The sequence below is a fragment of the Ranitomeya imitator genome, chromosome 2 (assembly GCF_032444005.1).
Source record: "Ranitomeya imitator isolate aRanImi1 chromosome 2, aRanImi1.pri, whole genome shotgun sequence".
In the NCBI taxonomy this organism is placed as follows: Eukaryota; Metazoa; Chordata; class Amphibia; order Anura; family Dendrobatidae; genus Ranitomeya; species Ranitomeya imitator.
Window position 1 is genome coordinate 532,564,947 of NC_091283.1, and position 144,179 is coordinate 532,709,125.

The window sequence follows — 144,179 nt, forward strand, 5'->3', positions numbered from 1 at the left end:
AGGTTCGCTAATCAGCCAAACTGTTTTCAGCGGTGGTAACATACTTGCACAAGTGTTTTCAAGGGTATTCTAACCATCCATCAGCCTTCTTACACAGTTAGCAAACACAAAGTACCATAAGAACACTGTAGTGATGGTTGTTGGAAATGGGCCTCTGTACACCTATGAAGATATTGCATTACAAACCAGACGTTTGCAGCTAGAATAGTCATTTACCACATTAACAATGTATAGAGTGTATTTCTGAATCATTTAATGTTAGCTTCATTGGAAAAAACTGTGCTTTTCTTTCAAAAATAAGTAAATTTCTAAGTGACCCTAAACTTTTGAACGGTAATGTATATGGCTTCTCTTTTATATAAGCAATTCATTAATATTTTCCCACAATATGATTACTTCTGTACCGGATCTTTACCTCCATATTACTCAGATCACAGCAATGGTATATTAAATGGGGATTTAGGATACAGGGTCAGGGGGTCCTGCTGGAGAATCTGGTAACTTGTGATGCAGTAGGGGTTAACATTTGACAGGCAGCGGTTGCTCCAGGCGCAGAAAGCGACATACGCTAATCATTTTGAGACTATTTGTAATAAGTCGGCTTTTGACACAGGAAGCGAGGCCTTCTCCCCTCAGAGACTATTGAATGGCGTATTAAAAATGAACATGCCTGATGTCACCTGACAGTTTCTGAGGGGGGAATAGAAACGCGTTCCATGCCGTGTAGCAGAGCACATCTGTGAGCGTTTAGTTTCTCTGGCTCTGATTTTTGTGGTGTGGATGTGGTTAATTACTGAAGGATATTTTTCTGTTTTCTGCCAGCTGATTTCAATGAGTGAACTATGGAGGATTTTGCTAAAATTGTACCCTGAGTTGAACACCTTCCAAAGACAATATGAGTGTTAAGTAACGGACTGATCGCTTCCGTTTGCACAAAAGCAACACAGCGCTCGGCCTCTTTCCTAACAGCTGTGAAATGTCTGCTGTTTCGGTAAAACATAAGATGATAGACAGAGGTGCTCTCTGCTGGACTGCAACTGTGGATTCTGTCAGGTTTAATCCCCCTGGAGATTACACAGATGAGCTTGTTATAATATAATAAGGAAAAATCCAATTGATTACGGTCATAAAAGTGCCCAATAAATATGAAAGCATTTTACATCCTAGAGTGAAAACTGTGGGTTCCTAATGTACAGATTTTATGGCTGCAGCATCATAAATGGACAGGTTCACAAGCTTTTACCAGATTCCTAGGATTCACAGGCAAGATCGCCACCTAGTGGAGAAAAATGGTACTGCCATACCAACAGATCTGGATTATAGCTGTTGCAGCATCATAAATAGACATCTCCAGCGAAATGACCCACGGGCCCACTCTACAGGCATATGCAAATACCTATTAGCCATTATCCCTGTTAGGGTGCGTGTCCACGTTCAGGATGGCCGGCGCTTTGGACGGAGTGGAAAACTCGCTCCGCCCAAAGCTCCGCCCCCTTCTGGAGACGCAATGATGCCGGATGTGTTCATTGCACACATCCGGAATCATCGCACCCCACACATAGGGCCCTGTGTTTTACCTTGCAGCGGCGCAGCATCGCAGCAAGGTAAACGGACATGCTGCGATCTAAAAAGACGCGCCGCATGTCCGGAATCGCAGGGCCGCCGGATGCGTGTTACCACGTATAGTGGAGACGGGATTTCATAAAATCCCCTCCACTATGCTGTAACATCTGGACGCTGCGGATTTAACGCTGCGGCTCCACGCAGCGTTCAATCCGCAGCTAGTCCGGATGTAAAACGGCCCGTGGACACATACCCTTATAGTGGAACATCGACTGAAAAAAACAGGCAGCTCCTGCACAACTACTGTGCGCACACCATAACTGGGATGTACAATTACAGTACTTTGCACTAAGGGACTTCTTTGGTTAAAACACACTTATCCATGGGCTCCACAGGAGAGGTGATAACTTATTGTTCATTTGGGTCCTACCATTGGGAACCACACCAATCGGAAGAATGGGGAACTTTTATTCCTGATAGGACACTTTTATCCCCATTTTAAAATGGAGCAGCAGGTTGGATGTCTGATCGCAGCTCCATTCATTCTCTTTTGGGCTTCCAGAAAAAGCCAAGTGCAGCCACTAAGGAAATGAATGGATCAGTGGTCAAGTCGCCCATGCGACCACCAATCTATAACTTATCACTTATCCTGTGGAGAGGTTATTACTGTGAATGCATATTGTTTTAAGTAGTTACTCATGGAAATAAAGAATCTTCTCCTAATTAATATCAGAGAGAACAACTGACCGCTATACACAACACAATCTACTATAGCAAGACCAATAATACCACATACAAGGGAGAAATACCAGCACAAAGTGACCAAATAATTCCACATACAAGTGAGAACTACTGCCACACTGTGACCAGACCACATATTACCACCACATAGTGACCGAATAATATCACATACTGTACAAGAGAGAAACACCACCACACCGTGACCAGATCAGATAATAACAGCATATTGCGACTAAATAATTCCACATACCAGGGAGAAATTTTGCAACACCATAACCGGACCACATATTATAACATAGTGAGCAAATACGGTATTACAATATTGATCATTAAACAAAACACAATACTAACAACAGTTATTATCACCAGTGACATTATACACAGGAGCTCTGTATACACTGTATAGTGTAAGTGTACAGGTAATACAGGGATTGCCAATGACAATATACACAGAAGCTCTGTATATAATACACACAAAATACAGTGATTACCAGTGACATACACAAGAGCTCTGTATATAATGTCACTGTACAGGTAATACAGTTATCACCAGTGACATTTTACACAGGAGTTTTGTATATAGTAAATAGTGCATAGTGTAAGTGTGCAGGCAGCACACTGACTTACCAGTGACAGCTCTAGTTGAAGTCCTTCATCTTTGGTTTTCTTCTTTATACAGTGCAGACCGCCATCACTTCTTCCAGCCAGAACTCATATCTGCAGAAAATAACACATAGTTATCAATAGCTGATCGCTTCTAGAGCACATTCCCCACCTTATACACTGCGTCAGATGAAGAAGAAAGACGACATTGCACAGCAACAGGACCTCCCATTTGTTCCCCCCATGGAAAACAGTATTCTAAAAAGTAAATTATATTACAGCAGTAATGTTCCCTAATTGGCCACTACAGTAATTATGTCCATTCACTTGCCATCATTTTGGCTCCACACAGTAATTAAGTCAACCTGGCCCCTTTAATTAATGTCCCCCATCTTGGGCCCTTATGTCCCGGTCCTTGCCCCAATGTCCCTTGTACTGGCTCCATATCCCTTGTGCTGGCCCCATGTCCCTTCTGCTGGTCCCCATGTCCCTTGTGCTAGCCCTATGTCTCTGTTCCTGGCCCCATGTCTCTTGTGGTGGCCCCTATGTCTCTTGTGCTAGAAATTATGTCCATTGTGCTGGCCCCTATGTCCTTTGTGCTGGCCACTATGTCCCTTCTACTGGTCCCATGTTCATGGTCCTGGCTCCAAGTGCCATGGGCTGGCCTCTATGTCCCTGATGTTGGCCCCTATGTCATCGGACTCACAGTCAGTTGAAACCAGCGAGCCCCCTCTACATCTTGTTTGGGGATCTGATGAGGACCCGGGCCCACCGGTCAGGTCCAAGATCTTTAACCAGACTGCTAGGATTCGCAGACATAGGCAATGGATAAAAGCATATGGGTTGATTCTGTGCTACTGTAGGAAGAAGAATGACGGATGCCAAACTATATATTAAAAGTTTTATTTGTCAACACGTTTCGAAGCATATAGCTTCTTTATCAGGACAACCACGATCATTTTGGCTGTCAAACCGATTTTTTTTTGTTAGGTAAAAAATGGGTAAAAGAGGGTCGTGGAATGCTTTTTACAATTAAGGACTTTCCTGTGTGTGTTTATTACTTTTCACTATGGGGTTAGTAATGAGGGTGTTTCTGACAGCTGAAATCAACCCGAAAACCATTACCCTGCTTGCCAATGCACCAGGTTAAGCGGGAAGAGATGAGACTTAAGCGCCAGAATCCGCACTTTTTTTCATGTCCCACTGTCATGGGTTTACCACGACAGAGAGGAGCCAGAAGACTGCAGCGTCTGATATTTCCTACTCCTGCACTGTTTAGAAGCATTTCACCTTCATATGAAACCGTGTAGGTTTATATTAGCAGTGCAGGGGTTAATCTACTCAGTTGAGAGCCCTTGGAAGCTGTCCTGCATTAAGGATCTCAGATGTTCACTGTTAGCCACTCCCATCTCCTATATAATCTGGTCTCTGGCTAGCACTCATTGCCAGAGCTAGCTTATGCTGCATAGATAAGAGATGGTGGTTTGTGGTTGTTGTTCGAGAAGGCGTTTGGTGGATTTATCTGAGACTATTGCAAGGTTTTGGGTGTGTGCTATTTCCCTTCCTTCTCCTACTTTGGTTTTACCCCATCCTCCACTCCCCGGTGTTTACCTCTGTTGTTTGAGTATAATTATATGATTTGTATTTTCTTTATTCCTGTTTGTATTACCTTGTTAGTCTGGTTGGTGTATTACAGTACACTACTACTCCCCTGTTCCGTTGGTGGGGGAATGGTACAGACTGAGAGCAGATTCAGGAGCTAAGGCAAGGTACGTGACCCCATCATCTTCATCATCAAAAGTAATCCAGGGAACAGAGCAAGCTAGGACGCACCTAGTGTTAGGGACAGAGAAAGAGCCCCGGGTCCCGAGACATCCGACAACAGTGTTGTGACATTAGCTCTGTTCGAAACTGTTTTTTGATCCATTATGGATCCTATCTCTGCTTCGACAGAGCAACTGGAGCAACTCAGCCTGAAGGTGGCAGGTCTACACACTGTCGGTTTGCAGCACCCTAACATATCAGCTTTGGAACTGTGATTCCCAGGCAACTCTTAGTGGAGCCCAAGATTACTTTCCATGACAAGTTTGTTGTTTTCAGGGAGGTCTGTAAGCTATACTTCAGGTTACGTCCTTGTTCCTCAGGAACCACGGAGCAACAGATGGGGATAATAATCTCTCTCCTTTGGGGTGACCCTCAAGCATGGGGATTCTCTCTTCCGTCTGACTCTCAGTTGCTCCAGATGGTGGAGAAATTTTTTCTGGCACTGGGTCATATATACAACAATCCCTTCTGGATCTCCCTGGCTAAGTCCACACTACGTAATCTTCAGCAGGGAGACCGTTTGGCGGAGGAGTATTGTTGCTCCGAGTTTTGGAGGTGGTCCACTGACAGTAAGTGGAATGACCCCGAGATCTGTAGGCAGTTCTGCCAAGGGCTATCAGTAAGGGTGAAGAATGTCTGAGCCCTGTATGAGACTCCAGTCTCCCTTGAGGTAGCCATGTCTCTGGCTATCCGGGTGGATCGCCATCTTCCCCATAGACATAAGGAGATACCCCAATGTGCTGGAGGTCCAGGGCCAAGGGAAACTTGGTCTGAGTCATCTGAGGAACCCATGCAGTTGTGGGGCAACACATTCTGGGAATCAAACTGTAGTTCAGCATAAAGAGGGAGTGTGCTTTTATTGCAGGAAAAAGAGCCATTTCATGGGTGCATGTTCTACCCTACCTTACTGTTAACAGCCACCGGAAAACTAAGGAGCCCGAGTAATTGGGAGGTTAGCAACCTGGGTGTATATACAAGTGCTTCTCACTAAATTAAAATATCATCAAAAAGTTAATTTATTTCTATTCTTCAATACAAAAAGTGAATCTCATATATTAGAGTTATTACAATCAGATTGATCTATTTCAAGTGTTTATTTCTGTCAATGTTGATGACAACAGAGTCATGACACTCCCCCCATTTTAATACCTAGCATAGGCTACAAAGACAGCTGTGAACTGTTATTAATAGGCTGTAGATATTGGCCCCTTCACAGAATATTAACACCAACCCCCAGCTGTCTGCTTTCCCTCAGCTGGTTAATAAAAATAAGGGGGATGCCATGTTATTTTTTTATTTAATATGCTGACTACAACTATCATCAGTACCACCTGGTCTCGCTGATTGCAGGGAGACCAAGCGAGGCTTATGAGAGTTGTAGTCAACCAGAGCTGGGAACAGCGCTACCTGTACTGCTTTTCCCAGCTACTGGTATGTGTCACACAGGTGACATATAGATGTCATCCGGTTGTCATCAGTCTGCACGTGGGGGACGAATTGTGGACCATGCTGCCAGACATGTCTACATGTTTTGCACATGGACACATGGTCCATATGAACACAATGACATGTGCGCAGACCCATAGATTTGAATGGGTCTATTTGTGCAAGTGTCTCCAGTACGTGTGAAAGCTGTCACAACACGTACAGGAGACATTGACATGTGAAGAAGGCCTAAACTGATCTACAGTGCGTGTTTTAAATCCATGACATGTTAATTTCTCTTGCAGGTACGCTGAGTTTTATATGCAGATTTTTCTCATAGACTTGCGTTAGATGCAGAAAATCCACAGGTAAAAAATGCACAAAAACGCATGTAGTCTGCGCATGACTATATCAATAAAGTGTTGTCAAAGCAAAATACCAGAAAACATAAAAAACAAAGCAGTTTTGTTTAAATAAAACATGACATCGACATGAGAAAAAATTTAGCACCAAAAATGTGATAAAAATGCATGTAAAAAAAAAATGCAATAAAGAACACAAGTAACCTAATTTACTTAAGGCCACATTCCCACAATGAGCTTCGGGTGAGTTTTTGATGTTGAAGATTTTCTGCCCAATTTTTAGACCTAATAAGCAAATTTACTTGCATTTTATTGCGTTTCTGACACTGTGCTTTTTGTCTCTTTCTATGTCATGTTTTAAACAAAACTGCTTTGTTTTTGACACCTCCTGGTATTTGGCTTTGACAAAACTTTCATATAGTCGATTTCATGCATTTTTTTATGCATTTCCACTGTGGAATGCGTCTTTATCTGCAGATTTTCCACGTCTAATGTAGGTCTATGGGGAAAATCATTTACAAGTTCCCAAAGGCAATTAGACCCAAACTAAAGATTCTAATATTAAAATATAACTTTTATTCCAACTTTAATAACTGTGCAGTTTAAAACAACAGTATCTGTATTGATTGTTAATTAGACTTGTGGTCCCCGAAATCAAATTCAAATTAGTTTGTAGACCCATATTGTCAGAATGACCTATTACCTTTTGTATAAGTAATAAAGAACGATTTATTAATGAGACATAAAACTAACAGCTGCGGGCTGCAACCCTCAGCTGTCAGCTTTATCATGGCTGGTTATTAAGAATAGTTGGGTCCTCAGGCCTTTTTTTTTATAAATGATCTAAATAAATAATAATAAAAAAACGGCATGGGGGTCACGCCCATTTTTGTCAACCAGCAAACCTGAAGCAGACAGCTGGAGGCTGGTATGCTCAGGCTGGTAAGGGGCCATGGATATTGCCCTCCCCAGCTTAAAAATAGCAGCCCACAGCCGCCCCAGAAAAGGCGCAACTATTAGATGACCCAATTGGGGCTCTTTGCCCGACTCTTCTCACTTGCCCTGGTGCGGTGGCAAGTGGGATAATATTTGTGGAGTTGATGACGGCTGTTTTATAGCCACTGACATCAAGCCCACGGGTTAGTAATGGTGAGGTGTCTATGAGATTGAAAAAATGATACAGTCAGAATAAAGTCCTTTATTAGAAAAAAAAGACTCCTTTATTTGAAATAAAAATAAAAAACACAAAATAAACAACAAAAACTCACCTCAGGGTACTTTCACACTGGCGTTGTTTTGAATACGTCGCAATGCGTCGTTTAGGGGAAAAACGCATCCTGCAAAGTTGTTTGCAGGATGTGTTTTTGCCCCATAGTGTAACATTAACGACGTATTGACACACGTCGCAACCGTCATGCGACGGTTGCGCCGTGTTGTGGCGGACCGCCGGGAGCAAAAAACGTTAAATGTAACGTTTTTTGTTCCAGACGGACCGTTTTTTCTGACCGCGCATGCGCGGCCGGAACGCCGCCCCCGCCTCCCTGCACCTCACAATGGGGCAGCGGATGTACCGGAGAATGCATCCGCTGCACCCGTTGTGCGGCACTAACAACGCTAGCGTCGGAATCTCGGCCCGACGCAATGCGATGGGCCGAATTCCGACGCTAGTGTGAAAGTAGCCTTGCACCTAATCCACTGATGGCCATGTCCCCTGTAAAAAAGAAAAATAATAAACAACCTTATCCCGCACCTGTCTGAAGTGCAGCTAATCCATACTGTCCCACAGCAGTGCCTTAAGTGAGTTCACCAGTGTTTAGCTTTCTCACAGAGAGAGCTCAGCTCTAGATACTGACAGGAGCAATTATGTCATTTTTTACATTTTTTATTTATAGCGCACAGCCACAAGCTGATAAATACTCCCATCAGCGGGGGCCTGCTCTCGCTGTTTTCAGCCACAGCAGGCATAGGCTGATGGGAGTAGTACTCTCTCATCAGTTGACGCGTGACTGGAGGTAACCTTTTTGCTGCCGGTCACAGCTGCTGGCTCACTGTCATCTGACAGCGTGGAAACTGCAGATCTCTGACTGGCGTTAATGATAGTGTGGGAAACACCCTATATTCATGGTGGCGAACCCAAACAGTAACACTAGGTGTTTGATAGGGACGCCGAACTTTACTGTTCAGGTTCACCCATCACTAGTCTCCATTATAGAACTCCAAACAATGCATGTATTTTCCCATTTTGGACTTAAGTTGGATGAACCAATTAAAGCCTGGAAAGTCTTACATGGACTTCTAGAGCTGGAAAAACTTTATTAAAAAGTCTGTGACAATATAAGTCGGGTGTCAGGGGGCCAATGTCAATGTTTTCTACCATTTGCAACTACATCCATGTCCTGAGGATGAAGATACAGTTAAAAGTTGAACTTGTTAGCTATTCCATGTGTTGGCAGCGTTCTGATCCAGAGACCATGGAGCCCCTACTGCCACAATCTTAACATCACTATATAATCCCCAGCTTCCCATAATACATGAAATCTTTTAGACACCCCCCTACACAGAATATATGAAGAGACACCAGTCCTCCAGGTGCAGATGGGGTCAGAGTCCTCTCCATCCAGGAGTGGGGTTTAGGTTTTTAGTGGAGGCTACTACATCTCCCTGAGCCCTTTAGCTTCATGCTGATTTGCAGTGTTAGACAAGGGACAGTAATTATCTTTAAAATGCAAATTTCAAAGAAATGTCATCATTTTATTTCCTCTACTTGATTTGTAAAAAAATAAAATGTATTTTATTTTCAGTGATTTGAGACAGCTGGGTAAGCATTGTCTGGCCATGGCTACATCATTTTTGCCACGGATTAAAAGAGGCAGGGGAACATAAAGTATGTAAAATATCACAGATGATGATTAGCCTTGTTGAACATTAAAGGAAATCTATCACTAGGTTTTTGCTACTCCAGCTGAGAGCAGTGTGATGTAGGTAGAGAGACCCTGAGTCCAGTGATGAATCAATTGCTTGCTGCAGTTTCAATAAAATCCCTTTTCATCTGTTGCAGATCTAGCCGTTCTCTGAATGCTGAGCCCTGTATAACCCCGCCCACATCACTAATTGGCAGCTTTCTGTGTACATAAGCAGAAAGCAACCAATCAACTGTGGGGCGTGAGATTTCCATACATGTCAGGAGCAACAACATGCAATGAGTAAGACAGTCGTCTGAAACGCGTTTGCATCATTCTTTAATGTTTTTGGAGATGAAGTTGTGATTTCCTTTCTCTATTTTTCCACAGTAAAGTTTGGCTTATAATAAAAGATTCTGATGCTGATCACTGTTCTTTGCTTCTGCCGACCTCTCGCCCATTACAAGTCTCCGTCAGTGGATCTTCTTATGGGTGAGATGACGTTTTTTGCCTTTTGATTATATATATTTCACCCACTTTGCTGGAACTGTAATGTGCTGTAATATGTTTTTTGCAGCAGAACTTCACCTAAATGAGCGTCTCACACTCAGATGTGAGGTGAGGACAGGGAGGCGGTTACCAAAGAAGTGACCATATACTGCCTTCTGTCCTGGTGATGGTGAGAAGAGGACAGTTTGTTTGTCTTTATAACGACAATCGGGGGATGGGTTTTTTGAAACAAGAACACTCCTTTAATTCTTCCAACCTCTGCTGCTTCACTGCAACTCAGTCAGATCAGTCATTGGGGATTCATGGCTTCTCTTACATGGCGATATTTTACATCAGTATTTGTTACCAGATGCCAGGAGAGGATCCAAAACACAGAGGAGGTGACAGTGATCCAGTTATTATTTCTCTGTTCCCCTCTGTTTTTTAGCTGACAAATACCGATGTAAATTACTGCCCCAAATACTCACTGTGTGAATGAGGTGAGGAAGCTGCGTGTAATCCGAGGGTAAGTGCACACTTGTAGGAGCTGCGGCCGGCAGATGTCCAGACTCAGGGATGTATGATGGACCCCGACTCCCAAACATGAATCAGACAGAAGCAAAAAATAAATACACAAAGCATTGTAATTAGGTGTCAAATGTTCTCAACTTTATTTACATTCACATGACACCGAAAATGGAACAACCCCCGACTCACAAAGGGTCAGGAGAGGAAATCCCTCTGTGGTGGAAATGAGTCACCCGCCAGGGCCGTGGGGTACCCGGTACCGGGTCCGGTGTTCACAGGGGGATGTCACGGTGGCGACCCGGTCCGTGGCCCTGGGCGCCCATGTAAAAGGGGAAGTTGAATAAAGTTTATGATCGTGACACCACCTGTGGAATTCGGTCAGTGGGGACCGACGCTGCTTTAAGGGGTCTGCTGGGGAGATGTTATGGCAGCTAGATGGTATAACTTCCCACAGGTCACTTAGGTCCCCAGGGCTTCCGGTGTGTAGATGGAAGATGGTGTTGAATGATGCAGTAAGGAACGAGGACACTGGTTTGCAGTCTCTTTACCTTGTTTACTGAAGATTTCAGGCAGCCATAGTGCAGGGTACCAGATCACCAGACAGGCTGAGTCCAGCTGGCTTTGAGGCAAGTTGGGAGTCCCCTTTTTCTAGGTGGAGATTAAAGCCTTCCCTCTAGCGTGGTGGTATTGTAGTCCCTTACTGTCTATGGCTTCAGATAAGGTCCTCACAGTTCTCTCTGTCCCCCATATAGGTTAGGACAATACCTATATGACAAGTAACTCGAGCCTTTTTACAGGGACACTATCACGCCCTGGGCTCTATATGTTACTGTGTGTGGTGTGTGTGGTAGACAGGTAACTTGCAGTTCAGCTGTCCTGCCGGTCTCTGATGTAAGTCTTAAGGTACCGTCACATTAAGTGACGCTGCAGCGATATAGACGATGCCGATCGCTGCAGCGTCGCTGTTTCGTCGTTGTGTGGTCGCTGGAGAGCTGTCACACAGACAGCTCTCCAGCGACCAACGATGCCGAAGTCCCCGGGTAACCAGGGTAAACATCGGGTTACTGAGTGCAGGGTCGCGCTTAGTAACCCGATGTTTACCCTGGTTACCAGTGTAAATGTAAAAAAAACCAAACACTACATACTTACATACCGATGTCTGTCGCGTTCCCGGCGTCAGCTTCCCTGCACTGTGTAAGCGCCGGCCGTAAAGCAGAGCAGTGACGTCCCCGCTGTGCTCTGCTTTACGGCCAGCTGGCGCTGACACAGTGCAGGGAAGCAGAACGTCGGGGACGCGACAGACATCGGAATGTAAGTATGTAGTGTTTTTTTTTTTTTTTACATTTACAATGGTAACCAGGGTAAATATTGGCTATAAAGGCACAGATGATTGGCCTCGGGGAGACCAAAACATCCAACACCGCGGAGACACCATCACGTGTTTCTCAACGCAGTGATTCCAGAACACTGCCACCATCCCTTATGGGAAATATGCAGATGCAAGTAAAGAAGCTGCGGAGACACCATCACGTGTTTCTCGACGCAAGCAGTGAATAGCCAGGCCTTTCCCCGGGAAGGAACAACCACGGGAAGGGCAGCATCCTATGAAGGAAAGCCACCTATGCCAAGCATGGTATCCATCCACAGACAGCTGTTTCCGGGTTTTTGCCCCTCATCAGTGTGGAGTAGGAATCTGGCTATTAGGAGCAGTGCCTAGTAAAAAGGCTATAAAGGCACAGATGATTGGCCTCGGGGAGACCAAAACATCCAACACCGCGGAGACACCATCACGTGTTTCTCAACGCAGTGATTCCAGAACACTGCCCCCATCCCTTATGGGAAATATGCAGATGCATGTAAAGAAGCTGCGGAGACACCATCACGTGTTTCTCAACGCAAGCAGTGAATAGCCAGGCCTTTCCCCAGGAAGGAACCACGGGAAGGGCAGCATCCTATGAAGGAAAGCCACCTATGCCAAGCATGGTATCCATCCACAGACAGCTGTTTCGGGGTTTTTGCCCCTCATCAGTGTGGAGTAGGAATCTGGCTATTAGGAGCAGTGCCTAGTAAAAAGGCTATAAAGGCACAGATGATTGGCCTCGGGGAGACCAAAACATCCAACACCGCGGAGACACCGTCACGTGTTTCTCAACGCAGTGATTCCAGAACACTGCCCCCATCCCTTATGGGAAATATGCAGATGCATGTAAAGAAGCTGCGGAGACACCATCACGTGTTTCTCGACACAAGCAGTGAATAGCCAGGCCTTTCCCCGGGAAGGAACAACCACAGGAAGGGCAGCATCCTTTGAAGGAAAGCCACCTATGCCAAGCATGGTATCCATCCGCAGACAGCTGTTTTGGGGTTTTTGCCCCTCATCAGTTTGGAGTAGGAATCTGGCTATCAGGAGCAGTGCCTAGTAAAAAGGCTATAAAGGCACAGATGATTGGCCTCGGGGAGACCAAAACATCCAACACCGCGGAGACACCATCACGTGTTTCTCAACGCAGTGATTCCAGAACACTGCCCCCATCCCTTATGGGAAATATGCAGATGCATGTAAAGAAGTTGCGGAGACACCATCACGTGTTTCTCAACGCAAGCAGTGAATAGCCAGGCCTTTCCCCGGGAAGGAACAACCACGGGAAGGGCAGCATCCTATGAAGGAAAGCCACCTATGCCAAGCATGGTATCCATCCACAGACAGCTGTTTCGGGGTTTTTGCCCCTCATCAGTGTGGAGTAGGAATCTGGCTATTAGGAGCAGTGCCTAGTAAAAAGGCTATAAAGGCACAGATGATTGGCCTCGGGGAGACCAAAACATCCAACACTGCGGAGACACCATCACGTGTTTCTCAACGCAGTGATTCCAGAACACTGCCCCCATCCCTTATGGGAAATATGCAAATGCAAGTAAAGAAGCTGCGGAGACACCATCACGTGTTTCTCAACGCAGTGATTCCAGAACTGTTCAGGTTCACCATCACTAGTCTCCATTATAGAACTCCAAACAATGCATGTATTTTCCCATTTTGGACTTAAGTTGGATGAACCAATTAAAGCCTGGAAAGTCTTACATGGACTTCTGGAGCTGGAAAAACTTTATTAAAAAGTCTGTGACAATATAAGTCGGGTGTCAGGGGGCCAATGTCAATGTTTTCTACCGTTTGCAACTACATCCATGTCCTGAGGATGAAGATACAGTTAAAAGTTGAACTTGTTAGCTATTCCATGTGTTGGCAGCGTTCTGATCCAGAGACCATGGAGCCCCTACTGCCACAATCTTAACATCACTATATAATCCCCAGCTTCCCATAATACATGAAATCTTTTAGACACCCCCCTACACAGAATATATGAAGAGACACCAGTCCTCCAGGTGCAGATGGGGTCAGAGTCCTCTCCATCCAGGAGTGGGGTTTAGGTTTTTAGTGGAGGCTACTACATCTCCCTGAGCCCTTTAGCTTCATGCTGATTTGCAGTGTTAGACAAGGGACAGTAATTATCTTTAAAATGCAAATTTCAAAGAAATGTCATCATTTTATTTCCTCTACTTGATTTGTAAAAAAATAAAATGTATTTTATTTTCAGTGATTTGAGACAGCTGGGTAAGCATTCTCTGGCCATGACTACATCATTTTTGCCACGGATTAAAAGAGGCAGGGGAACATAAAGTATGTAAAATATCACAGATGATGATTAGCCTTGTTGAACATTAAAAGAAATCTATCACTAGGTTTTTGCTACTCCATCTGAGAGCAGTGTGATGTAGGTAGAGAGACCCTGAGTCCAGTGATGAATCAATTGCTTGCTGCAGTTTCAATAAAATCCCTTTTCATCTGTTGCAGATCTAGCCGTTCTCTGAATGCTGAGCCCTGTATAACCCCGCCCACATCACTAATTGGCAGCTTTCTGTGTACATAAGCAGAAGGCAGCCAATCAACTGTAGGGCGTAAGATTTCCATACATGTCAGGAGCAACAACATGAAATGAGTAAGGCTGGTTTCACACTTGCGTTTTAAAACGCATGCGTTTTAAAAGAAACGCATGGTGAAAAAACGCATGTAAACGCGTGCAAACGCTGCGTTTTTTAGACGCATGCATTTTTGCATGTGGTGAAAAATACGCGCGTTTTGACGCGTTTTTTCATGCGTTTGCGTTTTTTAAATGCATGATGAGAAGTGTGTGACAGCTGCCAATCATCAAAATCAAGTAAAAAAACCACTATAAACAGAAATAGCTAGGGTTAGGGATCCTAACCCTAAAGGGATCCTAACACTACGGATCCTAACCCTAACGGGATCCTAACCCTAACCCTTAGGGTTAGGATCCCTAGGGTTAGGATCCCTTTAGGGTTAGGATCCCTTTATGACCTTTATGGTGGGGGGTGGCATATCAGTGTGTTTTGTTTTTTTTCTATAAAAACGCATGCGTTTTTAACGCAACCAAACGCATGTGCTTAAAAACGCATGCGTTTACATAGACAGCAATAGGTTCTTTTGCGGCAAAAAAAACGCATGCGGTTTTTTTGCGGCAAAAAAAGCCGCTAAAAATTACATGTTGCATTTCTGCAACACAACGCATGCATAGAAAAGACGCATGCAGCTGCAAAGAGGGGCAAAACGCATGCAAAAAAACGCATGCGTCTTTAATGTTAAGTATAGGAAAAAAACCGCATGCGTTTTTTTTGCGAAAAAACGCAGCGGCAAAAAACGCAAATGTGAAACCAGCCTAAGACAGTCGTCTGAAACGCGTTTGCATCATTCTTTAATGTTTTTGGAGATGAAGTTGTGATTTCCTTTCTCTATTTTTCCACAGTAAAGTTTGGCTTATAATAAAAGATTCTGATGCTGATCACTGTTCTTTGCTTCTGCCGACCTCTCGCCCATTACAAGTCTCCGTCAGTGGATCTTCTTATGGGTGAGATGACGTTTTTTGCCTTTTGATTATATATATTTCACCCACTTTGCTGGAACTGTAATGTGCTGTAATATGTTTTTTGCAGCAGAACTTCACCTAAATGAGCGTCTCACACTCAGATGTGAGGTGAGGACAGGGAGGCGGTTACCAAAGAAGTGACCATATACTGCCTTCTGTCCTGGTGATGGTGAGAAGAGGACAGTTTGTTTGTCTTTATAACGACAATCGGGGGATGGGTTTTTTGAAACAAGAACACTCCTTTAATTCTTCCAACCTCTGCTGCTTCACTGCAACTCAGTCAGATCAGTCATTGGGGATTCATGGCTTCTCTTACATGGCGATATTTTACATCAGTATTTGTTACCAGATGCCAGGAGAGGATCCAAAACACAGAGGAGGTGACAGTGATCCAGTTATTATTTCTCTGTTCCCCTCTGTTTTTTAGCTGACAAATACCGATGTAAATTACTGCCCCAAATACTCACTGTGTGAATGAGGTGAGGAAGCTGCGTGTAATCCGAGGGTAAGTGCACACTTGTAGGAGCTGCGGCCGGCAGATGTCCAGACTCAGGGATGTATGATGGACCCCGACTCCCAAACATGAATCAGACAGAAGCAAAAAATAAATACACAAAGCATTGTAATTAGGTGTCAAATGTTCTCAACTTTATTTACATTCACATGACACCGAAAATGGAACAACCCCCGACTCACAAAGGGTCAGGAGAGGCAATCCCTCTGTGGTGGAAATGAGTCACCCGCCAGGGCCGTGGGGTACCCGGTACCGACTCCGGTGTTCACAGGGGGATGTCACGGTGGCGACCCGGTCCGTGGCCCTGGGCGCCCATGTAAAAGGGGAAGTTGAATAAAGTTTATGATCGTGACACCACCTGTAGTATTTGGTCAGTGGGGACCGACGCTGCTTTAAGGGGTCCGCTGGGGTGATGTTATGGCAGCTAAATGGTATAACTTCCCACAGGTCACTTAGGTCCCCAGGGCTTCCGGTGTGTAGATGGAAGATGGTGGTGAATGATGCAGTAAAGAACGAGGACACTGGTTTGCAGTCTCTTTACCTTGTTTACTGAAGATTTCAGGCAGCCATAGTGCAGGGTACCAGATCACCAGACAGGCTGAGTCCAGCTGGCTTTGAGGCAAGTTGGGAGTCCCCTTTTTCTAGGTGGAGATTAAAGCCTTCCCTCTAGCGTGGTGGTATTGTAGTCCCTTACTGTCTATGGCTTCAGATAAGGTCCTCACAGTTCTTCTCTCTGTCCCCCATATAGGTTAGGACAATACCTGTATGACAAGTAACTCGAGCCTTTTTACAGGGACACTATCACGCCCTGGGCTCTATATGTTACTGTGTGTGGTAGACAGGTAACTTGCAGTTCAGCTGTCCTGCCGGTCTCTGATGTAAGTCTTAGATTCTCTTACAACCTCAGTGTTCCGGCTACCGGTTGTCTGCGCTTGGCCAGGGAGACAGTCTGCTCGCTCCTGACCTCCCCCTGGTGTCCTCGCCTGTGCCTCTCTCTCCTACACGCTCACTGCAATGTGTCCTGCTTTCGGTATTGTCTCTGTCCAGGAGCTGTAGCACTTTCTCGTGGCTGCACGGCCCCTCTGCTTCCTTTCCCTCTGTCTCTCTGACAGGAACTGACTAACTTTCCCTCCAAACCATAATATATATAGGGGAGTCACCTAGGAATAGGATCAAAATCTCCCCCTTGTGGCCTGGAGTGTGAACATGTTGCATTCTTGTGTTGAACTGGTGAAAGTTATCCTTCCTTGCCTCCAAGCGTGACATCACTCTCCCCGTGAGGAAAGCAATGTCACTATGACGACCCGGACCCTGGGGTGCCACAGAAACCTCTAGGAAACCATGGCTGGAGGATCGCCCTTCCCTTGGGCTTAGAGAGTTAGTGCTGATATAACAGATGGAATGGCAGAATTTTATAATTTGTACATTTTACTGTCATTAGCTTGACAACCATCATTTAAAAAAAAAAAATTTCCTTCTTTTCTCTTCTATCCAATCGCCATATCCTTTTCTAATTTTATACACATGGCTTTAAAGTAATGCATTTAGCCAATTCTCTTTGCCCGTAAGGCTATTTTCATAAAATAATTTTCTAGCATCTTTTTTAAGAAATCTGCATTGTATGCAGCATCAGACTGGTCCACCAAAGAAATGGAGACTCCCAAGCCTCTCTTTCAAGGGGTCCATTTCAGCAGACATCACGGCCCCCTGGGTCGGGGTAGGTGTTTGCATCTTGAGGAATACAGCTCCTCTACCATTTAGCCTCTGTCTGAGATTGGAAACTATGATGTCACTAGTTTGCACCTGTTCCATCGAGCTTCAGACCATGCACTGCGAAAATTGGGGAGCATTTTGGCAAATGAGGGTAGATACGTTTTTTTGTATTATTTTGTGAGTCATTATTTGTGTGGCCCCCATATTGTATGTAGGGACGTTGTGGGGCTACCTTACTGTTGTAGGATCATGATACTATAGGCAACTGTGGGAGCCATCATACTGTATATAGGAAACTGTGGTGGATACCATATTGTGTATGGTGAGCTGTGGGGGCCATAATGTTGTGTGTGGGGAGCTATATGGTCCATATATATATATATATATATATATATATATATAGCTTTGGGGCCATCATACTGTGTATAAAAGGTATGAAAAAACAATTAAATAATAGAGCAAAATTGTCCCCGATACAAATATATCAGAGTTTATTAAAAAAATATATACCGTATATACTCGTGTATAAGATGAGTTTTTCAGCACGTATTTTCGTTATGAAAACGCCCCCCTCGGCTTATACACGAGTCACGGTCCCAGAAAGCCAGTGAGGGAGGGGGAGCGGCAGAGCAGCAGGCTGTGGCTAAAGCCTGTGTCGCTGCTGTAATAGCGCACAGTGCCAGCCGCAGCCGCCGACTTCCGGCACTCATCATACTCACTTACCGGGACGCCCTCGGTTCTGGCACTGCATCTCGTTCCGGCCGCCAGTGCCTGCAGCTCTTCCTGTCGAGCGATCACGTGGCACCGCTCATTAAGGTAATTACTATGCACGCCTCTCCACTCCAATAGGCGTGGAGCGCATATTCGTTACCTTAATGAGCGAGGCCACGTGATCGTTCAGCAAGAAGAGCTGCTGGATGCCGGAATGAGATGCAGTGCCACTGAGGAAGCGCAGGCAGGTAAACAACATGTTTTTTTTTAAATAACAGGAATCATACATAGGGATAAGGAGCCATGCACACAATGACGGGGGCTGGGGAGCCATGCACACAATGACGGGGACTGGGGAGCCATGCACACAATGACGGGGACTGGGGAGCCATGCACTCAATGACGGGGACTGGGGAGCCATGCACTCAATGACGGGGACTGGGGAGCCATGCACTCAATGACGGGGACTGGGGAGCCATGCACTCAATGACGGGGACTGGGGAGCCATGCACTCAATGACGGGGACTGGGGAGCCATGCACACAATGACGGGGACTGGGGAGCCATGCACTCAATGACGGGGACTGGGGAGCCATGCACTCAATGACGGGGACTGGGGAGCCATGCACTCAATGACGGGGACTGGGGAGCGATGCATTCAATGACGGGGACTGGGGAGCCATGCACTCAATGACGGGGACTGGGGAGCCATGCACTCAATGACGGGGACTGGGGAGCCATGCACTCAATGACGGGGACTGGGGAGCCATGCACTCAATGACGGGGACTGGGGAGCCATGCACACAATGACTGGGACTGGGGAGCCATGCACTCAATGACGGGGACTGGGGAGCCATGCATTCAATGACGGGGACTGGGGAGCGATGCATTCAATGACGGGGACTGGGGAGCCATGCACTCAATGACGGGGACTGGGGAGCCATGCACTCAATGACGGGGACTGGGGAGCCATGCACACAATGACGGGGACTGGGGAGCCATGCACACAATGACGGGGACTGGGGAGCCATGCACTCAATGACGGGGACTGGGGAGCCATGCACACAATGACGGGGACTGGGGAGCCATGCACACAATGACGGGGACTGGGGAGCCATGCACTCAATGACGGGGACTGGGGAGCCATGCACACAATGACGGGGACTGGGGAGCCATGCACTCAATGACGGGGACTGGGGAGCCATGCACTCAATGACGGGGACTGGGGAGCCATGCACTCAATGACGGGGACTGGGGAGCCATGCACTCAATGACGGGGACTGGGGAGCCATGCACTCAATGACGGGGACTGGGGAGCCATGCACACAATGACTGGGACTGGGGAGCCATGCACTCAATGACGGGGACTGGGGAGCCATGCATTCAATGACGGGGACTGGGGAGCGATGCATTCAATGACGGGGACTGGGGAGCCATGCACTCAATGACGGGGACTGGGGAGCCATGCACTCAATGACGGGGACTGGGGAGCCATGCACACAATGACGGGGACTGGGGAGCCATGCACACAATGACGGGGACTGGGGAGCCATGCACACAATGACGGGGACTGGGGAGCCATGCATTCAATGACAGGGACTGGGGAGCCATGCATTCAATGACAGGGACTGGGGAGCCATGCATTCAATGACGGGGACTGGGGAGCCATGCATTCAATGACGGGGACGGGGGAGCCATGCATTCAATGACGGGGACTGGGGAGCCATGCATTCAAAGACGGGGACTGGGGAGCCATGCATTCAAAGACGGGGACTGGGGAGCCATGCATTCAATGACGGGGACTGGGGAGCCATGCATTCAATGACGGGGACTGGGGGAGCCATTCATACCACGATAGGGCTGAGGGTATAATGCATACCCGGCTTATACTCAAGTCAATAAGCTTACGAAATTTTTTGTGGCAAAAGTAGGTGCCTCGGCTTATACTCGAGTATATAGGTTATATTATTTTAATCAAGTACATTTTTATTAATTTTATATCAGTTACACATACACAAATAACATTCTCAACCAAGGTGTTTAAACCCCCCCATAGCATTTTGTTATTCAGAATACCATATCATAGATATACGACCATACAAACAGAATAAATCAGGCCGGTCAAGACCAGTCAAGTTGAAAGGCACACAGCCGACTGACAATTGAAAACGCAAAGTGTAGCGATTCCATAGCAACTGATACACATCTAAAAAGATCCTATCGAGGCTGATTACTGGTTACCTCGAAGCCAGGGACCCCATAAGTTATTAAAGTATTTACTTCTATCCCTTTTTCCAATTATATGAGTGACTCAACTTGATTAATACATTCTGTCTGTCGGGGGGAGTTGCAGAAATACAGTTTTTAGCAATCAGTTTTCCAGCCATGTATAGTAATCGAGCTATGGCAAGTTTCCCAGTCTCAACAGTACACAGTTCATCTACATGCCCCAGTATGCAGGTGAGAGGATTACTAGTCACCGGGTACCCATAGGCTGATTCTATATCGCCCCAAACTGCTCCCCAATAGGAGTTAACTGACAAAGTCCTTTTAAATATGAAGCTACCATGTGGCGGCAGATACTACTTCACTATTACAATCAACAAACCCCTAGTTACCAACAAAGAAATATTTATCCAAGGTTAAAAAAATGAAGTATTAGAATACTAGATGTTGGCCCGATTCTAACGCATCGGGTATTCTAGAATATGTATGTATGTATGTATGTATGTATGTATGTATGTATGTATATATATAGCAGCCACATAGCATATAGCACAGGCCACGTAACACAGACAGCCACGTAGTATATAGCAAAGCCATGTGGTATACAACACAGCCCACACGGTATACAACACTGCCACGTAGTATATAATACTGCCACATAGTACATCATCAACCACCCCTTCTCTGCACAGCCCCTCATCATAATCCCCCCTTGTGAACAGAGCTCCTCATCATTTCCCCTTTGCCACTAAGGTAACATCAACCCTGCCACCCACCCCAATAGCAGCCCCACACAGTAGCAGCGGTCAATCCCTGCGCAGCCTCCAACATGCAGCCCCCATATAGTAAGATCCTCGGAGCAGTCAGACGGAGTCTTGTGTCCTCCTTCCCATCTGCACACAGCCCCATTGTGCGGCCCCTCAGTCCGCTCCACTCCAGCAGCCTCAGCACCCGCTGATTCCTGGTATCAGATCGTCACTCGTCACTGGACTGAAGGAGGTCCCGCCCCTTCCGGTGACATCATTCTCTCAAAAAATCAACTCCATTTTAGCTATCGGACATATTGGAGGTGGCGGAAGTTAGTGCTTCAGAAACGTGATAATGAACCGACGCTGTATGTGACGGAACCGGATAAGCTCGCCACAGCAAATATGGATGGACACTGACCTGAAGTGACGAACCTTATAGACCACAAGGTATCTATACAATCCAGTGTTCTGGTGTAGGGGAGAAGAGCAGCGAGAATGTGTCACCTGAACACACAGCGGCCTGGATTGTGTTATGTGATCAGGACAGGGGAATCAGGGAGTGTGTGTGTGTACGGTGTGTGTGTATGTATGTATGTACGGTGTATACGTGTGTATGTGTGTACGGTGTATATGTGTGTATGTATGTACGGTGTATATGTGTGTATGTATGTACGGTGTATATGTGTGTGTGTACGGTGTGTGTGTATGTATGTACGGTGTATATGTGTGTATGTATGTACGGTGTATATGTGTGTATGTATGTACGGTGTATATGTATGTATGTATGTACGGTGTGTATGTATGTATGTACGGTGTGTATGTATGTATGTACTGTGTGTGTGTGGGTGTATGTACGGTGTGTGTGTATGTATGTACTGTGTATATGTGTGTATGTATGTATGTACGGTGTATATGTGTGTGTATGTATGTATGTACTGTGTGTGTATGTACGGTGTATATGTGTGTATGTATGGTGTATATGTGTATGTATGTACTGTGTGTATGTATGTACGGTGTATATGTGTGTATGTATGTACGGTGTATATGTGTGTTGTTATGGCTGGCAATCAGGCAACACAGCGTGCAGTAATCAGCGCACATACAGAGATCTGGCAATAACCCAAAACAATAGGACGAGCTCTGAGACGTGGAATCTCTGTAGACTGCAGTACCTGATCTATCCTCACACAACTGGAAGCAGCAGTGGATTGCGCCTATCAACTACCTATGCAACTCGGCACTGCCTGAGGAGCTGACTAGCCTGAAGATAGAAATACAAGCCTGACTTACCTCAGAGAAATACCCCAAAGGAATAGGCAGCCCCCCACATATAATGACTGTTAGCAAGATGAAAAGACAAACGTAGGAATGAAATAGATTCAGCAAAGTGAGGCCCGATATTCTAGACAGAGCGAGGATAGCAAAGAGAACTATGCAGTCTACAAAAAACCCTAAAACGAAAACCACGCAAAGGGGCAAAAAGACCCACCGTGCCGAACTAACAGCACGGCGGTGCACCCCTTTGCTTCTCAGAGCTTCCAGCAAAAGATAATAACAAGCTGGACAGAAAAAACAGAAAACAAACTAGAAGCACTTATCTAGCAGAGCAGCAGGCCCAAGGAAAAATGCAGTAGCTCAGATCCAACACTGGAACATTGACAAGGAGCAAGGAAGACAGACTCAGGTGGAGCTAAATAGCAAGGCAGCCAACGAGCTCACCAAAACACCTGAGGGAGTAAGCCCAGAGACTGCAATACCACTTGTGACCACAGAAGTGAACTCAGCCACAGAATTCACAACAGTACCCCCCCCTTGAGGAGGGGTCACCGAACCCTCACCAGAACCCCCAGGCCGACCAGGATGAGCCACATGAAAGGCACGAACAAGATCTGGGGCATGGACATCAGAGGCAAAAACCCAGGAATTATCTTCCTGAGCATAACCCTTCCATTTGACCAGATACTGGAGTTTCCGTCTAGAGACACGAGAATCCAAAATCTTCTCCACAATATACTCCAATTCCCCCTCCACCAAAACAGGGGCAGGAGGCTCCACAGATGGAACCATAGGTGCCACGTATCTCCTCAACAACGACCTATGGAATACATTATGTATGGAAAAGGAGTCTGGGAGGGTCAGACGAAAAGACACCGGATTGAGAATCTCAGAAATCCTATACGGACCAATAAAACGAGGTTTAAATTTAGGAGAGGAAACCTTCATAGGTATATGACGAGAAGATAACCAAACCAGATCCCCAACACGAAGTCGGGGTCCCACACGGCGTCTGCGATTAGCGAAAAGCTGAGCCTTCTCCTGGGACAAGGTCAAATTGTCCACTACCTGAGTCCAGATCTGCTGCAACCTGTCCACCACATAATCCACACCAGGACAGTCCGAAGACTCAACCTGTCCTGAAGAGAAACGAGGATGGAACCCAGAATTGCAGAAAAATGGAGAGACCAAGGTAGCCGAGCTGGCCCGATTATTAAGGGCGAACTCAGCCAACGGCAAAAATGACACCCAATCATCCTGGTCAGCGGAAACAAAACATCTCAGATATGTTTCCAAGGTCTGATTGGTTCGTTCGGTCTGGCCATTAGTCTGAGGATGGAAGGCCGAGGAAAAAGATAGGTCAATGCCCATCCTACCACAAAAGGCTCGCCAGAACCTCGAGACAAACTGGGAACCTCTGTCAGAAACAATATTCTCAGGAATGCCATGTAAACGAACCACATGCTGGAAGAACAAAGGCACCAAATCAGAGGAGGAAGGCAATTTAACCAAGGGCACCAGATGGACCATTTTAGAAAAGCGATCACAGACCACCCAAATGACAGACATCTTTTGAGAAACGGGAAGGTCAGAAATGAAATCCATCGAAATATGTGTCCAAGGCCTCTTCGGGACCGGCAAGGGCAAAAGCAACCCACTGGCACGTGAACAGCAGGGCTTAGCCCTAGCACAAATTCCACAGGACTGCACAAAAGCACGCACATCCCGTGACAGAGATGGCCACCAGAAGGATCTAGCAACCAACTCCCTGGTACCAAAGATTCCTGGATGACCGGCCAGCACCGAACAATGAAGTTCAGAGATAACTTTACTAGTCCACCTATCAGGGACGAACAGTTTCTCGGCCGGACAACGATCAGGTTTATTAGCCTGAAATTTCTGCAACACTCTCCGCAAATCAGGGGAGATGGCAGACACAATGACTCCTTCCTTGAGGATACTCGCCGGCTCAGATAACCCCGGAGAGTCGGGCACAAAACTCCTAGACAGAGCATCCGCCTTCACATTTTTAGAGCCCGGAAGGTATGAAATCACAAAATCAAAACGAGCAAAAAATAACGACCAACGGGCCTGTCTAGGATTCAAGCGCTTGGCAGACTCAAGATAAGTAAGGTTCTTATGATCAGTCAAAACCACCACGCGATGCTTAGCACCCTCAAGCCAATGACGCCACTCCTCGAATGCCCACTTCATGGCCAGCAACTCTCGGTTGCCCACATCATAATTACGCTCAGCAGCAGAAAATTTCCTGGAAAAGAAAGCACATGGTTTGAACACTGAGCAACCAGAACCTCTCTGTGACAAAACCGCCCCTGCACCAATCTCAGAAGCATCAACCTCGACCTGGAACGGAAGAGAAACATCAGGTTGACACAACACAGGGGCACAGCAAAAACGACGCTTCAACTCCTGAAAAGCTTCCACGGCAGCAGAAGACCAATTAACCAAATCAGCACCCTTCTTGGTCAAATCGGTCAATGGTCTGGCAATGCTAGAAAAATTACAGATGAAGCGACGATAAAAATTAGCAAAGCCCAGGAATTTCTGCAAACTTTTTAGAGATGTCGGCTGAGTCCAATCCTGGATGGCCTGAACCTTAACCGGATCCATCTCGATAGTAGAAGGGGAAAAGATGAACCCCAAAAATGAAACTTTCTGCACACCGAAGAGACACTTTGATCCCTTCACGAACAAGGAATTAGCACGCAGTACCTGGAAAACCATTCTGACTTGCTTCACATGAGACTCCCAATCATCTGAGAAGATCAAAATGTCATCCAAGTAAACAATCAAGAATTTATCCAGATACTCACGGAAAATGTCATGCATAAAAGACTGAAAAACAGATGGAGCATTGGCAAGTCCGAACGGCATCACCAGATACTCAAAATGACCCTCGGGCGTATTAAATGCCGTTTTCCATTCATCTCCCTGCCTGATTCTCACCAGATTATACGCACCACGAAGATCAATCTTAGTAAACCAACTAGCCCCCTTAATCCGAGCAAACAAGTCAGAAATCAATGGCAAGGGATACTGAAACTTAACAGTGATCTTATTAAGAAGGCGGTAATCAATACACGGTCTTAGCGAACCATCCTTCTTGGCTACAAAAAAGAACCCTGCTCCCAATGGTGACGACGATGGGCGAATATGTCCCTTCTCCAGGGACTCCTTCACATAACTGCGCATAGCGGTGTGTTCAGGTACGGACAAATTAAATAAACGACCCTTAGGGAATTTACTACCAGGAATCAAATCGATAGCACAATCACAATTCCTATGCGGAGGAAGGGCATCAGACTTGGACTCTTCAAATACATCCTGAAAGTCCGACAAGAACTCTGGGATGTCAGAAGGAATGGATGACGAAATAGACAAAAATGGAACATCACCATGTACTCCCTGACAACCCCAGCTGGTTACCGACATAGAGTTCCAATCCAATACTGGATTATGGGTTTGTAGCCATGGCAACCCCAACACGACCACATCATGCAAATTATGCAATACCAAAAAGCGAATAACTTCCTGATGTGCAGGAGCCATGCACATGGTCAGCTGGGCCCAGTACTGAGGCTTATTCTTGGCCAGAGGTGTAGCATCAATTCCTCTCAACGGAATAGGACACCGCAAAGGCTCCAAGAAAAATCCACAACGTTTAGCATAATCCAAATCCATCAGATTCAGGGCAGCGCCTGAATCCACAAACGCCATGACAGAATATGATGACAAAGAGCACATTAAGGTAATGGACAAAAGGAATTTGGACTGTACAGTACCAATAACGGCAGAGCTATCGAACCGCCTAGTGCGTTTAGGACAATTAGAAATAGCATGAGTAGAATCACCACAATAGAAACACAGTCTGTTCAGACGTCTGTGTTCGTGCCGTTCTACTTTAGTCATAGTCCTGTCGCACTGCATAGGCTCAGGCTTACTCTCAGACAATACCGCCAGATGGTGCACAGATTTACGCTCGCGCAAGCGACGACCGATCTGAATGGCCAAGGACATAGACTCATTCAAACCAGCAGGCATAGGAAATCCCACCATTACATCCTTAAGAGCTTCAGAGAGACCCTTTCTGAACAAAGCCGCTAGTGCAGATTCATTCCACAGAGTGAGTACTGACCATTTTCTAAATTTCTGACAATATACTTCTACATCATCCTGACCCTGGCATAAAGCCAGCAGATTTTTCTCAGCTTGATCCACTGAATTAGGCTCATCGTAAAGCAATCCCAGCGCCTGGAAAAATGCATCAACATTACTCAATGCAGAATCTCCTGGTGCAAGAGAAAACGCCCAGTCCTGTGGGTCGCCGCGCAAAAAAGAAATAATAATCAAAACCTGTTGAATAGGATTACCAGAAGAATGAGGTTTCAAGGCCAAAAATAGCTTACAATTATTTCTGAAGCTCAGGAACTTAGTTCTGTCACCAAAAAACAAATCAGGAATCGGAATTCTTGGTTCTAGCATCGATTTCTGATCAATAGTATCTTGAATCTTTTGTACATTTACAACGAGATTATCCATTGAGGAGCACAGAGCCTGAATATCCATGTCCACAGCTGTGTCCTGAAGCACTCTAATGTCTAGGGGAAAAAAAAGACTGAAGACAGAGCTAAGAAAAAAAAATGATGTCAGGATTTCTTTTTTCCCTCTATTGGAAATCATTGAATGGGCTCCTTGTACTTTTATGGCTGGCAATCAGGCAACACAGCGTGCAGTAATCAGCGCACATACAGAGATCTGGCAATAACCCAAAACAATAGGACGAGCTCTGAGACGTGGAATCTCTGTAGACTGCAGTACCTGATCTATCCTCACACAACTGGAAGCAGCAGTGGATTGCGCCTATCAACTACCTATGCAACTCGGCACTGCCTGAGGAGCTGACTAGCCTGAAGATAGAAATACAAGCCTGACTTACCTCAGAGAAATACCCCAAAGGAATAGGCAGCCCCCACATATAATGACTGTTAGCAAGATGAAAAGACAAACGTAGGAATGAAATAGATTCAGCAAAGTGAGGCCCGATATTCTAGACAGAGCGAGGATAGCAAAGAGAACTATGCAGTCTACAAAAAACCCTAAAACGAAAACCACGCAAAGGGGCAAAAAGACCCACCGTGCCGAACTAACAGCACGGCGGTGCACCCCTTTGCTTCTCAGAGCTTCCAGCAAAAGATAATAACAAGCTGGACAGAAAAATCAGAAAACAAACTAGAAGCACTTATCTAGCAGAGCAGCAGGCCCAAGGAAAGATGCAGTAGCTCAGATCCAACACTGGAACATTGACAAGGAGCAAGGAAGACAGACTCAGGTGGAGCTAAATAGCAAGGCAGCCAACGAGCTCACCAAAACACCTGAGGGAGGAAGCCCAGAGACTGCAATACCACTTGTGACCACAGAAGTGAACTCAGCCACAGAATTCACAACAGTGTGTATGTATGTACTGTGTGTGTATGTACGGTGTGTGTGTATGTATGTACTGTGTATATGTATGTATGTATGTACGGTGTATATGTGTGTGTATGTACTGTGTGTGTGTATGTACGGTGTGTGTGTGTGTGTATGTATGTACGGTGTGTATGTATGGTGTATATGTGTGTGTGTATGTATGTACTGTGTGTGTGTATGTACTGTGTGTGTGTGTGTGTATGTACGGTGTGTGTGTGTGTATGTATGTACGGTGTATATGTGTGTATGTATGGTGTATATGTGTGTGTGTATGTATGTACTGTGTGTGTGTGTGTATGTACTGTGTGTGTGTATGTACTGTGTGTATGTACTGTGTGTGTGTATGTACGGTGTGTGTGTGTGTATGTATGTACGGTGTATATGTGTGTGTATATGTGTGTATGTACGGTGTATATGTGTGTATGTATGTACTGTGTGTGTATGTATGTACGGTGTATATATGTGTGTGTGTGTGTGTGTATGTACGGTGTGTGTATGTACGGTGTGTGTATGTACGGTGTGTGTATGTACGGTGTGTGTATGTACGGTGTGTGTATGTATGTACGGTGTATATGTGTGTATGTATGTACTGTGTATATGTGTGTATGTACGGTGTATATGTGTGTGTGTGTGTGTATGTATGTATGTACGGTGTATATGTGTGTATGTATGTACGGTGTATGTGTGTATGTATGCACGGTGTATATGTGTGTATGTATGTACGGTGTATGTGTGTATGTATGTACGGTGTATATGTGTGTATGTATGTACTGTGTGTGTGTATGTACGGTGTGTGTGTATGTATGTATGTACGGTGTGTATGTATGTACGGTGTGTATGTATGTACTGTGTGTGTGTGTGTATGTACGGTGTGTGTGTATGTATGTACGGTGTATATGTGTGTATGTATGTACGGTGTATATGTGTGTATGTATGTACTGTGTGTGTGTATGTACGGTGTGTGTGTATGTATGTACGGTGTATATGTGTGTATGTATGTACTGTGTGTGTGTATGTATGTACTGTGTGTGTGTATGTATGTACGGTGTATGTGTGTATGTATGTACGGTGTATATGTGTGTATGTATGTACGGTGTATATGTGTGTGTGTATGTACGGTGTGTGTATGTATGTACGGTGTATATGTGTGTATGTATGTACTGTGTGTATGTATGTACGGTGTATGTATGTACGGTGTATGTATGTATGTACGGTGTATGTATGTATGTACGGTGTATGTATGTATGTACGGTGTATGTATGTATGTACGGTGTATGTATGTATGTACGGTGTATGTATGTATGTACGGTGTATATGTGTGTATGTATGTACGGTGTATATGTGTGTATGTATGTACGGTGTATATGTGTGTATGTATGTACGGTGTATATGTGTATGTACTGTGTGTGTATGTACGGTGTATGTATGTACTGTGTGTATGTATGTACTGTGTATATGTGTGTATGTATGTACGGTGTATATGTGTGTATGTATGTACTGTGTGTGTGTGTGTGTATGTACGGTGTGTGTGTGTGTGTGTGTATGTATGTACGGTGTATATGTGTGTATGTATGGTGTATATGTGTGTGTGTGTGTGTATGTATGTACTGTGTGTGTGTGTGTATGTACGGTGTGTGTGTGTATGTACGGTGTGTGTATGTATGTACGGTGTATATGTGTGTATGTATGTACGGTGTATATGTGTGTATGTATGTACGGTGTATATGTGTGTGTGTGTGTATGTACGGTGTGTGTATGTATGTACGGTGTATATGTGTGTATGTATGTACGGTGTATATGTGTGTGTGTATGTATGTACGGTGTATATGTGTGTGTGTGTGTATGTACGGTGTGTGTGTATGTATGTACGGTGTGTGTGTATGTATGTACTGTGTATATGTGTGTGTGTGTGTATGTATGTACGGTGTATATGTGTGTGTGTGTATGTATGTATGTACTGTGTGTGTGTATGTACGGTGTATATGTGTGTGTGTGTACGGGGTATGTGTGTATGTATGTACGGTATATATGTGTGTGTGTGTGTACATATGTATGTGTATACGTGTGTTTTGTGCTCAGGACATGGGAATCAGGGAGTGTGTATGTACAGTGCGTGTGTATATCTAATATATAATTGCCTAGAATACTACTTCCTGCAATTTGTGCCAACTTCCTGTCCGGAGCTAATGTCCGGAGCTAAGTGACGTCAACAGTGTCCAGTGTCTGATTGGTTGCCGCCTGCTGCGAGCGACCAATCAGAAACGTGCCGTACTGTGACACACTCCGCCCGCCATTTTGGTGTGATTTTTGAATTTTTACCTCACAGCAAGTTTCTACTGCGTGGAGGCGGGCCCAGTGACGTTGCTCTTCAAGCTCCTGCCGAATTTCGTCAAAAAAATGATAATACCATTTACCAAAACTATATATATTTAGTTGTGAAGTGGTTCAGTGACATTTTCACACCAATTTTGAACTTTTGTTTGGTATTTTCTCCATATACTGCCTATTATTTTTGTTCTTTCTTACTATTATTTATTAACCCCTTCACCCCAAAGCCTGTTTTCACCTAAGTGACAGGGCCAATTTTTACAATTCTGACCACTGTCACTTTATGAGGTCATAACTCTGAAACGCTTCAACGGATCCTGGTGATTCTGACATTGTTTTCTCGTGACATAGTGTACTTCATGATAGTGGTAAAACTTCTTCGATATGACTTGCATTTATTTGTGAAAAAAACAAAAATTTGTCGGAAATTATGAAAATCTAGCAATTTTCAAACTCTTAGTTTTTATGCCCTTAAATTAGAGAGTTATATCACATAATATAGTTAATAAACAACATTTCCCACATGTCTGCTTTACATCAGCACAATTTTGGAAACATAATTTTTTTTTGTTAGGACGTTATAAGGGTTAAAAGTTGGCCAGCGATTTCTCATTTTTGCAACAAAATTTGCAAAACCATTTTTTTACGGACCACCTCACACTTGAAGTGACTTTGAGGGGTCTATATGACAGAAAATGCCCAAAAGTGACACCATTCTAAAAACTGCACCCCTCAAGGTACTCAAAACCACATTCAAAAAGTTTATTAACCCTTCAGGTGCTTCACAGGAATTTTTTGAATGTTTAAAAAAATTGAACATTTAACTTTTTTTTCACAAAATTTTTACTTCAGGTCCAATTTGTTTCATTTTACCAAGGGTAACAGGAGAAATTGGACCACAAAAGTCGTTGTACAATTTGTCCTGAGTACGCCGATACCCCATATGTGGGGGTAAACCACTGTTTGGGCACATGGCAGAGCTCGGAAGGGAAGGAGCTCCATTTGACTTTTCAATGCAAGATTTGCTGGAATTGAGATCGGAGCCCATGTCCCGATTGGAGAGCCCCTGATGTGCCTAAACAGTGGAAACCCCCACAAGTGACACCATTTTGGAAAGTAGACCCCCTAAGGAACTAATCTAGATGTGTGGTGAGCACTTTGAACCTCCAAGTGCTTCACAGAAGTTTATAATGTAGAGCCGTAAAAAAAAATTTTTTATTAATTTTCAAAAAAATGATCTTTTTGCCCCAAATTTTTTATTTTCCCAAGGGTAAAAGGATAAATTGGACCCCAAAACTTGTTGTGCAATTTGTCCTGAGTACGTCGATACTTCATATATGGGGATAAACCACTGTTTGAGCGCATGGCAGAGCTCGGAAGGGAAGGAGTTCCATTTGACTTTTCAATGCAAAATTGGCTGGAATTGAGATCGGACGCCATGTCGCATTTGGAGAGCCCCTGACGTGCCTTAACAGTGGAAACCCCCCACAAGTGACCCCATTTTGGAAAGAAGACCCCCTAAGGAACTTATCTAGATGTGTGGTGAGCACTTTTAACCCCCAATTGGTTCACTAAAGTTTAGAATGTAGCATTGTGAAAATTAAAAAATCATTTTTTCTTTCCACAAAATGATGTTTTAGCCCGCAATTTTTTTTTCCCAAGGGTAACAGGAGAAATTGGACCACAAATGTTATTGTCCAATTTGTCCTGAGTACGCTGATACCCCATATGTTGGGGGGAACCACTGTTTGGGTGCACGGCAGAGCTCGGAAGGGAAGGAGCACCGTTTGAAATGCAGACTTAGATGGAATGGACTGCAGGTGTCATGTTGCATTTGCAGAGCCCCTGATGTACCTAAACAGTAGAAACCCACCACAAGTGACCCCATATTGGAAACTAGACCCCCCAAGGAACTTATCTAGATGTGTTGTGAGAGCTTTGAACCAACAAGTGTTTCACTACAGTTTATAACGCAGAGCCGTGAAAATAAAAAATATTTTTTTTTCCACGAAAATGATATTTTATCCCCTATGTTTTTATTTTCCCAAGGGTAACAGGACAAATTGGACCCCAAAAGTTGTTGTCCAACTTGTCCTGAGAACGCTGATACCCCATATGTTGGGGGGAACCACTGTTTGGGTGCACGGCAGAGCTCGGAAGGGAAGGAGCGCCATTTGAAATGCAGACTTAGATGGATTGGTCTGCAGGCGTCATGTTGCATTTGCAGAGCCCCTGATGTACCTAAACAGTAGAAACCCACCACAAGTGACCCCATATTGGAAACTAGACCCCCCAAGGAACTTATCTAGATGTGTTGTGAGAGCTTTGAACCAACAAGTGTTTCACTACAGTTTATAACGCAGAGCCGTGAAAATAAAAAATATTTTTTTTTCCACGAAAATGATATTTTATCCCCTATGTTTTTATTTTCCCAAGGGTAACAGGACAAATTGGACCCCAAAAGTTGTTGTCCAACTTGTCCTGAGAACGCTGATACCCCATATGTTGGGGGGAACCACTGTTTGGGCACACAGGAGAACTCGGAAGGGAAGGAGCACTGTTTTACTTTTTCAAAGCAGAATTGGCTGGAATTGAGATCGGACGCCCCCTGATGTGCCTAAACAGTGGAAACCCCCAATTATAACTGAACTGAAACCCCAACCCTAGCCCTAGCCCTAACCCTAGCCCTAACCCTAGCCCTAACCCTAGCCCTAACCCTAGCCCTAACCCTAGCCCTAACCCTAGCCCTAACCCTAGCCCTAACCCTAGCCCTAATGGGAAAATGGAAATAAATACATTTTTTTACATTTTATTATTTTTCCCTAACTAAGGGGGTGATGAAGGGGGGTTTGATTTACTTTTATAGCGTTTTTTTGGCGGATTTTTATGATTGGCAGCTGTCACACACTAAAAGACGCTTTTTATTGCAAAAAATAGTTTTTGCATCACCACATTTTGAGAGCTATAATTTATCCGTATTTTGGCCCACAGAGTCATATGAGGTCTTGTTTTTTGCGGGACGAGTTGACGTTTTTATTGGTAACATTTTCGGGCAGATGACATTTTTTGATCGCTTTTTATTCCGATTTTTGGGAGGCGGAATGAACAAAAACCAGCAATTCCTGAATTTCTTTTAGGGGGGGCGTTTATACCGTTCCACGTGTGGTAAAATGGATAAAGCAGTTTTATTCTTCGGGTCAGTACGATTACAGCGATACCTCATTTATGTAATTTTTTTTATGTTTTGGCGCTTTTACACAATAAAAACTATTTTATATAAAAAAATAATTGTTTTTGCATCGCATTATTCTGAGAGCTATAACTTTTTTATTTTTCTGCTGATGATGCTGTATGGCGACTTTTTTTTTGCGGGACAAGATGACGTTTTCAGCGGTACCATGGTTATTTATATCCGTCGTTTTGATCACGTGTTATTCCACTTTTTGTTCGCCTGTATGATAATAAAGCGTTGTTTTTTGCCTTTTTTTTTTTTTTTTTTTTTTGCGGTGTTCACTGAAGGGGTTAACTAGTGGGATAGTTTTATAGAGCGGGTCGTTACGGACGCGGCGATACCAAATATGTGTACATTTATTGTTTTTTTTTTTTTTTACATAAATGGATTTATTGGGAAATGTTTTTTTTTTTTTTTTTATTTGGGGATTTTTTTTTTTTTTTTTTTATTACTTTCTAACATTGTCCCAGGGTGGGACATCTCTGTATTAGATCAGATCGTTGATCTGACACTGTGCATAGCACACTGTCAGATCAACGATCTGACAGGCAGCTTAGCTGGCTCTCCAGCGCCTGCTCTCAGCAGGCGCCGGCTAGCCAGGTCACTTCATGACCCGGAAGGAGTCCGGCGGCCATCTTGGATCCGGGGACTCCTTCCGGGTCACCGGAGCAACGCGATCTCATTGCGTTGCTCCGGTGGGAGAGCGCAGGGAGGCCCCGTCCCTGCGCGATCCCCCTCTATGCCGCTGTCACTACTGACAGCGGCATCAGAGGGGTTAAATGCCCGCGATTGGCGATAGCGCCGATCGTGGGCATTGCTGCGGGGTGTCAGCTGTCGTATACAGCTGACACCCGCACCCGATCACCGCGGCGCTCAGCACGAGACCGCGGTGATCGGTGCGCCGTACTAGTACTGCTGCTGGCACTAATGCAGTGCCGGCAGCGCAGTACTAGTACGGCGCATGTCGCGAAGGGGTTAATTGTATTATTCTTACATTTGAATAAATAAAGTATATATGGATTCTAGACTCCCGATTCTTTAGAATCGGGCTGCCATCTAGTATATATATAATCTAGTTGAAGAGCCCGGCGTTGCGAGGGCATAGTAAATATGTGGTTAGTTATAGCACCTCACTTCTCTTATTTTCCCATCACGCCTCTCATTTTCTCCCTTACACCTCTTATTTCTCCCCTCACTCCTCTGATTACCCCCTAACACTTGTCATTTCAACCTCACATCTGTCATTTTCCGATCACTCAACTATTTTTCCTCATTCCTCTCATTTTGCACTCACACCTTTTTCATTTTCACCTCACACCTCTCATTTTCCCCTCAGTATATACAGTGGGGCAAAAAAGTATTTAGTCAGTCAGCAATAGTGCAAGTTCCACCACTTAAAAAGATGAGAGGCGTCTGTAATTTACATCATAGGTAGACCTCAACTATTGGAGACAAACTGAGAAAAAAAAATCCAGAAAATCACATTGTCTGATTTTTTAACATTTTATTTGCATATTATGGTGGAAAATAAGTATTTGGTCAGAAACAAACAATCAAGATTTCTGGCTCTCACAGACCTGTAACTTCTTCTTTAAGAGTCTCCTCTTTCCTCCACTCATTACCTGTAGTAATGGCACCTGTTAAAACTTGTTATCAGTATAAAAAGACACCTGTGCACACCCTCAAACAGTCTGACTCCAAACTCCACTATGGTGAAGACCAAAGAGCTGTCAAAGGACACCAGAAACAAAATTGTAGCCCTGCACCAGGCTGGGAAAACTGAATCTGCAATAGCCAACCAGCTTGGAGTGAAGAAATCAACAGTGGGAGCAATAATTAGAAAATGGAAGACATACAAGACCACTGATAATCTCCCTCGATCTGGGGCTCCACGCAAAATCCCACCCCGTGGGGTCAGAATGATCATAAGAACGGTGAGCAAAAATCCCAGAACCACGCGGGGAGACCTAGTGAATGAACTGCAGAGAGCTGGGACCAATGTAACAAGGCCTACCATAAGTTACACACTACGCCACCATGGACTCAGATCCTGCAGTGCCAGACGTGTCCCACTGCTTAAGCCAGTACATGTCCGGGCCCGTCTGAAGTTTGCTAGAGAGCATTTGGATGATCCAGAGGAGTTTTGGGAGAATGTCCTATGGTCTGATGAAACCAAACTGGAACTGTTTGGTAGAAACACAACTTGTCGTGTTTGGAGGAAAAAGAATACTGAGTTGCATCCATCAAACACCATACCTACTGTAAAGCATGGTGGTGGAAACATCATGCTTTGGGGCTGTTTCTCTGTAAAGGGGCCAGGACGACTGATCCGGGTACATGAAAGAATGAATGGGGCCATGTATCGTGAGATTTTGAGTGCAAACCTCCTTCCATCAGCAAGGGCATTGAAGATGAAACGTGGCTGGGTCTTTCAACATGACAATGATCCAAAGCACACCGCCAGGGCAACGAAGGAGTGGCTTCGTAAGAAGCATTTCAAGGTCCTGGAGTGGCCTAGCCAGTCTCCAGATCTCAACCCTATAGAAAACCTTTGGAGGGAGTTGAAAGTCCGTGTTGCCAAGCGAAAAGCCAAAAACCTCACTGCTCTAGAGGAGATCTGCATGGAGGAATGGGCCAACATACCAACAACAGTGTGTGGCAACCTTGTGAAGACTTACAGAAAACGTTTGACCTCTGTCATTGCCAACAAAGAATATATTACAAAGTATTGAGATGATATTTTGTTTCTGACCAAATGTGATTTTCTGGATTTTTTTTTTCTCAGTTTGTCTCCCATAGTTGAGGTCTACCTATGATGTAAATTACAGACGCCTCTCATCTTTTTAAGTGGTGGAACTTGCACTATTGCTGACTGACTAAATACTTTTTTGCCCCACTGTACATGTTTGTCATCTCCCTTACATATAGTATACACATGTATGTCATCTCCTGTATATAGTATATACCTGTATGTCATCTCCCCTGTATATAGTATATGCCTGTATGTCATCTCCTGTATATACAGTTAGGTCCATATATATTTGGACAGAGAACATTTTTCTAATTTTGGTTATAGACATTACCACAATGAATTTTAAACAAAACAATTCAGATGCAGTTGAAGTTCAGACTTTCAGCTTTCATTTGAGGGTATCCACATTAAAATTGGATGAAGGGTTTAGGAGTTTCAGCTCCTTAACATGTGCCACCCTGTTTTTAAAGGGACCAAAAGTAATTGGACAGATTCAATAATTGTAAATAAAATGTTCATTTCTAGTACTTGGCTGAAAACCCTTTGTTGACAATGACTGCCTGAAGTCTTGAACTCATGGACATCACCAGACACCGTGCTTCCTCCTTTTTGATGCTCTGCCAGGCCTTCACTGCGGTGGTTTTCAGTTGCTGTTTGTTTGTGGGCCTTTCTGTCTGAAGTTTAGTCTTTAACAAGTGAAATGCCTCCTCAATTTGGTTGAGACCAGGTGACTGACTTGACCATTCAAGAATATTCCACTTCTTTGCTTTAACCCTTTCCCGACCTTTGACGCATACGCTGCGTCATGAAAGTCGGTACCATTCCGACCCATGACGCAGCATATGCGTCATGGAAAGATCGCGTCCCTGCAGATCGGGTGAAAGGGTTAACTCCCATTTCACCCGATCTGCAGGGACAGGGGGAGTGGTAGTTTAGCCCAGGGGGGGGTGGCTTCACCCCCTCGTGGCTACGATCGCTCTGATTGGCTGTTGAAAGTGAAACTGCCAATCAGAGCGATTTGTAATATTTCACCTAAAAAAATGGTGAAATATTACAATCCAGCCATGGCCGATGCTGCAATATCATCGGCCATGGCTGGACACACTAATGTGCACCCACCCCACCTCTCCGATTGCCCCCCCAGCCCCCCGATCTGTGGTCTGCTCCCCTCGGTCCTGGGCTCCGCTCCCCCGTCCTCCTGCCCGCTCCCCCCGTGCTCCAATCAAACCCCCCCGTGCTCCAATCAAACCCCCCCCGCACTCCGATCCCCCCCCCCCCCCGCACAGCGATTTCCCCCCCGTGCTCCGATCCACCCGCCCGCACAGTGATCCCCCACTCCGTGCTCCAATCCACCCCCCCGTGTTCCGATCCATCCCCCCGTGCTCTGACGCCCTCCCCCCCCGTGCCCTGATCTCCCCCCCCCTTATACTTACCTGGCCTCCCGGGGACCGTCCGTCTTCTTTCCTGGGCGCCGCCATCTTCCAAAATGGCGGGCGCATGTGTAGTGCGCCCGCCGAATCTGCCGGCCGGCAGATTCGTTCCAGAGTGAATTTTGATCACTGAGATAGGTTATATCTCAGTGATCAAAATAAAAAAAAAAAAGTAAATGACCCCCCCCGCCCCCCTTTGTCACCCCCATAGGTAGGGACAATAAAAAAAAATAATTTTTTTTTTCCCACTAAGGTTGGGGTAAGAACTAGGGTTAGGGGTAGGGTTAGGGTTAGGGTTTCGGTATGTGCACACGTATTCTGGTCCTCTGCGGATTTTTCCGCTGCGGATTTGATAAATCCGCAGTGCTAAACCGCTGCGGATTTATGGCGGATTTACCATGTTTTTTCTGCGCATTTCAATGCGGTTTTACAACAGCGATTTTCTATTTGAGCAGTTGTAAAACCGCTGCGGAATCCGCAGAAAGAAGTGACATGCTGCGGAATGTAAACCGCTGCGTTTCCGTGCAGTTTTTCTGCAGCATGTGTACAGCGATTTTTGTTTCCTATAGGTTTGCATTGAACTGTAAACTCATGGGAAACTGCTGCGGATCCACAGCATTTTCCGCAGCGTGTGCACATACCTTTAGAATTAGGCTATGTGCACACGGTACGGATTGGCCGCTGTGGATTCGCAGCAGTGTTCCATCAGGTTTACAGTACCATGTAAACATATGGAAAGCCAAATCCGCTGTGCCCATGGTGTGGAAAATACCGCGCGGGAACGCTGCGTTGTATTTTCCGCAGCATGTCAATTCTTTGTGCGGATTCCGCAGCGTTTTACACCTGTTCCTCAATAGGAATCCGCAGGTGAAATCCGGACAAAAAACACTGGAAATCCGCGGTAAATCCGCAGGTAAAACGCAGTGCCTTTTACCCGCGGATTTTTCAAAAATGGTGCTGAAAAATCTCATACGAATCCGCAACGTTGGCACATAGCCTTAGGGCTAGGGTTGGGTTGGAATTAGGGTTGTGGTTAGGGTTAGGAGTGTGTTGGGGTTACGGGTGTGTTGGGGTTAGGGTTGTGATTAGGGTTACGGCTACAGTTGGGATAAGGGTTAGGTGTGTGTTGGGGTTAGGGTTGTGGTTAGGGGTGTGTTGGGGTTAGGGTTGTGATAAGGGTTATGGCTACAGTTGGGATTAGGGTTAGGGGTGTGTTGGAGTTAGAATTGAGGGGTTTCCACTGTTTAGGCACATCAGGGGGTCTCCAAACGCAACATGGCGCCACCATTGATTCCAGCCAATCTTGTATTCAAAAAGTCAAATGGTGCTCCCTCACTTCCGAGCCCCGACGTGCACCCAAACAGTGGTTTACCCCCACATATGGGGTACCAGCATACTCAGGACAAACTGCGCAACAATTACTGGGGTCCAATTTCTCCTGTTACCCTCGAGAAAATAAAAAATTGCTTGCTAAAACATCATTTTTGAGGAAAGAAAAATGATTTTTTATTTTCACGGCTCTGCGTTGTAAACGTCTGTGAAGCACTTGGGGGTTCAAAGTGCTCACCACATATCTAGATAAGTTCCTTGGGGGGTCTAGTTTCCAAAATGGGGTCACTTGTGGGGGGTTTCTACTGTTTAGGCACACCAGGGGCTCTGCAAACGCAACATGACGTCCGCAGACCATTCCATCAAAGTCTGCATTTCAAAAGTCACTACTTCCCTTCTGAGCCCCGACGTGTGCCCAAACAGTGGTTTACCCCCACACATGGGGTATCAGCGTACTCAGGAGAAACTGGACAACAACTTTTGGGGTCCAATTTCTCCTGTAACCCTTGGGAAAATAAAAAATTCTGGGCTAAAAAATCATTTTTGAGAAAATAATTTTTTTTTTTTATTTTCATGGCTCTGCGTTATAAACTTCTGTGAAGCACTTGAGGGTTCAAAGTGCTCACCACACATCTAGATTAGTTCCTTTGGGGGTCTAGTTTCCAAAATGGGGTCATTTGTGGGGGATCTCTAATGTTTAGGCACACAGGGGCTCTCCAAACGCGACATGGTGTCCGCTAATGATTGGAGCTAATTTTCCATTTAAAAAGCCAAATGGCGTGCCTTCCCTTCTGAGCCCTGCTGTGCGCCCAAACAGTGGTTTACCCCCACATATGGGGTATCAGCGTACTCAGGACAAACTGGACAACAACATTTGGGGTCCAATTTCTCCTATTACCATTGGCAAAATAGGAAATTCCAGGCTAAAAAATAATTTTTGAGAAAAGAAAAATTATTTTTTATTTTCATGGCCCTGCATTATAAACTTCTGTGAAGCACCTGGGGGTTTAAAGTGCTCAGTATGCATCTAGATAAGTTCCTTGGGGGGTCTAGTTTCCAAAATGGGGTCACTTGTGGGGGAGCTCCATTGCATAGGCACACAGGGGCTCTCCAAATGCGACATGGTGTCCGCTAACAAATGGAGCTAATTTTCCATTCAAAAAGTCAAAAGGCGCGCCTTCCCTTCCGAGCCCTGCCGTGTGCCCAAACAGTGGTTTACCCCCACATATGAGGTATCGGCGTACTCGGGAGAAATTGCTCAACAAATTTTAGGATCCATTTTATCCTATTGCCCATGTGAAAATGAAAAAATTGAGGCGAAAAGAAATTTTTTGTGAAAAAAAAGTACTTTTTCATTTTTACGGATCAATTTGTGAAGCACCTGAGGGTTTAAAGTGCTCACTAGGCATCTAGATAAGTTCCTTGGGGGGTCCAGTTTCCAAAATGGGGTCACTTGTGAAGGAGCTCCAATGTTTAAGCACACAGGGTCTCTCCAAACTTGACAAGGTGTCCGCTAAAGAGTGCAGCCAATTTTTCATTCAAAAAGTCAAATGGCGCTCCTTCCCTTCCAAGCCCTGCCGTGCGCCCAAACAGTGGTTTACCCCCACATATGAGGTATCAGCGTACTCAGGACAAATTGGACAACAACTTTCGTGGTTCAGTTTCTCCTTTTACCATTGGGAAATTGTTGCTGAAAAATCATTTTTGTGACTAAAAAGTTAAATGTTCATTTTTTCCTTCCATGTTGCTTCTGCTGCTGTGAAGCACCTGAAGGGTTAATAAACTTCTGGAATGTGGTTTTGTGCACCTTGAGGAGTGCAGTTTTTAGAATGGTGTCACTTTTGGGTATTTTCAGCCATATAGACCCCTCAAACTGACTTCAAATGTGAGGTGGTCCCTAAAAAAATGGTTTTGTAAATTTCGTTGTAAAAATGAGAAATCGCTGGTCAAATTTTAACCCTTATAACTTCCTAGCAAAAAAAAATTTTGTTTCCAAAATTGTGCTGATGTAAAGTAGACATGTGGGAAATGTTATTTATTAACTATTTTGTGTCACATACCTCTCTGGTTTAACAGAATAAAAATTCAAACTGTGAAAATTGCGAAATTTTCAAAATTTTCGCCAAATTTCCGTTTTTATCACAAATAAACACAGAATTTATTGACCTAAATTTACCACTAACATGAAGCCCAATATGTCACGAAAAAACAATCTCAGAACCGCTAGGATCCATTGAAGCGTTCCTGAGTTATTACCTCATAAAGGGATACTGGTCAGAATTGCAAAAAACGGCAAGGTCTTTAAGGTCAAAATAGGCTGGGTCATGAAGGGGTTAATAAACTCCTGGGTTGCTTTGGCTTTATGTTTTGGGTCATTGTCCATCTGTAGTATGAAATGACGACCAATCAGTTTGGCTGCATTTGGCTGGATCTGAGCACACAGTATGTCTCTGAATACCTCAGAATTCATTCGGCTGCTTCTGTCCTGTGTCACATCAGCAATAAACACTAGTGACCCAGTGCCACTGGCAGCCATGCACGCCCAAGCCATCACACTGCCTCCGCCGTGTTTTACAGATGATGTGGTATGCTTTGGATCATGAGCTGTACCACGCCTTCGCCATACTTTTCTCTTTCCATCATTCTGGTAGAGGTTGATCTTGGTTTCATCTGTCCAAAGAATGTTCTTCCAGAACTGTGCTGGCTTTTTTAGATGTTTTTTAGCAAAGTCCAGTCTAGCCTTTTTATTCTTGATGCTTATGAGTGGCTTGCACCGTGCAGTGATCCCTCTGTATTTACTTTCATGCAGTCTTCTCTTTATGGTAGATTTGGATATTGATACGCCGACCTCCTGGAGAGTGTTGTTCACTTGGTTCGCTGTTGTGAAGGGATTTCTCTTCACTATGGAGATTATTCTGCGATCATCCACCACTGTTGTCTTCCTTGGGTGCCCAGGTCTTTTTGCATTGATGAGTTTACCAGTGCTTTCTTTCTTTCTCAGGATGTACCAAACTGTAGATTTTGCCACTCCTAATATTGTACCAATTTCTCGGATGGGTTTTTTCTGTTTTCGCAGCTTAACCCCTTAATGACCGCCAATACGTCTTTTAACTGACCTGAGATATAAGAGAATAGCCTCCCCATACAGATGACAATCCAGCATCTGTCGGTTGTACACTATAGCTGACAACTTGCTGTACCAGCCACGATCAGTATTTGCACCATCTAAATCTGTTTAACCCCTTAGATGCTGCTGTCAATAGTGACTACATCATTATAAATGGTTAACAGAGTGTGGGGGCTTCTTCTTTGTCACAATTGGTGCCCTCAGATCATGATTTTATGGTCCTGATGTTTGCCATGGCCATTCATGACCAAATAGCGGCCTTAGAGTCTGACAGCTGTAGTAATCTGTTTAGAAGTTAGCAACACTTCGGTGGTAAAAATACACATTTTCATTTCTGTCATACCACTTTGCATTAATTCCTGTAAAGCACCTGAAGGGTTAATAAACTACCTGACAGCAGTTTTCAATATGTCTAGGGATGCTGTTTTTAAAATGGTATCACGTTTGTGGGTTTCCCAATATATGGGACCCCTAAAGTCACTTCAAACATGGATAAGTCCCTAAAAAAATAAATTTTGTAAATTTCTTTGAAAAAATGAAAAATTGCTGCTACATTTTTAAACCTCCTAAAATGCTAACAAAATAAAATAACATTTTACAAATGGTGCTGATGTAAAGCAGACATGTGGGAAATGTTATTTATTAATGGTTTGCTGTTGTATGACTATCTGGATTAAAGGGATAATCATTCAAATTTAGAAAATTGCTAATTTTTTAACATTTTTCTCAAATTTTTGATATTTTTTATAAATAAACACAAAAAATGTTGAACAAAATTTACCATTATCATAAAGTATAATGTGTCACGAAAAAACAATCTCAAAATCACTGGGATTTGTTGAAGCGTTGCAGAGTTATTACCACATAAAGTGACACTGGTCAGATTTCAAAAATTTGGCTCGGTCACTAAGGGGTTAAGGATGGCTTGTTTCACCTGCATGGAGTGCTCCTTTGACCGCATGTTTACTTCACAGCAAAACCTTCCAAATGCAAGCACCACACCTCAAATCACCTCCAGGCCTTTTTTCTGCTTAATTGAGAATGACGTAATGAAGGGATTGCCCACACCTGTCCATGAAATAGCCTTGGAGTCAATTGTCCAATTATTTTTGGTCCCTTTAAAAGCAGGGTGGCACATGTTAAAGGGACACTGTCACCTGAATTTGGAGGGAACAATCTTCAGCCATGGAGGCGGGGTTTGGGGGTTTTTGATTCACCCTTTCCTTACCCGCTGGCTGCATGCTGGCTGCAATATTGGATTGAAGTTCATTCTCTGTCCTCCGTAGTACATGCCTGTACAAGGCAATCTTGCCTTGCGCAGGCGTGTACTATGGAGGACAGAGAATGAACTTCAATCCAATATTGCAGCCAGCATGCAGCCAGCGGGTAAGGAAAGGGTGAATCAAAAACCCCCAAACCCCGCCTCCATGGCTGAAGATTGTTCCCTCCAAATTCAGGTGACAGTGTCCCTTTAAGGAGCTGAAACTCCTAAAGCCTTCATCCAATTTTAATGTGGATACCCTCAAATGAAAGCGAAAAGTCTGAACTTCAGCAGCATATGAATTATTTTGTTTAAAATTCATTGTGGTAATGTCTATAACCAAAGTTAGAAAAATGTTGTCTCTGTCCAAATATATATGGACCTAACTGTACCTGTATGTCATCTCCTGTATATAGTATATACCTGTATGTCATCTCCCCTGTATATAGTATATACCTGCTGTATGTCATCTCCTCCTGTATATTGTATATACCTGTGTGTCATCTCCTCCTGTATATAGTATATACCTGTATGTCATCTCCTCCTGTATATAGTATATACCTGCTGTATGTCATCTCCTCCTGTATATAGTATATACCTGTATGTCATCTCCCCTGTACATAGTATATATCTGTATGTCATCTCCTCCTGTATTAGACCGCGTTCACACGTTATTTGGTCAGTATTTTTACCTCCATATTTGTAAGCTAAATTGGCAGCCTGATAAATCCCCAGCCATCAGGAAGCCCTCCCCCCTGGCAGTATATATTAGCTCACACATACACATAATAGACGGGTCATGTGACTGACAGCTGCCGTATTTCCTATATGGTGCATTTGTTGCTCTTGTAGTTTGTCTGCTTATTAATCAGATTTTTATTTTTGAAGGATAATACCAGACTTGTGTGTGTTTTAGGGCGAGTTTCATGTGTCAAGTTGTGTGTTGAGTTTTTCGTGTGGCGACATGCATGTATTGACTTTTGTGAGATGAGTTTTGTGTGGCGACATGCGTGTAGCAACTTTTTGTGTGTCAAGTTGCATGTGACAGGTTAGTGTAGCAAGTTGTGTGCAGCAAGTTTTGCGCATGGCGAGTTTTATGTGTGGCGAGTTTCATGTGTGGTGCATTTTGTGTGAGGCAACTTTTGCATGTGGCAATTTTCCCGCGTGTGCAAGTTTTGCATGTGGCGAGTTTTGAGCGGTGACTTTTGTGTTTCGACTTTTATGTGGCGAGGTTGGTGTATTTGTGGTGAAATGTGTGCTGAGGGTGGTATATGTGTTCAAGCATGTGGTAGTGTGTGGCGCATTTTGTGTGTGTGTTCATATCCCCTTGTGTGGTGAGTATCCCATGTCGGGGCCCCACCTTAGCAACTGTACGGTATATACTCTTTGGCGCCATCGCTCTCGCTCTTTAAGTCCCCCTTGTTCACATCTGGCAGCTGTCAATTTGCCTCCAACACTTTTACTTTCACTTTTTCCTCATTATGTAGATAGGGGCAAAATTGTTTGGTGAATTGGAAAGTGCGGGGTTAAAATTTTGCCTCACAACATAGCCTATGACGCTCTCGGGGTCCAGACGTGTGTATAAAATTTTGTGGCTGTAGCTGAGATGGTGCTGATGCCAATCCCGGACACACACACACACACACACACACACACACACACACACACACACACACACACACACACACACACACACACACACACACACACACCTTTATGTATTAGATATAATGTTACTGTAGTTATGTGATCAGGACTGGTGGATTAGGAGCTGCGATATAAGGTGAGCTATAGGGGGCTCAAGTCAGTACGTGATATGCTCCTAGGGTGATCTGTGATTAGGACTAGAAGCTGCGATATAAGATGGGTAATGGGGGTATTAGTATGGCATATGACATGCACTCAAGGCCAGAGGATCGGGGGCAGTGTGTGATGTGCACTTGGGGATGGAGGGTCGAGGACGGCACAAGACTTGTTTCTGGGTATGTCATGTGACATTCACTTGGAGACAGTACATAATATGCACCTGAGGACGATACATGACGGGCGGTGGTGTGTGACGTGGACCCAGGGACAGTACTTGATGGGGTGTCTGGAGCTAGAGGCTTGGGAGCAGTGCATGATGTGCACTCGGAAACGTATGCGACTAGTGATGGGAGAATCCCTGGATGTTCGGGTTTGGCCGAACAGTATTAAAAAAAAAAAAAAAAAAGTTTGGTTCAGGTACCAGAACAGTACCCGAACCTGGAGCCTATTCAGATGAATGGGGGTCCCGAACATCCCTTGTTTGACACGCTTTCTTCTGCATAATGATCTTACCACTGGTCAGAGTGCTGCAGCGGTCGGATGACAGCGTGAGTCAGCAGCTGTGACCAAAGGTATAAAGTTTACCTCCTGCCACAGGCATCGGCTGCTAGGACTACTACTTCTATCAGACTATGCCTGCTGTCGCTTATAATAGTGAAAGCAGGTTCAGCTGGGAAGTATTCATCAGTTTGCGCTATAAATAAATGATAATTTAAAAAAAACGGCGTGGGTTCCCCTGTATTTTTGATAACCAGCCAGGCAAAACTTACAGTTGCGGTCTGCAATCCTCAGTTGTCAGCTTTAACAATGTTGGTTATCAAGAATAGAGGGTTCCCCATGGCATTTTTTTTTTTATTTATTGAAAGAAATAATTTTTAAAAAGGCACGGTGTCCCCCCTATTTTTGACAACCAGCCAAGCTAAAGCAGACAGCTGGGGGCTGGTATTCTCAGGCTGTTAAGGGGCCCTGTATATTGGCCTCACCCAGCCTAAAAATTGCAGCCTGCAGGCGCCCCCCGAAAAGGTACAGTTAGACTATTAGATGCGCCAATTCTGGCACTTTTCTCTTCCCACTTTCCCATTTGTGTGACATGTGCCTGAGACTGGACGGTGTGTGATGTTTGTCAGTTGACGTTATGTTACATGCGCCCGGGGACGGCTCTTGATGGGCGCCTGGAGCTGGAGGGTTAGGAGAAGTGTGTGATGTGCACTTGGGGATGGAGGGTCTGGGATGGTACCTGACGTGTTACGTGGGGTTGTTACGTGACATGCACCTGAGGCGGCGGGTCGGTGTGTGATAGTTGCCAGGTGACGGTATGTGAAGTGCGCTTTGAGAGCAGAGGAACGAGGCTGGTACCTGCCGTGCGCCTGGGGACGTTCTTTAATGTGCGCCTGAGGCTGGAGGGTCGGGGTGATAATGTTTGCCAGGAGACTGTATGTGATGTGCTCCCGGGGATGGTAAATGTGTATATAGCTCTTGTAATGTAACAATATCTGTTGTTTGTCTCTAGATCTCGCTGTATGTGGCACACGTTTTCCTCTACGGTGTTCTTCTGTGAGTATCCACCATGGCAGATTTGGAGGAGCTGAGGAAACTTGAATACCTGTCCTTGGTTTCCAAGGTTTGCACAGAGCTGGATAACCATTTGGGCATCAATGACAAAGATTTAGGTGAGATTATTGGTTCTACTACATCAGAACGGGTCTTCTGCAGCCTTGTATGTGCTTTCCTGGGGGTCAATAAGACCTGATCATGGAGATTGGACTACTTTGGATTCTTTCTATAACAGAGCTACATACAGATCAATTCCTCAACACTGTAATATGTACCGAGTGTCCACAAAATGTATATGTATTTTCATCCTCATTCATAGGCAGCTGCATCATTAATGGTTCGCCATCCCTTATGGAAATGCTTGATGTTGGTATATAGCTTGATCACTATAGAATAGTACAAAGTAAAAAAAAAGCTGAAGCAGCACTCCATAATGCAAGAACAAGGTGCTCTTTATTGGCCCATGTGGTGACGTTTCGGTCCAAGCACTTGAGAAAGGTCTGCACCTAGGACCAAAATGTCGCCACATGGGCCAATAAAGAGCACCTTGTGTTACAGAACCCCCAGCACCAAGAATATGTTATGCAGTATATATTATGTATAAAAGGTTCCATGTGAAATGCATCAGTCCACAGGCTGCACCCCTGGGCAGAGGGGACAAGATATTCTCCTTCTGTCCTCCCCCACCTTTGTAATTCCCACAGTAAATATCAGCAGGCTCCGGCCCCCTGCGGCTATTGTAATGTATGTCTGGCCTGCTTTTTCTATTGGCCTGCCCTGTGAATCTGTGTTATACATTCTGTGTGCCGTGAATAAAGTGTGTTCTTTTAGACTGGAAATACGTGGAGTAGCTGTCAGCTTTTATATGCTCTCACTTAATCAAGGAATTCCAGCCAGCGTCTTTCATTCAGACTCCAGCCAAAACAGAGTGGACCTCCTGAAACACGGGGTAGTACTGAAAGAGGTACCCCAGCTTGGTAGACCCTGTTACACCTTGTTTCTGCATTATGGAGTGCTGCTTCAGCTTTTTTTTACTTTATTCATAAGGTTTGGTATGTGAAGCTCTGCACCCTTTTTTTTTACTGTGCTGTGCTACATTATTTTTTTTCTATAGAATAGTACAGTGAAATGTTTGCTTCCCCTGTCCAGCCGCCATGGCATATGACCTCTACGGTGATCATTGGCACAGACAGGAGCTACAGTCAGTGGGCTGAGAGTCATTATTGATTTCTTAAATTACTAAAGGGCTATTCTATTGGGAAACCCTTCTCGTCTGTCTGATCACCAGGCCCTTGAGTTTGAATGGAGTAGTGTTTGATGCTGCTTCTTCATTCCCCCTCTTTAGAAGTTAAACAAGCAGCATGGTGGTTGGTTCTGATGCCAGCAGAAAGACCCCCTTGATCTAACATAACATGTCCAGTAGGTAGATATTTATTTTTGTGGCTGGAATAAGTAATATGTGAGTACTGGACCAGAGTTCTACAACCTACTGATGGTGTTTTTGGTGAGTTAGATCATTTGGGTCCTCACCAAAAAGAGCCGACTCTTTTGGATCCCAAACGGAAATACTGTACGGTAGGTTCACATGACTCTGGTCCGGTGCTCACAGACTACCAAAGTGGCCGCGGTATCAGGGTCTCGCAAATCTTTTTGCTCACCTCTTCTGAGCAGTGTTTTACTCACTTTATAGGGGAACGCAGCTCCGTGTACAGGCCACAGGTCAGGAGATTTCAGCAACTACTTCCAAGTGACTTTACGGTGGTCTGTTGCTGATTTATCCACCTTTCTTGTCTGCAGAGCCGTGCTCTAGGACATGGAGGACACCATGGGTGGGTGGTTTTATTCTTGACATATCTAAGATTGTTCTGTTATGTTGTCTGATCTTACCTCATGACTTTTCTGTCTCACAGCGGAATTTGTCATCGATCTCGCAGAGAAAACCACAACTTTTGACTCCTTCAAGTCGTCTCTTGAGAAGAATGGAGCAGAATTCACTGTAAGTTTCCTTATTTCTCTCACCTGAGCCAAGTATATCCATCTGCCAGTTTTTAAGTACTGAGGGCTCTTGTCTTATTACTTTGCTCTTGGTTCAGGCATGTATTATTTATATCAACCAGATGGACAACTGGACTGGAAACACAATTCCCATTTACTGTGTAATGTTCTCCATGGCTTACCTATGCAGCCTCTATAAACTGTATACATGAGATCCAAATGTGTAACGGAACACTTCAACAAATCTCAGTGATGCTGAGATTTGTTTTTTTCGTGACACATTGGACTTTATGATAGTGGTTCATTTAGGGCCATATACTGGGTTCCAATGCAGTATCTGTAGCAGTGCCCTTCACCTACACTGTGATATTTATGATACTGGTATAGAAGAGGGGCCTATCGCCATTTGGGCTCCACGGCCTGCATATGTTTAATACCGCTACACCGCTGATAAGTATCTGCCCATTATAAAACTGCCAACTCTGCAATAAAGATAAATGATAGTTTGTCACAGACTGATCTTTAGTAGGATTGCATTCCGAGCAATCTCCTGATGAGTTATACAAGGAATGATTTTGTAGAATTGTCTGAAAAGGACATAAGTGCTTCTTCTTTGAGATTGCACTAAATGCAAAACCTGTGGGTAATTCTAATCCCTCAGCCGTTGCTCTGCTCTTAGAATCTTATCAATACATCTTATGTACGGAGGATGTACCGTATTTTTCGGACTATAAGATTAACTTTTTCTTCTAAAAATACGGAGGAAAATGGGGGGTGCATCTTAGTCTGGATGTACCTGCTGTGGTGGGGAGGTGAGGGAGCAGCAGCGGCGAGGCAGCGGGTCACAGAAGTAGGACACGGCTGCTTCGGCTAACTCCTGTGCACTCTGCTGAAGAGAAATGAATATTCACTGCAACCACGCCCATGGGCGTGGGGGGCAAAGAATATTCAGTTCTCTTTAATAGCATCCTGGTATGATTGGCTCTCATCCCTGCCCTGGTATGCATGGCCCCATCCTTATCCTGGTGTGATTGCCCCCACCCCCATCCTGGTATGCATGGTCCCGTCAGAAAACATTTAAAAAAAAACAAACAAACGAAAAAAAAAAAGCCATTACACTTACCTTCCCAGCTCTCCCTCGCAGCATCTTGTTCTGATGCCAGCAGCTGCTTTATGTTTAAGCAGCACATGGCAGGGGCATCATGCATCATGCGCTTCTTGCAAGCTGAAGGGGCAGCTGACGAATTACTCACTTCTCTGCACACCAGGACTGTGTGCACGAAGAGAAGTGAGTATTCATTGCTCTTTAGTAGAGAGCACAGTGTCAGCCGGAGCCTCCCTGCAGACTGACGGCAGTCATTTGTGCTGCTCCGGCTGACACTGCTCGCTATTAAAGAGCAATGAATACTCACTGCTCTCCATGCACACAGTCCCGGTGTGCAGAGCAGTGAGTATTCCAGCAGTTACCCTTCAGCTTGCAAGCAGCGCATGACGTCCCTGTCATGCGCTGCTTACAAGCATAAGGCAGTTGCTGGCATCGGAACAAGATACTGCGAGGGAGCGGAGGAAGGTAAGTGTAATGGCTTTTTTTTTTTTTTTTTATGTTTTCTGATGGGGCCTTGCATACCAGCATGGGGGCCTATCATACCAGGTTAAGGATGTGCCCCTGCATACCAGGATAGTGTTGGTGGCATGCATACTAGGAGGAGATGGGGGCCCTGCATACCAGGATGGGGATGAGGGAGCTATGCATACCAGGATGGGGATGAGGGGGGCATATATACCAGGATAGGGGATATTAAGTACAGAATTGACCATATTTTTTGCATCAGTTTTTTTTAAATTTCCCAATCTCCTCCTCTAAAACCTAGGTGCATCTTATGGTCCAGTCTGTCTTATAGTCCGAAAAATGCTGTAATTCTAGTCCCTCAGCCGTTGCTCTGTCCGCAGGATCCTAACACTAGATCTTATGTACACCTAGAACAAGGTGTAGAAACCCCTTTAATAAAATGGAACTTGCATTAAAGATTCATATTTCTGATCATTTCACTCTAGGATTCTCTTATAAGCAATCTGTTGCGATTGATTCAGACCATGAGACCGCCAACGAAACAATCATCAAGTCAAGGTACGTCTGGACTTCCTCTGTATACACCTATTCCTGATTTATCAGCAGACCAATTTCTTCACATGTCTCTTTCAATCGGCCATGATGGTGTTCTGTGACCTGTGCATGTGAGAGAGAGTACCGCCTCTTATCTGACTGCATCCATGGCTCTTCATTTGATTAGCTGACCTGCCACTATACCTCACTTGCCTCAGGATGCAGCGATGGCATTGTGTCTGGCCATCTAATCTAAAGAAGATCCACAAATGCCAGAAGGTAGGAGACGGTACGGCCTCTCAGGTACTGTGGCCACAGATACTGTTGTGGCTGATGGGATTGGATCGGAAGTTCAATTCACACCAACTCTCATCTTAAAGGGAATCTGTCACCTACTTTTCCGTATATAAGCTTCGGCCACCACCATCAGAGGCTTATCTACAGCTTTCTGTAATGCTGTAGATAAGCCCCTGATGTACGGGTACCGTCACACAGTGCCATTTTGATCGCTACGACGGTACGATTCGTGACGTTCCAGCGATATCGTTACGATATCGCTGTGTCTGACACGCAGCAGCGATCAGGGATCCTGCTGAGAATCGTACGTCGTAGCAGATCGTTTGGAACATTCTTTCGTCGCTGGATCTCCCGCTGTCATCGCTAGATCGGTGTGTGTGACACCGATCTAGCGATGCGTTCGCTTGTATCCAGGGTAAACATCGGGTTACTAAGCGCAGGACCGCGCTTAGTAACCCGATGTTTACCCTGGTTACCAGCGTAAATGTAAAAAAAAACAAACAGTACATACTTACATTCCGGTGTCCGTCAGGTCCCTTGCCGTCTGCTTCCCGCACTGTGACTGCCGGCCGTAAAGTGAAAGCAGAGCACAGCGGTGACGTCACCGCTGTGCTGTGCTTTCACTTTACGGCCGGCAGTCAGTGAGTGCGGGAAGCAGACGGCAAGGGACAGACACCGGAATGTAAGTATGTAGTGTTTTTTTTTTTACGCTGGTAACCAGGGTAAACATCGGGTTACTAAGCGCGGTCCTGCGCTTAGTAACCCGATGGTTACCCGGGGACCTCGGCATCATTGGTCGCTGGAGAGCTGTCTGTGTGACAGCTCTCCAGCGACCACACTACGACTTACCAATGATCACGGCCAGGTCGTATCGCTGGTAAATCGTATAGTGTGACGGTACCCTAACCTGAAAGATAGAACCTGTTTTTCTATTATACTCACCTGCATGGTGGTCATGCGATGATGTCCTCTTGCTTGCTTCCTGTCGCGGCTCCGGCGCAGGCGTACTTTATCTGTCCTGTTGAGGGCAGAGCAAAGTACTTCAGTGCTCAGGCGCTGGGCTTCTCGGTCCTTTCCTGGCACCCTCCCAGGTGAGTGTAATATAAGCTGTTTTTCTTATTTTTCAGGTTAGGTCGGGGTCTTATCTACAGCATTGTAGAATGCTGTAGATAAGCCTCTGATGGCGGTGGCCGCAACTTATATGCAAAAAAGTAAGTGACAGATTCCCTTTAAATGTTGCAGCTTTCTGCTTGTTCTATTCCTGACATGTTTGTGTTCTCTCCACTTATACTTTTTGGTTAAAGTGGTTTTCAGGACCTTTTAGAATAGGCAGAGGCGTAGCTAGGGTTTTGGTTCAGGGGGGGCGAAGCTTCTGAGATGGCCCCTAACCAGGTAACCTTGATTATAACTGGGTGACGCGCTCTAATAGTGGAGGAGAACCTCAGCAGATGACCGCGCTATTATTGAAGATAATCTCTATATAAAGACCAACATGGATATTACCGCCATATGGTCAGTGGTATATACCAGCCCTGCAGAACATGTAAGAGATCACAGCACAGTTATAGATAATGTCTTACCGCTGATGTCCTTTATGATGGAATCGTTCACTTTTCACGTCTTTTCCATCTGGCCCAGACCGACATTACAACTTCTTCCAGCCAGGGCTCGTCAGCAGAGATTACAACAAAGACACGTTTCACTTCTCACTTCTCATATTCCAGCCCCATCACCATCTATTCCCAACCTGCACAAACTCTTCATCCTGCTGATACTCCAATACTGAGCAGCTGCTGCCGTATGTGTCCCTATTGCTGCACCTGATGCCCCAATACTGAGCCGCTGTTGCCATATGTGTCCCTATTACTGCACCTGATACCGCAATACTGAGCCGCTGCTGCCATATGTGTCCCTATTACTGCACCTGATACCCAATACTGAGCAGCTGCTGCCATATGTGTCCCTATTACTGCACCTGATACCCCAATACTGAGCAGCTGCTGCCATATGTGTCCCTATTACTGCACCTGATACCCCAGTACTGAGCTGTTGCTACCGTATGTGTCCCTATTACTGCACCTGCTGTGTGGTTCTCTGTACCCTCTCAAGTAATGCCGGGTGCAAGTGCCCTAGAAAACAGTGCCCACATTTTGCCCCCTAGAAAGTAATATTGCCTTGTGTGCCCCTTTGATAGACACAGTAACCTGAGTTCCCCTATAACAATAAGTGCCCACTTTACATTTAATAATGTCCTGAGTCTCCCCCCTGTACAACTCCCCTATACACAGTATAATGCCCCCTAACTGTATAGTACCACCCACACTGTATACTGACCCCTTATTAGCCTCCAAAGTGTTTGATGGCTCCAACATTGTATGATGGCCCCCTCACTGTAATCCCCACACTGTATGATGCCCCATAGATAACCTCCATATAGTAAAATGTGCCAGATAGTCCTCAATATAGTACATGGCAGCACCCCCATAGGCAGACCCTGTAGTATAAGACAGTACCCCTATAGGCAGATCCTGTAGAATTAAGCAGCACCCCCATAGGCAGATCCTGTATATAAGGCAGCACCCCCCCGAATAGGCAGATCCTGTATATAAGGCAGCACCCCCCGAATAGGCAGATCCTGTATATAAGGCAGCACCACCCCAATAGGCAGATCCTGTATATAACGCAGCACCCCCCCCCCAATAGACAGATCCTGTATATAAGGCAGCACCCCCTCCCCCCCCCAAAAAAAAAAAAAAATAGGCAGACCCTGTAGAATTAAGCAGCACCACCCCAATAGGCAGATCCTGTAGATAAGGCAACACCCCCCCAATAGACAGATCCTGTATATAAGGCAGCACCCCCCCAATAGGCAGATCCTGTAAATAAGGCAGCTCTCCCCCTCCCCCCAATAGGCAGATCCTGTACACAGTTAGGTCCATATATATTTGGACAGAGACAACATTTTTCTCATTTTGGTTATAAACATTACTACAATGAATTTTACACAAAACAACTCAGATGCAGTTGAAGTTCAGACTTTCAGCTTTCATTTGAGGGTATCCACATTAAAATTGGATGAAGGGTTTTGAGTTTCAGCTCCTTAACATGTGCCACCCTGTTTTTAAAGGGACCAAAAGTAATTGGACAATTGACTCCAAGGCTATTTCATGGACAGGTGTGGGCAATCCCTTCGTTATGTCATTCTCAATTAAGCAGATACAAGGCCTGGAGTTGATTTGAGCTGTGGTGCTTGCATTTGGAAGGTTTTGCTGTGAAGTAAACATGTGGTCAAAGGAGCTCTCCATGCAGGTGAAACAAGCCATCCTTAAGCTGCGAAAACAGAAAAAACCCATCTGAGAAATTGCTACAATATTAGGAGTGGCAAAATCTACAGTTTGGTACATCCTGAGAAAGAAAGAAAGCACTGGTAAACTCATCAATGCAAAAAGACCTGGGCGTACATGGAAGACAACAGTGGTGGATGATGGCAGAATAATCTCCATGGTGCAGAGAAACCCCTTCACAACAGCCAACCAAGTGACCAACACTCTCCAGGAGGTCGGCGTATCAATATCCAAATCCACCATGAAGAGAAGACTGCATGAAAGTAAATACAGAGGGTTCACTGCACGGTGCAAGCCACTCATAAGCATCAAGAATAAAAAGGCTAGACTGGACTTTGCTAAAAAACATCTAAAAAAGCCAGCACAGTTCTGGAAGAACATTCTTTGGACAGATGAAACCAAGATCAACCTCTACCAGAATGATGGAAAGAGAAACGTATGGTGAAGGCGTGGTACAGCTCATGATCCAAAGCATACCACATCATCTGTAAAACATGGCGGAGGCAGTGTGATGGTTTGGGCATGCATGGCTGCCAGTGGCACTGGATCACTAGTATTTATTGATGATGTGACACAGGACAGAAGCAGCTGAATGAATTCTGAGGTATTCAGAGACATACTGTGTGCTCAGATCCAGCCAAATGCAGCCAAACTGATTGGTCGTCGTTTCATACTACAGATGGACAATAACCCAAAACATAAAGCCAAAGCAACCCAGGAGTTTATTAAAGCAAAGAAGTGGAATATTCTTGAATGGCCAAGTCAGTCACCTGATCTCAACCCAATTGAACATGTATTGCACTTGTTAAAGACTAAACTTCAGACAGAAAGGCCACAAACAAACAGCAACTGAAAACCACCGCAGTGAAGGCCTGGCAGAGCATCAAAAAGGAGGAAACACAGCGTCTGGTGATGTCCATGAGTTCAAGACTTCAGGCAGTCATTGCCAACAAAGAGTTTTCAACCAAGTACTAAAAATGAACATTTTATTTACAATTATTGAATCTCTCCAATTACTTTTGGTCCCTTTAAAAATAGGGTGGCACATGTTAAGGAGCTGAAACTCCTAAACCCTTCATCCAATTTTAATGTGGATACCCCCAAATGAAAGCTGAAAGTGTGAATTCCAACTGCATCTGAATTGTTTTGTTTAAAATTCATTGTGGTAATGTCTATAACCAAAATTAGAAAAATGTTGTCTCTGTCCAAATATATATGGACCTAACTGTATAAGGCAGCACCCCCCCCAATAGGCAGATCCTGTATATAAGGCAGCACCCCCCCCCAATAGGCAGATCCTTTATATAAGGCAGCACCACCCCAATAGGCAGATCCTGTATATAAGGCAGCACTCCCCCCAATAGGCAGATCCTGTATATAAGGCAGCACTCCCCACAATAGGCAGATCCTGTATATAAGGCAGCACCACCCCCCAATAGGCAGATCCTGTATATAAGGCAGCACTCCCCCCAATAGGCAGATCCTGTATATAAGGCAGCACCACCCCCCAATAGGCAGATCCTTTATATAAAGCAGCACCACCCCAATAGGCAGATCCTGTATATAAGGCAGCACTCCCCCCAATAGGCAGATCCTGTATATAAGGCAGCACTCCCCCCAATAGGCAGATCCTGTATATAAGGCAGCACCACCCCAATAGGCAGATCCCCCCAATAGGCAGATCCTGTATATAAGGCAGCACCACCCCAATAGGCAGATCCTGTATATAAGGCAGCACCCCCCCAATAGGCAGATCCTGTATATAAGGCACCCTCCCCCCCGAATAGGCAGATCTATAATATAACGCTGGGAGCGTCACTCTGTCCGAAGCCTTTATAGACTGCGCAAGCGCCGGCGCAGTCTGGCCCCCACAGAGTGACGTTCCCAGGAGATCGCGGTATGCGTAAACACTGAACGCACACCGCGATCTCCACCGGAGGGTCAGGGACCGCCAGGAGGGTAAGTATATTCACCTGTCCCCCGTTCCAGCGCTGCGTGCGGCTCCGTCTCCCGGGTCCTCTGCTGTGACGTTCCCAGTTCAGAGGGCGCGATGACGCGCTTAATGCGCGCCGGCGCCGCCCTCTGACTGAACAGTCACAGCCAGAGGACCGGGAAGATTGCGGCGCGAAGCGCTGGAACGGGACGGACAGGTGAGTATAGCAAGTCCTGGGGGCCTGAGCTAGCAGTGATACCGGCACGTGACCCCCACAGCGCGCCGATGTCCCCGCCTGCTCAGGCCCCCAGCACTCAGCGCCCAGCGACGATAGGTGAGTATGGTATCCCGCCTGCTCAGGCCCCCAGCACTCAGCGCCCAGCGACGATAGGTGAGTATGGTATTATATATATTAATCAGCAGCATACGGGCCATATATAATGGAGCATCTTATGGGGGGCATATAATACAATGGTGGCGCAGGATGGGAGCAGCACATGAAAGAACGGGGGCGCAGGATGGCAGCAGCACATGACAGAACGGGGGCGCAGGATGGCAGCAGCACATGACAGGATGGGAGCAGCAAATGACAGAATGGGGGTGCAGGATGGAGCAGCACATACCAGGATGGAGACCATATACCAATATAGATGCTCGCCACCCGGGCGTAGAACGGGTTCAAGAGCTAGTTCTGTATATAAGGCAGCACCTCCCAATAGGCAGATCCTGTGTATAAGGCAGCAGCCCCCCCCCCCCCCCCCCCATAGGCAGATCTTGTATTTAAGGCAGCACCCCCCCCAATAAGCAGATCCTGTATATAAGGCACCCCCCATAGGTAGATCCTATAAATAAACAATAAATACTCACCTCTCTTCCTCCTTCCAGTGGCGCTCCCTGCTCATCTACTGACAGCAGGCGCCGGGCGGTGACGTCATCGCGCCTGCTGTCAGTGTGTGGGATGATAGGAGAAGGCAACATGAAAGCATATGAAAAAGGGTAGCATGCATTTCAAAGGGATCACCACAAAAATTTGTCAAAATGTAATACAAATTTTATTAAATCACACTTTTAACACTGCAAAGACAGTTAAAAACTTTTAAAGTTGCAAAACACAGCAAATGTGCACATTTGCTGTGTTTTGCAATTTTAAAAGTTTTTAACTGTCTTTGCAGTGTTAGGCCACATTCACACGCTCCTTTTTGTCCCGCGGGTTTTCCTGCAGCGGATTTGATAAATCTGCAGGGCAAACCCGCAGCGGTTATCCCTGCAGATTTATCGCGGTTTGTCCTGCGGGTTCCCCTGCGGGATTTACCCCTACTATTGATGCTGCATATACAGCAATATGCAGCATCAAAAGTAGTGTTAAAAATAATAAAATAATGTTATACTCACCCTCTGACGTCCCGATCTCCTGGGCGCTGCAGGCGACGGTCCGGTTCCAAAGATGCTGTGCGACCAGGTCCTTCGGTGACGTCACGGTCATGTGACCGCGACGTCACCGAAGGTCCTGGTCGCATAGCAAACCTGAGACCGGACGGCCGCGTGTAGCGCTGAGACTTCCGAGGATGAGTATACATGATTTTTTATTTTAATTCTTTTTTTTTTAATACAAATATGGTTCCCGGGGCCTGGAGGAGAGTCTCCTCTCCTCCACCCCGGGTATAACCCGCACATTATCCGCATTACTTCCCGCATGGTGTGCACAGCCCCATGCGGGAAGTAAGCGGATTAATGCATTTATTTCTATGGGTGCAGAATCGCTGCGATTCTGCACAAAGAAGTGACATGGTCCTTCTTTTTTTCCGCAGTTATTCTGCGCGTTTTTTTTCAGGTTTTTCCGCATCATGTGCACTGCGGTTTCTGTTTTCCATAGGGTAACATTGTACTGTACCCTGCATGGAAAACAGCTGCGGACCCGCAGCGGCAAAATCGCCGCGGTTCCGCAGTAAAAACCGCATAGTGTGAACATGGCCTTTAAAAGTGTGATTTTAATAAAATTTGTATTACGTTTTGACAAGTTTTTGTGGTGATCCCTTTGAAATGCATGCTACCCTTTTTCTTTTGCTTTCATGTTGCGTTTTCTTGTAGCATGCTATAGGTGATCCCTGGCGGTTGTGCCTGCCTAACATTGTTGTCTTGGATGATAGGAGAAGGAGCGCAGGGCTCCTTCTCTCATCAATGTGGTGAGCTGTATCGGCTAGATGCCGATACAGCTCACCTTGCAATAACGGGCGGGGGGCCCACTGCTTGCATCGGGGCTCCCCACCTAATCAGGGGCCCCATAGCGGCAGAGCAGGGAGATTGATTTGCCGTAGAATGTAACTGCATCGGTGCGCTGCGTGCACCGATGCAGTTACAGTAGCGTTACTAGCGTAGCTCCGGGTGGGCCCCCTCAGAGCGCGGGGCCCGGGGCGATGGCTCCCTCTGCCTCCTCGGTAGCTACGCTACTGAGAATAGGTCATCCACATTAGATTAGCCCAACACCCTGTACCCCCAGAATTGGCTGTTAACTGCTCCATCTGTAGGCCTGTAATTTACAGGGGGGAGCACCACCGCTTTCCTGCTGTCTAGTTAGTTCTGCCGTGTACTACCTCCCATTCAGGGTAATGCTCCCAAATTGGCTGTTAAAAGCAGCACTTGGAATAGATGTCAGCTGATGAGTGGGAGTGTAGGGTGTCAGACCCCCCCACAATCTTGTATTCATCAATGTGTGGGTCAAGAACAAACTCTTTTATTATTTAAAATAATGTGGATATTTATAATATCTAATATTCATTTTTTTGTTTCTCTTTGTTAAAGAAGCTAATTTAAAGCCCAAATCTGAAAAAGAGAAGATGAAAGATTTGTTTCCAGCACTTTGCAGACCAGACAATCCCAGTGTTCGGGTAATTACATATGTATTATTGTGTTCACTCATATAATGAGCTCCTGTTAAAGGGATTGTTTGGGTGGAGTGAATATCAAGGTGGGGGCAGGGCATGGAGTGATTTATGGCATGCACCCCAGTGTCCTCTATTCTCTGTGCAGTCCTTTGTTTTACCTGGATCTGTGCCAATGGAAGGTGGCTTAAAGGGGTTTGCTTCTATAAAAAAAAAAAAAAATTGTTTCCGCTTATATCCTGGAGCACAGCCACATTTTTTGCCCTGGCCAAATCTGGTATTACAACAGAAAAGCTGCATTACCAGATATCATTTCAGAAATAGTATGCAGTATTGTATCTTTTTTTTGCTGATGTACCAGACAAGGCCCAGACAAAAGGGTGGCATCATTCTTGGGAACATGAGCAGATTGTTTTTGAATATCCTAAATATCTAATTTCACCTCCAAGCTATTGATATGCGCCTGAAGCCCAAGTGCAGCAATACCTTTACATGGCCAGTCTGCTCCTCTGTTGATCTGCAAATGAGACTAAAGAACCATATGTCGATCTATCTGAAGCCTCTGTCGCTCCAGCTCTTCTTCTACCACCCAGCACCACCTCCTCCCCCTCCATCTGTGACTGCCTTTAGGCTGTTTGACTTCCTAAAAAGGAGTCACCCGTCATGTAGGAGGCTCTACAGATAGTTCTTCAGCCTCATTAGCATATCAATAAAAACGCAGATTTCTCCTACGCCTCATTGCGGGACACAGGACCATGGGTGTTATGCTGCTGCCGCTAGGAGGCATAAGAATAGCTCCTCCCCTGCAGTATACAACCTCCTGATGGCTCTAAGTGAACCAGTTCTTGCTTAGTGTCTGTAGAAGGCACTTGGGTCTTTTTTCAGACCCCACCGTTTTTATTTTCATTCTTATTTTTATTCTATTTTTTTCTCTTAATGGAGCGGATGCGGGCGACGGACCCTTTTCTAGGATCCGATCTCCCACGAACCACCAACAGGCAAGTACGTGGAGTGTTCCTCTCGTATCCTTTCCTGCAACGTTGGATGCCAGCCCTGAGCTCACCTTATGGGCGACGGTTCCTTCGCGTTCCAATCTCCCCCCTCCATAGCAGGCGACCACATAGAGTAGCCCTCCATCTACCTCTCCTGGAGCCAGGTGCATAGCCGGACATATTATGTATGGCATCCGTGCAGCCCCCCACTGCATCACCACTGATATAGCGGATGACGCAAGGCGGCAGAAGCTCTCCACCCCCTCTCTGACTATGGCGACGGTGGATTGAGCACCGGCCCACCGCATCTACTGTGAGTACCCTGCGGGGGCCGAGGCGCTTGGGGGGGTCCTGGTTCCCGGGGTATAAAAGGTCCGCACCTCTAGGGCATAAAGCCCGGGTCCATGGGTGGTCCCCAGGGTGGTGTTTTCTATAACAGAGCGCTGCTCAGGATGGCACTAATAGCGGTTGCGACGCCGCAGGCTGCAACCGCAAGCTTGGAAAATTTTGTCCCCGGCTTTTCCCTGCATACAGGCTAGAGTTCTTGGCCTCACCCACCGGCAATTACCGCCGCCCACCCTTTCCAGCGCTTCTCGCTCCCTGAGAAGCGCTCTCACAAATCTCGGTGGCCATCTTGGGACACCCACAGCGCTGATGCTGCAGCGCTGCTCCAGCTTTCCTTATCAGCAGTGCTGGATTTGGGAGCATACATTGCGGACCTACCCTGGGGACTCCAGGCACAGGACCTGGGTAAGATGCAGATACATAGCTTAACCCTTCCCCTTCAAGTAAGCGCTCTCCTCAAGGCTACTATGTCTAATCAAGGCCTCACAAAAAGTCTGGGAAAACCCACACTGTATTTTTCGCTGCATGTACCTCTTGTAAGGTCTCATTACCCCGGGGTCACAATACTGCATTGTGCACAGCTTGTGAACCGGTGACTGTTCAGGAACCACCTGTTACTGATACCAAACCTAGTGAGCCTGGTCCCCCTGAGTGGGCTACCTCCCTTACCTGGTCTATGGCATCCCTGGCAAAAGCGTTAGAATCGTTCGAGACCCCTCCTCTAACCAGGGCACTCTTACGGACGACGCTTCCGATCGCCAAAACCCCTCGTACTCTAGGGGTCGTACCTTGCCATGGGGCTCTCGCCCTTCCAGAAAAAGGACACATGCTATATCCCCAGACCATCACCGGGATTCGGGTTCTGAGAGCTCCATTTCTCGCTCCCCTTCCATTGGGGCTAGCAGAGCACCTGTTTCAGAGGACGATTCTGACACGTCCCTAGATCAGGAATTTCATCATGATCAGGAGACTCTCGACTCTGAGTCAGTGAATAAGGCTTTGAAACTTGAGGAGGAACCTTTATCTAAAATGGATCATGCCGTGTCCTTTAAGAGGACCAAACGAGCTCACAAGGTATTCGCTACCCATCCTGAATTTAAGGAAATCGTTGAATCTCTCAGGATCCATCCCGATAAATGATTCACAGGGCAGAAGCCTATGGAATCAAAATATACCTTTGCCCAGGATCTAAGAAAAGATTGGTCTCAATCTCTCCCAGTAGATCCTCCGGTATCACGCCTGGCTACTAAATCTATTTTATCCTCTTCGGAGGGCGCCTCCATTAAAAACCCAACCGATCGTCAGATCGACAATATGGCACGTTCAGCCTTTGAAGCCTCAGCAGCCGCACTCTTCCCATCTTTTGCTTCTGCGTGGGTGGCTAAGGCTATGACCCACTGGGCTGAGGTCTTGTCTGCAGCGGTACTGGATACCGACCGACCCCCCCAAACCCCCTCGAGATAGCAGACCTCACTACTCAGATAGCCGGAGATTTTGTGGTTACCGCATCCCTGGACGCTGCTAATTGTGCTTCGCAAGCAGCAGCAAGCGCCATCACCATTCGTAGGTCCTTTTGGCTCAGGGACTGACGTGCGGATTCGGCTTCCCAAAAGTCATTGACTTCTCTTCTATATCAGAGCGGTCACCTTTTTGGCGAAAACCTTGACCAATTAATTTCCGACGCCACTGGAGGGGGGGAGCGTAAATTTCTTCCACAACAGACCCTTTTGGCCCTTTCGGAACCAGCAGGCTCGGTCCCGATTTTTATTTTTTTTTATTTTTTTTTTTTATTTTTTTATTTATTTATTTTTTTCCCCGCTTCAACTCAAATTGGTCCTTTACCTCCACATCTTCCGGACCTGGCCGGGCACAACGGAGGGATAGAGGTCCTCAGACCTCTTACAAACCTTCCCCTTCTTGGAGAGGCAGGCCTAGGCAGTCAGGGTTCTGAGGGTCCAGACCGGGCAGGTCTCCCACACAATGAGCCCGTGCGGTATCCGGAGGACACCCTCAAGGTAGGCGGCCGCCTGCTTTCCTTCAGCGACGTGTGGCTCTTGGTCGTTCACGACGAATGGGTCCGCGACCTAGTGTCCTCCGGATACAAGAATTCTCCTCTCTTCCACCAAATCGCTTCTTCCTGTCTTCTCCTCTCAGAGCAAAGTCATCAGAGTTCTTCCAGGCCATAAACTCTCTAAAAGAAGACGGGGTTATTATCTCGGTCCCTCAAAGCGAAAGGTTTCAAGGTTTTTATTCAAACCTGTTCATTGTTCCAAAGAAGGACGGTACAGTACGGCCCCTACTGGACCTAAAACTGCTGAACAAGTTTGTCAGGGTGCGACGGTTCCAGATGGAATCGCTTCGTTCTGTCATCACCTCCATGGAAAAAGGAGAGTTCCTGGCGTTCATAGACATCCAGGACGCGTACCTCCACATTCCCATTTTACCTTCTCAACAAAGGTTCCTTCGCTTCGCAGCTCAGGAAGATCACTTTCAATTTGATACTCTGCCGTTCGGCCTCGTCACCGCTCCCAGAGTATTTACCAAGGTCATGGCGGCCGCCGTGGCCATCCTTCATACCCGAGGTGTGGTGGTGTTACCGTGTCTAGACTAGACGATATCCTCATCAAAGGCTCCTCTTTCCGCACCTGCAAGGAGGCCGTGAACATCACAATAGATATTTTCTCTTACCCCATGACGGCACTAACGAGAGAGAGGGATCCGCCCTCAGGGACAGGAAACCCACAGGTTAAAAAGGCGGGACCTCTCCTCCACCTCAGTTCGGTTTCCTGTCCCCGACGGGGATCCCACAACTCACCATCCAGGAGTCCAGGGACCATCGGGCCGAGTTCAGGCAGCGGGGGGCCCTGCCACGGTTCAGGTGGATTCCTCCCTGAAGGCGCGTTCCGGGGTCGGCGGGCCTCGTGGATATGCGCGGAGGGGAGGCAGTGAAGAGGTTACCGAGCCTGCCTCTTCTCTTTTCAATGGAGTGGTCGGTAATAGGTAGCGGCGGCTACCTGGAGGTTTCCTCCGCCGGTCCATGAGGCGCACAGGGGGTGGTGACGCCGGTCACCGACAAGCGGCAAGACGCAGATTGCAGCGGCGGCTGCAGAAGCTCCGTCCCTCCTGTGAGCCGGCAAGTAGTGAGCGCGCGCGCGAGGTCCGGCAACTTACTGCGCAGGCGCTGGGGTCACTTCCGGGGTCGGCGCAAGGTACCTCTGGGTAATCCGGAAGTTACCTGGCGCCGCTCTGTCAGCATAAAAAACGGAAAAAAAGGGGCATACCGCTGCTCAGTAATTACCACCATGAGTGGAATAGAGCAGTCGGTGGAAGAAATTTCACAGGCCCCTGTGACAAAGAATCCGAAGGAGCGCCATTCGTCACGGAAACCTACGCAGCGCAGCAGCTCAGGATCCCAGCGCAGCAGAGGCTCTGGTGGATCCAGGAGGGAGACGGTGGTTCAAGTGGAGGAGGCATCCTCAAAGCCACAGCCGGTATCTTCCTCACATTAGGAGGGTAAGTGACCTCCGTGAAAGTGTATATTCTAATAGGGGTTTATTGTTTCCTAGGGAAAGAAATGCCAAGGGAAAAGTAAACATAAAGTGTGCCCACTTTGTTCAGCAGATTTGCCAGATTCGTGGGTTAAAAAACTCTGTGCGTCATGTATTAAGAACACCATTGATGAGGAGGCACCAAGTTTCACATCTGAATTAAAAGATTTAATTAAAACCCAAGTAGCAGACGCATTAAAAAGCGTAAAAAACCGTAAAAGAAAACATAAAGAAAAATCTCCAGATTACAGCTCCAGCGAGGGAGATAGTACGAGTGGGGATTCTGATAGCTCTACAGCTTCATCATCCTCCTCCGCATCTTCAGAAAGCGGTCGCAACTGTTTCCCAATAGATGAAACGGATGCGTTGGTGAAAATGGTTAGGGCGACAATGGGTCTGGCAGATACTCGTTCCAAAAAATCTGTACAAGATCTTATGTTTAGTGGCCTGGAACAAAAGAAGTACAGAGTGTTCCCATTAAATGAAAAAATTCAAGCCCTTATAAAAAAGGAGTGGAAAAGACCAGACAAAAAAGTACTGTTAACACCCAAAAGGAAATACCCATTTGATGACCCAGCCTGCGCCTCATGGGGAAAAGCGCCAAAATTAGACGTCGCCATCGCGAAAGCCTCTAAAAAGTTCGCTCTGCCTTTTGAAGATATGGGGACCCTCAAGGATCCTATGGATAAAAAGGCCGATGTCTTCCTAAAAGGGTCCTGGGAGGCCGCCAGCGGGGGGCTAAAACCCGGTATAGCTGCTACGTGTACAGCTAGAGCACTAATGGTCTGGCTGGATCATTTAGAGACTCAATTAAAAAATAAAACCCCGAGAGAGTCTATACTAGACTCCGTGTCAGCGATGAAAGGGGCCGCTGCATATTTAGCAGATGCCTCAATAGACTCAGTTAGACTGACGGCAAGATCGGCTTCCTTCTCAAATGCGGCTAGGAGAGCATTATGGCTAAAGTGCTGGCCGGGGGACCTGCAAACTAAAGCTAAGTTGTGTTCCATTCCGTGTGAAGGTGAATATTTGTTCGGTCCCACCCTAGACGATGTCCTCGAAAAAGCGGTTGATAAAAAGAAAGCCTTTCCGGGATTCCTAAATCAATCTTATAGGCGGCCCTTTCGAGGAAGGAGGTTCACACAAAGACGCCCCCCAAAAAATCAAAAGGAGGGGTGGGAAGACAGAAAATTCAAAAGAGGAGGTTTCATGTTCAACAAGCCGGATAATAAAAAACAGCCACAATGAGGGTGTGCCCCAGGTAGGAGGGAGACTGACCCACTTTCTTCCAACCTGGGAAAAAATTTCTGGAAGTGCCTGGACTCTAAACATCATAAAGACGGGCCTAAAACTAAGCTTTCACACAATGCCACACAATCAGTTTGTGGTCACACCACGAAGAAAGTCAGAGATCGAGCAGCTGAGCATCCAGAGAGAAGTTCTCAGTCTTCTGGAGAAGAAAGTCTTACAGGAAGTTCCACAACAGGAAGAGACGAGGGGGTTTTATTCTCCACTCTTTCTTCGAACAAAACCGGACGGAACTTTCAGAGTAATTATAAATTTAAAACAACTAAACAGATACCTGGTAATAGAAAAATTCAAAATGGAGACAATAAAATCATGTGTCAGATCCCTTATCCCGTCTTGTTTCATGACTGTTATAGACTTAAAGGACGCATACTATCATGTGCCAATCCATCCGGATTTCCGGAAATATCTCAGGGTTGCAGTAATGATACAAGGGGAACTGAAACATTACCAATACAAGGCTCTTCCGTTTGGTCTAGCCATTGCCCCGAGAGTATTCACAAAATTAATGGGTAATGGCCCATATAAGGGAACAAAACATATTGATTGTGCCTTATCTGGACGACCTCCTAGTGATGGGCAGTTCCTCTCTACATTGCAGCCAGCAACTAAACAGAGTGATGGTAGCCCTATCGAATCTAGGATGGTTTCTGAACCTGGAAAAATCCAGGCTTATCCCATCTCAAGTACAGTTGTACTTGGGGATATTAATAGACTCAACAAAGCAAGAGTGTCGTCTGCCGGAAGAAAAAGTATCCAACATGATACATCTAGTGAATCAGTTGAGTATCTCTCCTCTGATCTCTCTAAGGAGAGCCATGTCCATACTGGGGTCAATGACATCCTGTATCCCAGCGGTACAGTGGGCTCAGAGCCACTCGAGAGATCTCCAGTGGGAAATACTAGAGGCGGTATCCCACGCAGGAGGAAATTTAGAAAAGCAATTAAAAATATCCTCTCGGACAAAAACTTCCTTAGCTTGGTGGACAGACCCGTCCAATCTCAGGAGGGGGGTTCCATGGGTATGGCCGGTCTCGATAATCCTGACCACAGACGCAAGCCCTTGGGGGTGGGGGGCCCACCTAAACAGGCAAATTGCCCAAGGTCCTTGGTCAGTAGAAGAAAAAGACCTTACTTCAAACATGAAGGAGCTTTTAGCAGTTCAGTACGCCATCAATCATTTTTTAACTTCCCTCCGTTCCCACCACGTGAGAGTACTGACGGACAACAGGGTGGTAGTAGCATATTTAAACCATCAGGGAGGGACGAGGTCTCAATCCCTAATGAAAGTGACAAATTTCATCATGTCACAAGCAGAAGCCAACTTGTCCTCCCTGACAGCCCTTCACATAAAAGGGTCAGAAAATCAAACTGCAGATTTTCTAAGCAGAACCCAATTAAAACAGGGGGAATGGGAGTTAAATACAAGTATATTCAAACGCATAGTGGATCTTTGGGGGGCCCCGGATATAGATCTATTTGCAAACAATCGAAATCGGAAAACGGAGGCCTTCTGCTCGATAGATCCTCGGGGGAGTCCAGTGGCCATAGACGCGTTGTTAATTCCATGGAAATTCCATCTAGCTTATGTGTTTCCTCCGATAGCTCTAATTCCCTTAGTCTTGAAGAAAATCAGGGAAGACAGAGCCAAAGTGATACTGATAGCTCCGTTCTGGCCGAAAAGAGTATGGTTCCCATGGCTACGCCTAATGTCCATAGCGGATCCATGGGTACTCCCAGATATCCCAGACCTTCTGCATCAAGGGCCAGTGAATCACCCTCAAATAAAAAGTTTGCACATGACGGCCTGGCTTTTGAAAGGGAACTGTTAACAAAAAGGGGGTTTTCTTCAAATCTAATTTCTACCCTGCTGGCCAGTAGAAAACCTATAACTACCAGAGCCTACGGCAAAGTCTGGAAAAAGTTCCTCTCCACGTCAGGAGTTATCCTATCAAATCAGATGCCAATTCAGGAAATCTTAGAATTTCTTCAAAAAGGTTTAGAGAAAGGCCTAGCAACAAATACTCTGAAGGTTCAGATTGCAGCATTGGGTGCCCTTTACAACCAGGATTTGGCGGGGAATCACTGGGTAAAAAGATTTGTTAGAGCATCTACTAGGTCCAGACCAGTTATACATCTCACCGCTTCTCCCTGGGACCTGAACCTAGTCCTTTCAGCACTAACTAAAGCGCCGTTCGAACCTTTATCTCAGGCTTCACTAAAAATAATATCTTGGAAAACCTGTTTATTGGTGGCCCTAACCTCAGCTCGCAGGATTAGTGATCTGCAGGCCTTATCAGCCTACCCACCTCTAACACAAATATTAGATGACAGAGTAATCCTCAAAACTGACCCTTCTTACCTTCCCAAAGTGGCGTCAAAATTCCACAGATCTCAAGAGATAGCGTTACCATCTTTTTGCCCCAATCCAAAAAACAAAAAAGAGGAGGCTCTACACACTCTAGATGTAAAGAGATGTCTAACACACTATCTATCAGCCACAAGGGAGTGTAGAAAAGGGAGGGCTCTGTTTGTCTGCTTTCAGGGACCAAATAAGGGTCACAAGGCATCGAAAGCCACGTTGGCGAGGTGGGTAAGAGATGCCATCAAGATGTCATATACCTCTTCCGGAGAACAAGCTCCGGACACAATTAAGGCCCATTCAACCAGGTCGGTGGCAACCTCTTGGGCTGAACGTGGTGGAGCATCAATAGATCAAATATGTAGAGCAGCCACTTGGTCTTCCCCCTCTACATTCTTCAAGCACTATCAGCTTAATCTATCTTCTCCCTCAGACTTAACTTTTGGTAGGAGAGTTCTTGAGGCAGTAGTCCCACCCTAAAATTTTTCATTCTTTGAAATTCTCTCGTTAGTGCCGTCATGGGGTAAGAGAATATCGTAGTTACTTACCGATAACGGTATTTCTCTGAACCCATGACGGCACCTGTATATTCCCTCCCTTCACGTATGGGTGTCCACACTACTTATAAATTAAGTCACGAGGTGTGCATAAAAAAAAAAAAAAAAAAAATGTGTATATATATAGAGGAGCTTATATAAGTTATACAGTTATATTTTGTTGTGTAAAAATAACCAATTAAGTTACAGCAGAAATTCCCTGCAAGGCTCTGTAAACCAACTGAGGTGGAGGAGAGGTCCCGCCTTTTTAACCTGTGGGTTTCCTGTCCCTGAGGGCGGATCCCTCTCTCTCGTTAGTGCCGTCATGGGTTCAGAGAAATACCGTTATCGGTAAGTAACTACGATATTCTCGCCTGGGTTGGAAGATAAACTTCAAAAAATCATCCCCAGTACCGGCTCAGCGAATTTCCTTTCTAGAAATGATACTGGACTCGTCCGAGGGGTTAGTACTTCTTCCCCCGGAAAAGATCTCAGTCTTACAGCGAGAAGCTCAGAAGCTCTCCCAACCTCATTCTCACTCTATACGTTTCAGTATGAGAGTCCTCAGCAGGATGGTAGCAGCTATGGAGGGGGTCCCATTCACTCAACTACACCTCCGCCCCTTACAACATGCTCTCCTGGCTGTGTGGGACAGGAACCCGTTATCTCTCGATCGTCGTTTCCTCCTTCCCCAGGGAGTCAGACAGTCTCTCAGGTGGTGGACTTTGAAGTCCTCCCTGAATCAAGGGAAGTCCTTTCTCCCGGTACATTGGCTAGTTGTGACAACAGATGCCAGTCTTCTGGGCTGGGGAGTAGTGTTCCACCATCACACTGCTCAGGGCTGCTGGTCTCTTCAGGAAGCTCGCCTGCCCATCAACATCCTGGAAATACGGGAAATCAGGTTGACTCTTCTTCAATTCCATCCCTTCCTGACGGGTCGTCCAACCAGGATTCAGTCCGACAATGCCACGGCAGTGGCATACATCAACCGGCAGGAGGGAACACGCAGCAAGGCAGCCATGACCGAGGTAGGCCACATTCTTCGTTGGGCCGAGGAAAACCGCTCAATGATATCAGCGGTTCACATCCCGGGAATGGAAAATTGGGAGGCAGATTTCCTCAGCCGTCAAGGTCTCGACTCCGGAGAGTGGTCTCTCCATCCGGAGATCTTCCACCAGATCTGCTGTCGTTGGGGAACCCCGGACATGGATCTGATGGCCTCACGGCTAAATTCCAAGGTTCCCATCTTCATAGCTCAGTCCCACGATCCGGCAGCCATCGGGGCAGATGCACTCGTTCACTCGTGGCATCAGTTCCAGCTTCCGTACATATTTCCCCCGCTTCCCTTGCTGCCGAGGAGTCATCAAGAAGATGAGAGCGGAGGGGATACCAGTAATCCTGATTGCGCCAGATTGGCCTCGCAGGGCCTGGTATGCCGAACTAGTTCAACTAGTCGCTGATGTCCCCTGGCGATTACCGAATCGCACAGACCTGTTGTCCCAGGGCCGCCCCATTTACCACCAGAACTCCGAGGCCCTGTGTTTGACGGCATGGCCGTTGAGTCCATGGTGCTGACACAGGCAGGCTTCTCTCAGTCATTTCTACCATGATCAGTGCTAGAAAGCCTACTTCTATGCGTATATATCATCGCATTTGGAAGACCTTCTTCTCATGGTGCAAGGACCGAGGACGCTCTCCTCTTGAATTTTCCATCCCTTCCATCCTCGAATTTCTTCAGTCGAGATAGAATTGAGGTCTCGCCCTTAGTTCTCTCAAAGGGCAGATTTCAGCCTTGTCAGTCCTGTTCCAACGTAAAATTGCCAACAGATTACAGGTGAAGACGTTCATTCAGGGAGTCTCCCATGTGGTGCCGCCCTATAAGATGCCGTTGGAACCATGGGACCTTACTTTGGTCCTCGGAGTCTTGCAGGAGGCTCCTTTTGAACCTCTGCAGGACGTTTCCCTGTCTTTTCTGTCATGGAAAGTTGCCTTCCTGGTTGCGGTCACGTCCATCCGACGAGTCTCAGAACTGGCGGCTTTGTCTTGCCAAGTTCCTTTCCTCATTTTTCATCAGGATAAGGTGGTTTTGAGAACATCCCCTTCTTTTTTGTCTCATCTTTCCACCTCAATGAGGAAATTGTCTTGCCTTCACTTTGCCCGGCGCCAGTACATCGCACCGAGAAGGCTCTTCACACACTGGACTTGGTGAGAACCCTTAGGAGATACGTCTCGAGGATGGCGTCTTTCCGCAGGTCAGATGCTCTGTTTGTGCTCCCGGAAGGTCCAAGGAAAGGTCTAGCGGCTTCCAAAGCTACGATAGCCAAGTGGATTCGTTCAGCTATCCAGGAGTCCTACCGAGTCAGAGGTCACTCTGTCCCAGCAGGGATTAAGGCTCATTCTACTCGGTCAGTGGGTGCGTCTTGGGCCATCCGGCACCAAGCATCGGCAGCACAAGTCTGCAAAGCTGTGACTTGGTCCAGCCTGCATACGTTTACGAAACATTACCATGTCCATTCTTAGGCCTCGGCAGATGCGTCCGTCGGCAAATGATTTTTGCAGGCGGCAGTGCCGCATCTGTGACTTGTGGGTACAAGGAGCAATTGCAGTGGTTTGTTTCCCACCCAGGGAATGCTCTAGGATGTCCCTTGGTCCTGTGTCCCCCAATGAGGCGTAGGAGAAATTTTTGTGTACTCAACCGTAAAATCCTTTTCTCCGAGCCAATCATTGGGGGACACAGCACCCACCCTATTGGCTTTGGTTTTTCTGTGTTGACTTGATTTTGACATAGTTCATTCTTTTTAACCCCTTCCCAACCTTTGACGCACCGTATGCGTCATGAAAACCTGTGCCAATCTGACCTATGACGCAGCATATGCGTCATGGCCGGATTGCGCTCCTGCAGGCCAGGTGAAAGGGGTTAACTGTAATTTCACGCGGCCTGCAGGGACAGGGGGAGTTGTACTTTAGCCGGGGGGAGGGCGGGTGGCTTTCCCCCCCCCCCCCCTCCCCGTGGCTACGATCGCTCTGATTGGCTGTTGAAAGTGACGTTTCACTTTCATCAGAGCGATAGTAATATTTCATCAATGAAAATTGGTGAAATATTACAATCCAGCCATGGCCGATGCTGAAATAGCATCAGCCATGGCAGGAGATCGTGATCTGAACCCCCCCCCCCACCACCACCGCCACCGATCTCCTCCCCTCCGGTCCTCCGTCCTGTCATATAGTGTCCCGCGCTCCCCCCCACCCCCCTGCGGTCCGATCACCCACCTCTCATACTTACCGACCTGTGTCCCTCCCGGTGTCCGTCCGTCTGTTCGATGGGCGCCGCCATCTTCCAAAATGGCGGGCGCAGTGCGCCCGCCGAATCGGCCGGCAGATTCGTTACAGGTACATTTTGATCGCTGTGATAGAACCTATCACAGCGATCAAAATACAAAAAAATAATAAATACCCCCCCCCCCCTTATCACCCCCATAGGTAGGGACAATAATAAAATAAAGAAAAATTATTTTTTTTTCTTTGCTCCACTAGGGTTAGGGTTGGTTCAGACTGCGTCTAAGCAGTCCGTTAGACGGACTACGTTACACCGCAGCATAAACGCGGTGTAACGTAGTCCGTTACGGCCGCCATTGACAGCAATGTCGGACGCATCACTAGCGCACGCCCACAATGGGTGTGCACTAGGGATGTGCCGTCATTGAGTGACGGACCCGGAGACGCGGGCTGCAGCGTTTCCGGGTCCGTCACTGCTAGCGCAGATAGAGCATCTGCTAGCTCTATCTGCGCTAGCGCGATGCAAACGTCGGCACTTGCGCTAGCAGCAGCCCGTTAGCGTATGTGCTGAACGGGCTGCTGCTAGCGCAGTGTGAACCTGGCCTTAGGGTTAGTGTTACGGCTAGAATTAGGGTTAGAACTAGGGTAAGGGTTAGAATTAGGCTATGTGCACATGGTGCGGATTTGGCTGCGGATCCACAGCGGATTGGCCGCTGCGGATTCGTAGCCGTTTTCCATCAGGTTTATAGTACCATCTAAACCTATGGAAAACCAAAATCATTGTACCCATGGTGCGGAAAATACCGCGCGGAAACGCTGTGTTGTATTTTCCGCAGCATGTCAATTCTTTGTGGGGATTCCGCAGTGTTTTACACCTGTTCCTCAATAGGAATCCACAGGTGAAATCCGCACAAAAAACACTGGAAATCCGCGGTAAATCTGCAGGTAAAATGCAGTGCCTTTTACCTGCGGATTTTTCAAAAATGGTGCGGAAAAATCTCACACGAATCCGCAACGTGGGCACATAGCCTTAGGGTTGGAATTAGGGCTAGGGTTGGAAATAGGGTTAAGATTAGGCTGTGGTTAGGGTTAGGGTTGGGATTAGGGTTAGGGGTGTGTTGGGGTTAGTGTTGGAGTTAGAATTGAGGGGTTTCCACTGTTACGGCACATCAGGGGTCTCCAAACGCAACATGGCGTCACCATTGATTCCAGTCAATCTTGCATTCAAAAAGTCAAATGGTGCTCGCTCCCTTCCGAGCCCCGACGTGCGCCCAAACAGTAGTTTACCAGCATACTCAGGAAAAACTCAGCAACTATTGGGGTCCAATTTCTCCTGTTTTCCTTGTGAAAATAAAAAATTGCTTGCTAAAACATCATTTTTGAGGAAAGAAACATGATTTTTTATTTTCACGGCTCTGCGTAGTAAACGTCTGTGAAGCGCTTGGGGGTTCAAAGTGCTCACCACATATCTAGATAAGTTCCTTGGGGGATCTAGTTTCCAAAGTGGGGTCACTTGTGGGGAGTTTCTACTGTTTAGGCACATCAGGGGCTCTGCAAACGCAACGTGACGCCCGCAGACCATTCCATCAAAGTCTACATTTCAAAAGTCACTACTTCCCTTCCGAGCCCCGACGTGTGCCCAAACAGTGGTTCCCGCCCACTTATGGGGTATCGGCGTACTCCGGACAAACTGGACAACAACTTTTCGGGTCCAATTTCTCCTGTTACTCTTGTGAAAATAAAAAATTGTGGGCTAAAACATCATTTTTGAGGAAAGAAAAATGATTTTTTATTTTCACGGCTCTGCGTTATAAACTTCTGTGAAGCACTTGAGGGTTTAAAGTGGTCACCGCACATCTAGATTAGTTCCATGGGAGGTCTAGTTTCGAAAATGGGGTCACATGTGGGGGAGCTCCAATGTTTAGGCACACACAGGGGCTCTCCAAACGCGACATGGTGTCCGCTGACGATTGGAGCTAATTTTTCATTCAAAAAGTCAAATGGCGCTCCTTCCCTTCCGAGCCCTGCCGTGTGCCCAAACAGTGGTTTACCCCCACATGGGAGGTATCGGTGTACTCAGGAGAAATTGCCCAATACATTTTAGGATCCATTTTATCCTGTTACCTATGTGAAAATGCAAAAATTGAGGCTAAAAGAAATTTTTTGTGAAAAAAAAGTACTTTTTCATTTTTACGGATCAATTTGTGAAGCACCTGGGGGTTCAAAGTGCTCACTATGCATCTAGATAAGCTCCTTGGGGGGTCTATTTTCCAAAATGGGGTCACTTGTGGGGGAGCTCCAATGTTTAGGCACACAGGGGCTCTCACACGCGACATGGTGTCCGCTAAAGATTGGAGCCAATTTTTCATTGAAAAAGTCAAATGGCGCTCCTTCCCTTCCGAGCCCTGTCGTGCGCCCAAACAGTGGTTCCCCCCCACATATGGGGTATCGGTGTACTCAGGACAAATTGTACAATAACTTTTGGTGTCCAGTTTCTCTTTTTACCCTTGGGAAAATAAAAAAATTGTTGCTAAAACATCATTTTTGTGACTAAAAAGTTAAATGTTCATTTTTTCCTTCCATGTTACTTCTGCTGCTGTGAAGCACCTGAAGGGTTAATAAACTTCTTGAATGTGGTTTTGAGCACCTTGATGGGTGCAGTTTTTAGAATGGTGTCACTTTCGGGTATTTTCAGCCATATAGACCCCTCAAACTGACTTCAAATGTGAGGTGGTCCCTAAAAAAAAAAATGGTTTTGCAAATTTTGCTGTAAAAATGAGAAATCGCTGGTCAAATTGTAACCCTTATAACTTCCTAGCAAAAAAAAATAATTTTGTTCCAAAATTGTGCTGATGTAAAGTAGACATGTGGGTAATGTTATTTATTAACTATTTTGTGTCACATAACTCTCTCGTTTAACAGAATAAAAATTCAAAATTAGAAAATTGCAAAATTTTCAAAAGTTTAGCCAAATTTCCATTTTTTTTCACAAATAAACGCAAAAATTATCGACCTAAATTTACCACTAACATGAAGCCCAATATGTCACGAAAAAACAATCTCAGAACCGCTAGGATTCGTTGAAGTGTTCCTGAGTTATTACCTCATAAAGGGGCACTCGTCAGAATTACAAAAAACGGCAAGGTCTTTAAGGTCAAAATAGGCTGGGTCATGAAGGGGTTAAAGGGAACCTGTCACCTAAATTTGGCGGGACCGGTTTTCGGTCATATGGGCGGAGTTTTCAGGTGTTTGATTCACCCTTTCCTTACCTGCTGGCTGCATGCTGGCCGCAATATTGGATTGAAGTTCATTCTCTGTCCTCCGTAGTACACGCCTTGCGTGTATTTAAAGGTACCTTCACACTCAGCAACTTTACAACGAGAACGACAACGATCCGTGACGTTGTAGCGTCCTGGATAGCGATCTCGTTGTGTTTGACACGCAGCAGCGATCAGGATCCTGCTGTGCCATCGCTGGTCGGAGCTAGAAGTCCAGAATTTTATTTTGTCGTCAGATCGGCGTGTATCGTCATGTTTGACAGCAAAAGCAACGATGCCAGCAATGTTTTTACATGGAGCTAACAACCAGTGAGAACGATAAGCGAGTCGCCGTTACGTCACTGGATCGCTCCTGCATCGTTCTGGTGTTGCTGTGTTTGACGTCTCTACAGCAACCTAAACAGCGACGCTGCAGCGATCGGCTCGTTGTCTATATCGCTGCAGCGTCGCTGAGTGTGACGGTACCTTAAGGTCAGGAGAGTTTGCTGGCCAATCAAGCACAGTGATACTGTTGTTTCTTTCTCGCTTCGTTGAGGGACACAGGTAACCATGGGTGTATGCTGCTGTCGGTAGGAGGCTGACACTATGCAAATAAGGAAACGTTAACTCCTCCTCAGCAGTGTACACCCTCCGACAGGCACAATGCAACTCAGTTTTTGCTTAGTGTCTGTAGGAGGCGGACCTGGATCTAACCACCAGATCTGCATTATTTTCTTTTACAGGGGTTTTTGTGTGTTTATTAATCTTTTCCCTTTCTCTTTCAGATTCACTTCTTCGGGTAACAGGGTGCAGCTTCTCACCGTTTTTCCCACATTTTAAGCGACCGAGAGCAGTGTGGTACTCCCCGCATTGCCCACTCTCGGACCCGCTGGCAGGACTTCGTTCCCTGTCACCCTTATGGGTGTTTCAGGGTGACCCTTGGTGGCCAGTCAGGGCTGATAGGAAGACGGTGGTCATCTAGGGTGACCTCCCCCCTTCTTGTAAGGGGTTGACGCCGTCTTCTGCACCGTCCGGAGATGGTGCGGGAAGGAGGATCTTACTCCCAGGACCCTCTTCTTCTCCGAGGGATTCTGACGCGATCCTCGGACACCAAGGAGCCGGATTCAAGCAAGGTAGCAAGTGGGACAAAGACCTGACAAAAGTGTCCCAGTCCCTGGTACAGGTCCTGGAACACTTGCCGCTTCTATCTTCTGCCACCAGTGCCACGAACGCCTCCCACAGCGATTCACTCGCACCTGACCACGACCCGCACAGGGTCAGATTGGAGAAAGGATCCAGAAAGAGGACTCTGTCTAGCTCCTTATCCAGCTCTGGACCCCGCGGCACCATCTAGGATATCCCTCTCCACCCATTCCCCCTCCTCTAAGGCGGACGTCGGGTCGGATGTACTTTTGTACTCAGTCTGATTCAGATACAGATCAGACCTCTGGCACTCAGGACATGGTAGATAGCCTTATTTCGGCTATTATTCAAACCCTTGAACTTGAGGAGGATTCGACCTCCCAGGAGGACTCTGTTTCATTCAAACGGGTGATACGGCCCTCTAGAGTTTATCCCAATCACAAAGAGTTTGAGAATACTACCTCTAGACACTGGGAACAACCCGGAAAACGTTTTCCAGGAAGAAAGCCTCTGGATATCTTGTACCCCTTTAATCCAGACCTAGTCAGCAAATGGTCTGATTCCCCTAAGGTTGACCGGCCTGTCTCTCATCTATCCTCGCAGACAGTTCTGTCTATCCCTGATGCAGCGTCTCTTAAGGACGCTACGGACAGGAAAATTGAGGCTTTAACCAAATCAGCCTTTGAGGCGTCCGGCGCCTCTCTCTGCCCGAATTTCGCCTCCTCTTGGGCGGCGAAAGCCATGTCTGCCTGGGCCAAGATACTTCGCAGGGGCATCGTTGCTTCGGCTCCTTCGGAGGAACTTGCTGATTTAGCTGACCAGATTACACACGCTGGGAAATATCTGTTAAATGCCTCCTTGGATGCGGCTGCTTGTTCCGCAAGAGCAAACATCATCGCCATTCGCCGTGTCCGTTGGCTGAAGGCGTGGAACGCTGACCCCGCTTCTAAAAAGTCTCTCGCTGGCCTTCCGTTCCAGGGCTCCAGGATCTTCAGCACTAAGCTAGACCAGATCATCTCCGACGCTACAGGTGGAAAGAGCACCTCTCTCCCTCAATCCATGCCTAGGCGCCCCTTTAGTCGTAGGGACCCCAGTCCTTTCGGCCCTTCTCCTTCTCTGGCGGTTCCTCCCAGCAGAGCGCTCTTCCGCTCAGGGGGAACGGAGAAAACCTTCCTTCAGGCCTTTCCTCACTGGAGGGCTAAGAGCCGCTCCTCTAAACCTTCCGGATCTCACGGCCACAGGTTCTCTTCAAAATGATGGGTCACCCCCACCTGGAAATCTTCCCAGGGTGGGAGGCAGACTTCTTCTGTTCACAGAGGCTTGGTTATATCGGTAGTCAACGACGCCTGGGACAGGGAGATCGTCACATCAGACAGAATTTTCTTTACCCCAAGGAAGACGTTTCTTCCTCTCCCGTCCACCCAAGCAGCCGTTCCATGCCCCAGGGCTCCTCCAGGCCGTTGATGCCCTCCTCACCTCAGGAGTGATCGTTCCTGTTCCTTACCGCGAGCGGTTTTCGTGTTTTTACTTAAATCTGTTTGTGGTTCCGAAAAAAGACGGCTCTCTCCGCCCGATTTTGGATCTCAAACAGTTGAACCGCCACCTTCGGGTTCGACACTTCAAGATAGTCACTGCGCTCGGTGATCGCTTTCATGGAACCGGGGGAATATCTGTGCTCTGTGGACATTCGGGATGCGTACCTGCACATTCCGATTTGTCAGCAGCATCAGAGGTTCCTTCTCTTCGCGATCCAGGAACAACATTACTAGTTTACAGCTCTCCCGTTCGGCCTTGTGTCCGCCCCCCAGGGTCTTTACGAAAGTAATGGCAGCGGTTATGGCCATCCTTCATTCAAAGGGATCCTCATAATCCCCTATCTCGACGACCTTCTGGTCAAAGGTCCGTCTCACCGGAACTGCGACTAGAGTCTCCACATCACTCTGGACACGCTGATCCGCCTCAGCTGGATAATCAACAGGGATAAGTCGACCTTGATTCCAACTCAATGCCTCGAGTTCCTGGGCATGGAATTCAACACCATCCAAGCTCGGGTCTTCCTCCCAAAAGAGAAGTTCTTCTCTCTCAGATCAAAGCCTTAAAGCGCCCGGTTCCTCTGCCTCTATGGCTGTGCATGAAAGTTCTAGGGAAGATGGTCGCTTCCTTGGAAGCAGTACCTTACGCTCAGTTTCACTCTCGCCATCTCCAGCTGGCTCTCCTTTATGCCTGGGACAAGAGCCCACTTTCCCTAGATCGACCAATTCGCCTTCCTCTCAATGTGAGACAGTCTCTTACTTGGTGGATGCTTTCCGCCTCCATCCTGCACGGGAGATCATTTCTCCCCCTCCGCTGGCAGATCATCACCACCGATGCCAGTCTTCAGGGGTGGGGTGTGGTCTTTCTCCATCACACAGTGCACGGTCGCTGGAAGGTTCAGGAGACCCTTCTCCCCATCAATCTCTTGGAGATCAGGATCCGCTAGCAGTCCCTCCTCATGGGGAAATCCGGTCCGCGTTCAGTCGGACAATGCCACAGCCGTGGCTTACATAAACCATAAGGGAGGGACCCGCAGCAAGGAGATCATGAGGGAGGTGTCAAACACTCTACGCTGGGCAGAGAACCACGTTCCCGCCATCTCAGCTGTCCACATTCCAGGGGTGGACAATTGGGAAGCCGACTTCCTCAGCTGTCAGGGCCTCGCATCAGGCGAGTGGTCTCTCCATCCCTCCGTCTTCAGCCAAATATGTCAGAGATGGGGAGTTCCAGACGTCAACCTAATGGCCTCCCGAATTAACCACAAGGTCCCCCAGTATGTATCCAGGTTTCCGGACCCGATGGCCGTTGGTTGCGACGTCCTGGTGATCCCGTGGGCCCAGTTCCACATGCCCTATCTTTTTCCTCCCTCTTCCCTTGATCCCATGGGTCGTAAAAAAGATAAAGGCAGAGAGGGTCCCCGTTCTCTTAATAGTTCCAGATTGGCCTTGCAGGGCCTGGTACGCGGAGCTAATAAACATGCTGTTGGACGTCTCCTGGAGACTCCCAGACCGTCCGGATCTTTTATCGTAGGGGCCCCTCTTCCACCCGAATTCAGGTCGCGGTTCTAAGGGACGCAGGTTTTTCTCAGTGTCATACAGACCATGATAAAAGCTAGGAAATCGGCTTCTTCTCGCATCTATCATAGATGTTGGAAGGCCTTTATCTGATGGTGCGACGACAACAGCTTGTTCCCTATGGTTGTTTCCCTTCCTTCAGTCCTTGGCTTCCTTCAAGCTGGTCTCGATTCGGGCCTTTCTTTGAGTACTTTAAAGGGCTAGGCCTCCGCCCTGTCCATCCTTTTCCAAGGGGACCTTGCTTCCCTTCCACAAGTCAGGACCTTCCTCCAAGGTGTTGCACACATAGCACCTCCTTATCATTCCCCGGTTGAGCCATGGGATCTCAACCTCGTTCTCGGCGCCCCTTTTGAACCAATCCAGGACATTTCCTTTTCTCTTCTATCTTGGAAGGTGGCCTTCCTGGTCGCCATCACCTCTATTTGGAGGGTATTCGAGTTAGCAGCATTATCCTGCCGTTCTCCTTTCCTAATTTTGCACCAGGACAAAGTAGTCCTGCTGCCTGTTCCTTCCTTTCTACCAAAAGTAGTTTCGGCTTTTCACATCAACGAAGAGATCGTTCTTCCTTCCTTGTGCCCTTCCCTGGTCCATCCCTTGGAGAAATCTCTCCACAAGCTGGATTTGGACAGGGCTATCCGAGTCTATCTTACCAGAACTGTTTCTTTTCGCCAGTCTGATCCTCTGTTTGTCGTCTCTGAAGGTTGTGGAAAAGGGCTCCCCGCTTCTAAATCCACTATTGCTCGTTTGATTCATTTGGCGGTTCTGGAGGCATACCGCATTCAGGATAAACAGCCTCCTCCTGGGGTGAAGGCTCACTCTATCCAGGCTGTGGGAGCTTCTTGGGCCGTTCGTCACCAGGCTTCGGCTTTGCTGGTTTGCAAAGCTGCAACCTGGTCGTCCCTTCACACCTTCGTAAGGCTCTACAAGGTGCATACTCAGGCTTCTGCGGATGCAGGCCTGGGTAGGAAGATACTGCAGGCGGTGGTTTCCCACCAGCTGACCTAGGTCTTCTTTTCTCTGACTATTTTTTTTTTCCCACCCTTGGGACTGCTTTTGGACGTCCCATGGTTACCTGTGTCCCCCAATGAAGCGAGAGAGAGGGATTTTTGGTTCTTACCGTATAATCTCTTTCTTGGAGCCTTCATTGGGGGACACAGCACCCTCCCTTTATTTTGTATCGTGTTGGCCAACGTGCCGTTGTTTTGGGTTGGTACATAGATTGAGTTCCTTATACTTACGACTGCTTTAGCACCAAACTGAGTTGCATTGTGCCTGTCGGAGGGTGTATACTGCCGAGGAGGAGTTAACGTTTCCTTATTTGCATAGTGTCAGCCTCCTAGCGACAGCAGCATACACCCATGGTTACCTGTGTCCCCCAACGAAGGCTCCAAGAAAGAGATTTTACGGTAAGAACCAAAAATCCCTCTTTTTAAACCAGGTATTGGTACTTTTGACAGTACGGACAGGTGCCAAGTCCTCCTGGAGAATTAAATTTCCATCTCCAAAAAGCTTGTCGGCAGAGGGAAGCATGAAGTGCTCTAAAATTTCCTGGTAGATGGCTGTGCTGACTTTGGTCTTGATCTTGATAAAACACAGTTTACCTATACCAGCAGATGACATGGCTCCCCAAACCATCACTGATTGTGTAAACTTCACACTAGACCTCAAGCAGCTTAGATGCCTCTCCACTCTTCCTTCAGACTCTGAGACCTTGATTTCCAAATGAAATTTACCTTCATCTGAAAACAACCTCTTCGACCACTGAGCAACAGTCCAGTTCTTTTTCTCCTTGGCCCAGGTAAACCGCCTCTGGCGTTGTCTATTGGTCATGAGTGGTTTGAATGCGACACTTGTAGCCCATGTCCTGGATACCTCTGTGTGTGGTGGCTCTTGAAGCAGTGACTCCAGCAACAGTTCACTCCTTGTGAATCTCCCCCAAATTTTTGAATGGCCTTTTCTTACAATCCTTTCAAGGCTGTGGTTATCCCGGTTGGTTGTGCACCTTTTTACTACCACACTTTTCCTTCCACTCAACTCCCATTAATATGCATACAGCACTCTGTGAACAGCCAGCGTCTTTAGCAATGACGTTTTGTGGCCTACCCTCCTTGTGGAGTGTGTCAATGACTGCCTTCTGAACATCTGTCAAGTCAGCAGTCTTCTCCATGATTGTGGAGCCTACTGAAACAGACTAAGGGACCTTTTTCAATGCTTAGGAAGCCTTTGCAGGTATTTTTTGTTAAATATTCTAATTTACTGAGATAATGACTTTTGGGTTTTCATTGGCTGTAAGCCATAATCATCAACATTAACAGAAATAAACACTTGAAATAGATTACTCTGTTTGTAATGACTCTCTATAATGCGAGTTTCACTTTTTGTATTGAAGAAATGAAATAAAACATAACTTTTTGATGATATTCTAATTTTGTGTGAGAAGCACCTGTAAATCGACGTAAACACCTGTGATATAATGTGACCTCCCCTAATAACATTGAGGTATCCGCCTCTATGGATTTCATCATGAGGATCTGATCACTGACGAGCCTTACTATATCATTGTAATGATAGTGTAGTTGTCTGACCAATGAATTATGGGGGACCAGCAGGTAATATAGCTTCCCAAACAGCTGGACCGAACACCTAATTACCCAGGATTGCCATCATCCTGGGAAGATCAGCAGAGCCCCTACTATCCTACAGAAGCCCCCTGCATCTGTCACATATCTCTCATATAAAACACCAGGGATTGGCTGTTTGGAAAAGTTTCTTTACAACAAGTTTTCAAGAGAACATTTGTTTCATCTGTACAGACTATGCTGGACCCAGAGGATGTGAAGGTGGCTGCAGATGTCTTGGAACAACTTGATGCATTAAAGCCAAGTATGGAGAGCAAGGTGAAAGAGAGGAGCAGTAAGCACAAGTAAGTAGCAGCTGTAAAATGACTAGAGAAGATTTAAAACGGTAGCCCACAAACCTTTATTAAAAATAAATGGATAAGATGGGTGATAAATGTATGATCGTGTGGTCCCAAAGTGCTTTGTGTAGATGTACTGGTAGTGCCCATACATGATCACTGCATAATGGGGAGAGATTTTCCTCCAGTTCCATAGACATGAATGGAACAGTACATGTGCAATACTGTTCCATTCACACAGGGACACCGAATTCCCATTCTTGTGATTTGTGGAGGTCCCAGTGGTTGGACCCCCACAATCATTTAGTATCTGTCAAAAATATGTCCTTGTTCATATAGTAATGTGCACATTGTAGATTCAAACTGAAGCTGCTAAAAATCGCAAGAGCACACATATGGAAACAAAGAGCAAATAAGCCAAAAATATGTTAAACCTCAGATTTCTTAATGTCCCCCCCTTTTACTGATGATGGCTGTACACCACTTTTGCATTCTCTCAAGCAGCTTTATCCAGTAGATAGAAGCAAAGCTTTTCATACTTCCAGGAAGAAGGCGATTTTACCATGGCCTTCTACACTACACCAAACCATATAGAAGGGGTGGTTTAGACAGTGTAAACCCATTTGGTTATTCAACTGAGTTCTTTGACATGGTATTGGTGGATTTACAGTATCATGTAAAAGTTTGAGCACCCCTGGTCAAAACAACTGTTATTGTGAAAAGTTAAGCAAGTTGAAGATGAAATGATCTTTAAAAGGCCTAAAATTAAAGATGATACATTATGGCTTGTTCACGATCATCGTTGGGAAAGGCCAGGTGATGCAAATTTCCCTGCGTTATAAAAAAAAATAAAAACCCAGCCTCTTCTAACCTTGTGCCAAAAAACAGCAGCCATGGGTTCTTCTAAGCAGTTGCCTAGCACTCTGAAAATGGTGGAGGCCCACAGAGCAGGAGAGGCCTAGAAGATAGCAAAGCAGTTTCAAGTTGCCCTTTCAAAATGTAATTTAAGAAATTGCAGTTAACAGGAACTTGAGGTCAAGATAATGTCTGAAAGACCAAGCAAAATGTCATTTAGAGCTGCTTGTAGGATTGCAAGAGAGGAAAACCAGAACCCCCTGCTTCAATGCAAAAGACCTTTAGAAGGGCTTAGCAGACACTGGAGTTGTGGTACATGATACATGATTCTACTGCCCAGAGACACCTGCACAAATATGGTCTTCATGGAAGAGTCATCAGAAGAAAAACTCTCCTGCGTCCTCACCATAAAATTCAGCACCAGAAGTATGTAATAGAACATCTAAACAATCCTGATGCATTTTGGAAACAAGTCCTGTAGACCGATGAGGTTAAAATAGAACTCTTTGGCCACAATGATCAAAAGTATGTGTGGAGAAAAAAGGGCACAGAATTTCAGGAAATGGGCATCTCGCCAACCATTAAGCATGGCGGTGGATCACTCATGCTTTGGGTTTGTGTTGCAGCCAATGGCACGGGAAACATTTGACGGATAAAGAGAAGAATGGATTCAAAGAAATTTCAACAAATTCTTGATGCAAACATAACACAATCTGTAAAAAAGCTGATGTTGAAAAGAGGATGGCTTCTACAAATGGGTAATGATCCTAATGACTACCTCAAATGGCTCAAGCAGAAGGTTTTACAATGGCCCTCACAGTCTCCTAATCTGAACATCATTGAAAATCTGTGGCTAGACCACAAAATAGCAGTGCATGCAAGACGACCCAGGAATCTCACAGAACTGAAAAAACTCAAATAAGAATTGAAAAACTCTTGGCTGGCTACAAAAAGCTTTTGCATCTGCCCATTTTCACTTTTTTTGTAATCTTTAAAATGTAAAAGATAAAATTAAAAAAATTGTTTACATTTTTGTTTTTTTAGGCAAAAGAAAGTGTCTTCATTAACACCTTCCTGACCTATGATGTATAAGAATTTCATAGGTCGTGTATCCCCCATTGATGTTGGCTTCTGCGCTGACCCACATCTTTTCAGGTACTGACAGCTGATTTGATCAGATGTCATGTGCCCTTAATAGCCACGGCTGTTAACATGTTAAATGCCACTGTCAATCTCTGTTACAAACCACTGTCCCAAACCCTGCCCATCGGCACCCCTGTCACATGATCGCGGGGCGCTAATGGCTTGGCTTGACAACCAGGGGTCTGCAGGAGACCCCATGTTTCTCATTGCAGATCTGCTATGAGCGCTTCAAGTCTCCTTGAAGCAAATAAAAAGTAAAAAATTCTATATATTTTTTGTAAAATATGGAAGTTTCAAAATGAAATAAATAAAAAAATTCACGTATTTGGTATCGCTGCGTTCAGAAACGCCCGATCTATCAAAATATCAACAAAATTAATCCGATCGGTAAACTGTGGAACCAGAAAAGACGTCAAAACACTAGAATTACTAGAAATTTTTTTTATTACTATAAAATGCAATAACAGGCAAGCAAAACATCGTACCCACCCAAAATGGTATAAATAAAAACATCAGCTTGGCACTGAAAAAATAATATGCCATCTCAGAAAATATTTTGTTTTTACAAACTTTGGATATATAAAAAATTTTTTTAACACACTTAAATAAAAGAACCTAGACATGTTTGGCATCTGCAGACACGAAAAGACCTGGAGAATCATAATGGCAAGTCAGTTTTAGGATTTGGTGAACATAGTAAAAAAAAAACACACAAAACAATACTGGAATTGCACTTTATTTTCAATTTCACTGCACTTGGAATTTCTTTCCCGTTTTCTGGTACACTATATGGTAAAACCAATGGTGTCGTACAACTCGTCCCGCAAAAAAAACAAGCCCTCACACGGCCATATTGATGGAAAAATTAAGTTATGGCTCTGGGAAGGAGGGGAACGAAAAACGAAAGCGCACAAAAAAAAGGGGTTAACTTTAGACCTTTTTAGAGATCATTTCATCTTGAACTTGCTGAACTGTTCACAAAAACAGCAATTTTGACCAGGATTGCTACTTCCTATAGGTGGCACTAGAGTTCTCGTCCTCTTGCTCTCTGGAGAGACAATTTGCATATTTCCCAGGGGTGCATTGGAGCTTAAAGTCTCCTCACCTATGCATGCTTAATTTGCCACTCTCCTCAAGGAGAAACGTTACCCTTTGGACCACGGAAGAACCAAACTTTTACATGCCATTGTATTCCCACAACTGTGTAGCTACAGCCTCAATTTCCAGCCCAACGAGCTGGAACAATGTTAAACCCATGGGAACAATGTTAAGCATGCCACTTGGCGCAATAAGTTGTTATGTCATGGGAGATTTATATATGTGGCAGGAAGGTTATAATACTTGCCTCAGGTCTATGGTGTTTTTTAAATTGGTATACATCACTATCATTGTTGTTTTTTGTTATTGTACTTCTAATAAAGTTTGGTATTTCTTTGTACTTTGAGGTCTGACTTGTACATTTTTTATAGGTTTATAGGTCATCTAACACGTAGACCACACTGATGTAAACTGTTTCACATGGTCTGACGTGACACTTAGGTGCCTCTCGCCTCCCTTAAATGTGCCTGGAGTTGTGTGGCATCATTCATCATCCGGTTCCAAAGGGCATTATTAATAATGAAGTGGTCATCCGTGTGGGATATGACCAAAGGATGTCCATTTTTCTGCCTTTCTGTGACTCTTCCAGTCTCTCTCTTTCTCTGTTGCTACCTGCTGATGACACTCTGTGTCACTCTCTATGCTCAGTGGCCACTTCTGGAACATCCTGCTTGCAGCCTTGCAATGGCGAGGTACGGGTGATCAATTGTTAGATGTCATCTTGGTCTCGTGATTTCAAAATGTGAGCAGCATGATGAGGAGGACTGTTTACTACCAGTTCTAATGGAACCCCGAAATGTATTGGCCAATTCATGGATCAAACACCTGTTGTTGTGAATTTTGCCAGTAAGCTCCTTGTTAGAGAACAGCAAGTTGTACTGAAACATTGAACACTTGGACATGTGCGTTGAAAAGTTTAGTGAACCTCACGTTACGTTCACCTGAAAAGGTTAGAGTGCATTTTAGGATCACCCTGAAATTTCACGCAAAAGCCAAATATCCCTAGCTTTTTATGATTATTGTATATGATTATGACATTGTTAGTATGAGTCTGGATACTCCCGGAGGTGAAGGTATAACAGTGACCAGTAAGTATACCCACTATACGATCATGTTGAGTGACATTTTAAAGGGATGTGGCAGATGACCATTAGAAGTGATCACTAGAGATGGTCACCCAGCTTTCTCAGAAACTAATTGGACATTAAGTAGCTCATTATTGTCCTTAATCTCAACATTTGTTGTATTAGGGAAAAGAAGAAAAGAAGCCGCAGTAGAAGCCGAGAGAGGAGTCGAAAGCACAGGCACAGATCCCGCTCAAGATCCAGAGATAGGAAGAAATCGGGGAGACCCAGGTCAAGGAGTCGCAGCCCACTCAAGAATCGATACCGGAGCCCTGTTAAGGAGGAACACACAAGCCGAAACCAGCGGTCTGAAAAGAACGATGAGCGCTGGAGGGAAAAGCACGTTGACAGGCCCCCTCCAGAAGAGCCATCTATTGGGGACATCTATAATGGAAAGGTCACCAGTATCATGCAGTTTGGCTGTTTTGTTCAGTTGGAGGGCCTGAGGTGAGATTCTGGGATTCTCTGTTGAACTCCGATGACTGGACTGCAATTGTCCTTGCATTTTATTTGACTGTTCATTAATTTATCGCTAGAAATAATAGATCATCTGTTTGTCCAGGAAACGCTGGGAGGGCTTGGTCCATATATCAGAGCTAAGAAGAGAAGGACGTGTAGCAAATGTGGCTGATGTCGTCAGCAAAGGTCAAAGAGTAAAAATCAAGGTGCTTTCCTTCACTGGGTGCAAAACCAGCCTAAGTATGAAGGTGAGTATAAATGACCACCAGTTGTTTTGGGGGTATAGTTTTAGGCCTCCAACTTATATGATAATTTTCATATTGGGAATATCCATTTATTTGTAGAAAGACTCCTCTTAATAGAGCAATGGCCACGCAGGTACTCCACCACTCATTCATCTTCTATTGGGCTGCTGGAAAAAGCAGAGTCCTGTTTGTCCATTCACCGCTTGGTACATACATGACCAATTCTCCTTTACTAGGGAACCTTTCAAAACCCCTTTTGATCAGAAAGAACTTTCACTGTTGGCAATAATACTTTAGCGTTCCCTTTTTAGATATCGGCTAAATCAAATCAAATCAAAAACTAATTTGAGTAAAAAGGATAAGAATTAATTTCTAATCATGTCTCCTTTATAATATCTGCTTTATTGCATGACTAATATTTTACTATTTGACTGCAGGATGTGGATCAAGACACTGGAGAAGATCAGAACCCTAACAGAAGGAGGAACCTGGTTGGGGAGAACAATGAGGAGGCTTCCATGAGGAACCCAGACAGACCTAGCCACATTTCACTAGTAAATGCCCCAGAGGTTGAAGATGACACCCTAGAGCGAAAACGTCTCACCAAGATTTCAGACCCGGAAAAGTGGGAGATTAAGCAGGTGCACTACAATACAGTTGTTTTGGTAGTGTTGAGTTGTTCTATAAGTATATAGCATGTTGAAGAAATTATCCAGATGATATAAAGAATTGTGTGATAATGATGTCTCCGCCATGATAGTGCTTGGTTTTCCTCTGAAAATGGGCAGTCGGGCCACATCCATATTTTCTTCAGTACTGTACAGCTTTATTCCTTATAAAATAGTGTTCCAGGAAAGCTTTTTGCTAGCAAGGGATAAAGTGGAGAAAGATTCAGAAAATACTTAGATATCGGTGATGGTCACTGTTCTTTGAGGTAGTTGTCCCATGAGGAAAACCCACTTTTGTATAGCCCGTGGAAAGCTGCTGTAAGGGGGACTCTAGCCCTGCAGTACTCATTGCGCATTTTATTGGGTTGTCAGGATCTATCAAGGTTGTCTCTGGGTGACCACTCCATATTGACATAAATGATATATTTTTATGAGATCATTGTGCACTAAATCCCTGCTGGAAAGTATTGCACAGGGGAACAAATGACTGATACCATTTTTTTCTTTATCTAAAGCGAACATTCACCCCATTTCCATTACTTTTTCACAGATGATTGCTGCCAATGTCCTTTCTAAAGAAGAATTTCCTGACTTTGATGAAGAGACTGGCATTCTGCCCAAGGTTGATGATGAGGAAGGTTTGTTACCACTGTACCTCGCTCTTTCTTTCCCAGATATTGAATTCCTTGCTGTCTTCCTGCTCCTGTATTCTGCACATTGTCTAGGATGGTGCAATGTATTGCTTCTTCCGTTACCTTCTGTGTTTAGTAAAACTTATTTTCTTTTGGGACAGATGAGGATTTGGAAATTGAGCTTGTAGAAGAGGAACCACCATTCCTGAGAGGGCACACCAAGCAGAGTATGGACATGAGCCCTATTAAAATAGTAAAGGTATGAAATCTTGTCACTTTAACCACTGGCGAGACAAACATCAATGCCCCCATCATGTGCCAGACATCCTATTCCAATAACTTTTATTTATTTTTTATTTTAAATGTCTCATTCCAGAATCCTGATGGCTCCTTGTCTCAAGCTGCCATGATGCAGAGCGCTTTGGCAAAGGAGAGAAGGGAATTGAAGCAAGCACAACGGGAGGCAGAAATGGACTCCATCCCCATGGGCTTGAACAAACACTGGGTGGATCCTTTGCCTGACGGTTTGTAGTCACTTCTGTGTATTTTCACTTGCTGCGAGCTCAATTATAGAAAAGTGGACTTTATTATTAAATGGAATCTGTCGCCAGGTTTTTGCTGCCTAGTCTGAGTACAGCATAATGTAGGAAAAGAGACCCTGATTCCACTAATGTCACTTACTGGGCTGCTTAGTGTATTTTTTTTTATTTTTATAAGCAGGAGATTATCATTAGAAGACTAAGGCTATGTGCACACGCTTCGGAAAGGTGTACGGATTTTTCCGCACTGTTCTTGTAAATCCGCAGGTAAACCGCACTGCGGATTTACCACAGAATTACCGCAGTTTTTGTTCGGATTCCACCTGTGGTTTACACCTGCGGATTCCTATTGAGGAGCAGGTGTAAACCGCTGTGGAATCCGCACAAAGAATTGACATGCTGCGGAATATAAACCGCTGCGTTTCCGTGCGTTTTTTTTCCCCAGCACGTGCACTGCGGATTTTGTTTTCCATAGATTTACATGGTACTGTACATCTCATGGAAAACTGCAGATCCGCAGCGTCAAATCCGTTGCGGATCTGCAGCAAAATCCGCAGCGTGTGCACATACCCCAAGTGTCCCGTGCCTCCTGGTCACATCACATCCCAACCATGGATTGTCTGCTTTCTGCCTATGCACAGTGTACACAGAAAGCGGCCAATCAGTGGTGTGGTTGGGGTTATACAGAGTTCAGCATTCAGAGAACTGGTAGATCTGCAGCATATATAAAAAAAACAAACTTTTTAATGAACACTGCAGCAAGCAGCCCAATAAGTGATACATTGCTGGAATCGAGATCCCTGCCCCTACATAATGCTGCTCTCAGATGGGGTAGCAAAAACCTGGTGACAGATCCCCTTAACATCCAGACAATTCTGATTTTGGTGAACTGCACGAATTGCTTTAGTTCAGTATCTACAGGGATTGCTGCAGGACATTGCAGTTTCTTTGCTTAGTGCACCAAGGAAGCTTGTTTTCTACAATATATATGAGAGTAGTTATGTCATCCTTTACATATCTCGAATGTTGCATTTTTTTTTTTTTTTAATCATACACTTGATTTATTCAGGATGTAACCTTACTGTAGAAGTGAGAAATCCCTTTTAACATGTTTTGGTCACACATTTTGTATACTTATATAGTTTCATAGTGTTAAAGAGGTTGTCCACTACTTTTCCATTGATGGCCTGTCCTGAGGATAGGTCATCAATGTCTGATTGGCCGGGCTACGACACCTGGCATCCCCACCAATCGGCTGTGGCTGCCGGCAGAAATACTCACTTGCTGGGCTGCTCCATCTACTTTTAGTGGCCACCGCAGGGTACTGCACATCCGACTCCCATTGAAATCAATAGAAGGCGGATGTGCAGTACCCTGTGGCGGACACTACAGGTAGACTGAGCAGCCCGGCAAGCGAGTACTTCCTGTCGGTGGCCATAAATGACACGGCTAACAGCTGATCAGTGGGGGTGCCTGGTTGTCGGACCCCAGCCGATAAGACATTGATGACCTATTATGAGGATAGGTCATCAATGTAAAAGTAGTGGACAACCTCATTTAAGGTTGAAAGAAGACGCAAGCCTTCAAGTCCCACCTTTTAGCTGCTGCTGCCACTGTGCAGATACACGGAGCATGGAAGGTGCATCTCATGCTGTTCACAAACTGCCCAGTTTTGTGCCAAATGGAGTTTTTGGCAAATGTCTGGGTAAGTGGAGACACTGGATATCTTTCGCATTTCTACGTTCTGTCAGGAGCAGTTCCTGGCATTCTGCAGTGTGGACATGGTGGAATGTCTGACAATGCTGTACAATGCATTCTATCCTCAGTCATTGCACTGGCACTTTGCAGGTTCTTGTCCGTCGGATGCTCTCTTGATATTGTACACTGCTTAATACCTTGTCTATTGTGTTCTATAGCTGATGGCCGACAAATTGCTGCTAACATGAGGGGAATCGGGATGATGCCTAATGATATTCCTGAATGGAAGAAGCATGCTTTTGGAGGTAATAAGGCATCTTACGGCAAGAAAACACAGATGTCGATCCTTGAACAGAGGGAGAGTTTACCAATTTACAAGCTAAAGGAGCAGCTGGTGCAGGTAATGGTTAAAATTTGACCTTTAAGTTAAATTAAAAGGGTTGACAACCCCAGCTTAATTAATCCAGGACTCTAATTAAAATAAGAAACTGATTATACACCCCTCCTGCATTTCTGCCTATCCAATAATGTTAATGTTCTTAGAAAGTCGCTAAAGATTCTTTAAGAGCAGATGATAAAATGGAAAAGGCTTCATCTGACAAGTGGCTTGCACATTCCATACTCTGCGAACATTGACATCGCTGGAATGACACCGCTGCAGGAGGTGATTCTTAATTTTGGTTCCTGAAATGATTAAGCTAGGGTTGTCCAGTAGTGAACAACCCCTTTAAAAAAATTGACTATTCAGGAGCTCAAAGATAATTTGTAAGCCAGTAATGTGAGGTGATGCTTACTTTTCTCTATCGCCTAACATTGGGGGACACAGGAACCATGGGGTGTATGCTGTTGCCACTAGGAGGCTGACACTATGCACTAAAAAATTTAGCTCCTCCTCTGCAGTGTACACCCCACCGCCTGGCATTATGCACTTCAGTGTAGCTTAGTGTCAGTAGGAGGTGGACACGGATCTTTCATTAGACCCTTATCTACCTCAATGTGCGTCACTTTCCTTTCAGATTTTCCGGAGGGATACAGGGTGAATAGTCACACCTGTATTCCCACAAGGCGGACTATGAGTACGGCGTGTACTGCCATCCCGTATCCTTGTAAGGGCAGGTTCCCCTCAGGTCAGTCCTTTCCCACCTGTCAGGACTGCAGCGATCCCACCGCTCTGCCCCGAGTGAGAGTGAGGCCCCTATCCCAGGGTGGGCTTCCTCTCTGTCTCAATCTGTGGCAGATCTCACCAGGGTATCCCAGACCCGGTGTCCGTTCTTGATAAGTTGACCTTGCAGACCTCCGCGGTAGCCAGCGGGTCTCAGGAAGCCCCTTCTGAGCCTGCCAAGATAGCCCGTAAAGGGTCCAGACAGGAGCGCCAGTCCGACTCCTCTTTCCGTTCCATCTCGCCTCACGGTCCATCTCAGCGGTCAGTTTCTTCCTGGTCCTCTCCCCCGAGTCAGGCGAGGCGTTCTCAGATGCACCTTCAGAGGGACGTTTTAGAGCTGGATTCTGACCAAATCGCTAACATGAGGGATATGGTTCAGAGCCTCATTGGAGCAATCAACCAGACCTGTGGCATCAAAGATTCCTCTACGGAACGTGCGGGTCAGGCGGTTTCGTTTAGATGGTCGAAGTCACCTTCCAAGGTCTTCGCTCCTCACGCTGAATTCGAGGAGATCCTGACCAGAGAAAAAGAGAATCCGACCAGACGCCTTCAGAGAGGAAAGCGCCTTGGCATTTTATATCCTTTTTCTCTGGAGCTCACTGCTAATTGGACTGCTCCTCCCTCTGTGGATCCTCCAGTTTCCAGGCTGTCCACCAACACGGTCTTTCCGCTATCTGGCAGAGCATCTCTGAAAGATTCTAACAATAGTTATAGAATCCTTTGCGAAGTCATCCTTCAAAACAGCTGCGTCTACTTTTGCCCAGCCATTGCTACCACTTGGGTTTCAAAATCCATTTCCAAATAGGTCAAACAACTCCGTCGGGGCATTCTGGACGGGCCCCCACCTGGACAGTTGGCGGAGCTTGCCAACCAGATTTCTCATGCGGGTGAATACTTGCTCTCCGCTTCCCTGGATGCCGCGTCTTTTGCGGCTCAGGTGTCCATCAATGCTGTTGCCATCCGTTGGACCGTTTGGCTCAAGACCTGGCAGGCGGATTTGTCTTCTAAGAAGTTCCTTACCAGCCTGCCTTTTCAGGGTTCATGTCTCTTTGGTTCTAAGCTGGACCAAATCATTAAGTATGCCACCAGGGGCACAAGTCTAAACCTCGTCGCCCTCCTCCTAGACGGCAGTTTCGGCCTTTTCGTCGCTTTGCGGCGTCAAACTCCTTTTCCCAGCAGCAACAGAGGCCACAGGCACGTCAAGAGAAGACTACGGTTTCCTCTAGACCCACTCCTTCCTGGCGCTCTCGCTACCCCCAGGGTAGATCCTCCAGGTCTAGGACTGGAAGATCCACCTCAGCATGACTCACGGCAAGACCCCAGCCCACTTCCCAGGCTGGGCGACCGTCTCCTCTTCTTCAGGGACGTCTGGATCTCCTCAGTAGAGGACGCATGGTTCAGGGAAGTTGTATCCTCGGGATACAAAATAGAGTTCGTTTCACAACCCCGGGATCGTTTCTTCGAATCCCGACCTCTAAGAGATCCCGCTCTAGTTCCGGGTGTTTTTGCAGCCATCGCTTCTCTTCTCAAAGCCGGAGTAATCGTTCCCGTCCCAGAAAAAGAACGGTTCACTCTTTTTGTGGTACCAAAAAAAGACTGCAAGGTTCGTCCCATTCTGGATCTCAAATTGCTGAACAGGAGAGTTCGTCTGAGACACTTCAGGATGGAATCCCTTCGTTCAGTAATTGCTTCCATGGAGGCTCAAGAATTTCTGTGTTCCATAGATATTCAGGACGCCTACCTCCATGTCCCAATATTCCCGGGACATCACCGATTCCTGCAGGACCATTTTCAGTTCGTCGCCCTGCCGTTCGGTCTCGCAACTGCTCCCAGGGTTTTCTCGGAGACCATGGTGGCGCTGATAGCCATCTTGAGGGTCAGGGGACTGGTACTTTTTCCGTACCTTAACGACATCCTCATCAAGGCTCCATCCTTTTCTCAGGCTCACGAGAGCCTGTCCATCGTCCTTGACACCCTAGTCCGCTTCGGGTGGCTTGTCAACAAAAAGAAATCCTGTCTTGTTCCTTCCCAATGCCTTGTTTTTCTGGGCATGCTCTTCGACATTCGTCAGACCAAAGTCTTCGGACAAGAGATCCATCCTTCGTCGGGACGTACGCTTGCTTCAGGGTCCTTGGCTTCCCTCCTTCCGATCGGCCATGAAGTTTCTGGGGAGGATGGTAGCAACATTGGACGCGATTCCCTTTGCCCAATTTCACTGACGACCTCTTCAGCAGGCCATCCTGTCACAGTGGGACAGGTCTGTCTTGTCTCTGGATCGTCCGATCTGACTCTCTCCCCGGGTCAAACGGTTCCTCAACTGGTGGCTGACGTCACCTCTCATCTCCCAGTTCAGGTCCTTCCTTGCAGTTCACTCGCAGGTGGTGACGATGGCCGCCAGCCTGCTCGGCTGGGGTGCGGTGTTTCGCCACCTGACTGTTCAGGGTCGTTGGTCGGCGCAGGAGTCTTCTCTGCCGATCAACGTCCTCGAGATTCTCGCCATCTTTCTCTACCTTCGTCACTGGGAAAGGATTCTTAGGGGTCTACCTATCCGAATCCAGACGGACAATGTCACGGCGGTGGCATATGTTAACCATCAGGGGGACTCGGACCTCCTTGGCCGAGGTATCCAAGATCTTCCTCTGGGCAGAGGCAACGGTCTCGGTGATATCCGCGGTGCATATCCCCGGCGTGGACAAATGGGCCACAGACTTCCTCAGCCACGAGGGCCTCGTGGCAGGGGAATGGTCCTTGCATCAGGAGGTTTTCCATCAGATTTGTCTTCGATGGGGGACTCCGGACGTGGACCTCACTGTGTCCCGAATGAACAGGAAGGTTACTCGGTTTGTCTCCAGATCTCGCCACCCTCTCGCAGTGGGCGTCTACGCTCTGGCCATTCATTGGTCGCAGTTCGAGCTCCCGTATCTGTTCCCACCCCTTCCCTTAGATGATCAAGGCGGAGGGGGTGCCGGTCATTCTGATCCACCCGGATTGGCCCAGGAGAGCTTGGTTTGCGGAGATTGTCAATCTTCTCGCGGACGCCCCCTGGCGCCATCCAGACTGGCCCGATCTGCTGTCTCGGGGTCCGATCTGCCACCCTAATTCTCGGTCGCTCAGTTTAACTACGTGGCAGTTGAGACCGCAGTTCTAAGAGCGTCCGACCTTTCGGACCGAGCGATTCACACCATGATCCAGGCTAGGAAGCCTTCGTCTTCCAGGATCTACTATCGTACCTGGAAGGCTTACTTCCGTTGGTGCGAGTCCAACTGCGTTTCACCTATGTCCTTTTCCCTGCCTTCCATTTTGGCCTTCCTTCAGGCGGGACTGGATTCGGGCCTTGCTCTTAGTTCCCTAAAGGGCCAGGTTTCTGCGCTCTCTAACCTTTTTCAAAAGACGTTATCTTCTCGGCCACAGGTTAAGACCTTCCTTCAAGGAGTAGCCCATGCTGTCCCTCGGTACAGGGCCCCTGTGGATTCATGGGATTTAAATCTTGTGCTGGACGTTCTGAGGGGTTCCCCCTTTGAGCCTCTCAGGGGGGTTGCCCTGTCAGTTCTATCTTGGAAGGTGGCCTTTCTTGTGGCCATCACTGCTATCTGCCGTGGTTCCGAATTGGCGGCACTTTCTTGCCGACCTCCTTTCTTGGTTATCCACCAAGACGAGGTGGTCCTCAGGCCTCCGCCTTCCTTCCTTCCTAAGGTAGTTTCCACCTTCCACCTCAACGAGGACATTGTTCTGCTTCCTTTTGTCCAGCTCCAACTCATCCCCTGGAGCGATCGTTGAACAAGCTGGACCTCGTCAGGGCAGTGAGGATCTACCTGGCTAGAACGGCCGCTTTCCGGAAGACGGATTCTCTTTTCGTCATTCCTGATGGCACGCGTAGAGGCCTGCCGGCTTCCAAGGCGACTATTGCTCGCTGGATCAGAACGGCAATTTTGGAGGCTTACCGGGTCAAGAACAGAGTGCCCCCTCCTGGGATAAAGGCTCACTCTACCCGGGCAGTTGGCGCCTCCTGGGCGGTGCACCACAGGGCCCTACAGCTTTGCAAAGCGACAACCTGGTCTTCCATCTGCACGTTCGCCAAATTTTAGAAGGTCCATACCTACACTTCGGCGGACGCCAGCCTAGGCAGACGGATCTTGCAGGCGGCAGTGGGAGTCCTCTGACCTGATGGAAGTTTATTTTCCCACCCCAGGGACTGCTTTGGGACGTCCCATGGTTCCTGTGTCCCCCAATGAGAGGCGATAGAGAAAACAGGATTTTTGGTTGCTTACCGTAAAATCTGTTTCTCGGAGCCTCCATTGGGGGACACAGCACACTCCCATGTTATTCAGTTTCGGTTGTCCTGTGTTCTATGACTGTTCTCACGTTTACAGTTCTCATGTTTGTGGAAATGTTTCAACCATATTATTTTTCTCCTACTGCTTTCTCACTAACTGAAGTTCATAATGCCAGTCGGTGGGGTGTACACTGCAGAGGAGGAGCTACATTTTTTTGTGCATAGTGTCAGCCTCCTATTGGCAGCAGCATACACCCCATGGTTCCTGTGTCCCCCAATGAAGGCTCCGAGAAACAGATTTTACGGGAAGCAACCAAAAATCCTGTTTTTATTTTATTCAGATCTTGGTGTTTGGCAGCATTTTAGCTGAGCCCCATTACGGCAAACTGATCTGTGACTACAGTTTAGCCGCAGTGTCTGCAGGGGCCTAAGGTAGCAGACACGCCCGTCTCTTCTCATTATTGGTTCATTATACTATTATGTCCTTCCCCCTGCAGCTCTGCCTCTTCAGATTGGCTGCTGTGTCTAAACAAAAGCTCAGCAGGAAGTGAGAGCAGGAGAACTGATTATATAGCACAGCTAAAGAAGGAATCCATCTAATATATAAAGCTGTATGTGTGTATGTCCGGGAGGCAAATTGACAGCTGCCAGATGTGAACAAGGGGGACTTAAAGAGTGAGAGCGATGGCGAGTATATACCGTACAGTTGCTAAGGTGGGGCCCCAACATGGGATACTCACCACACACGGGGATATGAACACACACACACAAAATGTGCCACACACTACCACGTGCTTGAACACATATTACCCTCAGCACACATTTCACCACACATACACCAACCTCGCCACAGAAATCGAAACACAAAAGTCAAGGCTCAAAACTTGCCAAGCGCAAAATTCACCACATGCAAAACTAGGCTCATGCAAAACTACCCACACATGCAAAACTCACCTCATGGAAAACTCGCCACACACAAAAAATGCTCACGCTGAAAAATTGCCACATGCACAAGAGTTGCAACACATGCAAAAGTTGCCTCACACAAAACTTGCACATACTCAAAACGCACCATACATAAAACTTGCCACGCGCAAAATTCGCCATGCACAAAACTTGCTGCACAAAGCTTGCTAAACTAACCTGTCACATGCAACTCGACACACAAAAAGTTGCTACACGCATGTTGCCACACAAAACTCATCTCACAAAAGTCGCTACATGCATGTCGCCACATGCAACTCAACACACACAACTTGACACATGAAACTCGCCCTAAAACACACACAAGTCTGGTATTATCCTGAATACCAAATGTACCATATAGGAAATACGGCAGCTGTCAGTCACATGACCTGTCTATTATGTGTATGTGTGAGCTAATATATACTGCCAGGGGGGAGGGCTTCCTGTTGGCTGGGGATTTATCAGGCTGCCAATTTAGCTTACAATTACTGAGGTAAAATACTGACCAAATAACGTGTGAACGAGGTCTAATACAGGAGGAGATGACATACAGGTACATACTATATACAGGAGGAGATGACACACAGATATATACTATATACAGGAGGAGATGACACACAGGTATATACTATATACAGGAGGAGATGACACACGTATATACAGGAGGAGATGACATACAGGTATAAAAAAGAGGAGATGACACATAGGTATATAGAGGAGGAGATGACATACAGCAGGTATATACTATATACAGGGGAGATGACATACAGGTATATATACAGTGGGGCAGAAAAGTATTTAGTCAGTCAGCAATAGTGCAAGTTCCACCACTTAAAAAGATGAGAGGCGTCTGTAATTTACATCATAGGTAGACCTCAACTATGGGAGACAAACTGAGAAAAAAAATCCAGAAAATCACATTGTCTGTTTTTTTAACAATTTATTTGCATATTATGGTGGAAAATAAGTATTTGGTCAGAAACAAAATTTCATCTCAATACTTTGTAATATATCCTTTGTTGGCAATGACAGAGGTCACACGTTTTCTGTAAGTCTTCACAAGGTTGCCACACACTGTTGTTGGTATGTTGGCCCATTCCTCCATGCAGATCTCCTCTAGAGCAGTGATGTTTTTGGCTTTTCGCTTGGCAACATGGACTTTCAACTCCCTCCAAAGGTTTTCTATAGGGTTGAGATCTGGAGACTGGCTAGGCCACTCCAGGACCTTGAAATGCTTCTTACGAAGCCACTCCTTCGTTGCCCTGGCGGTGTGCTTTGGATCATTGTCATGTTGGAAGACCCAGCCACGTTTCATCTTCAATGCCCTTGCTGATGGAAGGAGGTTTGCACTCAAAATCTCACGATACATGGCCCCATTCATTCTTTCATGTACCCGGATCAGTCGTCCTGGCCCCTTTGCAGAGAAACGGCCCCAAAGCATGATGTTTCCACCACCATGCTTTACAGTAGGTATGGTGTTTGATGGATGCAACTCAGTATTCTTTTTCCTCCAAACACGACAAGTTGTGTTTCTACCAAACAGTTCCAGTTTGGTTTCATCAGACCATAGGACATTCTCCCAAAACTCCTCTGGATCATCCAAATGCTCTCTAGCAAACTTCAGACGGGCCCGGACATGCACTGGCTTAAGCAGTGGGACACGTCTGGCACTGCAGGATCTGAGTCCATGGTGGCGTAGTGTGTTACTTATGGTAGGCCTTGTTACATTGGTCCCAGCTCTCTGCAGTTCATTCACTAGGTCCCCCTGCGTGGTTCTGGGATTTTTGCTCACCGTTCTTGTGATCATTCTGACCCCACGGGGTGGGATTTTGCGTGGAGCCCCAGATCGAGGGAGATTATCAGTGGTCTTGTATGTCTTCCATTTTCTAATTATTGCTCCCACTGTTGATTTCTTCACTCCAAGCTGGTTGGCTATTGCGGATTCAGTCTTCCCAGCCTGGTGCAGGGCAACAATTTTGTTTCTCGTGTCCTTTGACAGCTCTTTGGTCTTCACCATAGTGGAGTTTGGAGTCAGACTGTTTGAGGGTGTGCACAGGTGTCTTTTTATACTGATAACAAGTTTAAACAGGTGCCATTACTACAGGTAATGAGTGGAGGAAAGAGGAGACTCTTAAAGAAGAAGTTACAGGTCTGTGAGAGCCAGAAATCTTGATTGTTTGTTTCTGACCAAATACTTATTTTCCACCATAATATGCAAAAAAAAATGATAAAAAAACAGACAATGTGATTTTCTGGATTTTTTTTTCTCAGTTTGTCTCCCATAGTTGAGGTCTACCTATGATGTAAATTACAGACGCCTCTCATCTTTTTAAGTGGTGGAACTTGCACTATTGCTGACTGACTAAATACTTTTTTGCCCCACCGTGTATACAGGAGATGACATACAGGTGTATACTATATATAAGGGAGATGACAAACATGTATATACTAAGGGGAAAATGAGAGGTGTGAGTGCAAAATGAGAGGTGTGAGTGCAAAATGAGAGGTGTGAGTGCAAAATGAGAGGTGTGAGTGCAAAATGAGAGGTCTGAGGTGAAAATAGTGGAGTGATCGGAAAATGACAGATGTAAGGTCGAAATGACAAGTGTTAGGGGGGAATGAGAGGAGTGAGGGGGGGGGAAATAAGAGGAGTGAGGGGGGAAATGAGAGGTGTGAGGGAGAAAATGAGAGAAGTGAGGTGCTATAACGAACCACAGATATGTACTATGCCCAGGCAACGCCGGGCTCTTCAGCTAGTATAAAATGAGGGAACGGCTCACATACTGTGAAGGAGTTGTCGACTGCTAGGACAACCACTTCTCAAACTAAAAGTTCGGCCCTGATTAAAATTAATAAAGCCTATACTCGCCTTCCGTGCCGGCGCCGTTCCCGCCGTGTCAGCACTTGCTCTCTCCGGGGCTGTGATGCGGTGGTGTGATGCCGGCGCCCAATCATAGCTGGTGTCACTGGCCCGTCTTTGTAGGAACTGAACATGAACAGGGAGCCAGGAATCAGCTGATCTGATTTCCTCTTCATGTTATTATTATTATTTGTTATAGCGCCATTTATTCCATGGCACTTTACATGTAAGGAGGGGTTTACATAATAAAAACAAGTACAATAATCTTAAACAATACAAGTCATAACTGGTACAGGAGGAGAGAGGACCCTGCCCGCGAAGGCTCACAATCTACAAGGGATGGGTGAGAATACAGTAGGCGAGGGTAGAGCTGGTCATGCAGCAGTTTGGTCGATCGGTGGTTACTGCAGGTTATAGGCTTGTCGGAAGAGGTAGGTCTTCAGGCTCTTTTTGAAAGTTTCGATGGTAGGCGAGAGGCTGATATGTTGGGGTAGAGGGTTCCAGAGTAGGGGTGATACGCGAGAGAAATCTTGTTTACGATTGTGGGAAGAGGAGATAAGAGGGGAGTAGAGAAGGAGATCTTGTGAGGATCGGAGGTTGCGTGTAGGTAAGTACCGGGAGACGAGGTCACAGATGTATGGAGGAGACAGGTTATGGATGGCTTTGTACGTCATGGTTAGGGTTTTGTACTGGAGTCTCTTCGCAATGGGGAGCCAGTGAAGGGATTGCCAGAGGGGAGAAGCTGGGGAATAGCGGGGGGACAGGTGGATTAGTCGGACAGCAGAGTGTAGAATAGATTGGAGGGGTGCCAGAGTGTTCGAGGGGAGGCCACAGAGCAGGAGGTTGCAGTAGTCAAGGCGAGAGATGATGAGGGCATGTACTAGGGTCTTTGCAGATTCTTGCTTGAGGAATGATCGCATTTGTGAAATATTTTTGAGTTGAAGACGGCAGGAAGTGGAAAGGGCTTGGATATGTTGTTTGAAGGAGAGATCAGCGTCAAGGATTACCCCGAGGCAGCGAGCTTGTGGGACTGGGGAGAGTGGGCAGCCATTTACTGTAATGGGTAGATTCATTGGGGGTTCACGTGAGATGGGGGAAAGATGATGAATTCTGTTTTGTCCATGTTAAGTTTCAAAAATCTAGCGGAGAAGAAGGATGAAATAGTGGACAGACATTGAGGCATTCTGGTTAGTACGGAGGTGATATCTGGTCCAGAGATGTAGATCTGTGTGTCATCAGCATAGAGATGATACTGAAAGCCATGAGATTCTATGAGCTGTCCCAGGCCAAAGGTGTAAATGGAGAAGAGCAGGGGCCCAAGGACTGAACCTTGTGGGACTCCGACAGATAGGGGGCGAGGTGAGGAGGTGGTGTGTGAGTGGGAGACGCTGAATGTCCAGTCTGTTAGGTATGATGAGATCCAGGATGGGGCCAAGTCTGTGATGCCAAGGGATGAGAGGGTCTGTGGTAATAGGGAATGGTCCAGTGTGTCAAAGGCAGAGGACAGGTCGAGGAGGAGGAGGAGGACAGAGTAGTGTCGCCTGCTCTTGGCGGTTAAGAGGTCATTGGTGACCTTAGTTAGGGCAGTTTCAGTGGAGTGGTGTGACCGGAAGCCAGATTGTAAGCGGTCAAAGAGGGAGCAAGAAGAGAGATGGGAAGACAGTTCAAGGTAGACGTGTTGTTCCAGTAGCTTGGAGGCATAAGGGAGAAGTGATGTTCAGTTTGTCCGAAGGCAGAGAGATGCCAGCTCTGATTGGGCGGGAGCATCACGTGTATTTCCACCACATCACAGCCCTGGCACCACGAGTGGACAACCCCTATCACTAGGCTGAGCTTTGATGATTTGTGTGGCCATACAAATTTGCATTCACTGACACAGAGAAATACTTGTGACAAAGGTATTCCTATCTGGTTAGCAAAGACTGTATGTCCAAGATAATAAATGGCGCATCAGGAACGCTTCTGATCTCATATGATCAAACTGATATTTCAGTTGGGATTTCACGCAGCTGCAGCAGATTTTTTTTTTTTATTACACAAGGGCTTCATTGTAAGGATGAGCATCAGATAGGGGATATAAAATGTTTAGCTCCTTTTAAAGCTGTGTGCTGCTGTCGTCTCCGCATCTATGCTTCCTTTAGTACTGGTCATAGCAACATGCCCTTATGGCATTCATTATGACATGATATATTTGATTGGAAACCTGGGGATTACATTGTTGCTGACTCTTGACAATAGAAGGCTGTCTATAGGAACACTAATCCTAGAATGTCTAAAGGGAAATCCCATCTGACAATGTGGGGCTTATTCTCATTACAAGGCTCTTTCCAAATATGTGTAAATAATAACATGGAGGATTTGTCTTTCGATCAGAAAAAGACATACAGGCTGATTCACTAACACTGACTTTTTGTGTGCGTTAGTATATGATACAGTTGTAATGAAATGAAAGGGGTTCCACAGACGCTTCATTGGGGGACACAGAAACGATGGGTGTACACTGCTGCCACCAAGAGGCTAACACTGAGAATTACAGCGTAAGAAAAAACTAAGTTAATGGCATATTGGTAACCTATCCCTAGGACTGGTCATCAATATCTGATCATTGGGGATCAGACACCCTTCTCTATCACCAGTAAACTGTTATTTTCTTCAGGTGCCGTCAGAAGTGAACACTTTGAGTGGAACTGAACAGCACAGCTCCATTCACTGTCATAGCTGCTGCTCCTATTAAGAAATACATAAAAGTCCTCAATATGTCCTGATCAGGCAGCCCCTTCAGCAGTGTTATACTAACATAAATGTTTTATACTTTTTTCCCACAAGGCTGTTCACGACAACCAGATTTTGATTGTCATTGGAGAAACCGGTTCAGGAAAGACCACCCAAATTACACAGTATTTGGCTGAAGCTGGTTACACGACGAGGGGTAAAATTGGATGCACTCAACCTAGAAGAGTGGCTGCAATGTCTGTGGCAAAGCGTGTGTCTGAAGAATATGGATGCTGCTTGGGTCAAGAGGTGGGTTGTTACTATATTTCTCCCAAAATGCCAATTTATTTATTTTTTGCTTCTAAAAATCAGCCCCTATATTGGATGGTTAACAAAGGGCAAAGGCCAGCTTCTCCTTTATTTTCTTTCCCTTAACACTGTATTCAGCTTGATGCCACACATCTCTGCGCTCTATATGACAAGCCTATCGTGTTAATACCGGTATTCCTTTGTCCCCGTAGGTTGGCTATACCATTCGGTTTGAAGACTGCACTAGCCCAGAGACGGTCATTAAATACATGACAGACGGTATGTTACTTAGAGAGTGCCTGATAGATCCGGATCTGTCTCAGTACGCCATCATCATGCTTGACGAAGCTCATGAAAGGACTATCCACACTGATGTGCTCTTTGGACTCCTGAAGAAGGTACGATACAACAGTAAATATTCTGGGGTTCTTTTTGGCACTGTATTTACGCTCTATTGCTGTATTAGTTTTTCATATTTTATAGTATTATTTAGGATGTTAAAAAGAAGTTGTTTCTCTAAAATTAAATTTCAGATCTGTCCCAAATACAAAGGGGAACTCTGTTTTCTGGATCAGTGGGGAGCCCAGCAGTCAGACCCCCAGCAATAAGCATCTTGTCTCCTAGCCTCGTATAGGTGATCACTTTCTTGGGACAGCACCTTTAACAGCACATAGATGTTCCAACAAGTGTTGTGCGTCCTTTTTGCGATCACATCTCCCAGAAATCCCTGAAAAAGCCAATCCATAAATCCACAAGGTGGATGATTTATTTTGACAGAGAGATTGACTAACTTTCTTGTTGTGGCGCATTACATACGTTCTGTTACATGACCAGAAGTTGTTGACAGTGTTACTGATTATTCCTAAAATGTTCTTGATATCTTCAATGTAGACAGTACAAAAGCGCGCTGATATGAAACTGATTGTGACGTCTGCCACTCTGGATGCCGTGAAGTTCTCTCAGTATTTTTATGAAGCTCCGATTTTTACCATTCCTGGTCGAACATACCCAGTGGAGATCCTGTACACTAAGGAGCCTGAGACGGATTACCTGGACGCTAGTCTGATCACCGTCATGCAGATCCATCTGACAGAACCTCCCGGTTTGTACTCCATTCAGTTCAATTGATTAGTTTTCTGCAGTTTTACGTTTTCTTAGAAATCCATTATTCTGTTTTGTGCATATTTGGCAACTGTGGTTAATGCAATGATTATCTTCTTTACTTACCTGTGGTGTCTGATCACTCGTGCATAGTAATCCTTGTGAACACCTAGCCATAGATGGTGGTGTGTCTATGATGAGTCTTACGTGCCATTAGTTTTCGTATGTTTGCTGTGTTTGTGATGCTAAAAGCCGCCACGTAGCCCAGCAGTTCCTCACTGTAAATGTGCCTTCAATAGTAAACCGGTTTGCTTATTCCAGGTGACATTCTGGTTTTCCTTACTGGTCAAGAAGAAATTGACACCGCTTGTGAAATCCTGTATGAGAGAATGAAGTCCCTTGGGCCTGATGTCCCGGAGCTGATCATACTGCCTGTGTATTCTGCCTTACCCAGTGAGATGCAGACTAGGATTTTTGACCCGGCTCCTCCTGGCAGCAGAAAGGTATTATAGATGCACATACAGAGTGCCGACTTATTTGTAGAACTAATTAAATATTTGTCAGACTAATGTTGGCACAATCCCCCTGATTCACCTGGTAACTGGGCAACCAAACATAAATTCTCATTCCTATGGATGTAAAGGGTCACTATGAATTTGAATGGCTTGAGCCGACCATACACATTAGATGGCTGCTGGCTGAACAATGCTTCGGCGATCATTCAGCCGACTCTCCCATAAAGAGGTGGTCTCGTTCGGCTGAGCGCTCGTGTTCTCTGTGAGAAAGTTGCCATCCAACACTTTGGCCGGCGACTTATCTCCTTGGCGTATGATAAGATGAGTAGTCCAAAATCAGACATGCGTGACCTTGTTCTCGATCTGTCGGCCAAACTCGTCAAAATCCATGTGTGCGGCCCAAGTTAGTCGATATGTATGGAAGCATTCAATCTCAGGGATAAGTATGTCATCTTATCCTTTTAAAGGAATGTTTAACATGGAAAAAGCATAAAAAGATATCCCGATCATGTGCCTTGGTGTAAGGCAACTTTCTGCATCAGGAGCCTCTCCCTGGACCTGTCTGCTGTAGGACAAGATATGCCACACCTCTTGGCACCAAGTTTGCAGCCAGTCACCCTACGAAAGTGGAACGTATCAGCAGGAGAATAAATGGGTTGTCCAGTCTTAAAAGCTTAATAGGTGGAATGCATAGTGTTACAAGAAGCAAAATCGGGAGTAGCCTCCTGCAGGCACCACCATGGGTCTAGCACGCTCTGCTGCAGTGGTCTTTGCCAGGCCCTGGAACTGATAATGTCTCTTTCTCTGAATTGGTATGGTGTTCTGTGGGATCACTTATTCAAGTGCACTTGTAGGTCTCAGTAGTCAGCATCTAAATAACTGGATATCATGGCTAACGGTCCTGGCACGGACCACAGGAGCGATCTTCGCAAGACCCATCAGGGTGCGAGTAGGTGCGTATGCCTGGTATCTTGGTTTTTGGGACTACCTCTTCAGCCCCAGTGTTACCTGCAAGATTTCTACATATAGAAAATAATGCAGACTGACAAACAATAGGGACAAGAGTGTCGCCTGCTTCCCTTTATCATTCATTTCTGGGTGCAATGTCCCTTTAAGCCTTTGGCATATAATCTCTATTCTCAGGACAGTTGTTACAAATGTAGGCCATGAGCTTTAGTGGGTATGAACTGCACTGGCTGCTGTGGCCATTGTCATGACTACATTTCATACCTTAGTGTACTGGCTCTCTAGCTGCTGAACTATAACCCCCAGCATGCTGTGACAGCTGCACACTCTAATACATGCATTGTGTTGCTGCACTAATTCATATCCTAATGCAAAATTCTAATTTGGGTCCAGGATGACCATTTGTTCCTCACTCGTGTGCCTTGTCTTCTTGTCTCCAGGTTGTTATTGCCACCAACATTGCTGAGACCTCGCTCACTATTGATGGCATCTACTATGTGGTTGACCCTGGATTTGTAAAGCAGAAGGTCTACAACTCTAAAACTGGGATTGATCAACTTGTAGTAACTCCCATCTCACAGGTGAGTGATTGGGGGGGTGTCTTGAGTAATGGGAGGCATCACGTGACTTGGGCTCACCCATCTACATAAAGCTGATGGCAGCTGATTCATTCCTGATTGTAGTCAACTTCGCTGCATAATTTCTTCTAATTTTCCTACAATGCCACCACTTTGTGTATTTGTACACTAGGTCGTATGTCTATATGGAGATGTTAACTTGCATGTGTAAGAATAATCCCACCAAAGCTGACCTCAATTTTTAGATGTCATGTAGTGTACGTTCTTGTATGATGAGATATTATCTGCTCCAATTCTTACTTTTCCTCTTCTACAGGCCCAAGCCAAACAGCGAGCAGGCAGAGCCGGGAGGACAGGACCTGGCAAGTGCTACCGCCTTTACACCGAGCGTGCTTATCGTGATGAGATGTTAACTACCAATGTGCCCGAGATCCAGAGAACCAACTTGTCCAGCACGGTCTTATCACTCAAGGTATAGCACACTTCTATGTGCTTCATTAGTACATGGAGTAAATGACTTTTTAAGGTTCATTACATGCATGTAATTTGTTTTTTAAAGTTGTTAGTTTCCCGTCTCATTGGTGATTGTAGAATGAGTTAACTAAGAATGCCTCAGTGAACTCCTTTTCATATGGAGTTTGTAGCTCTTTTATTTGTCTATTACTGAACTATAATGATTTTTTTGGGCCAAAATAAACTGTGTGCAGAATTATTAGGTAAGTTGTATTTTAGAGGATTATTTTTATTATTGATCAACAACTATGTTCTCAATCAACCCAAAAGACTCATAAATATCAAAGCTTAATATTTTTGGAAGTTGGAGTGGGTTTTTTTTTAGATTTGGCTATCTTAGGAGGATATCTGTTTGTGCAGGTAACTATTACTGTGCATAATTATTAGGCAACTTAATAAAACCCAAATATATTCCCATCTCACTTGTTTATTTTCACCAGGTAAACCAATATCACTGCACACAATTTAGAAATAAACATTTCTAACATGCAAAAACAAAACCCGCAAAAATTAGTGACCGATATAGCCACCTTTCTTTATGATGACACTCAACAGCCTTCCATCCATAGATTCTGTCAGTTGCTTCATCTGTTTACGATCAACATTGCGTGCAGCAGCCACCACAGCCTCCCAGACACTGTTCCGAGAGGTTTACTGTTTTCCCTCCCTGTAGATCTCACATTTTATGAGGGACCACAGGTTCTCTATGGGGTTCAGATCAGGTGAACAAGGGGGCCATGTTATTATTTTTTCTTCTTTGAGACCTTTACTGGCCAGCCACACTGTGGAGCAGTTGGAGGCATGTGATGGAGCATTGTCCTGCATGAAAATCATGTTTTTCTTGAACGATACCGACTTCTTCCTGTACCACTGCTTGAAGAAGTTGTCTTCCAGAAACTGGCAGTAGGTCTGGGAGTTGAGCTTCACTCCATCCTCAACCCGAAAAGGTCCCACAAGTTCATGTTTGATGATACTAGCCCATACCAGTACCCCACCTCCACCTTGCTGGCGTCTGAGTCGGAGTGGAGCTCTCTGCCCTTTACTGATCCAGCCTCTGGCCCATCAAGCGTCGCTCTCATTTTATCAGTCCATAAAACCTTTGAAAAGTCAGTCTTAATATATTTCATGGCCCAGTCTTGACGTTTTTTCTAATGTTTCTTGTTCAAAGGTGGTCGTTTTTCAGCCTTCCTTACTTTGGCCATGTCCCTGAGTATCGCACACCTTGTGCTTTTCGTTACTCCAGTAACGTTGCAGCTCTGAAATATGGCAAAACTGGTGGCAAATGGCATCTTGGCAGCTTCACGCTTGATTTTCCTCAATTAATTGATAGTTATTTTGCGCCTTTTTTGTCCAACACGCTTCTTGCGACCCTGTTGGCTATTTGCCATGAAACACTTGATTGTTCGGTGATCACGCTTCAAAAGTTTGGCAATTTCAAGACTGCTGAATCCCTCTGCGAGACATCTCACAATTTTGGACTTTTCGGAGCCCGTCAAATCTCTATTCTGACCCATTTTGCCAAAGGAAAGGAAGTTGCCTAATGATTAAGCACACCTTTTATAGGGTTTTGATGTCATTAGACAACACCTCTCCTCATTACAGAGATGCATATCACCTGATTTACTTACTTGGTAGTTGGCTCTCAAGCCTGAACAGCTTGGAGTAGGACAACATGTATAAAAAGTATCGTGATCAAAATACAACTTGCCTAATAATTCTGCACACAGTGTATATTTAAGTGGAAAAACACGCACTCTGAAAGCAGCATTCATATCCTTTTTAAAGGTCTGGGATTTTTTTTTTTTATGAAGTTTTGCTTCTTAGAAGTCAGAGACCGTTGCCTGGGCCCGGGGCCGTGCTGCCTTTGATCTCTTTTTTTTTAAAGTTGTGTTTTCTTTGAAGGTTCCCACTGTGTCAGAGTAAAACATGTGTAGCAATGATGGTTCAGGATAAAGTATAAATAAAAATCTGTTGTAATACATTTTTATTTTTTTACAACAAATATGCATCACTATCTGGCTTTAGTTAGTAAAAAATAATCTCAATGATCCAGACCAGGCGTACAATGCTACATTGCAGCTCTTCACTTAATAATGCATTTTGTTTTCCATTAAGGCAATGGGTATCAATGATTTGCTGTCTTTCGATTTTATGGATGCGCCCCCTATGGAGACCCTGATCACAGCCATGGAGCAGCTGTACACCCTCGGTGCTCTGGATGATGAAGGCTTGCTGACACGCCTGGGGAGAAGGGTATATATTAGTGATTAGAATTCTCACCATGTATTCTGTTTTCAGCTGTAAATGTACTTCTGTGATGATCTTGCTCTTTTTAGATGGCGGAGTTCCCCCTGGAGCCTATGCTGTGTAAGATGCTGATCATGTCTGTACATCTCGGCTGCAGTGAGGAGATGCTGACCATCGTGTCCATGCTGTCTGTGCAGAATGTGTTTTATAGACCAAAGGTAGGTAGTCCAGGCATGGGTGGAGGGGGGGGTGACGATGGACAGATTAGTTGTGAAAGCTGTTAATGAGCTATACTTCATCCCTGTACTCACTGACTGTTATCATCGTGCTTTGTTCAGCCAGTTTATGGTATTTTTACATGTCTAACCATTTTGCTTGCAGGATAAACAAGCACTTGCTGACCAGAAAAAGGCCAAATTCCATCAGACAGAAGGAGACCATCTTACTCTGCTGGCAGTGTACAACTCCTGGAAAAACAACAAGTTTTCTAATCCCTGGTGCTACGAGAACTTTATCCAGGCTCGCTCATTACGGCGGGCACAAGACATCCGCAAACAGATGTTGGGCATTATGGACAGGTGAGTGGGGGGGATTCTGTACCCTGCACATTCTATAGTTTGGTTTCTAGTGAGTAGGCAGGATCTTCTCTATGCAGATAGCTTGTACTACAGTGTGATCAATGGTGTCAAATCTCTTCTTCCAGGCATAAACTAGACGTTGTGTCCTGTGGAAAAGCAACAGTGAGAGTGCAGAAGGCTATATGCAGTGGCTTCTTCCGAAACGCTGCAAAGAAGGACCCCCAGGAAGGTTACCGAACACTCATAGACCAGCAAGTGGTCTATATTCACCCATCTAGTGCCCTGTTCAACAGGCAGCCTGAATGGTAAGTTATCTCTTCACCTTGCACTGAATGTCTACATGAAAGGAAGGCGAATTTCTTGATTTCATGGTCTGTTCATTCCCTGTTCTTCCCCAGTCGTGTCCGTCACTACTAAATCTTCTATAATCTACTATGAGAATTATTAAAGAAAAAAGGATTCCCTAAGATTGTCTCACTAGTGAAATCCGCATACAGAGGATTACAATGTCAGCTAATAAAGCTTAGCTGTTCTCTAATTTTTCTAATCTACCTTCTTTATTAGTTCTTAGCATTTTAAAGGGTGCGATCACGGGGTTCTGATGGTTTGCCATGGCAGCTGGGTTCCTGCCATGTTGGTATTTGTGAAGCCCACATGTTGGGATTCATAGGGTACTGTGATGTTGGCTGTGTTCTGCAACAATTGTATTGCAGTGTACAGAGCAAGCCCCCTCAGCGGACTAATTTAAAAAAAAAAAGTATTTAAAATATAATAAAAGCTAAAATTTGAGTCATACCCCTCTCTTTCCTTCATTAAAAATAAATTAAAAAAATAAACATTTCCGCGTCCATAAACTTCCTTTCTATCAAAGTATAAAATATTTCACTCTTAGAGTAAACGCCATAAAGCAAAAAAAAAAAAAAAAAACCTAAACCTCCAAAATTACAGAGGTTTTTGGTTGTTTGTTTTTTTCTGTTGCCACGCTCTCAAAAAATACAATAGTAAGTGATAAGTTGACATTTTTAAGTATATGCTATCACACAAAAGACACAAGCCCAATCTGTAGCAAAGTAAAAAAAAAAGTCTCCTTTTAAACAATAAAATTCAGTTTGTTTTTTTTACCACTAGAATAAAAAAAATATCTATAGAGGTTTGGTGTCGCCATAAATTAACAGACCTGGAGAGCCATGTTATCAGAAACCACTGTAAAAAAAGAAAAAACAAAAGCAATCAGTGATGTTTTTGGGGGGAATTGAGGGGGTTTTCCACCATTCCACCCCATTTTAAACCTTTTTTTTTTTTTTTTTTTTTTTTTTTAATCCTATATATGACATTCTAAAATGAATAGTGTTATATATAATAACAATAATAATAATATATATATATTTATTTGTCTAAGGGGTACTTCCGTCGTCTGTCTGCAACTTCCGTAACGGAAATCCCGCGTCACTGATTGGTCTCGCCAGCTGCCTGTCATGGCTGCCGCGACCAGTCAGCGACGGGCACGGTCCGATTAGTCCCTCCCTACTCCCCTGCAGTCAGCGCCCGCTCTATACTCCCCTCCAGTCACGGCTGACACAGTGATAATGCCAGCGGTAATGTACCGCGTTATGCCGCGGGTAACGCACTCCGTTACCGCTGCTATTAACCCTGTGTGTCCCCAACTTTTTACTATTGATGCTGCCTATGCAGCATCAATAGTAAAAAGATGTAATGTTAAAAATAATTTAAAAAAACCTGCTATTCTCACCTTCCGTAGTCCGCCGAGGCACGTGCGGCTGCCACCATCTTCCGTTCCCAGAGATGCATTGCAAAATTACCCAGAAGACTTAGCGGTCTCGTGAGACCGCTAAGTCATCTGGGTAATTTCACAATGCATCCTGGGAACGGAAGATGGCGGCAGCCGTGGGCGCATCGCCAGAGCTTCGCTGGATCCCGGCGGGTGAGTATATAACTATTTTTGATTTTAATTATTTATTATTATTACAGGGATATGATGCCCACACTGCTATATACTACGTGGGCTGTGTTATATACCGCGTGGCTGCTATATACTACGTGGCCAGTGTTAGATACTATGTGGGCTGTGTTATGTACTGCGTGGGCTGTGCTATATATTACGTGGTCAGTGTTATACTGCGTGGCCTGTGTTATATACTACGTCACCTGTGTTATGTACTGCGTGGCTGCTATATACTGTTTGGGCTGTGTTATATACTGTCTGCGTGGCCACTGTTATATATTGCATGGCCTGTATTAACGCATCGAGTGTTCTACAATATGTATGTATATAGCAGCCACATAGTATATAGCACAGGCCACGTAGTATTTGTCTGCTATATACTACGTGGCTCCTATATACTACGTGGCCTGTGCTATATACTATGTGGCTGCTATATACATACATACATATTCTAGAATACCCGATGCGTTAGAATCGGGCCACGATCTAATATAATATATATATATATATATATAAAAGTTATGATATAGGGACTTTACAGAAATAACGAAGCACACAGCCAATCTCTGAAATTCATTAAAAATAAAAAATGTTGAAATCTCAAATGCCCATGTACCCAATAAATCTTTATTTTGCTCTCTACAGGGTTGTGTACCATGAATTAGTCTTAACCACCAAGGAATATATGCGAGAAGTGACTACCATTGACCCTCGGTGGCTTGTAGAATTTGCTCCTGCCTTTTTCAAAGTCTCTGATCCAACCAAGCTGAGCAAGCAGAAGAAGCAGCAGCGCCTGGAGCCCCTCTATAACCGCTATGAGGAGCCCAACGCCTGGAGAATCTCCCGAGCCTTCAGACGACGGTGATTTGGTTGCAAGCTGTAGAAACTTTCCAGGACCTTAAAGCGACTTTGCAGCCTACAAGCATATGACGGACTCTGTAGAACAGTGGTGGCTTCTAATTTTTATAGCAGACTTTGTGCTTGACTCTGTATAAAATATATTTTTTAAATGTTCATTTCACATCGTTCAACTTTAGTGCTCTGCTTTAAAGAGAAGCTGTCGTCGGGGTTATACATATTAATCTAAAGCCATTGCCATAATGGTGCTGGTATTCTGATTTAATACATATTTTCAGTGAAGAAATCCATAGCCTGGTTTTTATGAAATCAGAAGTCTTGGTCTCTGTGCATCGGGGCGTGACTGGAGAAGGTCTTTGGCTCTGCCCTGGCCCCTCTGCTGTCTATCTTCTTTGTTATTTAAATTCAGTGCCGGAATTTTGATTGAAGCCCGTCAAGAGTTAAATATATGCCAGCGCCTCCTGCGGCTAGGACGGCACCGTTGCAGAATTTAAATAAGAAAGAAGATGACAGCTGGGCCATGGCAGAGCCGAAGACCCTACTGACGGTCCTGCCCCCGATGCACCAGGACCACAACTTCTAATGATGACTTTATAAAAAAAACAGGCTATGGATTTCTTCACTGAAAATATGTATTAAATCAGTATACCAGCCATGTTATGGCGCTATTCGTGTAATGATGACAGCTTCTAAGTGTATTACGTAGGAAGAGGGCCTTGGGCTGTGATTGGGCGAGTGACAAATAACAATCTCCATTTCCACCACATCTGTTAGTACACTGTGGTTCAGTCATTGCTTGGTTTTATTCATTTAGTAAAAGCTGCTTCATTCTTCTCCATGTGCTGTCGGCTATTGCAGCACATTGTAATTTCCATGAATGAAAGCTGCAATACCAAACACAACCCATGGCCAAGAGTGGCACTGTTTCTGCACTAAAGGAGTCATTTTTATCTGGTATACATATTGGCCATAGTGAAGACGATGGAAAACTGTTACCATGACCCAATTCATCCAAAATTACAATATCTTAACCTGGCCATACACGTCTGATGTCTGTAGTCCGATATCTACAGTCTCCCAGCGGATGAGGTTACGGGAGAGAAGAATCTAACAAGTAGTTGGATTTCAACATTCCCATAGATATCTGGCAGTGATTTTCTTCCATCTTCCTGCAGAGAACACATGCACGCTCAGCCAAACTGAATGTGCATTTATGTTTCTAGTATAAAATGGTACTATAAATGTCTAATAAGCCCACGGTAGCCATGTCTGGATAATCTGTGATCACATGTGCCGGGGTCCTGTATGAGGACATAGCTGCCTGCCTTATCCTTAATGTACCACATTTAGTTTGTACTTTTTTAGTTGTCTGATGCTCAGATACAGCTGAGATCAGCATTCGGTTATCATGGGGCATTTCATATGAGCGAGCTGCCAACAATGATTTTTACTGGTCACCTAAAAAAGAAAATGGATAAACAACAAGCAGTTTGGCATTCAATGATGGGACATAATTACACAAGGCAGATGTCCAGTTGTGGAGAGTCCCTTATTAATGGGTCCAAGGAGGTGAAAATAATAAAAAAGAAAATTGATATCCCCGGAACGGTGTCCTCCTTATTACTCAGGGCTCCATTCCTTGCCTGTCTGCTGGCTCCAACATCCGGCTTAGGCGTAGCGTTAACGCTGCAGCATTTGCATTTTCTCTAAATGGAATATATAATATATATCTAATTTTTTTTTTTTTTATTCTTCACCTTACTGAGCCCATTAGTAGCAGACATTCCCATAAGGATAAATTACCATGATTTCTACCTGATGCTACTGCACTAAGATCAGGTATTTGCAGTACTTCTCCCTATGGGAATTTTTTTTTTTTGTTCTATGCTTCTACATCTTATAACATAATGTATCTGCGCAAGGTGTGTTTATTTTATATTTGTCAGTTTCAGTAAAACATTTGGTGACTTTGTACTTGCTGCATTGGAGAATTTTCGGCTCAGCTGTTTACGTACTGACTAGAGATGGGCGAACCCGAACGGTACAGTTCGGGGTCCATACCTGACACTTAGTGTCTGTGCATGGACCTCGAACACTGACTTCTCCCAGAAGTCCGTGTAAGTTTTCTGGAATAAACCCAAATAAAGATTGCTGAAAGCAAATCAGCAAGCTTTTCCTGTGTGGGCACTTCTGGCCTCATCACAGCCATGTCAATTAATGGCATCCATTAGATGCACCAGTGTTGGTGCTTTGCCCAGCTTTTCCTGCTTGCCCTTGTGCGTTTGCAAGCTGGGAAATATTTTGAGGTTGATGTCAGCTTTGTAATTTCAGCTGACCTCAAACCCACGGGTTAGTAATGGAGAGGCGTTTATAAGACGCCCCAATTACTAACCCAGTAATAGAGACACAAAGTCATTTTAAATGGAATAAAACACAATTACCCTCTCTTTCCCATTTATTAACATAAAAATCAAAGTAATCCTCACCTGTCTTCCGTTAATTCATAATGTTGATGTCCCACGGCGAGCCCTAACTCTGCTACATCTGTTTGCATTGTTGAGTGGTGACATCAGCAATTTGACCACTCAGCCCGACAACCAGATCACATTGAGCTTAGCGTGAGAACAGGGCTACATGTGACCGGCAGTAACCTTAATAATGTCACCACCGGTCACACTCAGCTCAGTGTAATCTAGCTGCTGGGCTGAGCGGTCACATTACTCAGGTCACCACTCAGCAATGCAACCAGATGTAGCAGAGTTGGGACTCGTCATGGGACATCATCATTATGGATTATTGGTTAACAGGTAAGGATTACTTTGATTTTTATGTTAATAAAAGAAAAAGGGGATTTGTTTGGTTCAATTAGAGGTCTTTTTTCTGTGTGTCTTTCTTACTCTTGATTACTATGTTCTTAATGGAGAGGCATCTATCAGACACCCCCATTACTAACATCTTGGCTTGATGTCAGCGACCATAAAACAACTGACATCAACCCCAAAACCATGACTCCACTTTCCAATGTACCAGGGCAAGTTGGAAGAACAGAGGCTAAGCACTAGAATTTCTGGGGCAGCTGAGGGTTGATTATATTAGTCTGGGAGGGGTAACATATCCATGGCCCCTTTCCAGGCTTAGCCAATGAAAGTAACTACTCAAAGGCCTTTCACATTGAAAAGAACAAATCAATTGATGGTGTGCTGCCAGCTATACCTAGTGAGTAAGAAGCGATCTGAGATAAATGATAGTTATTGCACCATGCAGATAACCTGGGCAATAGCCAAAAGAAATGCTATGTTTTAAAATATCAGCAATTGCCCAATGTGGCTCCAGCTCATGTGAGCTCAGATGGCGCTAAGCAGCCATGTTGGCCTCTGTAAATAAAGTGCTATGTGCAGCCAGGGGAGCAGGTACCCCACGCGTATCGATACTAAACAGTGTCTTCCTCAGCAATTATGTTCACAATCAACCCAAAAGACTCATAAATATCAAAGCTTAATATTTTTGGAAGTTGGAGTGGGTTTTTTTAGATTTGGCTATCTTAGGAGGATATCTGTTCGTGCAGGTAACTATTACTGTGCAGAATTATTAGGCAACTTAATAAAAACCAAATATATTCCCATCTCACTTGTTTATTTTCACCAGGTAAGCCAATACAACTGCACAAAATTTAGAAATAAACATTTCTGACATGCAAACACAAAACCCCCCAAAATTTGTGACCAATATAGCCACCTTTCTTTATGATGACACTCAACAGCCTTCCATCCATAGATGTCAGTTGTTTGATTTGTTTACAATCATCGTTCCGTGCAGCAGCCACTACAGCCTCCCAGACACTGTTCCGAGCGGTGTATTGTTTTTCCTCCCTTGTAGATCTTACATTTTATGAGGGACCACAGGTTCTCTATGGAGTTCAGATCAGGTGAACAAGGGGGCCATGTCATTATTTTTTTCTTCTTTGAGACCTTTACTGGCCAGCCACACTGTGGAGTAGTTGGAGAAATGTGATGGAGCATTGTCCTGCATGAAAATCATGTTTTTCTTGAACGATACTGACTTGATGATACCAGCCCATACCAGTACCCCACCTCCACCTTGCTGGCATCTGAGTTGGAGTGGAGCTCTCTGCCCTTTACTGATCCAGCCTCTGGCCCATCAAGAGTCACTCTCATTTCATCAGTCCATAAAACCTTTGAACAGTCAGTCTTAATATATTTCATGGCCCAGTCTTGACGTTTTATCTTATATTTCTTGTTCAAAAGTGGTCGTTTTTCAACCTTCCTTACCTTGGCCATATCCCTGAGTATCACACACCTTGTGCTTTTTGTTACTCCAGTAACGTTGCAGATCTGAAATATGGCAAAACTGGTGGTAAATGGCATCTTGGCAGCTTCACGCTTGATTTTTCCTCAATTCATGGGCAGTTATTTTGCTCCTTTTTTGCCCAACACGCTTCTTGCAACCCTGTTGGCTATTTGCCATGAAACGCTTGATTGTTCGGTGATCACGCTTCAAAAGTTTGGCAATTTCAAGACTGCTGCATCCCTCTGCAAGACATCTCACAATTTTGGACTTTTCAGAGCCCGTCAAATCTCTCTTCTGACCCATTTTGCCAAAGGAAAGGAAGTTGCCTAATAATTAAGCATACCTTATATAGGGTTTTGATGTCATTAGACAACACCCCTCCTCATTACAGAGATGCACATCACCTGATTTACTTAATTGGTAGTTGGCTCTCAAGCCTGAACAGCTTGGAGTAGGACAACATGTATAAAAAGTATCATGTGATCAAAATACAACTTGCCTAATAATTCTGCACACAGTGTATGTATATATATTTTGAACAGTAATAATGGGAACGGTTGGTGATATCAACTTCCTGTTTGTGGCACATTAGTATATGGGAGAGGGAAAACTTTTCAAGATGGGTGGTGACCATGAAAATACGAGATGTGCAGCATCTGTAACAATAGATACTGGAAGCCTGTGCTAGAATTTCTTCTGCGGTGTTGCTATCAGTGTGTCAAGAGTGAACACATTTTGTAAGTGGTCATAAACTTGTAAATAACTCATAAAAGAATAAAGTTATGTTAAAACCAAACACATTGTTTTTCTTGCAAAATTCTCAATACGTTTGATGTGTCACATGACCCTTTTCCCATTGTAAAAAATAAAGTTGGATCCAAAATGGCTGACTTAAATGGCCGCCATGGTCACCACCCATCTTGAAACATTTTCCCGCTCCCATATACTAATGTTCCACAAACAGGAAGTTGATATCACCAACCATTCCCATTATATTTGGGTATATCCATATAAATGGCCCACCCTGTTCATCCAACATGGTAAGATCTTTCAGCTGTTGAATAAGATGTGCCGAATCCCTGACAAATGAACCTGGGTGGTTCTCTAGGGATTTGTGCGCTTTCGGCAACATGTAAAACCTTGGCATCCTCGGACAGTCTGTAGAGAGGAAATCCCATTCTTTTTTGTCAATGATGTCGTTATTCTAGATCAGTGGTGGCGAACCTATGGCACGCATGCCAGAGGGGGCACATGTGCCATCTCAAAACTAGCATTGCCATCACTCTCCTCAGCCTTCAGTGATCTCTCCTCACTAGCGCCGTGGCCACTCCTCTGCACGTGCGCCGTTCCATCAGTCTGCATGCGTGCTGAGAGTGGCAGCACTATTGCTGAGGAGATGCGTGCATGCCCACATGTTGGACTGTGATATATGAAGATACTAGATCAGCGTTGGAATGGGCAAAGGTGATTAGTTTTTTTTTTTATATATGAGGCCATTGTACAGTATTGGAGCATCATGTGTGGCAATTATACAATATGGAGCATCATGTGGGGCCAGTATACAGTATGGAGCATCAAGGGGAGCCATTATACAGTATGAAGCACTATGTGGGGCCATCATACAGTATGGAGCACTATGTGGGGCCATTATACAATATGGAGCACTATGTGGGGCCATTATACTGTATGGAGCACTATGTGGGGCCATTACACTGTATGGAGCACGATGTGGGGCCATTATACAGTATGGAGCACTATGTGGGGCCATTATACAATATGGAGCATAATGTGGGGCCATTATACAGAATGGAGTACTATGTTGGGCCATTATACAATATGGAGCATTATGTGGGGCCATTATACTGTATGGAGCACTATGTGGGGCCCTTATACAGTATGGAGCACTATGTGGGGCCATCATACAATATGGAGCACTATGTGGGGCCATTATACAATATGGAGCACTATGTGAGACCATTATACAATATGGAGCATAATGTGGAGCCACTATACAGTATGGAGAACTTTGTGGCGCCATTATACAGTATGGAGCACCATGTGGGGCCATTACACAGTATGGAGCACTATATGGGGCCATTATAGAGTGTGATGCATCATGTTGGGCCACTATACAGCATGGAGCACTATGTGGCCACAATATATGGAGAACTATCTGGCACCATTATACAGTATGGAGCACTATGTGGATCCATTACACAGTATGGAGAATTATGTTGGGCCATTATACAACATGGAGCTCTATGTCGGGCTATTATACAGTGTGGCACATTATGTTGGGCCACTATACAGCATGGAGCACTATGTGGGCACATTTTGCAGTATGGAGAACTATGTGGGGCCATTATACAGTGTGGAGCATCATGTGGGGCCATTATACAGATGGTGCAACATGTGAGGCCATTAAACAAGTATCAAGCACCATATTTGGCCTTTATATAGTATGGAGCACTATGTGGACACATTATACAGTTTGGAGCACTGTGGGGCCATTATACAGGATTCTTTATATATTTAAATTATGCCATTGGACTATATGCTTTTTACTGCTCCTACATAACATATTGTACTGCATTATTCCACTATAATTCCAAATGTTAATCATTTTATTTGATAGGGAAAAACTTCCTCAATTGTAGACATTTTTTTAAACAAAAATCAAGGTTGGCAAGTGACTTTACGCAAGCTTTTAACTTTGGCCCTCAGTGTATTTGAGTTTGATATCACTGCCTTAAAGGGTTATTTTCATCATGATAAAGGGTTACAATTGCAAAGAGGTAGTAAAAACAAATGTGGCACCCCTAGGGGTATTTGCCACAAAAATAGTTACTGACAGTAAATACAAATACTAAAATAGCAAGACTGCACTACCACCTCCGACCAGAAGGGGGAGCTCCAGAGACTCCCCTTGATCCATTCTGGTCTGAGAGAAGAAATGGCAGTTAGGCTAAGGAGCTGAAAGTGAGAGGTCATACAGCTGAATTTCTAACAGCCCTATGACGGTTTCCAGGCCCAAATCACCGGCCTGAGGAGAAAAGGGACAGAGAAAAAGGACATTGTGAGAATCGGGTAGCATTAATCACTACCCAGAACAGGCGCAAAGACGGATACCGGATCCGTGGCTGTATTCATTATATATAATACAGCAACCGGAAAAACGTGAGGTGATAGCTTCACTAGGGCTGGACGCAGCAACAGACACAGAGTTCAGCGATACTCCTGGAGGGGGTAAGCCGATAAAAGGACTCGGGTTGCCCGTCGAACCAGGACCCGGAGGGGACAGATTGGGCTGGCAGCCAGTTCACATACAGCAGCACGGCCACACAGAAATTGCGTACAATAAGAGGCGAAGACCCCGGCAGGGTCAAAGTAACTCAGAGTTCCCATACAGACTCCGGTGACAGGACTGGTTGTAAATCCCTTTATGTTGAAGTAAACTGGTTAAACGTTTCAGTGCCTCAGACTTTCATTTGGACAATAGCTATCTATCCAGGATCAGGATCATCACCGCTGAGAGAACCTGCTGCTGATCAAGTAAAGGTACCTTCACACATAACGATATTGTTAACGATATCGTTGCTTTTTGTGACGTAGCAACGATATTGTTAATTAAATCGTTATGTGTGACAGCGACCAACGATCAGGCCCCTGCTGGGAGATCGTTGGTCGCTGAATAAAGTCCAGAACTTTATTTGGTCGCTGGACTCCCTGGAGACATCGCTGGATCGGCGTGTGTGACACCGATCCAGCGATGTCTTCACTGGTAACCAGGGTAAACATCGGGTAACTAAGCGCAGGGCCGCGCTTAGTAACCCGATGTTTACCCTGGTTACCATGCTAAAAGTAAAAAAAAACAAACACTAGATACTTACCTACCGCTGTCTGTCCTCCAGCGCTGTGCTCTGCACTCCTCCTGTACTGGCTGTGAGCCGGAAAGCAGAGCGGTGACGTCACCGCTCTGCTTTCCGGCTCCCAGACAGTACAGGAGGAGTGCAGAGAAGCAGAGCACAGCGCTGGAGGACAGACAGCTGTAGGTAAGTATCTAGTGTTTGTTTTTTTTTACTTTTAGGATGGTAACCAGGGTAAACATCGGGTTACTAAGCGCGGCCCTGCGCTTAGTTACCCGATGTTTACCCTGGTTACCGGCATCGTTGGTCGCTGGAGAGCTATCTGTGTGACAGCTCTCCAGCGACGCTGCAGCAATCCGGATCGTTGTCGGTATCGCTGCAGCGTCGCTAAATGTGAAGGGGCCTTTAGTGCCTGTTCCCTCATGATACCCCTTACACTGCATTGCCTGAGGGCACAGCACCGGGTCAAGCCACCCGTGACATCCCGCTTAAGAGACAGACCCCATTGGTCCGGTGCTGGGTACCCCGGTCTCCTGGGTGTCACAATTGGCGTCACGAACAGGATTCAGCCAGCCCGTATACCGGGTATTGTGTGCCGTGATTGGAGCCCAAAACTGTGAAAACTTGGATGAAAAATCTTGAAAATTGACTTTATTAAAGAAAATTCCATTTCCCATTAAAAACTATTGAAAGTGACATTTCCCCATTGGTTATAATGGAGTAAAGATGGCCGCCATCACCTCATAACCGTTAGGCACGAGACTGTTAATTGAGCTACGCCATTACCTGAGCCCCAGTCTGACTGAAAAGCTTCAGAATCCGCCATTACAGAGCGCGCGGCGGGCGGGAGCAGCAGGGGGCGTGTCATTGTGGGCGGCACCAAGCTGAGCGCTCTGACGTCAGAGCAAGGGGAAAACCAATCCTGCTGCACAGCGGAACGAATCTACACTATCCCGACGGAAGCGGAGGACTGGAAGGGTCCGGATTAACTAAGGGGGCACAGTATGTCGCAGCACGGAGACGCCGCAGCACCCGGCGACGCTAATGCAGCTGAAAGACAGAGTGTCGATAGAGAGTCTGGTAGCGCAGCGGTGCAAGGAGTGGCGCCCATCATGCCTGTGCTGATGCCATATACCCCGGGTGGCCCGTGGCTTCCAATGTATGAAGGTGAGCCTAATACCCTTGACGATTTCAGAGAAAAGATGCTGGCCCATTTTAACATGTTCCCCGTGGGTGAAGTTCAGCGTGTTAGTCTCCTGATTATGCAGTTAAGTGGCCATGCTAAGCGAGAAGTCACAGCATGGGCAGCTGATCTAAAAGGCACTGTTGAACGCATATTTGCTGGATTAAAAGCTACATTTGAAACCACTGCCAGCAGCATAGCTAAAGTACGATTCTTTAATTGCAAACAAAAAGTTAATGAGGGCGTGAGAGACTTTGCCTTAAACCTGCAGGAAGCCCTTAAATCACTTACACTGGCTGAACCCATTTTTAACACCGGAGCGGATAAACTGCTAAGAGATCAATTTATTGAGGGACTCTACACCCCTTCTCATCGGGGGCATGTGAGCATGCTTGTTTTTAAGAACCCTGAATTGACATTTGCCCAATTAAAGGAGAGCGCTATACGTCTCCAGCTGGCAGAGGCACCTCGGGATCAGGAGCCTGTGCAACCCATGGCAGAGGTTCCTCAACAACAGGGAGTGCCAGTGACATCAGCTATGTCCGGGGCCATTGCTAAGCCCCTGGGGCGCAGTACTAATGAGGCTCTTCAACAAAAGCTTGACTCATTAACTGATGTTGTTGCTTCAATGGCTAAAATCATGCAGGAGATGAGAGGACCCAAGATGGAGTTGGCAAACCGTAGAGAAGATGTTCCATGGATGAGACCCCGGAGATACCCGACATGGAGAGGATGACCCCGCGACCGCTACCAACCGGATGGACAGCCCATTTGCCGCCGTTGCCAGCAGCCAGGCCACTTTGCACGAGATTGTGATTTAAACGGGAATCCCCTGGGAATGCGGGCCGCTTCGCAGGAATGAACTTTCAAGGCCCAACACCCTGGCACGACAGGTACATCGGAGGACGACCCATTATCCCTATCGTGCTGGACGGAATTCCCCTCAACGCTTTGCTGGACACAGGTTCCCAGATTTCATCTATACCGTATATCCTTTATAAGAGGTACTGGGCTGATGCAGATATTGATAAAGGGCCCTGTGATGTTGAACTAGATATATGGGCCAGTAATGGTAAGTTGGTACCGAAACTAGGATTCAGGGAGATGACCATAAAGATTGGTAAAGTAGAATTGAAGAAACAGGGTATAATTGTTGTTGATGTTGACCGGCGGAACTGTGAACCAACTGTATTGATAGGAATGAATGTGTTAGAGAACTGCTTTGCCGAAGTTATTTCTGTCTTACAGCAAATTGCTGAAACTGCCCAATCCTACCAGCAGAGAGTTCTCCGGAGGGAAATAAAAGTATTGATGTTAAGGCAACAGGTAGAAGTTGCAGGTGGAGAAATCGGCAGTGTGAGGGTAAGTGATCCGACATCTATTGTAATCCCACCAAAAACAGAAATGCTGGTATGGTGTAGAGCAGCCATTGGTACTAAGGGATGAGATTATCAAGCCTTAATAGAACCAGTGTACACCGACAGCAGGCCCACTATACTCACAGCACGAGGGGTAGTCGAGGTACACCGGGGACGAGTGCCGGTACGACTTTTGAACTGTGGAGAGGAAGAGGTCACTTTGCCAAGGTATGCTACAGTGGCAAAGCTATATACTGTTGACAACAATGCCATCACAACCATTGAGCCCTTAGAACCAACCTGTCAGGTGGAAGTCAACGGCTCAGATGGAGAATTGGAGGATTGGTGCCAACAGCTACACGTGGGCATAAATTCAACACCTACCCATCAAAAACAAGGGGTGTATAGGCTAGTGACGGAATATGAACAAGTCTTCAGTAAACACCCATTGGACTTCGGACGGATAGAAGATATAGACCCATACCGCCCGCTCACTATCAGTGTGCAAAAGATATGCTGCGGGAGATGAAACAGGCCGGGGTAATAAGAGACAGCTGTAGCCCCTGGGCGGCCCCTCTAGTGATTGTCAAAAAAAAGGACGGAACCATGAGAATGTGCGTAGACTACCGGAAGATTAATAACATCACCCATAAAGACGCCTACCCCTTGCCTAGGATAGAAGAGTCCTTAACTGCTTTGATATCTGCTAATTATTTTTCCACCTTAGACTTAACAAGCGGGTATTGGCAAGTCCCTGTGGCTGAGAGAGATAAGGAAAAGACGGCATTCACCACACCAATGGGTCTATGTAAATTTAATCGCATGCCATTCGGACTCTGCAACGCATCCGGTACCTTCCAGCGGCTGATGTAATGCTGCCTCGGACACAAGAACTTCGAGACCGTTCTCCTGTACCTAGATGATGTGATCGTCTACTCAAAGACTTACGAACAACACTTAATAGACCTGGCAGAAGTGTTCGAAGCCTTATCCAGGTATGGCATGAAAGTCAAGCCATCCAAATGTCACCTTCTCAAGCCAAAGGTACAGTACCTGGGACACATCGTGAGTTCGGAGGGAGTAGCACCAGATCCCGAGAAAATAAGCGCCATAAGGGATTGGCCAAGACCTACCAGCGCAAAAGAAGTGAGACAATTCCTGGGATTGGTGGGTTACTATCGCAGATTTATAAAAGGATTTACCACGTTGGCAGCACCCTTGCAAGACACCTTGGTAGGGCAGACGAAGAAACCTTCAAACCGAAACCCTCCTTTTCAGTGGAACGACGAAAGGGAAGACTCCTTTGAACAACTAAAGAAGGCACTAACCGGAGAAGAGGTTCTGGCATACCCAGATTACCATCAACCTTTCATCCTCTACACCGATGCCAGTAATGTGGGACTAGGAGCGGTGCTGTCACAAAAGCAAGAAGGTCGGGAGAAAGTCATCGCCTTTGCAAGTAGAAAGCTCTGGCCTACTGAAAGAAATTCAAAAAGTTACAGCTCCTTCAAATTGGAACTACTGGCTGTAGTTTGGGCTGTGATTGAACGTTTCAAACACTATCTGGCCGCTGCAGAATTTATTGTCTATACTGACAACAATCCGTTGACCCACCTGGACATAGCCAAATTAGGTGCGTTAGAACAGCGATGGATAGCCCGGTTATCTAATTACAACTTCATAATCAAGTATCGAGCAGGTCGCAAGAATGGAAATGCCGATGCCCTATCCCGGATGCCACACTTGAGAGATGTAGAAGAAGAAACGGGGGAGCTTGAAGAAATTGAACTACCAGCCTTCCATCATCCCAAGGCACAACATCATCAGTCAAGTACCTATCAGAAACAACAAGAGGTGAATTTTAATCCGTTAGCACACCATAGATGGGCTGACACCCAAGACAGCAATCCGGCTGTGAAGTTGGTGAAGGAACTGCTGACTGAGCAAAGTGCATATCCCGATGAGGATGCCCCAGAAGAGACGCATCAACTCTGGAAAGAGAGAGGCAAAATGTTCCTGTATCAAGGGAAGCTCTGTAGAAGGTACACCAATCCGAAAACACATGAATTGGTTTGGCAGATTATCGTGCCTAAACAAGATGTGAAGATGGTCCTCGAAGCTTACCATAATGGTGCTGGTCACTTCGGTTGGAAAAAGTTACAAGTACTTCTAAGAGAAAGATTTTATTGGGTCGGGATGAGAAAATCAATCGAACAGTGGTGCAGAAATTGTGGCCCGTGCAACCTCAGAAGAAACGATCAAAAGAACCAAAGAGCACCACTGCAGCCCATAATCACCAAACAACCACTTGAACTTGTAGCCATGGACCACGTGAAGTTGACACCAAGCCGGTCCGGCTATGTCTATGCCTTGACCATCGTGGACCATTATTCACGCTTCTTGATAGTAGTACCCGTAAAAGATCTGACAGCAAAAACAGCAGCCAAAGCATTCCAAACGTACTTTTGTAGACCCCATGGATATCCAGAACAGGTTCTCACCGACCAAGGTACAGCCTTTGAATCAGAGATCTTCAGAGAATTCTGTAATATGTATGGTTGCAAAAAGATCCGGACGACGGCCTATCATCCACAAACAAACGGCTTATGCGAGAAGATGAACCATATTGTAATAGACCTACTAAAGACTTTACCTGAGACAGAAAGGAATCAATGGCCAGAGAAATTGCCTGACTTGGTGGATCTGTATAATCATGTCCCGGTGAGCTCCACCAACTGCACCCCAGCTTACCTTATGCGTGCAAGACCCGGCCAATTACCAATCGATCTAGAAATGGGAATTCTGAAACCAGACGCAGAAGTTCAAGACTCCAATTGGGATATCATACAGCAAAAGCAGTATCGCCAAGTGCAAGAGAGTGTGGAAAGAAGCCTTCAGCAAACTAGAGAAAGACAAGAGCGATCTTTCAACCAGAATGCTCTAGCGACCCCATTAAGACCGGGTGACCAAGTGCTCAAGAGAAATCGTCGAACCAATAAACTAGACAATCAGTGGGAAGCCGTACTCTACACAGTTTTACCAACAAGAATGGATAATCCTAAAATGTGTCTCATTAGCAAAAACGGAGGCTTAACATCTGTACTAGTGTCAAGAGACAATCTTAAATTATGTCCGGAAGCATTGAAAGAGCCAGAAGTTGTCCAGCCAGAACCAGAAGTTATTCAACCCATACAGATTCAACCAGTAAAGGAAAAAGAAGAGGAAATGTATCACACCTGTATAGGAGACTTTCCCAAAACCCTACTAACATACCATGGTGCAGTAGTGGTTCCCATGGTGGCCTTTTACCCAACACCGAACCCAATACCAGAAGTCCCAAGACAGGAAGAGGCTGACCCCGTACTACGGGAGGTTCCAGGCCAGGAAGAACAGATTCCTGATCAGAGTAATCCCATTCACGGTGGACTTGCCAACTCCATAGTCGTGGAATTATCTTTAGCAGAGAGGGCAGATACTACATCCGCAGTAGACAGTAGTACACCACATGAAGAGACACCGCTATTACGTAGATCACAGCGTAGTACCCAGGGTCAATTACCGGCCAGGTATGCGGATTACCAACTATAAAACTATAGTCATTGTTATTATTCTGCAACGTTTAAGCCCAGTACCTACAGAGACTTGTCTGTATGAACTTATTGCACATTCTTGAACTTTTTATCAGCTCGGAGGCACTAAATCAAAGCTCCGGAAAGACTGCTTTTTGAACTTTGCTTTTTGCTCTTTTTGAACTTTCTTTAGACTTTATATTGGTAACTCCGTTGGAAAAATGGAACTAAATTCCTGGACACAAAGTGCAGTGCCTTTCCTAGTACCTTCAAGGATAGAACTGTATTAATGGACGCTATTTGAAGTGACTTTTTACAGAACTCTATTTTTGTTTCCTTGAGTGGTTTTTGTAACTTTTCATTTTTAAGACTCTGTACATATTAATTGTTATTTCAAAATGTTATCGTCCCACAGTCCCGGAGTACTGTTCTTAACTAAGGGGGAATGTGGCACCCCTAGGGGTATTTGCCACAAAAATAGTTACTGACAGTAAATACAAATACTAAAATAGCAAGACTGCACTACCACCTCCGGCCAGAAGGGGGAGCTCCAGAGACTCCCCTTGATCCATTCTGGTCTGAGAGAAGAAATGGCAGTTAGGCTAAGGAGCTGAAAGTGAGAGGTCATACAGCTGAATTTCTAACAGCCCTATGACGGTTTCCAGGCCCAAATCACCGGCCTGAGGAGAAAAGGGACAGAGAAAAAGGACATTGTGAGAATCAGGTAGCATTAATCACTACCCAGAACAGGCGCAAAGACGGATACCGGATCCGTGGCTGTATTCATTATATATAATACAGCAACCGGAAAAACGTGAGGTGATATCAGCTTCACTAGGGCCGGACGCAGCAACAGACACAGAGTTCAGCGGTACTCCTGGAAGGGGTAAGCCGATAAAAGGACTCGGGTTGCCCGTCGAACCAGGACCCGGAGGGGACAGATTGGGCCGGCAGCCAGTTCACATACAGCAGCAGGGCCACACAGAAATTGCATACAATAAGAGGCGAAGACCCCGGCAGGGTCAAAGTAACTCAGAGTTCCCATACAGACTCCGGTGACAGGACTGGTTGTAAATCCCTTTATGTTGAAGTAAACTGGTTAAACGTTTCAGTGCCTCAGACTTTCATTTGGACAATAGCCATCTATCCAGGATCAGGATCATCACCGCTGGGAGAACCTGCTGCTGATCAAGTAAGTGCCTGTTCCCTCATGATACCCCTTACACTGTGCATTGCCTGAGGCCACAGCACCGGGTCAAGCCACCCGTGACATCCCGCTTAAGAGACAGACCCCATTGGTCCGGTGCTGGGTACCCCGGTCTCCTGGGTGTCACACAAACAACTTTCCAATTTTACTTTTTATTCAAAATCCTCTCCATTCTCAAAAACAGACCTTCAATACAATCGGTGGCTAGTATCGTAGGCTTGGAGTGCAGCGCTTACAAGCTCTTTGCTATAGACTGTATAGCGCGCTAATGTACAAGTTGTTTTTTTAATCTAAAACCTCAGTATTCAGGTTAAATTGCCGTGTTGGCACTTTGCGATAAATAAGTGGGTTTTGTATTGCAGTTTGGCACTCTGTCTCTAAAAGGTTCGCCATCACTGTTCTAGAGTAATGCGTTAGTTCAATTTCTGGAACGTCTTTTTAACCGTTGTAAGTTTCTAAAAATGGCAATAATTAAAAGAAATTACATGTCCAGTCTTAAGAAGTTTTCCGCTCAGAAGACGCTTTGTACTTTATAATGCAAGTCAATGGGAGAGCTCAAAAGATGCCCGGAAAACAACTGGACTTCTTTTGGAGCCTTTTGCATTTCTTGCAGTTTTAATGAATTTTCATGCATTTGAGTTTTGTTTTTTTGCAGCCTCTTGATTGGACAATAAAAAGAAAAAGCAAAGAATAAAATGCCGAGATTTGGTCACAAAAATAATTGAATAAAGGGGAGACTGTCTCCCACACCTTCATAATTTTGACTTTTAATTAAATAAAGATGGACTGATCTCCAATATTTTACCAGAAGCTGGAACGTTTCCCCTTTCTTTCTGAATGCCATAACCTTCTCCAATGCATTTAGAAAGGTCTGGATGCTTGGTTAATAATTTTGGAGACTATAACTAACTAAAGAGGTTGTCCAACCTTAGGCAAAATGAAAGTATAAAACCTAATTACAAAAATTATTTTTAACCATAAGTATACATTTTAGTTAAAAAATATACCCCATGTAATTCCAATGTATTTTACTTTTTGTAGTACTTGGGCTTTTAATAAATCCTGTTTATAGACCTAGACTGTGAACCATATGTAATTGGTAAATGACTGGGCAGTAGGCATCGCGTTAATTTAACCTTCGGCAGCTGAAAATTACTTTTTATATATAGGATTATATTCACGTCATGGTTTTCCCACAAGTCTAGGTTTTAGAGGTCCAATAAAAATTACTGATAAGGAACAGAGATGACTTTCTCTCCATGGCTAGATGATGGATGACTTGACCTTGATGACCTTTCTCTGGGAAACCTCAGAGGTCAGCAATGGTAGGAGTCCAGGGTGAGATACGGTATTGAGTGACTGTTTAGAATCAGGTTCCCAATTGATGTTCATCCCTAGAGAGGAGTAGAGTGCAGCCAGTGATCAGCACAAAACTCTGTTTTCCTGAACTGCAGGTCACACTTGTCTTTCCATATTTCCACCATATAATTTTTAGTTAATGAATATTGATTTTCTATAACCAGCCTTCAGATTTTGAATTAGATTGTTTAAATATTTCAGAGAAAAGTTTTGCATTTATCATATCCAATGGTAACTGTTAGGCTAGGTCCACGTTGCTTTGGTGCAGTCCATTTAACAGATCCGTTAAACGGATGCACTAAAAATGAGCCCAAAACTGTCTTTTTGTGGTGTATTTTTGCCATCACCTTAACGCATGTGGCTGCGTTAGGTCATTAGCAGTAGAGTTCTATGGCAGAACGAACGCTTCTGTTCACTGTGCATTCGCCGTACCGGACCCGAAATTGTGGTAGTTTGCGTTGGAAGGTGCGTCACGAACTAACGACCATTGCAAACGCATGCTGATTTTGACATGCGTTAGGATTACACTAATGGAAGTCTATGGGTGCGTTAACGTGTTCGTTACATTGCGTTAGTGCTGCTTACAAAGGGATCCATTAAATGGATTGCCCTAACGCAATGTGGACATATCCTTAAGGTACCGTCACACTAAGCGACGCTGCAGCGATGCCGACAACGATCCGGATCGCTGCAGCATCGCTGTTTGGTCGCTGGAGAGCTGTCACACAGACAGCTCTCCAGCGACCAACGATGCCGGTAACCAGGGTAAACATCGGGTTACTAAGCGCAGGGCCGCGCTTAGTAACCCGATGTTTACCCTGGTTACCATCGTTAAAGTAAAAAAAACAACCACTACATACTTACCTACCGCTGTCTGTCCCCGGCGCTGTGCTTCTCTGCTCTGGCTGTGAGCACAGCGGCCGGAAAGCAGAGCGGTGACGTCACCGCTGTGCTTTCCGGCTGCCCAGCGCTCACAGCCCTGCGCCGATTCAGCGATGTCAGCGGGAGATCCAGCGACGAAACAAAGTTCTGGACTTTCTGCCCCGACCAGTGATATCACAGCAGGGGCCTGATCGCTGCTGCCTGTCACACTGGACGATATCGCTAGCCAGGACGCTGCAACGTCACGGATCGCTAGCGATATCGTCTAGTGTGACGGTACCTTTAGTGATGAGCGAATCTTTGGTAATTTGGATACTCCTGCTTTGCTGAATTTTTCCCAAAAATTTGATTTACAGAGAATTGACTGGTCTGCAAAGCCTAAAATTGTCCTAAAATAGCATGAATTACACTCTTGAGATCTCCAAGGACTTTATCCAGCCCTTTTCATGCTCTTTAAGGAAGGAGTCTGTTAGAACTGTGTTAAGTCCTTCTCAGTCCCTGGCTTACTAGAGGTAGGGATCCTGAGTAAATGACACGCAAACAAGGTATTGTGTGATCATATACAGGGGAAGCCCAGGAGCACATCTCTCTCTCTGGGCTTTGCCCTTCCTTTATATAGAAAAGAATTATTCTTTTACAGACATGCGCACAAGCGCTCATATTTCACTATCTCTTACATAAACAATCTATACCAGTCTTTATCAGTAGAAAGTTACATCATCTGGAAGGTGAATGAAAGGCTGCTATTGAAAGAAGGAATGCACACATGATTACTTCCATAAAAGGAAATGTCAAGTCAGCAGAAATGTATCTTGTTGTAAGCGAGATTTCTCAGGAAGAAGACAAGATGGATTCCTTTAGTTCAGTCTGATCTCCACAATTCCCCCCTTTGACATTTTCTTTTATTTATTTTATTTTATTACCACAGGGCCAAAGACAAAGCCTTTATTTGGTATTACACATGTACATGCTTGTATTCAATAAGAGAATCAAATCTAGTATTAATTCTTCCGTTTAACTCTCGCAACCTTTTCTTTGTTTTGCAATAAGTACAGATATTACAAAGGGATAGCAAAATAAGCGCAATAATCAGTATTAGCAAAGGATAACATAAGAGAAGAAGGAAAAAAAACTTTATACTCTTGCATCTATTACACAAAGTTTATCTGTGCATACTGAGATACTCTTGAGCACAATCTGGAATAGTACGTATATGACTACAATAATCATAACTATATGTATTATGCTCTGCATAATCCCAGCAACCCACCCACCGATTCCTCTGAACCAGTTGGCTGGGTTAAGAAAAGAAAAGGTATCTGACCACCAGCTATCCTTATTCTGGTCATTGTCTTTGTCATACTGATCTCTGAGTCGTTGTACGTCCTTTAATTTAAATGTCATACTCATAGTACTATTCGGGTCTATATAATGACAGCAGGTGGGTCCGATGATTTGACACATACCCCCTTGTGAGGCAGTTAGGTAATCCAATACCAGGGTATGTTGGTTAGTGACTATTATAAGCTGATTCTGTACAGCTATACTAGTGTTTAGTATATCCAATATATCCCAGATCTGATCATCTAGATAATCCGTGGCTCTAACTAATTTATCCCACATCTGTGTTAACATAGGATAAATAAAAATGGTACTAGCAATTTTGTTAGGAATTCCCATTTGTACTATATGTGGCCTCCCCGAGGGACGTGGTGAGTTATCTGCAGCTCTTTTATACAGTGTGTGCTTGGGCACGGCTTGCATATTCACTTGTTTATTTGAAATTATGAATGTAGCCGGGGTTAGGCGTCCTAATGTACAAGTACCCTTTATACCTACGGGAAGCCATTTATATGCTCCTTCTCCGCATATCCAAAATGTACCTTCAGGCAGATCCCATAGAGCTGAGTGCTGCAATACCAATCTGTGAGCCAAGTCCACAAATCTAGATACATTCTGAAGCATACACCAAGAGGGTTTTTGTCCCAAGGGGCTACAGTACCCGGCTGCGGGATTCCCACATACAGGCATTCCTTTGATATACTCATCGGATTTATTACAAACCAGGTTCCCCAGCTTACTTGTACAACTGTTTGCATCACCTTGGGGGAACAATTTAGAATGTTTCCATTTTCTATTATGTATGTATCTTTCCAATACCACAGGTTTGAAAGCATCAGAGGGGGGGACGGTTGTACTGAAACTAAGCTGTAGATTTTCTGTGGGGACCTGTCCTAAATTAGTTAATCCAGTCTTATTTCTAGGTACCCATTTTCCTCCCCTAAATGCTAAATATTGTAGATGTGTGTTACTCCCTGAGAGATTACCCTGCCACCAAGGAAATTCTACCCATCCCACAATTGGTATGGCGATTGTAGTATTCCACAGCCTAGCATTACCAATTTGGTTGTTGGCCAGGTTGTCTGAACAATTAGGCCAAGCGAATATTTCTTCTGCTAATACGGGAACTGCTAGAAAAGGTATACTTGTGGCTGATACCGGCAAATGGGTACAGATCCAACAATCTGTCAGGGTTTGTGTATTGTTTAACAAGTCATGCACTAATTTTCTATGATGTTGTACGAATCTATTGTTCAAAGGGGCTAGAGAATTCAGTCTATCCCACGCCTCCGTTGAGGTTATCATTATTAACATCAATATCATGAGTTTATACTGCTTTTCTTGCAATGGCTTGCATGTATCCATGATGCCTTTCCTTCAAGCTTGACTGATGTAGGTGTTGTCAACAGGACTTGGAAGGGTCCGTCAAACCTTGGTTCTAGAGCCTTTCTGGTGTGTCTTTTTACATAGACTTGATCACCTGGTTCCAACTTGTGACTTCCTTCTGTGTTGTCAGGATCTGGAAGGGAAGCAAAAACTTGTGCATGCACCTTAGTTAATTGTTTCTGAAGATTTTGCACATAAGAAGTCAATGACTCAATATTTAACACAAGTTGCTGTGGAAAATAACATCCTAAATTGGCAGTCCTGCCAAACAAAATTTCATATGGAGACAGTTTAGTCTTACCCCTTGGGGTATTGCGTATTGAGTAAAGGGCCAGTGGAAGGCATTCTGTCCAAGGCTTTCCTGTTTCAGCCATGGCTTTCTGTATTTTTAATTTTAAAGTTCCATTCATGCGTTCCACCTTACCAGAACTTTGAGGATGGTACGGAGTGTGTAACTGACTTTCAACACCCAACATTTTCAGTACATTTTGAAATATTTCTCCAGTGAAATGAGTACCCCTATCTGACTCGATCACTTCAGGGAGACCGTAACGGGGTATCAGTTCGGCAACTAGCTTTACAGCAGTGTTTTTAGCTGAAGCCTTCCGAACTGGATAGGCCTCTGGCCACCCCGAGAACATGTCCACACATACCAACACATACTCATACCCATTACTTTTTGGCAGCTGGATAAAGTCTATTTGTAATCGCTGAAACGGGTAGAGAGGTCGGACGTGGTGCTTCATAGGGGTCTTTGTTGTCTGTCTGGGATTATGTGCCAGGCATATAGCGCATGCAGCACAATAGTCTCTTGCATAGTTGCCAAAACCTGGAGCCAACCAGACTTGCTTTGCCAGTAGTGTCATTGCATTTGCAGACACATGAGTAGGGTGGTGCAGTCCACCAACTACAATCGGATACCGGGCTCTAGGTAGACATATTAGTCCATCTTTCTTCCAAATTCCCGCTTGTTCTTCTGCCCCTTCCTTTTTCCACCTGTCCCTCTCCTCTTCTCCTGCATCTTCCTGTGCTTGTCTCAGTCTATCTTCAGTATTTTCTGTGGGGTTTACAGTATGAACCTGTTGTAAGGGTTTGACAGCTGCTGCTTTGGCTGCTTTATCAGCCCTATCATTTCCCCTAGATTCCCTAGTGTCGAGTCTCACATGTGCAGCTACCTTGATTACTGCTACTTCTTTTGTTTCTTGTGCAGCCTCTAAGATCTGTTTGATCAGAGAAGCATGTTTTACAGGTTGTCCTGACGCTGTCATGTAACCTCTAGCTCTCCAGATTACTCCAAAATCAAACACAATACCATGTGCATACCTAGAATCAGTGTATATATTAGCTGTCTGGTTCTCAGCTATTTTAAGAGCTTCAATCAATGCTGTTAGTTCTGCTTCTTGTGCAGACTGTTTCGGTGGAAGTGGTTCTGCTTTGAGAGTTTCAGATTCTGACACAACTGCATACCCTGTATGGAAGTTACCTGTGTCATCTGCAAACCTACTACCATCTATAAACAGCTCTAAATCTGGATTTTGAAGTGGTGTTTCGGATACATTGGGTAAGCCTACCGTTTCTTGTAAAATGAGCTCTGTACAATCATGTGTGTCTGTAGGGAAAAAATTTGCGTGTGGATCAGTGTCCTTATTCCCCCCTTCAGACTCGAGAGGTAGCAGTGTAGCTATATTGAGAGTCTGAAGCCTAGCAAATGTGATAGTAGAGGGGAGCAGCAAAGAACACTGTAGCCGCAAATGTCTGGCCATGGAAATGTGTTTTGGTTGGACCTGGTTTAATATCCCATAAACATCATGTGTAGTTTGAACTGTGAGTGGATACTCTAGGACAATTTCTGATGCTTTGTCCAACAATAGTGAGACAGCAACAACTACACGTACACAGGTTGGCGCTGCTCTAGCTACGGGATCTAACCTTGCTGAAAGATATGCAATTGGTCTTTGTTTCCCTGCATGCTTCTGGGTAAGAACTCCTGTAGCATGGGAATCAACTTCTGCAGCCATAAGCTGAAACGGTTTGGTGTAGTCTGGTAGCCCTAACGCTGGAGCTGAAACAAGGGCATCTTTTAATTGTTGGAACGAAATCTGACCTTCTTTTGTCAACAAATAAGGTTCACTTTTTACACAGTCATACAGTGGTTGCATTAGTTGACTGGCATGTATAATCCATTGTCTACAATGAGACACTATTCCTAAAAATGCTCGTAGCTGTTTATGATTTCTAGGCTCATTCATCTGTCTTATTGCTTCAGTTCTTTGTGGTGTAAGATGCTTTTTACCTTGAGAAATGCAATGACCTAGAAAGACCACTTTGGTCTGACAAACTTGTAGCTTTTGTCTATTCACTTTACACCCTTCTTTTTCTAAAAAACATAGTAAACTCACAGTGGACCTTTCTGCAGTTTCTAGATCTGGGCAGCAAAGTAGTAGGTCATCCACATACTGCAAAATTACTACCTGTGGTTCGGGTTCAAACCTCTGAAGGACTGTTTGTAGGGCATTTGAATAAAGAGTAGGGGAGTGTATCATTCCCTGTGGAAGGCGTGTCCACGCCAACTGTTTGCCCTTAAATGTAAATGCAAACAAATGCCAACTGTCTTGGTGTAAAGGAACCGAGAAAAATGCATTTGAAAGATCTATTACAGTAAATACTTGAGAACTGGCTGGTATCTGTGATAGTAACGTATGAGGATTGGGTACAACTGGGGTGATTGGATCTAGAACTTTGTTTATTTCTCTTAAATCATGTACCATACGATATTTGGGCATAGAACTCTTATCAAGAGTTCTCTTTTTGACTGGATACAGAGGAGTGTTAGCAGGTGATTGTATCTCTACCAAAACTCCTTTCTCTTTATATCCCTCTATCTGTTTTGTAATCGCTAGTTCCTGCTGGGCACTCACAGGGTATTGTCTGAGCTGTGGGAGAACAGTTCCTGGTTGCACAGATAGTTTTACAGGAGAGATATGCAATAATCCCACATCAGTGTCACCCTGTGCCCACAGTGTTTCTGGGACCGTTGAGAGGTCTAGATCTGTGGTGTACTCTTTTTCTTCAGCATAATCCTCAAAAGCCTGAATTCTAACATATTGTTCTAATGTTTCTGCATCATCAGGGATAGTCAGTATAACTGTGCCATCTTCCCTAAAATTGATGTTAGCTTCTAATTTCTTTAGGACATCAGTTCCTAACAAACATGTTGGGGCACCTCTGGCATACAAAAATCTGGATGCAAAACATTTAGGTCCTAATGAGACCTCTAGGGGCACAGTATATGGCAGTGTTCGAATTACCCCATCATAACCCTCAGCAAAAGTTGTTTGTTCTGAAATATCTTCCGGATTCGGAAGAAAATCTTGATTCAAAATTGAGGAAGTTGCACCTGTATCTATCAAAAATGGAATCTCTCTCTCCCCCCCACATTCACCTGTATCATAGGTCTTCTAGCTGGTAGGGAAGTTTGTAACACATCGAGTCAATCTGAATCTGGTATGGGACCATCTATGATGGTAGATTTCTGCTGGTTGTCCGTTTGGGGAGGGTTATTTCTGGGAACAAATTTGCCTGACTTTATATCTGCCAACTTCTTCCTGCACTCTCTTTGGAAATGACCTGGCTTTTTACAGTAGTGGCAAGGAAAGTTGTGTCTCACTCTTCCTCCTGTATTAGCTTGTGCTATTCTAACAGGCTTACGATTCTCTCTCATATCCATGACTATTCCTAAACATCGTTGTTTCACAATATTTGGTTGTTCAATTGTTCTCCAATCTGGAGTAGAGGATTTAAATTTTTCTCTGATTTTCGGATCTAGCCCCTCTATTAATTGTTTTGTAAAAAGTCTCCTTACTGAAGCATCAGTCAAATCCAATCCTTCATCCCTAAAGCTATTTTCTAATTCTTGACTATATTCTTCAATACTTTGCCCAAATTTCTGCATAATCACACCCGTAGATCCCCTTTCCCTCTGTTTTTCTCTCATGAAAATTATTAATGCCTCTGTGAACTGGGTACCTGATGCTTCTGTCTGTAAGGCACCCCCTTCTGCCACTGGTCTATTGGGCTGTAGGTGTGTCAATAATTCCTGAAAAAGTCCGGGGGACATTTTCATTCTACATAATTCTTCCCCGTCCGCCCAGACCCCAGCATGAGTCTGCATGATTTGTTGTATGTATTGTGCAAATCGGATGGGATATTGAGTGGGATCAGGCGCATTATGCAGGAGGGACATACCTTCAGCAGGGGACCAAGGAAAATACTGTCGGGTCTGGTGATATCTAGTTCCCATTACCCCGTCAGCACCAGGTTCCCTAAAGGGTCTTGGTACTACCCTAACAGGGGCAAGTACAGCGCCATGTCTAGGTGTACCACAGACTAGGCAATCATTTCTCCAATCTGGATTTTGTTGTCCACAGTGTGAACATACCCATCCTCCTACCCCACCAAGATTGGGATACAAGGCTGGAAATTGTTTTCCTCCTTCTGCTCCTCCAGATGGTACAAATGATTGGGCTTTTGGATCTAGGTAAGGTGGTGGGATTATGTCACAACTTTTTCCCTTCCCCATAATCCATTTGGAAGTGTCTGGATCATACTTCCAATTCTCCTCTTTAGCTGTTTTTGAGACCTCTATCATACAGTGTATGATTTCTTCCCACCCATTGTCTTTGATAATTCCACCTCGTTCTTTACTCAGTTTTTCCCATTCTGTACTGAACATAAGTGCTTCTGAAATTCCCAATTTTTCTCTTACCCTTCTAATCTGACTTCTGACTGTCTTCCCACATCTTTCCTGTATGATATCTGCTGCTTCCACTTGTCCTAAGACGGTTTTTGTCTGTTTATTTCCCATTTTTCTTTTTTTTTTTTTAATTTTTTTTTTTCAATATTAGCTATTTCTACCCCAGGTGACGTTTGGACAATCACTTATCCTAGGTGATGTCTCGTTGCCTTCTCTCCTAGGGAGCTAAAATATTGAAGGGCTGATCTGCTCCATTCTTTCTAATGTGCAGAATGTACTTAAGTGCTATTATGCACGCAAACAGACCCAGCAACACCATACAGATCACAAAACTTTCTGTGTCAGTTAGCATACTTGTCCCAGGCTCATGGACCCGCGTCCTGGGCTCATTCTATCAAACCTTATCCAGAAATGAAGGAGGTTAAGCACTTAAATGAGAGTCAAGCATGGGCGGAGGTCTCCCCGAAAGGACGCAACCACATGACCCAGTTAGGCTGACTTCCGTGTATAAGGCTTATACCCCAACTATTTCGGCTTATTTTTCTACGCACTTTTGCTCTTCTTTCACAACATACCACAACCTTCACACTGTTCACACACTGCCAGGGACAGGACTCATAAATCTATACAATATAGTAACCCGAGTTTTATAGGTATCTACTCACTACTAGACTAACCCAGCGTGACACGGCTCATAGAGATCTTTCGGATAATACAAGGCAGATAAAAGAGAACTAATAATGTCTCTTACCTGGCCAGGTTTTTCAGTTCATTTGCCGTCCATTATCCCAGATCTCCATTGTCCGTATCTGCAGGTGAATCTCGAGCAAATACTCTCATCTCGGGTCCCTGTTCGGTGCGCCAAAGAAATGTTAAGTCCTTCTCAGTCCCTGGCTTACTAGAGGTAGGGATCCTGAGTAAATGACACGCAAACAAGGTATTGTGTGATCATATACAGGGGAAGCCCAGGAGCACATCTCTCTCTCTGGGCTTTGCCCTTCCTTTATATAGAAAAGAATTATTCTTTTACAGACATGCGCACAAGCGCTCATATTTCACTATCTCTTACATAAACAATCTATACCAGTCTTTATCAGTAGAAAGTTACATCATCTGGAAGGTGAATGAAAGGCTGCTATTGAAAGAAGGAATGCACACATGATTACTTCCATAAAAGGAAATGTCAAGTCAGCAGAAATGTATCTTGTTGTAAGCGAGATTTCTCAGGAAGAAGACAAGATGGATTCCTTTAGTTCAGTCTGATCTCCACAACTGAATGACTGTTAAAACCAAGTACAGGTGATTGGGGCACCCTTGGTGTGGCCAAACAGTTCAGTGCACCTTCCTACATATTTCCTCTTTATTTCTTCTCATTATCTTTGACAGCTTTGGCTTTATAGAGTCATAGATGGGCACAGATAGATGGAAAACAAGTAGGTGGGAAGATGAACTTAAATGTTTGGCCACACCAAGGGTACACCGAGCACGAGTACTTGGTTTGAATAGTCATTATGTGTTGACAAATTCTCTTTAACACAGACACCTACTTGGTAGTGTCAAAGTGACATCAACCTATGTAACTAGATAAATGGACGGTAACTAGTGATGAGCAAGTAGCCCCATAGACTCTTTGGCACTTCTATTTATGGGATTGATTGGTGGTCTGACTGGAGACATCTCTGCCGTATCTGGGGATGTTTTTACCTGACTGACATAGAGGAGTATGGTGTTCTTTGTCTTATATGGACTTTGGCTGGGACAACCTTGATGGGCGTTTGGTGGTCTATTAGGATCCCTTTCGTTACCTCTTTGAGTTCTCTATATTAGGGGGTAACTGCACCTTATATTGTTTATATATTGGGTACTATTCCTCCATATTTTAGAGGACTTGGTCATGGTGTTTACCCTTTAATGGTATGATTATGTTGCTGTACAATCATGTAGCTTATTTTAGCTGTATGTGATTTAAGTAACAATAGGGGGATCATGCCTCTGTACTTACGTTAACTGAATTCATGCTAACTGAATTTTTTGTACAATCTGCCCAGTAATAATTGTGTGCATTATAAATTCCCCTTTGTTTTTTCATTGAGGTTTTTTCCCTCCTTTTTTTCCCCTTCTCAGGTGCCAAAATACTTTATGGTCTGTGGGGTGTGCATTTTTTCCTTTGTCATTGTGAGCGTTTGTTTTGCCTTTTAATTGTTTTTAATATATTTATGTTTGCTCATGTGTTCTCTAATAAAATTTATATATTTGGTATTTTCCGTTCTCGTCCCGTTGATCTCCGTTACAACGTGCCTTTTCTATTGTTTGGTTTGTAGTGATGAGCGAGTGTACTCTTTACTCGAAATTTCCCGAGCACGCTCGGGTGACCTCCGAGTATTTGTCAGTGCTCGGAGATTTAGTTATCATCGCCACAGCTGAATGATTTACAGCTACTAGCCAGCATAAGTACAGTTATATGAAAAAGTTTGGGCACCGCTATTAATCTTAAAGGGACACTGTCACCTGAATTTGGAGGGAACAATCTTCAGCCATAGAGGCGGGGTTTTCGAGTGTTTGATTCACCCTTTCCTTACCCGCTGGCTGCATGCTGGCTGCAATATTGGATTGAAGTTCATTCTCTGTCCTCCATAGTACACGCCTGCGCAAGGAAATCTTGCCTTGTGCAGGCATGTACTATGGAGCACAGAGAATGAACTTCAATCCAATATTGCAGCCAGCATGCAGCCAGCGGGTAAGGAAAGGGTGCATCAAACACTCGAAAACCCCGCCTCTATGGCTGAAGATTGTTCCCTCCAAATTCAGGTGACAGTGTCCCTTTAAGCTTAATGTTTTATAAAAATTGTTTTTTTTGCAACAGCTATTTCATTTTCATATATCTAATAACTGTTGGACAGAGTAATGTTTCTGCCTTGAAATGAGGTTTATTGTACTAACAGAAAATGTGCAATCTGCATTCAAACAAAATTTGACAGGTGCATAAGCATGGGCACCCCACCAGAAAAGTGACATTAATATTTAGTAGATCCTCCTTTTGCAAAAATAACAGCCTCTAGTCGCTTCCTGTAGCTTTTAATGAGTTCCTGGATCCTGGATGAAGGTATTTTTGACCATTCCTCTTTACAAAACAATTCCAGTTCAGTTACGTTTGATTGTCGGGGGACTGGGATGGCCATTCCCCAGCACTAAAAAATACTCGGAGGACACCCGAGCGTGCTCGGGAAATCTCGAGTAACGAGTATACTCGCTCATCACTAATGGTAACCACTCTTCACGGTTGTGCTGTCACACATCAATACAGTTTATTCAAGGTTTTGTGACTTTTTCTCCCCCCCATATTTATGGCTGAGCTGTGACCTGTGACATCCTCTTACTATCCAGATTTATCACAAAATGGTTGCTACATTCCCTGCTGCTATGTTTGTCTCTCATGATTTCCAGTACTCCACAATGTGATTGCTAACTCATTATGGGAAAGCCCATCCAGCTTTGCTTGAGGTCATATCACTCTTCTCTGATTGATACAATCGTCTGTAATGTGAACAAGTATATCAGAGCAAAACATATCACACAAAGGTGACTAGAGGCCTTGAGGCCACATAATGGGTTGTCAACGACAACAGAAATACTCCTAGACATATATGCAAAACCAGGAGGACAAGGAGAAAAAAGAATCTATTTAAAAAATGTATAGAAATATTTTATTATAATTACATCATATTACATCACAAATAAATCGGCAAAGGTGGAAGTCACAAAAGACAAAAGAACCTTGAATGAAGGGCTCAGAGTAGGTCTGGGGTCAGCACGATAAAATATAAGGATTAGGGAATCACATTCCTAAGTTAAAACAAAGGGATTTAAAATCCCAGTGGGTAAAGATATAGCAATCCCTAATGATATAACAGCATGTAAGGTTATATTTAGAGATAAGCATCAACCAACTACCCAAGAAGAGACCAGGGTAAACCTTTAATGAATGTGTGAGCAGGTTGCAAGATGCAGTAACAGGTCGGAGACAGAGCAAGGGTTAACGTGGGGTTTACTTTAACAGATATACTCCTCGCAAGGAGAAAATATAAGAAACAGCATAAACGAATAAAGGGTTTGGAACTCAGGGTAGTCAGGTGTAGGGGATATGATAGTTCAAGTATGGCAAAACTTATCAGTCCGACGACTTTAGAACGCAGTTTCCAAGCGATGTACGTTGGTGCCAAGGCCCTGGCACATGGGGGGTCCGGTGTAGTGCTGGAGAAGATGGCGCCCTGGATCCTGGCAGCAGTGGTGAATCCTTGTGGTCTGGTCTGCGTTTGGCAGGCCCAGAAGCGGTGAGCAGGAAGAAACACAGTACTTTGTCTTGTCAGAGTGCAGAGGCATTAACTGGTTGAAAGAAGGTGTAACGGGAAAGATCTCAAGGTGGGTGACCTGACTTCCCTGAAGATAAGTGCGCGCGTCTACGTCCTGACTACATGACTATGTGCTAATGGTCATTCATGGTTAATGCTGTAAGAGGGGATCAAATCCGTCCTTGTCGGCAGTGTCTGGTCACGGCTCGCAGACCCGTCTGACTGTGGTCTGTTTTGTCTGGAGGTTCAATAGTAAGAGCCCTGACACTGCCCTCCGGCGCGCTGTGCATTCCTGCTCTGACTGATTGCTTTCCCTTGTGCTGCAGCTCTTTTAACTTTTGTGTTCAGTCCGAGGCCGTATGTTTTCCCCCATGCAGCCTGGGTGTCAGCCCCGACAGTTCCAGATCTGTCACGGAGTAGGTACGCCAGATCCGGGTCTTCTCCCTACAAATGTGTGAGACAGCAGAGTGCTGCAGGAATGCTCCTTACTCATGTAAATCCCTGCGTGACTCCAGACCACACAGCCCCAACGCGCGTTTCACTAGAGCTTCCTCAGCGGGCCTGATTTATTTATAGTGCTATGATGTAATTAGAATAAAATCTTTTAAACAGATTATTTTTATTATTTATTTATATAGCATCATTAATTCTGTGGTGCTGTACATGAGAAGGGGTTACATCAAAATACAAATATCACTTACAGTAAACAAAACTAACAATGACAGACTGATACAGAGGGAAGAAGACCCTGCCCTTGCTGGCTTACATTCTACAGGATTATGGGGAAGGAGACAGTAGGTTGAGGGTTGCAGTAGCTCCGATGGTGTTGAGGTGGCCATGTGGTCATTACAGGCTGTAAGCTTCTTTGAAGAGGTTGGTTTTCATTTTATTTTTTGAAGGATCCAAATGTGGTGGATAACCCGATGTGTTGGGGTGCAGAATTCCAGAGGATGGGGGGATATTCGGGAGAAGTCTTGGAGGCGATTGGTTGAGGAATGAATAAGCGTGTAGGACAGAAGGAGGTCTTAGGAGGACCGGAGATTACGTGAGGGAAGATATTGAGAGATTAGTTTGGAAATATACTGAGGAGAAAGGTTATGGATGGCTTTATAGGTCAGTGTTAGTAGTTTAAACTGGATACGCTGGGAAATTGGGAGCCAGTGAAGGGATTTGCAAAGAGGGGAAGCAGGAGTGTAGTGAGGAGAGAGATTAATTAGTCAGGCAGCAGAGTTAAGGATGGACTGGAGGGGTGCGAGAGTGTTAAAAGGTAAGCCACAGAGGAGGATGTTGCAGTAGTCGAGGCGGGAGATGATTAGGGCATGCACAAGCATTTTGGTAGAGTGAGGATTGAGGAAAGGACGGATTCTGAAAATATTTTTGAGCTGGAGACGACAGGAGGTGGTGAGAGCTTGGATGTGCGTTTTGAAGGACAGGGCAGAGTCCAGGGTTACTCTGAGGCAGCAGATTTTGGGGACAGGGGAAAGTGTGATTTCATTTATTTTGATAGATAGATCAGGTAGGGAAGATATGCGAGATGGAAGAAAGATAATTAGTTCAGATTTGTCCACATTGAGCTTGAGGAAGCGAGAGGAGAAGGAGGAGGATATGGCTGATAGACACTCTGGGATTCTGGAGAGCAGAGAGGTGACATCTGGGCCAGAGAGGTAAATCTGAGTGTCATCAGCATATAGATGGTACTGGAAGCCATAGAACCTTATGAGTTTTCCTAGGTCGAGTGTATAGATTGAGAAGATTAGTTCTCATGCTTCGCACTGACGAGGGCCAACAGCCCGAAACACCGTGTCTGCGAATTGAGATACCGATTTGGCTTTTATCCTAAGTCATATTGCATGACTCGTTTAAAGGGTTGATTGTGACTTGTAGGATTGCTACTTCCAACAGGTGGCGCTATAGAGTTTAAGTCCTCTTTTTCTCAGAAGAGGCAATTTGCATATTATAGATTGAGAAGAGTAAGGGCCCAAGGACAGAGCCTAGAGGGACACCGACAGAGAGGCAAGATGAAGAGGTAGTATAGGAGTAGGAAACGCTAAATGTGTGGTTGGTAAGGTATGAGGAGATCCAAGATAGGGTGAGGTCTTTGACCCCAAAGGAAGAGAGGATCTGTAGTAGGAGGCAGAGGCCAACTGTGTTGAAGGCAGAGTATAGAGAATTGTCTGTAAGCTTTGGCTGTAAGTCGTCAGTAATTTTGGTCAGGGCAGTCTCAGTGGATGGTGGGGACGGAAGCCAGATTGTAGGTTGTCGAAGAGAGAGTTAAGGTACCTTCACACATAACGATATTGTTAACGATATCGTTGCTATTTGTGACGTAGCAACGATATCGTTAATGA

General features: G+C 45.3%; 1 protein-coding gene across 1 annotated transcript; it reads left to right on the forward strand.

The window, feature by feature from the left end:
* The first annotated feature begins 21,591 nt into the window (after positions 1–21,591).
* DHX8 (DEAH-box helicase 8) lies at positions 21,592–112,426 on the forward strand. The gene is made up of 24 exons (XM_069751862.1): positions 21,592–21,731; positions 46,822–46,981; positions 48,776–48,861; positions 50,916–50,988; positions 59,338–59,423; positions 82,105–82,214; positions 86,555–86,875; positions 86,991–87,135; positions 87,570–87,773; positions 88,351–88,438; positions 88,594–88,691; positions 88,809–88,956; positions 90,888–91,069; positions 102,757–102,951; positions 103,164–103,349; positions 103,843–104,053; positions 104,374–104,555; positions 105,974–106,114; positions 106,428–106,583; positions 108,740–108,877; positions 108,961–109,089; positions 109,253–109,449; positions 109,575–109,754; positions 112,058–112,426. Exons 2-24 carry the CDS (start codon positions 46,879–46,881, stop codon positions 112,275–112,277), a joined length of 3,579 nt encoding a protein of 1,192 aa, XP_069607963.1. The 5' UTR covers positions 21,592–21,731; positions 46,822–46,878; the 3' UTR covers positions 112,278–112,426.
* Positions 112,427–144,179: the final 31,753 nt, after the last annotated feature.

Bases quoted from the DNA above. Each gene is read 5' to 3' on its own strand.
- DHX8 (XM_069751862.1), top strand. From the start codon at position 46,879: ATGGCAGATTTGGAGGAGCTGAGGAAACTTGAATACCTGTCCTTGGTT. The intron at 87,136-87,569 runs GTGAGTATAAAT...ATTTGACTGCAG, and splicing joins AAACCAGCCTAAGTATGAAG to GATGTGGATCAAGACACTGG. The intron at 109,450-109,574 runs GTGAGTGGGGGG...CTCTTCTTCCAG, and splicing joins ATGTTGGGCATTATGGACAG to GCATAAACTAGACGTTGTGT.